The sequence below is a fragment of the Mytilus galloprovincialis genome, chromosome 11 (genome assembly GCF_965363235.1).
Source record: "Mytilus galloprovincialis chromosome 11, xbMytGall1.hap1.1, whole genome shotgun sequence".
Lineage (NCBI taxonomy): Eukaryota > Metazoa > Mollusca > Bivalvia > Mytilida > Mytilidae > Mytilus > Mytilus galloprovincialis.
This window is the reverse complement of record NC_134848.1, coordinates 42,177,437-42,321,615: the sequence shown is the minus strand read 5'-3', so window position 1 is coordinate 42,321,615 and position 144,179 is coordinate 42,177,437. Positions and strand designations below refer to the sequence as shown.

The following is a 144,179-nucleotide window of genomic DNA, read 5'->3' as shown; positions in this document are numbered from 1 at the left end:
TTTTTGCAAATAGTATTTAGTTTATCCATAAAACTAGTCAAACTTTAAAAATAAACAAATAAAGAAGCGGAAATTGATGATGATTCAAAAACCAGGTAAGATCATTAAGGAAACGTAATGTAACGACTATCAACTGTCTCTTAAAGTTTGAATGCAAAACATTATATACTTTCATAAAATTTAAAAAAGGATATGTCAGTAAATGATCAGTATGCATGTCTGTATCTTCCACCTAGTCTGTTGACAGTTTGAAGCCACTAAACCTTCGTTGATTATACGTCCTAATACGAATGATTTTATTGAAATATTGTGCATATACTGTACCGGTGGCGAGTAGATATGAGATTACAAATGTTTGATCTGTATTACCTGGTGGAAAATATTAATAAGGGCAAGAATCCACTGAAGGTAAACAATCAGTATAATTTTAAAAAGAATATTTACAAAATTGAAATTTAAAGAAATTATTAAAAAAACATACTACATCTTGTATCAATAAATCAACATTTTCATATAATGAATTATAGAGACATATTGTTCTTCTATTAAAAACATACTGGTTTGAATACCTTACAAAGCCTTAAAGGCTAAATCAAATCTTACTATTTTATATTGTCAAGGCATCGTATGAATAACTGTATTGTTGATGTACTAGTAACAAGTCTTCTAATTGTCTAAGCGTTTATATGTCAGCAACAATTAAGACATGCTTCCATTGGCTTTAAGTACAGTTTAGTATGAATCCTTATGAAACATGTTTGGCCGCGTCGTCGCATTTTGTTTGTGCCAGGGCCTAATAAGGAACATCTAGCAATTGTTTGTATTGTGTGGTTATTCTTATTTCGAAAAAATGTATGCTTCAGAGTAAAGTTTGGGGTCCATTTTATTGAACTAGTAAACATTACTGTTCAAGGCTCATTTGAAGTTGTTTTTACTTTGTTAAATAACAAGGTGAAATAACCAGATATTACCAGATTATCACTTTACATCCGCCTCATTTAATTACATATTTGTTTTCAGAAGGTTTAAAAACAATTGCAAAACTAGTTTATTTGTTAAAACAATCAACTTTCGTGACCATCGACGCATTTTATCAAACTTTCGATGTGTATCGCTGCCGCTTGCGGTTGAGACCGGACGATACACCAAGCCGACCACTCCATTATGTGATAGACATTGTCTTTTCTGCAATGACAATTTGATAGAGACAGAACAACATTTTCTAATAGACTGTAATTTTTATTTAGATATAAGAGAAGAACTTTTTAATTATATTAATGCTATGAATAACACTTTTAATGTTTTTAACTCTGATAAAAAATTTGATTTTATTATGAACTGTGATCATGCTCAGGTTTTATTAGCCAAGACATTACATCTTATGTTTAAACGTAGGAAGATTAATTTGTAAATTGTTAATCATTATTGATTGTATAAATGAACTTAAAGGAGTTTTTTTTTAATTTTTAGTATCACGAAAAGTTTTATTATTTAAATATTTCTTTAACATTATAGTGTATATTTATTTTTTAGTTTGAAAAGGATGAACGTGTCTCGTATGTCTTAAAGGCAATAGTTTTTAAGATTTTTATATTATATATGATGATGTATATTGGATCGCGACACTATAATAAACGATTTACTTACTTACTTACTTACTTACTTACTTACTTACTTACTTACTAACTTACTTACTTACTTACTTACTTACTTACTTACTTACTTACTTACGTACTTACTTGCTTACTTACTTTCTATAATCAGAGATATAGAATTGCATGCAATGATAATTATAACGCTTTTTCTTTATATATTTTAGATTCATAAGTATATTAATTTTATATATACTTTTCTACTATCATTAAGGACCATCAACACTAATGAGTTATGCATAGCTAGTTATTTTTAAGTTATCTTTACAAGTACTTGCATTTAACATCAAGAGATATACTTCAAATATAACTGATGGTGGTCACATGCTCTTTGGTTTATACCCATAATATTTCCTTATTGCTAGTCTAAGTTTAAGTTTACAGGAAGCTGGAAATACGTTTTTATTCATTAAATTACAGATATATCATTAAGAGCAGAAACTGATGTGACAAATAATATGTCGGAATTACAAATAAAGAATTATGAAGAACTTAGACAAAGAGAAGATGTAATTTATGATGAAATTAAGACGATGAAGAAAAAAACTGAAATGAACCATTTGGAAGTAAAATCAAGGCACCGATGGTTCAAACAGTTTTTATTGATACTGCTAATATCGGTATTTTCTGCCGGCGTTGCTTCGACTATAACGTATTTAACGGTGTGTGGTAAATCAGAAATTAGAGGTATGTCAATTCATATGCATGATTTATATATATTTATCTATTACAGAAATAATTACAACAATAACATATCATTTCAAAGAAACTTCTATAGCTTGATTTTCGGTAAACTTTTGGACTCCAATTGTTAGAAGAAGAAAAATCATGCACTAGCTCTAGTAAGAAATACCGAATGCGTTTTTTAATATTCTATGGTTTGTCATTTCCAGATTTATTGCATTCTAGATATATTTACAGACCTAATGACAATATCGTGTGTCAAACTGTACTTGCTTCTAACTTAATGCATTCAAATTTTAACCACCCCGTCATTCTTGCATCCTTTTCAGAATGCACAATATAGGCATATAATGCGCTCTTGGCGAATATTGCTTGTTTCAATATTCAGACGCAGTTCACCGAGTTCTTAAATTTTAACAAAATTTAGAATACCTTACAAGTTATTTGCCTAAGAGGACTTCTTTCTTATAGAAAATGACTAAAACGAAATAAGTTATACAAATAATTTCAAGCGTAATCGCTCTAGCTGTGTACGTCTGCTTGCTAAGCTTTTCTTATTTTATACGAATTTGAGTTCGTTCATACGTTTTTCAAACACCAGAAGATCAAAAATGCCTGATTCATAAGATTACACATTCAGATAAATAGATGATATTCTTTCCATCAACAATTCATTTTGTTTTCTGATTGGGTTTAATTGATATATCCTCCAGAACTATAAATTAAAGAAACAGCAGCAAATAGTTTCAATATCTTAATTTATTTATATTGATCTTCAAATTGGGCCAAAGATATAGATTGTTTTCCCTGGTTTCAAAGGATGTTTTGGTTTTCATTGTAGCTCAATTAAAGCAGTTAACATTGGATTTAATTGATATGAAAAAACAGATAAATGACAACACAGATCGGGGTAAATATGAACATATAACATAAACATATAAATCATATTGATAGAACTTTAGTAGTTTTTCTATATGAATGGGATTTTGAAAAAACAAGCATATTCACCTGCAAAAAAAGGTATATTCCCCGCGCCAAACATCGCGTACTTTGACATGTATAATAACGATACAATGTTTGACGTTTAGTTGGTTTTGGTATATAATAATTTTGAACACATTTGCTTTCTCGGAGCATGTAATAAAATAATAATTATCTTTTGTTGTTGTAAACACGTGGTTTAATAGCCTTTTGAAAAACCTACTGACATTCACTTCGACCGTTGAATTCAGTGAATATCAGTGTTTTCAAGTAAATAAAACCACACATTTACCTCATCAAAAACAGTAATTGTATAATATTTACTATGTCTATGTCAGTATCTCTCGTTTTGTGCAAATATGTGCAGACATCTATTTTTGATGAAATCACTTTATTATATATCGAACGACAAAACCTGGAACCTCAAAATAAACTCATCATGAATTCTAGAATACAATACGTATACGTGCATTTTGAAATTACATTAAAGGGTGAAATATTTCCATGATGTTGAATCTAAAAAAAATTCGCACCCTTGTGAAACATGAAACTTTGTAACCTTAAAACTTGCCTAAAACACAAATTAATATGAAATTGCTCCATCATTTCTAAGCGCTAGAACCACTTGCTATTTTTTATTTGCTTTTAAATGCGTGTTGTTGTTGTATGTCTATCCATTTGATTTATGAATTGACTAAAAAGAAGGCAATAGATTCAAAAGGGCCATTCAAAACACATACATCGGAAATAAGATGTATAGTTTTAAAATTGGAAAAGACCAGGGGAATAATTCTAAACAGTTGATAACTAATGCAAGCGTAATCACTCTGGTTGCGAAGGTTTCTTAACAGTTATATGTTAAGCACCCGAGATAAAAATGAAAATTGAACCAATTCAAAGCAATAAATAGGTATACTCGTCACAATTAAACATATAGTATTACGTGGGTGTGGGGACAACTTATACTTGTTAGTAATGAGGAAGGAGAGGATGTTAATTGTTTTTCTAAATGTTAACCCACAAAAGCAAATAATGGTAACACCATACATGCCATGGTTAAAACGACCTTTAAGTATAGAACCACTAGTACCTCTATACGTACTTCAGGACTTTTGGGACGTTCGGGAAGCATTGCGCTGTCATAAGCAGTATTATGTTTATCTAATTTCGAAACTGATTTTGTACTTAGAGATCCATTTGTACGAAGATCTTTGCCTGAAAGGGAATAAATTTTCATTGAAAATTTTTTTTTGACAGTAAAGATTCATTGCAAATAGCAAATTTAAATGTGGGCTGGGTGTATTATCATTAAGTTTTTCAAATCTTTTATTCTCCAAAGGGTGACTGCATAGACATATGGTCAAACCGACAGTAAAACCCTCGCCAAAATAGGTCGTCCGTTTGGCTGTGCGGGATGTATCAAGTACGCAGCCACGTCTGGTAAAAATTGGGACGGTAAATCCAATGTCTCGTGTTAGGAGAGTGTCATGATCTTTGCACTTTAATAACCTTTGCAATAACCCTTTGATGGGTCAGTAAATGGTCCGAGTACACAGTTATTTCGTAGTGCATTTCTTTTAGACAATAAATGAAAATAAAAAAAATCCCACCTGCGCTTTCTCAATAATATTTTTACAGTGTGTTGTACTACTTTTGGGACAAATTATATCAAAATTATAGAAAACTTCATCAGCTCTAACTCAAAATATGGACAATTTTATGTTAAGGGGGTCTTGAAATCTTTTGATAGCTTCCGAAGTGCTAATTTTTGACCTTTTTCAGCTGGACCTAATCACTACTTTACTTAAATATTTACGACCCAAATTTTTTTACAGTGTCATTTCATCCCCCAACTTGCTATATGAGGCATAAAACATGAAGAAATAAATTTGGAAGGGGTATAACAAAAATTGACAAGTAACACACTGTCCACACTAAGGACTATATTCGTGGACAACGAAAATCAAAGGACGATAACTGTGTACTCGGACCTAATAGGATAGAAAAAGTTGCCCAATCTTAATAAAACTTGGTATGACAGAAGCTTAATATATTATAAGACTGCTTACAAAGTTTGATAGCAATAGAATATATATTATAGACACTATGATTAATTCTATATTCAAGTTTGCGTGTTAAATTTTGACGTTAAAATTGAGAAATTTCAACTATCAACATTTGGGGCTTTTAAAATTAAAATATTGCAAAAAAATACTTTTAAAATGCCTTAATATATAATAAATCAGGTATTTAAAGCAATAGAGTACTCATTTGATATATCAGACTTAGGATAATTTTTCAAAAGTCAAATTTATATGAGCCTGTGCCTAAAAATGCAGGTTTTCCAATGAAGGGGGGCCTTACATGAAGACCAAATGGCCTGTTGCAAGGCTAAATTTCTGTCCCTATCCAATTGCAATATACCCTCATTTTCTCGTGGCAGCTCACATGTCTCCGCACTTTATCCTACACATGACCTACATATTGTATTTATTGTTAACATGCATGACATACTTTACACTGGACGTTAAGCAACAAAACATCACTCAATCAATCAAATCTTTGATAACATATAAGTTTTTGGTAAAACAAAACAATGTCAATATCCATAGTTTTCCCCCTAAACATTCCAATATATATCACGTTAAACGGATTATCATCGCATGAGCAGCAGCCCATTTTGTCCGGTTTATTACCAGTCTACAAGCAAAAATAACTTCTAAATCATAAACTGACAGAATCAAATCAGTTATTGGCAGTAAGAGTACTAAAGGTATGTTATTGTTTTCCGCACAAGCTAAGGTATCGTTTAGACATAAAATTACTGTCCATTTAATTACACTTATTTATAATATTCTTGTATAACAGTTTACATATTTTTTCGAAAGATAATAAAAGAAGCATTATATAGATGCGCTCACCTTCAAGTTCCGTGTAATTTTGATAGATTGTTGTCCTGTGGCATAGAAAAAGTAATTGAGTAAAGTTTGAGACATCTTACCATCCTCCTAGTATCAGTTAATTTGTTAAAATTGGCCTGTTTGGAGAATGTACCGTTTCATTGACTTGAAATAAACAACCCTTAAGCTTTTTTGACAACAGTTACCAACCCCTATGAAGCAACCCACCTAGCAATGGCATATTAAAATCACAGTTTAAATTTAGTATTACCTGTCGTATACAACCTGAATTTACATCAAACTGGTAATTTCTCTTTGGACTGTTTCGTGACGATTTTCTTTTAAAGTCACAGGAAACCTCAAATTAAGAAAAAAAATGCATATGTTTTTTTTATAGCTAAATGGATAGTTTTCATTCTACAACTGATGTACATATACTTTTTTTCTGAGGAAAATGCTTTAATTTGTCCACATTTAGAAGAAGTTTACTTTCAGGAAGCAATTCGCCGACATATTTTCCGTATGCAGGGTGACCTGAGCGTAATCCTCCTCGTAAAAATCCGGTGATCGCAATACGCATGGACCTGTCATTAAAATAAACAATTATCTGATTGTACATGTTAAACACGTGGTCAATAACCATGCTTTTTGTTATTTGTTTACTATAAGGTGACAATCGGTAAACTTCGGCTTCAAAACACGGCATTTAATGAGCAGCCATATTTGTTAAATCATAACAGACAGACAGAGAAAACAAACGAAAGTTATACGTTATATTTGCGTAAAAAATGAGAAATTCGTGCACAGAGGACTAAGTTTATGATATATACATGCATTGGTTCAAGAATTGGATAACATTATTTTTCACCACTCACTCGTTTCATATGACTTTAATTTTGATTTCATTTCACATTTAAGTTCATCTCCTTTTAAATACATTGTAAGACATGCATGCTCTTCCATGCATATATTTTAAATTTGTTTAGAGATTTAGAGATTTAGTGATAGTTGTTTGTTCAGTAGTTGCATTTTCAAGAATAGGTAAAATAAATTAATATATCAATTCTGTATTTTCTGGATAGCAGATATTGAGAGAAAGAGATTTCAGGAATGCGTTAATGGCAATTAAACCATATTTTCTCATTTTCATATTTCAAATAAGACCGGTTTATATACGATACACCAAGTCAAATATACAAAAGGTTCCTTTATAAAGTAAAATCACAAAATATTGAACTCCGAGAAAAATTCAAAACGGAAAGTCACTAATCAAATTGCAAAATCAAAAGTTTAAACACATCAAATGAATGGATAACAACTGTCATATTCCTGACTTGGTACAGGCATTTTCATGTGTAGTCTTGTTTACATTTGTTCTTCCAGTGTAACATATTTTTCAATTATTATTAGACATTACCTCATTTTGATATATCGTACTAAAATACGAATCTGTTTTGCAGTTGGTTTCACAGCATTTGGTGAAGGATATGGAAACAGATCATCTGGTTACCAGTTAAAATTCCCTAACTTCGAATCCTCAATTGGTATCTCTAACTTGTCTTCTATTAAGAATACTGGAACTTTTATATGTGAGAAGAAAGGACTTTATCTAGTGATTGTTACAGTAATGGCCTGTTCAAAAGGCGATTCCGTATTTTACATTTATAAAAACAATCAGAAATTTATGTTTTATTTTATCGGGCGTTCAGATCATTTTAAAGAAGACTGTCATTCAGGAACGGGAACAGCAGTGGTTGAACTAGATGTTAATGATACTATGGACGTTAGAAATTTTAATAGCGGTGTTATTTTGTACGAGAATCAATCATCATTTTCCGCTGTTAAATTGAAATGAACAGAGTAGTTTTGTCTGACTCATGTATACACCGTGTGTATAGTAATTCAAACCTAGTATATATCTTGGATGTAGTCAATCGAACCTAGTATATATCTTGTATATAGTCAATCAAACCTAGTATATATCTTGCATGTAGTCAATCAAATCTAGTGTATATCTTACAGGTAGTCAATAAAACCTAGTATATCTTGTATTTAGTCAATCGAACCTTGTATATATCATGCATGTAGCCAATCAAACCTAGTATATATCTTGCATATAGTCTATCAAACCTAGTATACATCTTGCAATGCAGTCAATCAAACATAGTATACATCTTGCATGTAGTCAATCAAACCTAGTATATATCTTGCATTAAGTCAATCAAACCTAGTATATATCTCGCATTTAGTCAATCACACCTAGTATATATCTTGTATTTAGTCAATCAAAACTAGTATACATCTTCCATGTAGTCAATCAAACTATGTATATATCTTGCATGAAGTCAATCTAACCTAGTATATATCTTGCATGTAGTCAATCAAACCTAGTATATATCTTGAATATAGGCAATGGAACCTAGTATATATGTAGGACTCGGAGGTGCGATGGGGACGCTGAAGTGCGATTGTCACGCTGAGGTGCGATGGGCTAAACCGACGTGCGATGGTCCTTTCGCTGAAGTGCGATCGTTTAGCACGACCTTTAGTTGTTGTGACGTTTATTAACATGCCGCAAACATGTTGTACGACCAATAAAATGTCCGGGTCTTTGCTTCAAGTATGTTTCACTGAATTTGGTATGAATTTTTTAAAAATAAAATAAAAATTATTTAAAGCAATCATATTTATCGAGTCGATATAATTTTGCCTTATAATTGAGATGAATTCTGCTTTGTAAGAAAACTCGCACTATATATAAGTCTAATTTTATTGTCCCTACAGTATAAACTTCTGCAACAGGTTAGTCTGCTGAATAGCGGAAAATTAGCTTAATCTCAAGTTTTTCACAGAACTCGCGTCACGTTTCGCTATAAGTCAAACATACATGTACTTGTTGGCTTTTATTTGTTAAAAACTGTTATGATATTATATAAATAGATGAATGTTTATCTTATGAGCAATTTCTCGGCTATGCTATGACGAGAACAAGTTATTTTTGATAAAATGAGATGGACCCTGCGTAGCACTATATAGACCGACACGCTGAACCTTTTTTTTTTGGCGCACTTGACAATTCCTCCAACTCGAATCGCGTATACTAAATTAATGCCATTGAGCCCATTTTTTATGACTTTATACTTCTCCGTGCTAGGCGGATGATAGGCAAATTAGAATTGTATGAAATTTTTAGTAGACCTGACTAAAAATTGAAACCGATCTCCAAAATGCGAAGCTAGAACGCTAACCACTACACCACACCTCATTCAATAAAGTTTTTACTTCAGACCATCGCATTTAGCTGGAATAAACCATCACACTTAATAGTTTCATTAAAGTCAACTTTATAGTTAGACGATCGCTGACAGAGCCACCATCGCACTTCAGCGCAGATATCAATAAGTTAACGTCACAATGTTACAATCGCACTTCAGCTTGTTAACCAACGCACTTCAGCATACACCATCGCACTTCAGCGTGACCATCGCGGTTCGGAGTACCATCGCGGTTCCGAGTCCTACATATATATTGTATTTAGTCAATCAAACCTAGTATATATCTTGCATTTAGTCAATCAAACCAAGTATATCTGGAATTTATTCAATCAAACCTAGAATATATCTTGCATGTAGTCAATCAAACCTAGTATATATCTTGCATTTAGTCAATCAAACCAAGTATATCTGGAATTTATTCAATCAAACCTAGAATATATCTTGCATGTATTCAATCAAACCTAGTATATATCTTGCATTTAGTCAATTAAACCAAGTATATCTGGAATTTATTCAATCAAACCTAGTATATATTTTGCATTTTTCAATCGATGTGGCTGTCATATCTCATCATTTAATAACACTATGCAACACTGGGTTATCTATCATCAAATTGTACGTCAAGTCTATGTACCCGGAACTGAATTTTCTTTGTGAAACTCGATCGCCATGGCAATAAAAAGTACTGTACATTTATCAAAAAATATCTATTTTTTGCACTTTACTCTCGTTGAAACTTCATTTCTGCAGGAATTACTTAAAATTTTATTTCTGAAAAACTCGTTACAAACAGTTGTACATGTATTTAAAATGAAGTGATGCTTTCTTATTTGCGCGAATTCTCTATTTCTTATTACCATTCAACCTGAGGTAAACTTGACAAGTTTGTATCCAATGTATCGAGTTCTGGTTAGATACTGTGACTTCAAACATAATTAAAGTCACCGTTATAAAGACATTGCCAAACACATAGTCATACGGCTGTTGTCATGTTTTGCATTCTAAACTTTAGTTTGCATCATGTATTAGAGTTACGTCCCTTCTGATATTAAGAAAGTTAGTCAATCATTACCAGAAACAAATATATGCTGATCACAATAAAAGCAATAATAGAAACGATATTATAATTTAGAATAACCACGCATGTCTAAAATTAACCAAATATAAACATGCTTATTATTAAAAAGTCGAAAATTGAATCTATAAATGTCACAAATAAACAAAAACATAGAGTACAATCAACACATGTGCACTTAAAGAGTATAAAGTCCCTGCAACAGTTGTTGCGACCGTATTCTGCCTAGTAGTCATATCCGGATTGTCTAGAAGTCATACTTTTTACTTGTTTTTGTTTACATGTCTTTTTGATCGAGTTCAGCCATTTCGAGTGATATTTTATAGTAATCCTATTATGTTTTGTAACTCACTCTGATTTTTTAGGTTTTTTTAAGTTTGGCTCCAAATGAAACTTTTAAACCCGCTACACTGTTATGCCCCTGTCCATAGTAAGGAGCCCGGTATTCAGTGATTGTCATTTGTTGGTGTGGGTCATATGTGTTTCTCGTTTTTTTAATAGGTAAGACGGTTGATTTTGAATTGTATTACACCAGTCATTGTGTGGTCCTTCATAGCTTGTTGTCAGTGTGAGTTAATGCTCTATGTTTAAGGCCGTACTTCGAACTATAATAGTTTATTTTTACTAGTTGTGACTTGGATGGAAAATTGTCTCGTTGACACTTATACCAAATCTTCTTATATCTAATAACCATGATAACCATTTGTTCTGTATCCAAACATGAATCTACCTCAAATAATTAAAAATATCTGAACTTTGAACCAGCACATTAATGTATTAACGTAAACACTGCCGTGTTTCAATTCATTAGCAAAACAGTGTTAGCCAGATTTGTGCCCAGGAACTGCTCCTGTGTTTTTTAGGAATAAAAAAAATAATTAAATTTAAAAAAAGATCTAAATCTATTAAAAAAATACTTTTTGAAACAACATAAGTCTTTAATTGTAAGTTCTTAATGAACACACGGATACTGCTATTATAGATAGACTTGACCAGGACGGATTTAAGGACAGAGGTCTTTGAAAACAACATATAACACACACAAAATTAAAGCATAATCAACACAAACAGTGGTTAAACAAAACTAGAAATAAACTCAAGTACTCCTGAAGGATAAGACGCTCATGTTCCACTAGTTCCGAAATTTGTGTGGATAACGACAATGTTAATCTGGTGATTAGTTCTATGAATGTAAAAATCGAATTTCGTACTTCTAAAACAATAATTTGGTTTTAACTTCATTGGATACGGTCACACCCAAACATTTAAAAATGTTTAAAGCCGGAGAAAAGAAAGTAGAGCATCATAATTGTGTCAGTTACTGTCATCATGAAATGCCTATAGCATGAACCTTTGTCTCAATAGCTTCCTTGTTGATAAAATTCATCCTTTATCAGAGAATCATGATAACAAACATGATTCATTTAAAAATGAAATCATATCAACAGTATGAATATAATATAAGTATTGTTCCACTCGACACTATAGCTTGTCCAGCATTGCTTATAATAAATATAAAACAATTGTGAGTGAAGGTCTTTTTACCTTTTTTACCTGATTATGGTAGTAGGGTAGTTAGTTGATTGGTTCGTACATTTGTTGCATAAAATCAAGTGACACATTGATCGATTGTTTGTTTCTGTAACGTCCAGTGAAAAATAACATACGCAATTTCCTCACTCATGGAATGATAGATTTGCCGTCCTTCAAAATAAAGAGGAAGGCGATGAACAACTTCACCAGGTTTCGTCCGTTAAAAAAAACCAAGCGAAACGGAAATGGGCGGTCTAGAGCTCCTTAAATTTCACATTTCTGGATAAGTGCAGCAAATATTTAAGTCATAATAATTTTAGGCTGTTACAGATACAGGATTTAACACTCCATGTACAAGGTCTACTATATACCGTTCCGTAAAAAGGTAAAAATATCCTTGAATCTTCCATAATGGATTTATCTTTTGTCTAGGGTGTCTCGGAATTTTATAGTTTATGAATATTTCGTGAATGCATTTTGCTTTAATTGTAGGAACAAAAAAAGGACTCGAACGTAACTTAAAAAAAATATCTATGTGAATCTAAAAATTTCCTTGTTTTTCCTTGATCTAAGACCCGTCCTGTGTATTAAATTGAGGACGTAGTCCAGATCATTTCGCTTTTCAAAAGGACGAAATTGTGCATTTATGATAAATATTCTTCACTAGACGTCATTTAATAAATTGCTCAAAATGAAATACATGTATGGGTCTTTCAACAGTATGCAAATGCCAATCAATGAACAATTCCATAAATCAATCAGCCGATCAAACCATCAGTACACCAACATATCGATATGAAGTGTTTGTCGTTTGATATTATGCAAGCCTTTTATTTACAAATAAATCATATAGCATGTTAAATTTAGAAAATATGGAATTACTGTAGTTTACAAATGTGTTCAAAACAGCTTCTGATAAATTAATTATTTTACATTTATTAGTAGCAATTTTATAAACAGCTAATGATGTACCGAGTATTTCAATAGATAAATGAAATCCAGCCTTTTGATATGAATCCTAATTATGATGTATCAACTGTAGACTTTCGACTCACAATAAGCCAATTGTAAATAGTTATGTAAAAGGTCTACGAATTAAAATATATTTATGGGTCAATAATGTGTGTACTGAAAACCGTAACATAACACCATTGTTCGTTATGTTTGGTAAGAAAACAACACGTTATATTTCTATTAGAAAGGTACAAAAGATTATAATATAATGTTGTGTTATGTTAGTAGAAATAAAGACAACATTAGTATACCTCTGCTCGAAAGTCATAAATGGATTGTGAGAAAACAAATCAGAGTCACAAACTAAAACCGAGGGAAATACATCAACTACAAGAGGAAAACAGAAACACTGAAGTTCAACAAAAAAAAACCGGCAATGCAACATACACAGAAACGAACTATAGATAACAACCGCTATTTTCCTGACTTAGACAAGAACAAAATGGTGGGGTGAACTTGGTTTAGTGGCTAGTGAAACCTCGCGCTTTTATGACAATGTTAAATATAAGACTAAAATGACAATGTATATGACAGGAATACAATACAAATAAATACAAAAACATTAAGGACAGAGAAATACACAAATGAACAATACAATAGATAAAGGGAGATGTGGTGTGAGTGCAAATGAGACAACTCTCCATCCAAATAACTACATTGCGACATGCTAACCACAGAATAAAAACAAACACGTAAAACAACACCAAACAGTACACAAAAAACAGGACAACAGAACCACGATATTTCTGTCACACGACTGAATCAACACCACAAAAGTGACGTCATAGGTAAAATTCTTAAATCTCTTGCATTATCTAGCTATGTCAGAATTTTTTTCTAAATCAAACTGTAAAACAAATAAATCGTGTACATATAGTTGCATTAAACTAAAATCTTATAAATGAACTAGGTGATCAATTATCTTTACTTTTACATATGAATGGAAAATAAAAAAAAATCGAATTACAGCAACAGATGATATGACATATAACAATATTCAATCAGAATTACGAATCAACATCATAACTAAATACATGAGAAACAAATATCGTGACAGGTATAATAACAATACGAATTCACACTCATTCACAGTCATATTCGGGAATAGGTCATGTTCGTCATTGTATCAGCTTAGTAAAAGGGGTATCTACCACTCTAAATGGTTGTTAGAAATTACAAATACTTTATATGAATGTGGATTTAATTTGATGTGGGATAATCAAATAATTGCTAAATCTGATAATATTAGTAAGAATGTCAAGAAATGTTTAAGTAATAAATTTATGTTGAACTGGAGTAATAATGTTATGAATTCTGCAAAATGTCTTAGTTACAGAATATACAAGTCTGATTTTTGTTTTGAGAAATATTTAACTGTGTTACCATCTGATCTAAGAATGTATTTATGTAAATTCCGTTGCCTTAGTAATAAATTGCCCATTGAAACGGGGAGATTTTTTAATATTGATAGATCTGAAAGACATTGTAATCTTTGTAATGCTAATGAACTTGGTGATGAGTTCCATTACTTATTCAAATGTACCTTTTTCAACAATGTTAGAGCTAAATTTTTACCTTTAGATATATGTAAAAACCCAAATGTTTTAAAATTTAAAGAATTGATGAATACATCAGATTTATTCACACTTACTGGAATAGCAAAATTTTGTAAAAGTGTTATTAAAACCTTTTAATACATGTGCTTAATCATGTTACTATATTTTGTACTTCCTGCCAAATATCTGTATTAATTATATATACTATTATTGCACCTTTGTTAACCATGTTCTAATGTAAATATGTAAATATGTTCATACTTTTATAGTTTGTTAAAAAATGTTGTACTAACATACATGTACCCCATGTGGGGGCTTTAGTGAAATAAAATGTCTTATGTCTTATGTCTTATGTCTTATGTTACTTAAATGTATTCAGAACAAAAAGTCAGCATTACACTGAAAAGGGTTGAATTCTATCAAAGTACTAATATTTTCGTGTATTTTATAAGAATGAACAGAATTGTACTTCTTTTAGAGTACTGTTTGTAAAGCTCACGAACATTCCGTGGTTTGTTCTAAGGTAACCCCAACATCGATCCTGATAAAAAAAGAACTAAGCACACAAAACCATTATATTGTTAAGCTTTTGAGAAAATTTGATAACTTGTAATGCGGGGATTTAACAGAAATTGCTGATAAAAATGGTTACTAAGTACAACAAAAAATCATTGCTTCGCTAATTAAAACCCCTAACATTTTTGTGATCATAGAATAAAATTGCACTTTGTAAAAACAGCTGTTTCACAAACCACGTCTCTTTTGGAGAGATATATCATATTCAGAATATTCAGAATATGACAGCTGTTATCCATTCATTTGATGTGTTTGAGCTTTTGATTTTGCAATTTGATTAGAGACTTTCCGTTTTGAATTTCCACGGAGTTCAGTACTTTTTTTATAGATATCTTTATTTGTTAACGTGCTAGTTCTCAGATTTGACCTCTATGTTTCACTCATAGAGACATAAATTGAAAATGCAACAAGTACAGAAAACATGGTTGGCCTAAAATATATTTCTTAGGAGGTCCAAAAGTGGCGGTAGGGTTATTATATAATTTTAGTACAAATTTAAAATCTTCAACGCATGTAAATTTTGAAAATATGCCTCACAGTCCTATATTTTGACATTTGAATAACATAGTAGTTCGTATTAACTTACCGTTTCTGGGATACAAATTTTCACGAAACTTCATAGTAATAGTAATTGTTTGCGTGAAAGGGAGTTTCTATGGGAAATTGCATTATCTATATCCTTTAAATAAAAATAATAAGGGGTATAGAAGAGTTACTGATACAAAATAAGTATCCCCGAATGAAAGTCTATGCAATCCAAAACATATTGTTTAGATAAAAACAATAATAAAAGAGGTGCAAGAGTACTGGTGAATCATTTCATTTAGGTTATGTGACAGTTTCAAAACATTGGGCAAGCGATTTATTAGCAGTTGCAGATACAAAAGCATGACAGAATGACGAACAAAAAGACGATGTTTAAATAAAAACGAGTCCTTAACCAATCCAAATATCTCAATACAACTCCTAAGACACAATTCTCCTTTTCTAGTAACAACATAAATCTTCAGAGATGTTGAAATAAGAACGAGTCCTTAGGCAATCCAAACATCTAAATATTATCTCTAGGACACACTCTTTTATTTTTGTAACAGTATATATCTTCAGAGAATCAGTGACCTATCGTATCAATAAATACATATATAGTTTATTTTCATGTATTTAAATATTTGAAATAGTCGGTCAATATTACAATTAGTTTCGTTTTGAACCAAACTATGTAGGCAAGTATCTATTTATTATTACTTCAATAGTAAAATCATACACGCATATATACGTATAGATATTGGTAAGAAATAATTGATTTGATGATGTAATTTAACCTGGTGTTTCGGTTTAGGTTTTATATTACCTAGGAATTATCCTCATCAGGTACCCTAGCCTTACAGCAACGTGATAAAAATAAACGAAAATTCTTGGGCACGACACTCAGTGAATCATCTTTCTGTTTTCTTTATATCAAATTGCGAATATTGTGATATAGCTTAACCTACTACATTCTTTATAAGTTTAGAAGATGTTAAATATTCTTTCAAGTTCTTGTGTTTCTGGTATGCAATAATGGGTGATTTCATCACGAGACTTGATGTGTCTGTTTTTCATAGACATTATCTTAAGGTTCTCACGTTAATCTGTTTACGTTTAGTAGTAAGTTCAAATTGACCTGCTAGCAGGCAATATAATGAATAAGTAAATTCTGTATTACTGATCACTCTATGCCACATGTCTGAGAAAGCAGGTTTATAATCAATAAAGAAATTGTCATATACCTCTTATGTCTCCTTTCTTGTTCATATGTTTTATAAAAGTCACAGTAGCCCTCGAAAAAACATTAGTACTAACAATAATTTTAAAGGCTGAATTTTTGGAACCTGTACAAGACAATTGTGGGTCAAACCATTTCACATTTGAAAAGATACTTGCTTAATATTCCCTTTGACAACAACATGTCTCGATGTCATCAACTTGGGCAATTCCTTTATCATAAATCAATTGCTACTTAAATGACTTATTAAAAGACGTGTTGATTGACGATTTCAAGTCTAAACTTCTTGATCACATCTATGCTAATTCCGTAATCATATGCTCCGATTTTTTCACTCTTGACCTAAACATTGTTTACAACTCTTCTCGAGATTTGCGAAAAACATATTCCAAAGATCTGTTAGAGTACATACAATCTAAGACTTTTTCATTTCGTATAGCATTAAAATAAAAGACTTTTCTATCACACCATGTTCACGAACCTCCTAGTTAATACGATACTTCAGGGCTTGCATTTAATCTCATAATGTCCTTGAACCTCTGCTGTTCCTAAATCGAACATTAGCTGACAACATGACTGCAACACGAAACGGACTAGAATACAAACGACAGTATAAAAAATACAACACTTAGCAAAACTAGCCTGACAAAAAACCAGAGAAGATTACAGGATATACACAAAGGTAAGCAAATCCTATTATATATGTGGAACCCATCGTGTTGGTCAAGTAAGTGTACACCCAATGATATGTATAATTCAGCTATAAAATTTTAAGAATATAAGTAAATATTAAGTTATTTTGACGTGTGCACCAATTCAGCATTATTACAATGACTTAGAAGAGAGGCGACAGATACCAGAGGGACAGTCAAACTCATAAATCAAAAATAAACTGACTACGTCATGGCTAAAAATGAAAAAGACAAACAGACAAATAATAGTACACAAGACACAACATTAAAAACTAAAGAGTAAGCAATACGAACCCAATAAAACACTGGGGGTGATCGCAGGTTCTCCGGAAGGGTAAGCAGATCCTGCTCCACATGTGGCACCCGTCTTGTTGCTCATGTTATAACAAATCCGGTAAATAATCTAATTCGGTAGGTCAAATTCATGAAAGAAAAGGTGATTGTAGTTACGACGTAAGGAACATATCCGATATCATCTGTGAAACGTTTATTCCATAACGGTCAACCAACTCGTGATGCCGTCCGTAAAATTTACGAAGGGATGATTTCAACTTTATCATTTTGAACTCTTGGTTTAATAGCTTCCTTGTTAGTAGCAACGCTATGTCAAGAAAATCATGATAGGAAATACAAGCACGGGAATATCGTATCAATTGGGAGATATATACCCCGTATGCAGGTACTGCTGGAATGTTGCTATTTAGAAATGGATAGTTCACAATGGGAAAGCTGAAATCATCTGTTTTGTCGTAAAGTTTTGTTTTCAACCGACAAGTCAAGATATGGGATCGACTTAACAGTATCTGTTGTTTTCTTTATCTCTAGTTCGATGGGATAGATGCGTTCAACATATTCAGCAAATTTTGAATTAATTAGTGGGAAAACATCATCGATATAGCGGAAAGTAAAGTAACACTATCCTCGGCGACATATTTATTTTAAATACTTGTTTCTTCGTCAATCCACGAATTCGATATTTTATAAACTCAGTTGTATATGAAGATTGTAAATACATACAATGAGCGTTTTCATATTGTTTACATACGTCAGTGACGTCTTCTTGTGTCTCAGTAGAGAATTTTAGATATCTGACTTTCTAACGTCATACATAAAGTATACGTAAGAAATCACAATTAAGACTATATTTGGGATTGAATTGACTCCCTTTTTCCGAAGATTAAAATACATTCAGCTATAATTTCGCCATTATCTTCATATTTATTCTTAATCTAATTAAGATATTTGAATTAAGACAACAGTGTTGTAGGGAAAAATGGTTATTTTCAGTTAGAGAATGATGAATACATTGGACAATTAAAACAATCTTTTGTTGGTTGATGCTGCACGTGTAAGTCTTTTTTGTTTATTAGAAAAAAAAACGATCAAAAACCAGATACAGCCCAATGCCATTAATGGGCTGTTTTCTGCTTTACGGTCTGGTGTGGTCTTTATGAAATGTTTTCGTCTTTCATTTTTTTTTATACTTCGTCATCCTGGGCTCTAATATCTCAGATCGTTAATCTATGTCCTAGCTTAGACTATATCTTACGAGTTATTTATTGTGAATTGTTGCAACTGTCTTTTTAAACTGATTTTTACCGACTGATGTTGCATCGATTTCTAAACTTAGGAGAGCATTTTGAGTCGGTAAACATGTTTGTCCACCACCATAATGTATGCTCGGTCATATGCTACTCAGTGCTTGACTTTGTCGCTGTTTATAATATTTGTATTTGTTTCGCACATGTTTGTTTTCTCGTTTTAATTCCCTTGCCTTTCCCTTTCCAAAATAGAGATTTAGTCAGTGCATTTAAGCTTATATGCATGTCTTAAACTTGGGAAAAAAACAGTTTTGATTTTTTAGTATTTAGTGATTCTGGTAACTTAAAATTATTGACCATAACATCTCGAGAAAAATAATCGTAATTAATAAAAGCAAAGGAAGATAAAAAGAGATGATATCCAGTTTAGGATTCAATAACTGGAGACACTGCTATACATCTGTTATACACCGTTTAAAATGCCAAGGGTTAATTATTGAGTCAAAGCATATTATTATTATATACGATTATAATTGAAATAAAAAATCTCAAAACACAAATATCACCTCACTTTTTTGACCGTCCATCCACGATATTCACACCAAAATAGGTTGTATCTAATTTAAAGTTGTGTTTAACGTTTAGTTATCATAACTAGTATTTTGAACGTATTTTTTCCTCCGAACAAAACAGATATACCTTATTATATGGTCAAGTCAGAATCAACATGTGTGAAATTATGAAAAATCAAATGATAAATATTAAATGTTATGGTTGATACAAAACTTCACGCCAACATATAAATGTGTCGTTTATCTTATATCAAGATATATAGTTCTTGTTTGTTTTTTGTAGTCAGTACATAATTAAGGCAATCTGAAATTTAGCCCTGGGTCTGGACTAAAGCTCAACAATGAAGGCCATACGGTAACCAATAGTTGCTTAAAATCAATTGTTTTAATTTTAAATGTTATAGTGATAATTGGGTTTAAAAATACAATTTTATTTTAACCAAAGACTAAAATTTGCATTTGATAAAAAGAATGAATAAATTGTCGAACTGAAATCATTTGTTTATAATACAAGAACTGCTCGGGTGTTACTTTTTGGTTTTTCTGTAGGTTTTTTAAACAAAGCAAGACTAATACATGTCTGACTTGCTGGTGTCGATATTTTAGGTAATCTGATACTTTATTGTGCCTAGGATCTGTAGATATAAACAAGATGTGGTGTGATTGTCAATGAGACAAGTCTTTGGTTAAAATAAAATTGTATTTTTAAACCCAATTATCACTATAACATTTAAAATTAAAACAAACTAAAGATAACAATGACGGAATAAGGCATAATAAAGGTGAATAAGCATTTTTTATATATCAGTATAGTCCTTTAAAATAATATAGAACATTTATAAGAATTTATAACATTTATTATGAAGATAGATATTTGTCCATACACCTTTCCATTTTGTTTTCTATATGTCTGAGTCTGTCAAGGTGGTCTTGGTACGCTCGGTATGTGTCCCTAGCCATTTCCATGGCACCCTTTTTCTTTGGGGTGGTTGAACTGCTTCCTCATCATCCTCATCATTGGCAATATGGATCGCTGTAAATCTGTTTGCTACGCCAGACGGTTCTTGAGGTTCTTCTTGCGATTCTTGCGGTTCTTCGACCTGATCTTCTTGACCGTCATCTTGAGTGTCATCTTGTTCCAATGGCGTGCTTATCCTTGCAACTATATTTGCAACTTCACGCTCCACCTCTTTACTGGCATTGATTTGCAATTACAAAAAGAAAAATAAATATATGATATAGTTCAACAAATAAAAATATATATTAAATGAAAAACACAAATAAGATTGATGTAATAAATTGTTGATCACCTTAAAAATTTTCTTTTGTTCTAAATTAATGAAGTATAAAACCCTTGAGCGGAGTATTGGATTCATTGAGCGTTTGAAAGACAATTGCGATTGGTCAACTTTAATCTTTAAATTTCATTGTGAAGGATATATAATGTATCAAATGTCATGATGATCGGGGAGAAATTTGCTGTTCACCCGTTTTTTTTTTTAATTTATTGATTTTTAAATGTCAAATTGAAGGTTTTCATTTTTTTTTTAAATCATTATTTACGTGTTAGCCAATTCGAATCAATTCGAATAAAAAAGGAAGAGTGTGTGAACTCGATTAGCGAATTCGATTCGGATTCAATTCGTATTAAATGTCCGTGTGAACGAGGCATAAAATAACAAATTGATTATTTGATATAACAAATTTACACTTTGAAATAACAAATTAATAATTTGATATACAAATAGTCTTCTCAAGTTCATTTTAGCGAAAGATTCGAAGAAAGCAAGTCCATAAGTTTTGGTGTTAGGCTTAGGCAGTAAAAGTCTCAGCGCTGTTTAAAAAAAAGCTGGAAACTTATTCAAAAACAACTTATTCTGAACTTGCATGTCCAAAGTCATTTAGCAACATATAGCTTGAGCGTTTTTCGTCAATTGCAGCCTCTACATATTAATTTTGTATTTTCGTTTCATCTATAAAATTAAGGCAATTAATTTTCTTATTTGATTTTTTTCTCTAAACGGTACATGTTTTGACAAAGGATTTTAACGTAAATTTCCTAAGAGTGACCAATAACTGATTACTGCCATCTCATTTTATCTATGGTGGTTGTCCAATTAGAAATCATACCAAATATTTTTACTTTTATATAATGCAAGTGCGAAACTTGTGTCGCAAAATAGTATTAAAAATTTAGATTGAAGGTCAGAAGTTTTTACTATAACTAAAACGATAGGTTTTGATAGGTAAATTACCAGCCGGGCTGATATGCATAAAGCCACTTAATTTAAGATATCCAGTCAAAATACTATTTTATCGTAGGACATGAAGAAAAATCCGTCCGTTCGGAACAAATCTTAATTTATGTAGTTTTATGCATATCAGCCCTGGGCCTCCACTCCTTGGCATAAAACTAGTCAATAAACGATCGTAATTTTTTATAAATCATTATTTGATATAACAAATTATTATATCAAATATAATTTATTAGTATATATCAAATATCTAATTTGTTATATCAAATTGATAATTTGTTATATCAAATTGATAATTTGTTATATCAAATTGATAATTTGTTATATCAGATTAATAATTTGTTATATCAAATTGATAATCTGTAATAACAAATTGATAATAAAAGAGATATTGTCATGAAAACTTGATTAATTTTCGAAATCCAGGTTTGCCTCAAAAATGGAGAATAGAAGCCGAACACGTGAATTTAGTGCACGGTGGTAAACAATCTCCAATTACCATTTTTTATCACACGTGACCATGAAGTTATATGCACTTATATATATTTTGTCGTTCATACTCTTATTATTATTTCCGTTTATAAACCGAACACCCCAAAATTAGAAAAGGACGCACATACTGCTCTTTTAAGAACGTTTCATATTATGATGAACAGGAGGAGGGGTGGCTAAAAGTCAATCTATTTGTTGAATATTTAAATCGATTATTTTGTTTGTTGGACTGAGCAGGCGTATTTCTTTTGAAAATTCAAATGCATAATTTCATTCATTCTGTCTTTGTTAAAATCTTTTTTTCCAGTTACAATTGGGCCAGAATATATAATTTGATAATTGTCACCCCCAATAAAATTAAAAACAATCTCTTGCCGGGAATCATGTTGTACAATGTAACATTTTTTTTGTATTCTCCATACTCTAATTTTCCAGTAAGCTTCTATAATCCCTATACTTTTATTCCTGGAAAAATCTTCAAGGCAAAATCTAATATATTAATCTAAAGTTATAACTTGTATCTTAATAATGTTATTTTTTTGTCCTGAATATGCATGGGATATTTGCAAATGGACATACTAAGTCAAAATGCTGGATGTGCTAAAAATATCTTTATACTATATATTTTATATAGCACAAAATTTCTATTTCTATGAATTTACGGTATTTTAAGTGAAAACACTCGGGTAGATTTTTTTTTCAAATTTCAAGTCTTTCATATTGTAATGTTGCTTATTATCGGGGTTGTTATGCTCCTGATAAAGCAATTATAATTAGTCATTTAAAATTATATACATTAATTTGTTAAAATATTCCCGAGTATGGGTTTACATCCCAAGATATAATTTTTATATAAAATGATAGATTTCTAAAATTTAGGAGGGGGTCTTTCAGCAATGTTACCATAGTTTATGGGAAATTATGACAAATGCAGGGTATCCAATCACATTTAACGACATTCTGGTGCAAGTAGTAATAAAATTTGGAAGTGTGGCTTAATTTTACGAGAAATACACCAAATACAGTTATAATATTTTTACGCAATTTGATTTGAAATTTGAAATAAGTATGGATAAATTCAAATAAAAAATACACTTAAGTTTACATACCCTTTTCAAGTTTGCCCTTTTCGACGCTGGATCGGACTTTTGGGAATATCGGCTGTCCATAGCCCTAACCTCCTCGACCAGCCTCTTGAACTCCGAATTACAAATTGTCATCCCATCTTTTATAAGCTTCCTTACTTGGTCCGCCATTCTTTTTTTCAGTTTTTGGCCTTCTGTGCACCCGTACAACTCCATAGCAGCTTGCGGCAGTTTGTCACACTGCCTCTACGCCTCGTCTAACACCAAACTCCAATTACATCTGGTTTTGGTGTAGGCTCGAAATATTATCAGTTGTTCTATGAAGCTTACTTCAGTGTGGGATTTTCTGGTCGGAGTAGCCATGCTCTTAGTGGGTTCGAAACGAAATGGTCAAACGGACACGTGGAAAATAGGTAATATTGTCACAAAGGTCTATCATTGGTCAGTACAGAAAAAAAAACAAAAATCGTCCGTGCATGTTTCGGGTCAAAGGTTAAACAGACTAGAATTAAGTAAATGATAATTGAATTATTCCCTATATATACGGTTTCAATGCGCAAATATACTAGATTATTAACAAAAAATATTGGAAGATATTTTGTTAATTTTTTTCGAGTTTTTTTTTTTTTATACAGACAAATATATAGATGTATAGCATAGGTTTGCACATAGAATTTCTTTGGCCTTCACTTATATACACATGTTCATCTATATGTATTTTGAAATTTCAATCCTTAAAAATGAAAGAGAGGGATCAGATCGTTTTTATTTGCTTGCTGTACCTGCAGTACAGAATGATGTTATTGCCACCCCTGCCAGTACCACCTTTTCAGTCGGAAAATGATTCATCTTTTTTTATGATTTTGAACATTCTTATAACATATCTCAGAAGTCTAAAGATGCCGTTACCGTTTTATAATTTTTCAATCAGAAATAGGATTTTAGAACACGAGATTTCACTACCGCTATCTACGAACGATCCGTACAGAATTTTATCAGACAGACCTTTTGAATTTTGGATTGTTTCTGGGGAAACTGTGGAAACGTTTGAAAATTTTTCAACTATTATTTCTCCAAGAGTAAGACATTTTCGTTATGGGAACTGTTTTATCAGTTTGAGAAATAGACTTTTAATGACATTGATGTGGTTACGGCAATACCCCACATATACCGTTTTATCATTGACTTTTGGTGTGAGCGTTTCCGCTGTTGGTAAAACTGTAAACAAAATGTGGATGATTCTTTGGGAAATTTTGGAGCCACAAATTACATGGCCAAGTGTTATTCAATGGAACCAAATGAGAGGTAATTGGCCAGAAATGGCGAATGTTATTGGAGCCATTGATGGTACATCCCACGAGATTTGGATTCCATCTACAGAACCACAAGAAGAGTTCTATAGTGGCCACAGAAAATTCAATTGCATCCATACTCAGGTACGCTTTTGTAAATTTTAACATGCTTTCGATTGATCGGTATGTATAAACACACAAACATATGTTTAGCTTAAATATTGTTTTCGAGCGACAGATAAATATTTGATATTTTCTTACACAGGTGCTTGTTGAGAGGACACTTCCCATTTTCATTTTCTGTGTTTATTTTTAATTTGAAATATATTTTCATTATTTACTTAATTTTTACCTATTTTCGATTATTTTAAGTGTTCCAACTCTTATTTATATGATTGATTTTTTTTAGGTTGCTCCGATATTCCTATTGTTGAAAAATAACCCACACAAAATAAAAAGGGGGAGGGCGGTACTCCGTATGCTCATAAACATCAAACGCGGACCGCGAAGAGGACACCCATACACAGAACGTTACATGTACAACTATGTTTCAAATTACACGGCAAAATGCATATTGAGCATTTGTAGACTTTTCACCAGTCGAAGACCTATATAAACATCTTTGGTTGATTTTTATCGCTGTTGTGATGTTGTCTTGCTGTCGTATCGTTGATTGATACACACACTAGCATTTTTTAATCCGTCAACATGAATATAAAATCATTTAAAGAAAGTATGAAATTAAAATACTAGTAAATCTGCAAATATACATTTTGATGAAATTGAAAATAGAAATCTTAGTTCTTCGCCTCTCTGTCTTTTTAACATATATATTAGCAAATTTACCTGACGATATCTGGATATGGGTATTTAGTCGGATCTTAACACGTATTTGTGATTTGTTTAAAACCGGTTTTAACGAAGAAATGTCGAAATGTTCAGAACTTAATTTAATCTGTTTTTGGGTCAGATGGTGCAAGCATACGATTTTTATTGCGTCTTACACTTTGAGAAGCGAATAATCTTTAGCTACTTTATTTAAATATTGTGTAAAAACGTTAATTATGAGCTATGAAAGTCAAGTGGCTCAAGCATTTTACTGAAGAAGTTTTAAAAAAATGCAAATAAATATTTTAACAGTGGGTTAGATTTCATTAGTCTTTACTATCTATAGATTAACAACTTTTGGTTATATTTATAATTTAGAATCATCATTGAAGGTGGATGATAGATTGATTGGGAAATGAACCAGAGTTATCTGAAGGTAATCACAGAGAGGGACTAGCAAGCAATTTTTAATTGTAGCTTATTTAACGTTAAAACAACTTTCCACTGTAAACAAATGTTACTTTATACAAATATAAGGACCTTGTTAGCTAAATCTACAAATTTTATTAGATATTATAAATTTTGATTACAATAGATTAATATGCTATATAATATATATTTAACTATTTTGTTTTATACTTTTTCAGATAGTTATTGATAACCCAAAAAAATATATGCTATGTCCATTCTGGATTTCTTGGCCACAATAACGATGCCTTCTGCTATCAGCAAATCCGGCAGATTGGTCCAGGACTGGAAAATGATTTCCCAGCACACTGTTTTATACTGGCTGACAGTATCTACCAAAATGCACCACCTCTTGTAACTCCTTTCAAATGTACGGATTTCGTGCGAAGACCAAGACTTGAACAGAAGAGAAAACGGAAGTTTAATCTATTACACAGAAAAAGAATGGTGTATGTCGAACACTTTATAAAGGAAATAAAGACATTTTGGGTAATTGGTGCGCTCTACAGACACCCGAGATGGGAAATGTCATCTATTGTTGAGCTGTGTGCTGCCCTGGCTAAGAGAAGAGCTGATTTGATTAAAGACGTTTACAGTTAATAAATATACTTGCTTTTGAATATGTTTAGATACTGAAATATATCTTAGTTTATGTAATTAGAAGTTGTATCTGTTTGAATTGTTTTCTCAAAGTTCACAAATGTGTTGGTTTAGATTATAAACTTGTTCAATTAGTTTTGTCCATTGACTTTAAAATTCCTATTATTATTTAAAAAGATATATACATCGTTCTACTGTTTAATTGTTCATAAATGTGTCAATAACAACACCTTAGAGGAAGCGGGGCATCTCAAAATTATCAAAAAACTTATATATAATATTTCTTCACTTTGAGCAGACACAAAAATAAATTAGCATCAAAAACTAAAAAGAATTAAAATTTTTCTGAAAAACAAAACTTTTTATTATTTCAAGTGCTCTAAAGCCCTTTTCCATTGCAGAGGTTATACTCAAAAGTGTTTCGATATTTTTGTTTGTTATGATAAACTTTAAATATGGTAAAATTGTTTCTTTTTAAAAATTAAACAAAACTAAATTTAAATTTTGTGATGAGAAAGTTTTATTTTACGTAAGATTTTCATACATGTTGTGTTTGTGTCTCTTCATTTGGGGATTTTAATATTTTATTGTTAATCTTTAAAAATAAATGAGTCTCATGAAATTATTGGTCTCTTCAAAACTGAGTCGATCCAGAGCTTTACATTTTGTGTAAAAAATGCATAATACTTATTGCAGATAAAATGCCTAGACTACAATTTATTGACGGTTTATCATCACTTTATGTAATTGTTGTCGTAAAGTCGCTTTAAAGTATAACTACGATTGTATTACGAAGTTGACAGATAAGAATAAATTGGAAACTAGTGATACGAAAATGTAAACAACAATTACCTATAAGAAATATTTATATGATCTATATGTTTTATTTATATCCCCCTTTGACGCTTTTATACCATGAACATCGATGAGACACTGTAAACGGATTTCATCAATTAGCTTAAGTTCCATTTAAACACGAATGAGTATCAGTAGTGTAGAAGTGTTCGTCATATGCAGGTGCTATTCTTGATTTAATAAGGGATCTACCATTTGGTTTATGTGTTTGGGGGAGGGGGGGGGGAGGTAGGATGAAATATCAAAAAGGCAGGACAGAAATTTGATTTTAAAAAGCAAGGACATGAGTTTCGATTGAATAAAAGGCAGAATGAGCACATGGGCAAAATAGACAGGACCAAAAATAGTGAAAAATAAAAATGCTGGACACATTTTTTATCATGCCCCCCCCCCCTAAAAATCAAATGGTAGCTCCGTAACCTTGGATGTATGGCATTAAGTGATATGTATATACCACTTACATTGTGATGCGGCAACTGGTCTACCATGATAGGAATTAAATTCTATAAATATGAATAAACTAAATTAAATATGTAAGAAAAAAACTTCATCTTATCTGTGAGACGATCGATTTAAAAAAAAAGAGTACTTCAATGTTGGATTACGTTATACAGCCGAGGTTAGTTTCTTTATCGCCCATTAAGTGCCGACTAGGAGCCCCAGCATCTTTCCGCCTTTTTTTGGTTTTGAACTTCTCGGATGGGAAGATGTGTATAGTAATAGTTCTAGATGGGTTTTTTTTTTATCTTGGGTTACAATGCAAAATCACTGGCAGTTCCAGCTCAGATCAACATGGTACTCCTCACTAAATGGATTAAGTAAATTAAAGTAGTTCCGGAACGGAATCGATCAGTGTTGGGAGTTAAGTTATAACGGTACAACTACGAGACAGGGTTTTAGAGGTTGGGGTGCTTTCTGTAAGGTCCGTGTTTTCAAATCCATAAAAGGACTGGACTAGGATGGAGAATTGTCTCATTGGAACTCACACCACATCTTTTTAGCTCACCTGTCCCGAAGGGACAAGTGAACTTATGCCATCACTTGGCGTCCGTCGTCGTCCGTCGTCTGTCGTCCGTCAAATGCAGTTTTTGGCTTATAACTCAAAAACCAAAGCATTTAGAGCAAATCTGACGTGGGTAATATTGTTTATCAGGTCAAGATCTATCTGCCCTGAAATATTCAGATGAATCAGACAACCCGTTGTTGGGTTGCTGCCCCTGAATTGGTAATTTTAAGGAAATTTTGCTGTTTTTGGTTATTATCTTGAATATTATTATAGATAGAGATAAACTGTAAACAGGAATAATGTTCAGCAAAGTAAGATTTACAAATAAGTCAAAATGACGGAAATGGTCAGTTGACCCCTTTAGGAGTTATTGCCCTTTATAGTCAATTTTTAACCATTTTTCGTAAATCTTAGTAATCTTTTACAAAAATCTTCTCCTCTGAAACTACTGGGCCAAATACTTCCAAACTTTAATTGAATGTTCCTTAGGGTATGTAGTTTGTAAATTGTATCCGAAGTTATGATCTATCAACAAACATGGTCGCCATTGCTAAAAATAGAACATAGGGGTCAAATGCAGTTTTTGGCTTATAACTCAAAAACCAAAGCATTTAGAGCAAATCTGACATGGGGTAATATTGTTTATTAGGTCAAGATCTATCTGCCCTGAAATTTTCAGATGAATCAGACAGCCTGTTGTTGGGTTGCTGCCCCTGAATTGGTAATTTTAAGGAAATTTTGCTGTTTTTGGTTATTATCTTGAATATTATTATAGATAGAGATAAACTATAAACAGGAATAATATTCAGCAAAATAAGATTTACAAATAAGTCAACATGACGGAAATGGTCAGTTGACCCCTTTAGGAGTTATTGCCCTTTATAGTAAATTTTTAACCATTTTTCGTAAATCTTAGTAATCTTTTACAAAAATCTTCTCCTCTGAAACTACTGGGCCAAATACTTCCAAACTTTAACTGAATGTTCCTTAGGGTATCTAGTTTGTAATTGTATCCGAAGTTGTGATCTATCAACAAACATGGTCGCCATTGCTAAAAATAGAACATAGGGGTCAAATGCAGTTTTTGGCTTATAACTCAAAAACCAAAGCATTTAGAGCAAATCTGACAGGGATAATATTGTTTATCAGGTCAAGATCTATCTGCCCTGAAATTTTCAAATGAATCAGACAACCTGTTGTTGGGTTTCTGCCCCTGAATTGGTAATTTTAAGGAAATTTTGCTGTTTTTGGTTATTATCTTGAATATTATTATAGATAGAGATAAACTATAAACAGGAATAATGTTCAGCAAAGTAAGATTTACAAATAAGTCAACATGACGGAAATGGTCAGTTGACCCCTTTAGGAGTTATTGCCCTTTATAGTCAATTTTTAACCATTTTTCGTAAATCTTAGTAATCTTTTACAAAAATCTTCTCCTCTGAAACTACTGGACCAAATACTTCCAAACTTTAACTGAATGTTCCTTAGGGTATGTAAGTTGTAAATTGTATCCGAAGTTGTGATCTATCAACAAACATGGTCGCCATTGCTAAAAATAGAACATAGGGGTCAAATGCAGTTTTTGGCTTATAACTCACAAACCAAAGCATTTAGAGCAAATCTGACAGGGATAATATTGTTTATCAGGTCAAGATCTATCTGCCCTGAAATTTTCAGATGAATCAGACAAACTGTTGTTGGGTTACTGCCCCTCAATTGGTAATTTTAAAGAAATTTTGCTGTTTTTGGTTATTATCTTGAATATTATTATAGATAGAGATAAACTGTAAACAGCAATAATGTTCAGCAAAGTAAGATTTACAAATAAGTCAACATGACGGAAATGGTCAGTTTACCCCTTTAGGAGTTATTGCCCTTTATAGTCAATTTTTAACCATTTTTCGTAAATCTTAGTAATCTTTTACAAAAATCTTCTCTGAAACTACTAGGCCAAATACATCCAAACTTTAACTGAATGTTCCTTAGGGTATCTAGTTTGTAAATTGTATCCGAAGTTATGATCTATCAACAAACATGGTCGCCATAGCTAAAAATAGAACATAGGGGTCAAATGCAGTTTTTGGCTTATAACTCAAAAACCAAAGCATTTAGAGCAAATCTAACGATCGGTAATAATGTTTATCAGGTCAAGATCTATCTGCCCTGAAATTTTCAGATGAATCAGACAACCTGTTGTTGGGTTGCTGCCCCTGAATTGATAATTTTAAGGAAATTTTGCTGTTTTTGTTTATTATCTTGAATATTATTATAGATAGAGATAAACTGTAAACAGCAATAATGTTCAGCAAAGTAAGATCTTCAATTAAGTCAATTTGACCAAAATTGTCAATTGACCCCTTAAGGAGTTATTGCCCTTTAAAGACTTTTTTCACAATTTGTTCATCATGTTGACTTGCTTTAAAAAATCTTCTCCTTTGAAACTGCTGTATCAATTTCAGCCAAACTTAGGCTAAATGAGTTTCAGAGTATCTAGTATAAATTTTATATTTTATTTCCTTGTATGTCAAGAAACATAGCTCCTATGGCTAAAATAGAACATAGGAGAAAATGATTATTTTTTTTGGCTTTTGAAGAAAATAGGACGATCCAAAAAACATTTAAATAAATTGAAAAGCCAAAATAATCATTGATGAGAGATTTAACCAAAAGAATTAAGGTGAGCGATTCAGGCTCTTGAGAGCCTCTTGTTATTTATATTGATAGGTTAAAATCCAATTTGTGTGCTTTCTGTGACGTTTTCAAGTTGTGTTATTAAATATCGGCCTAGTGTAGTAGTTCGCAATTCACACTTTAAAGTATTATCGCTGCTGCTGTTGTTTCAGAGCCATATACAAGGTGTTTACATGTAATGCTTTTACTTTCCCTACAGCTCTTGTGCTCACTTCCTTCTTGTGAGTTTTTTGTTGCTGTCGCTACTTGAGGATAGAGTGTTGTTGTTGCTGCTGCTTAAAATACTCATATTAAAGTTTTTTTTAATAAACTGTTTTCAATGCTCCTGCAACTTGAAAATATTGACAACAGCTGTGAGCAGATGTAAAAATAAAAACAGTTGCTGTAAACAGTTTGAAAAATCTCAGAGCAGCTGTGAGCAACTAAAAAGTAATAACCGGGAACAGCTATTGGGCAAATTATAGAGCATTCAGCCTTTTTGATTTTTCTTTAAATTCATAAACATATAAATATAGAAAAGAATCATGCAATTAGTTTGAATGTGATTTACTTTTATCTGATCCTTAAAAGCAGCAAAAGCAAAATCATAACTATCCCTAGGCAGCAGCAGGAGCAGCAAAACCCCATAAGAATAAAATGAGTATAAGAGCAAGCTATAAAAGGGCCCAATATGAACATTTTATCACAATTCAAACAGGAAAACCAACGGTCTAATCTATTTTACAAAAAGAGAAACATTTATCAAACATACCAACAAACGTCAAGCACTTTTCCTGACTTAGGACAGGTGCATATAATATATGCAGCAGGTTTGAACGATTTAACAGGCACCAACCTTCACCCCAAACCTGATACAGCAGTATAACATTACTAACAGAAAAGACGCACTATAAAATATTAATTGAAAATGGCTTTACCATGGTTACTCTTAGACTATAAATAATTGAATGTAATATGAAATCGTGTATCAGTGTTTGTATGACTGACATATCTGCAAATTTACTTTTTCATATGCTGTAATGGCTCTTGCTTTTTCTGCATGAAAGAGAATAAACTTTCAGAAAGCGAAAAAAAAATTAAATTTTGCAGCCATCAGCTACATTTTCTTTTATCTGTTTTGACTCCTTTTATTTATAAAATTTTGATTTAATTCCTTGCAAAAACTTCAAAGTTTGTTCGATTTCCTTTAGTATGTGCTGCAACGCATAAAAAAAAATTTAATTGATGAAAGGGGACTCTACAAAGATCCTTTAGTAACCTAAATAAATGTTCATAAGTTGACAAATAACATTGCACATTAACATAACAACTGTAAACATACAAATGTCATCTTCACCGAAAACTTAAATAATCAATTTGGAAAAAAATGCATCAAATATGTCAACTTAAATAAAAAATTTGTAAGGGTTCCGCGGAACCCAGTGTCTCGCATACTTTTGCTGTTAATTGCAGACTCAACAAAAATGAGGAAAACATCAATAAAAATGTCCCTCTCGATACTGTCTTTTGATTGAAAGAATCTTCCAAGTTTGGTAAAAATCTAGGATAGTTTATGAATCTAATAAATGTTTTATAACCTTTAACTGCAGACTGTATGTAATGTTAAATGGAAGAAAAACTAAATTATAAGTCCATTTATAAGTAAAATACAGAATTTTTAAAAAAAAAAATTTTAACAAAATTTACTTCTGAATAATATCTTATGATCAGAAACAAGCTTTTGTCCAAGTTTTGTAGAAATCCAGGATAGTTTAAGAACATTATAAAAATCTTAAAAACTTAAACTTAGTCCCTTTATAAGTAAAATACGGAAAAGTGCAAATTTATTTTTACAAAATTTTCTTCTTGATACTATCTTATGATCATAAACAAGCTTCTGTCCAAGTTTGGTACACATCATAGATAGTTTATGAAAGTTATTAAAATTTTAAAAACTTTAACCACAGAGTGAATGTTATGTTTCCTCACAGAAATGAAAAACTAAGTCCATTTATAAGTAAAATACGGAAACAATGGAATTTTATTTTTACAAAATTTACTTCTGGATACTTTTTTTTATGATAAACAAGCTTCTGTCCAAGTTTGGTAAAAATCCAGTATAGTTTAAGAAAGTTATTAAAATTTCAAAAACTTTAACCACAGAGTGAATATTTGTGGACGACGCCGACGACGGAATGTAGGATCGCTTAGTCTCGCTTTTTCGACTAAAGTCGAAGGCTCGACAAAAAGGTACTGATATATTTCATTTTATCTATGAAAATTGTATTTTTTTTAGCTTACTGTCAAAAAAATATAAATCTGCCAAACAATCACCGACTTATCATCTTACGTATGCAAAGTCAGTGAGTAAGTTCGTTATACATAAGTTTACACCTGTTTAACGTCTAAAAATGATTTTGGGAAAAGAAAGACAATCCAAATTAATAATTTTCACTTTCATACGTACAATTTATGTTGAAATGACGCTTGAAAGGTATAAATAACATGTAGTTGACACTTCATACATACAAATACCATTATTAAGTAACATTTAACGTATAAAGTAGATACTTAAGTCGCTTGTGTTGTTGTCTCTAATGAGTGAATAATCGACGAATACACGTGTAATTCATCGCACATTATAAAATTTAGGGATATTCGAAATTCTGAGCATTAACATGAAAACTTACCGAATTAATTCATTTTGATCCTTTTTTAGTCTTCCCATATTGATTTTTGTTGTACTTATACAGCGTTAAGTGGTTTATATATGTGTCATAAAATGGACGTATGTATATTTATATTTATCCTGTAATATGTCCTCGTACAGTTACACCTCAAGCCAATACAGCTAATGTCGACCCAATGCGACTGTACTTGAACACAACACATGCTTTATAGGACAACATCCATTTAAATACACTGTAGTATTTATACATGTTCTCCAAGCGTAACTGACGAGGGTCATGGGTTCTTTGTTTTACACTTAAAACGTCCTTATTGCTAGTATAAGTAAACCGGAAGTTGGATATACGTTTTAATCTATAAATTTAGAGATATATCGTTGTATGCAGAATCTGATGTGACAATTGATATGGCAGAATTAGAAATGCAGAATTATGAAGAATTTAGACAAAAAGAAGATGTCACTTACGATAATATTAAGATAGGCAAGGAGAAAATTGAAACGAACAAATTTGTAATAACTTCACGGAACCAATGGTTGAAACACATTCTACTAATACTGACTATATCTGTATTTTCTGCCGGTGTTTCTTCGACTGTGACGTATTTTACGGTGTGTGGTAAGTAAAACAATGATAGCATTTAAATTCGTATGCAGGCTTTGTATATATTATTTTTAATATGTAACATAAGTTTCGTGGCAGAGCAGCTTATTTCAATACTCAAACGCAGTTCAACAAATTTAAATTTTTATTTAAAGCCAATATATATCCATAATAATTTGCTTTAAAAATTAAAATAACAAAAATATCGAACCCCGAGGAAAATTCTAAACGGTAAATACCTAAGCAAATGACAAAATCAATAGCTAAAACACGTCAAATGAATGGATAGCAACTGTCCTATTCCAAACTAGATACAGACGTTTTCTTATAATAAAAAATGATGGAGGTTTTATTCCCCGAGGGTATCACCAGCCAAGTAGTGTTTGTGCTGACATGAATTATCATTGATATGGACATATTTATAAATTAACTGTTTGCAAAACTTTTGAATTTTTAAAATACATGTATTAAGGTTTTTCTACCTCAAGAGTAGAGTACCTGAGCTGTATTTGGCAAACTGTTAAAAAATGGTTGTCCTCAAAGCTCTAGTACTTGATTTGCCCCTTCACACTTTTTGTAAATGCTGTTCGAGTGTCATCACTGATGAGTCTTTTGTAGACGAAACGCGCGTCTGGCGTAAATACAAAATTCAATCCTGGTATCTATGATGGTTATTTAAACCTCTCACTTGTATGAGAGTTGCATGAAATTTCATTATATTGCCGCCTATGTGTGACCAAAACATACAGAAATAATATGCAAAAAGTGTTTTTCCTTTGATCAATTAATGGTGATAAATAGTTTTCTTAAATGAAGTTTCTGTTTATCTGGACTTAGACCTTACCTATAACAGTATTGCAATCTTTTCAGCAATGTTATCATTCAGAAAATGACTTGTCACATAAAAAAAGATGAGACAGATTTTGGGTTTTAAAACATTCGTTCAACCTCCCATAACATAGCTGTATAACTTATTCATGAAAACCTAAAGGTCCTGATATACAAAAAAATCCTCACATAAAGGCTGCTTCACAATTACCTGTTTTTGGGTATGGCAGGGACTGAAATAATAATAGGTGGTTCCTTTTACCGTGGAATATTGTAAGAATTAAAGGGCTTCTTAATTATCAAAAACGAAAAAAACAATTAGGTATCGCAGCGTCCAAGCTATGATTTGAAAATAGAGAGGCTCGTCTAAACAAAGGGCACTTCATCTCGATTGCATACATCTGCTACAAGTATACAAAAAAGTCATATAATTGCTATGTGTATTGTTAACTAACAATTCTGCACAAACTTGGGTGTAACTTTAATAATAAAAAAAAATCTTAATAATCTAAATCATATTCTAAAAAATTTGTTCGCCAAATTTCCTATTTATCTATGACGAATGCAAGTGTAATCCTTCTTGCTTGGAATTTTAATTCACATTTATATGTTTGACACACAAGATTTAAAGGCTAATTAAACCTTAACAAAGTACCTGACTAGTTTCTGTCATAATTAACGGATATTGATGATTGACTGAGAAGACACCAATATTGTTGTTGATAAGTGGCAGGGGAGGGAGTAGATCTTTTAAAAAATATTTACTTAAACATGTTTAATATTGCACAAGGGAGCACAATTTAAAGAATACTGCGCAGCTTTTCAGTTTCTTCTATTCCATGGAAGACTGTGTATGGCAACAATTATAGAAACTACATCAAATCCCAACAAATAATTCCAATTTTCTTAAATCGATATCCGATCTTTGAAATTGAACCGATTGTATTTCGTTTTTTTTAATTATAGCTCAGCTTAAGCAGTTTACAGTGGATTTAATTGAAATGAAATTGATGGATATCGAAAGTAAAAACGAGATAAAGTTACAAGAAATGGAAAATCGATACAACCTAACATACTCTCGTTTACAAAAACAGATTAATGACAGCACAGATTTGGGTATATATAAATTATTATAAAAATCAGGGAATATACTTCCTCTAGCTAAATCCCTCGTTCTGTCTAAATATGCACTGACGTCTGTTAGCTGTGAAGAAAAGGAACCTCATCAGAGCGAATACTAGCATAAATAGCATGAATGACAATAAAGTACTCGCATAAGTACAACAGGGAATGGAATGTAACCATGATGTTGAATTTGAAAATAGTTCTTTGTGAAACATGAAACTATCATATATCTATAACTGACTGGTTACAAGATAAGATGTTTTTTTATTCCAATTAAAGGGTCCATGAAGAGCAAAGTAATTTATTACAATGATTTTTATAATTGAAACAATAATATATAAATCATATTGAATATGAATAATGTAACCATCTCAATTCTTAGATGATAAACCACAGCCGTTCAAAGCCACACACATATTAGGAAGAAAACCAGGCATAACAATTATATCTATTATTAACAGGCAAATATTCTCAAAGTGTTAAATAAAACAATATCTGTACTATATTGATTGTTATCACAGTTCAAAAAATTTATTAATATAAATTGCAATACTTTTCAATACCTCTAGGTTTTCTTGAATAAAAAGCCAATTTAATTTGGCACTTGTGCTTAACTTCTCAAATTTTTGTAGATCTTTACAAGATATATGTGAATAACTCCATCGTTTATCAGCGTTAAAGGTCAGTGGTGTCCTTAGCTATTCGATTTTTATTTGTCTATTTCGATCAATTAATAAAAAAACCAATTATCAAACTATAAGTAAAATTGAAAAACAGCTAATTGTGAAGTAATTCAACTAAAGTAAAGAAAACTAAGTAACTTATTGCTATACAATGCAGTGGTTTTTCCCTTTTATTTAATTCTGATTTTCCTTAACCACTGTAATCACTATTTGTGTCTAAGTTGATGTTGTCGGAATGTCTGTTCATTTTGCAGTATACAGATAGACTTCATAAATCATAAATAAAAAGTTCGTTTATTCATACCGGGAAAATTTGCTTACAATTAAGACTATAAGACTACATTTTACATGTAGTGTTTGGTTTTTTTTCTTTGGTGTTATCTAAAAACAAATATACAGGCATGGATTTTTGGGGCGCCCAAAATTCCTTATGAAGCTTAGTTAATGGTTAATGCATATTTTTATATTTTCTTTAAAAAAAAAAAAAAGAAGCAGACGCACTGCAACATCGGATTAATTTTCATAGATTAATTTAACTTTTTTTTTACAGTCGTTTAACGATGTTTCAACATTCGTCTCACAGTATAATTTAACTTTCATTACAAATATTATTTAAAAAAAATCCAAACGGATTGTGTACAGTCGGCGCACCTTCTAGAAAAAAATGTCTGAGCATACAAAAACTTGTTTATAGACACCTTTTCTGTTTATAGCTTTGATCCACACAACTATGATGGCTCGTCAGAAGGCATCAAATTAGACTTATATGGAATTGAACTAGGGTCATCTTCGGGCAACTCATTATGTAATTCAAATAATTTTTTTTCTACATCTGAAGTTTTTGACGATTATTTGTACAACTATTAACTGCTCAAGAAATAGCATTCCCTTTTTTTAAAACTTTGGCAGTATCAATAATAAAATATATCAGAAAAATTAAAGATATACAAATGCAAACAGAAAATCGATTATGGTTTGATCAACACCCATGCGTTATTTTTCACGGTTGTAGTAGCTAATTGCTCACATAAGAGGTTAATAGATATGCCTATGGTTTCTAGGTAAATTATAGATAAACTCGTCTACACAAATTTGTCATCAAGATGCAGCAAATAGTGTCACTCCCTTATATAAACAGTTATCATATCTTTGAAATTGAACTTATTGTTTAAATCTTTATTTTAGCTCAGCTAAAACAGTTTACATTGGATTTAATTGAAATGAAATTGACAGATATCAAAAGTAAAAACGAGATAAAGTTACAAGAAATGGAAAATCGATACAATCTAACATCCTCTAGTTTACAAGAACAGATTAATGACAGCACAGAAATGGGTAAATATGAATCTTTATAAAAAATCAATAGTATATACTTCCTTTATCTAATTCCCTCGTTCTGTTTAATTATGCACTGACGTCTGTTAGCTATTATCAGTTTATTATATCTCAAAGAAAAAATACCTCGTCAGAACAAATAATCGCATAAATAAATTGCAGTAAAGAGTGGAATGTAACCGTACAGTGGAATTTAAAAAGAGTTTTTTGTGAAACATGGAACTATCATATATTTATAACTATCTGCTTACAAGATGTATGTGAATTACTCAATCATATTGATGTGTCTATTTTGAGCAATTAATTTTTCTTTTTTATTTATTTTATGCATACATTGAGTCTTTCATGACTTGAATCCGGTGTTAGAAAGAGTCTGAAAACACAGCAGGTATTCAACGTATAACCAACGTTGACTATATGTTGAAATGATCAATTTAATTACAACGTTGAATAAACCATGTAAATCATTTTGAAATTTAGTTCATAAACTAAAATATTGTTAGAACATTAACTAATTAAAGAACACATATTAGGATGATGTTCTTTGAATTTAAAAAAAGTTTGAGATAATATTTGTAAATAGTCTGGTCTGAAATAAATTCTGGTGAAGTCGGTTCTTACTAAAAAAATATGACAAACCCACAGGAAGGTCTCTTGATTTAGTGGTATAAATGCTCTCAATTGTTTTCGATATTTTTCAATCAAAACTTTTGTCAACAGCTGTACCAGAATATGTTAATCTCGAAACACATACCATGTTCAGGGATATCATATTGTTACGTCTTTTTATAGCACTGGTAATACTAACGGGAGACTCGCTGTTCCCAATTGTACCACCTGCTCAGAATCAAGTACAATGCCCGACGATGTTTGTATGATTTAAATGGCATAAGCGGTTTGTTGTAGCTTATTGCCAGTATCTAAAACATGTACTAAGGAAGAAACGATCTATAAAAACATGAACTAAGCGAAGACTATTAATCAATTATGGGAGGGGAGAGTATGTTTTTGTTCATGGGACAAACAATTGCATTGATAAAATATTTTGTTAAATAGCATACAGGAAACAATTGGTTTGTCTCCTCCTCTTGATAAACAATTTTTCTTATTTTTACTTTTTGTTAAACTTCAGTGTTCTTGTTGTTCCTTTGTTTTCCTCTTATAATTGATGTGTTTTCCTCGGTTTTAGTTTGTAACCCGGATTTGTTTTCACTCAATCGATGTATGACTTTTGAACACTAGTGTACTACTCTTGTTTTTTTCAACACCTTTAGAAACCTACCATTCATTTAAAAAAAACATAACCACACAAAATACGAATGACCGATGCCCTAAATTCTTATTTATGTTGTACAAAGGCGAATTGTGCTCACGTTAATTTCACATGAACCTCACATGAAATTCACATAAAAAATTCACGTGAGATACACCTCAAACGAGCTTATACAGGAAACTCATGCGAAAAATAATGCATGTGAATTTCACGCGAATTGAGATTCGTGTGAATCTCGTGTGAGAACTTCCACGACAATTGAGATTCATGTGAATCTCATGAGAACGATTTCACGTGAACTTTACCAAAATAAAAAAGGTATTTTTCATAATTATAATTGAATTTGACAATTTTCATATTTTTTTAATAACTTTATTTCATAACTCACGTAAACTTCAGATGAAAAAAAAAATCATGTGTTTTTCACGTAAAATTCAACCGAGTTTTACATTAGTTTCATGTGAAACTCACGGGAACTGATTTCTCGTGAGTTTGATGTATAAGCTCGTTCGAGGTGAATACACCGTGAATTTCACTTGAGTTTTACATGAATTTAAATTCACGTGAAATTGATTTGAGTGAAATTTGCCTGTGTATTCAAATTCATTTAATTTAGATCGTCTTATATGAATGATATTTTACAGTGTTTTGGCACAAGCTTAAAAGAGGGACGAAAGATACCAAAGGGACAGTCAAACTCATAAATCTAAAACAAACTGACAACGCCATGGCTAAAAATGAAAAAAGACAAACAAACAACAGCACACATGACACAACATAGAAAACTAAAGAATAAACAACACGAACCCCACCAAAAAACTGGGGGTGATCTCAGGTGCCCCGAAAGGGTAAGCAGATCCTGCTCCACATGCGGCACCCGTCGTGTTGCTGATGTGATTACAAATCCGGTAAATGGTCTAATTCGGTAACTTGTGTTATTGTTCAATACATACATGCTTTGCACACCGAAAACAAAACAAATAAAATAATAATCTCAGGTGCATCGTTCGTGTAGTTGATGACTATATGAATTTTAACTAACTGATTACTTTATGCTATTCCACACAAATTGATACAATTAATGAAATTTTGTTAAAAACAATCATTTTTTTCAATGGCCTCTTTAAGTTCACAGTTCCTATCAAATGTTTTTGTCTGCCATCTTCAACCTGAATTTACACCGAACAGGTAATTTCTATTCGTCATATTTGTCTTATTGTTTCATTTCGATTTCCATAATTTAATTTTGTTTTTGGTTTACATTTTAATACAATATCTTAAAAAGACTTTGGTATATTAAAAAAAATTTAAGTGATTGTGATTTGCTTAGTCGTAAATAATTTTGTTGCATTTTGAAGGAAAGATGAAATTGACAGTTATATTAATTCTGTCTATTCTGGGTAGTATATAGTAAGATAGAGAGAGATTTACGGACATGTCAATGGCAATTAAACCACATCCTTTTATATGCATTTTCCAAATAAACTGGTGTACTATTCGCCAAGCTTTAATTCAAATATACAACAGTATCCCTCAAGTTTGATCTTCCATTGTTACCAAATACTTCATATTTTGTTATTATTTTTATTAGACAGTACCTAATTTTGAAAGATATATTATACTAAAATACACATGGATTTTTTCAGTTGGTTTCACAGCATTTGGTGGATCATCTGTAACAGGTTCATGTGGTTACCAGTTAAAATTTCCTGTCATCAAATCCTCCGTTGGCATATCTAACCTGTCCTCGATAAGGAATAACGGGACGTTTATATGTGAGAAAAAAGGACTTTATCTATTGATTGTTACAGTATTGGTTTGTTCTTCAGGCGATTCCGCATTTAACATTTATAAAAATTATCATCAATATATGCATACCTTTATCGGACGTTCAGATCTTATAAAAATAGATTGTCATTCAGGAACAGGAACAGCTGTGGTTGAACTTCATGTTAATGATGCTTTAAACGTGAGAAATGCTTATGGTCGTGTTGAATTGTACGAAACATACTCATCATTTTCCGCAATTAAATTGAAATGAAAATATGTTAAAGAACACAAGCTATAACTAATTAACCGACTCTGAAAAAATGATAACACAATCATATTGCTAATAACATAATCGTTTAACGATACTTGCGGCTAACCATAAAAGAGTCTATATTAACCAAATGGCAACTGAACAACACAATAAAAACTTTAAATGATATATGATGGTCAGTAACGCTTTGAATACCCAAATTAATGACAAGTTTTTGATTTGTCTTTTTTTGTATAAAATATAATTTTGCAACAATCAACTACTAAGGCTTTTCTACCTCAGAAATAGATTACCTTAGCTGTATTTGGCAAAAATTTTATGAATTTTGTTCCTCAATGATCTTCAATTTCGTACTTTATTTTGCCTTTTTTTTTTTTTTTTTTTTTAACTTTATGGGATTCGATCGTCACTGATGAGTCTTTTGTAGACGAAACGGGTGTTTGGCGTAAAATCAAAATGTAATCCTGGTATTTATGATGAGTTTATCTTTAAGTTTCTAGACTTAAAACATATATTTCAAGCACCCGACATGCTGCTAAAAAAATCCGAAACAAAATCAATCTTATTAGATAATTTTTGTTTATATGTAAAAAATAAAAATCGCATATCCACACCTGTATAAATAGAAACCTATTATATATATTCAGAAATTAAGAGAAATTTTCCACTTTTCCCTGCAAACTTTTCATTTTGTGTAAATGCTTTAATCTAGTATTAGGCACATTAGCATATCTATTTTTATTTTTGAATGATTTAGATTTTGTGCATATAAATAAACTCATCATAGATACCAGGATTAAATTTTGTATTTACGCCAGACGCGCGTTTTGTCTACAAAAGACTCATCAGTGACGCTCGAATCCAAAAAAAGTTAAAAAGGCCAGCATATTATCTTTTAAAAAAATCGAATTGTGTACTAACTTTACTCAAGTATCATCATTTTACAATATGAAATAAAACCTAGAACAGGTCAAGATACTTAATTGGGACAACATATACCAGTATTATCTTCTACCGGTTATTTTAACAAAGTTAGTCCTAACAAATACAGAATTTTTCTTAACGCATACGTCATGATTTTTTTTTTTAATTTGCAGATGTTTGAAATTGTCTAATCATCATAATAATTTAAGTCATTGACATTTCAAGCTTTTAATTCATACATGAAAAAAATGCAGCACTACAGCAAAAAAGTTATATGTGTCAACTTTATTTGAATGTTAGTTGGATCACAATGTTATTAAATTTAAAAATCATTTGACTTTCAACCTAAGGTATGTTTCTGGTCGATATACGTTTTTATGACATGCAAACAATGAATTGAATAAACGATTTTCTGCCTTTATTTGTATTAAGTGTTTTAACTTCTTTCAGTACATGATGCTTTTGAAAATAGGGGGCAGGGATAAGTATAATTTTAAAAAAAACCGCCTTAATGTTTTTTTTTTATCTAAACAAAACAGTCTTATTTAACATATGTCGTACATTATGTTCATTGTTCTAATAATTTACTGCCGCGATTTCCAGAGAATGGATTCTTGGGGTATAATTATGTGGTTTACAAGCTTGCAATTACAGGTATTCTTTATTTTACAATTCAAGGGGAATTTGACCTTACACTTTTTTCTTCGAGTGTAACTGATGAGTCTTTTGAGGACAAAACGAACGCCAAGCGTACCCAATTGCAAGCCTGGTATCTGATAGGCTTTTTTTTTCTGACGTATCACATTTAAAAAGTGTTGTTTTCAATATAAAAGGAAATACATGTATTACATGTATTAGAGTAAACAGATGGAAATCATTGTTAGGTTTATTTTTCCCCCTTAGGCCATACGTTACATGCATTGTTTTGTCATGTGACTATTTATTATTTGCTAGTATATGTTTCAAGGTTTAAATATTTATGTACGACAAGGACGAATCCTTATACTATCGTTTGTTGCAAATGATCAGTAATTATCCTGTCACGTTATTTCAAAATTTACTATTTTCTTTTTATTTTGTAAATTTTGAATTACTTTTTTCAATTGCTAAGTTTCAACACTAATCTTTAGCAAAAGACAGCGAAAACGCACACATAGCCTTTAAAGGTCTAGACGGCACACTTTGCTGAAGTCGTCTACTTAAAAATCCAAAATATTGTTGGACACAGTTTGCTGTTGTGGTCAAAGAACTTCATCAAAATTTTACAACCCAGTACAAAAATTAGTAACACTTTATTTAAGATAAAAAAATAACATAAGTACCCATACACACAATATTGTATTGCTGTGTCTCCTAAGTTCTTTCAAAAACCTCTTTCTAAGTTGTAAACATCAATTTTATCCGCAAAGAAAGCCGGTGTTTATCGTTATTGTGTAACTAGCTTTTCCATTGTCGGTGGGAATCAGATGTTGATACTTCAAAATTACAAACAGTACATGTACATACAATCTAAGACTTTTTTTTATCTTGCAATAGTATTAAAAAATTCGACTTGTCTAGCCCTTAACGATCCTACTAGGTCAAGGGATTGAATCTCCTATCACAAATGTCCTGATAGAGGGTGAGTCTGGGTTCCTGCTCATAACTCAAAAATAAGCAGAAAACGCCATGGTAAAAACGACCAGGACCATAAAGACAAAAAGTATGCACTTTACAACATAAAAAACTTAGCACTAAGCAAAATGAATCTAATATTTAAGACCTAATATGATCTGGGAAGCTCCGGGAAAGTATGCAAATCGCCCTTCCCATGTGGTACCCGTCATGTTGCTCATGCAAGTACAACCCCGGTGATTTGTTTTATTTTGTTGGTCATATTCTATGAAGAGAGGACAAGATTTCGGTAACGAAAATTAGAATATAGTCGTCTATGATCTATTGACAAGATATTGTATAACGATCAACAAACTCGTGGTTGAGTTTGTAAAATGTTGAAAAATTATGATTTTAATTTCATCACTTGGAATAATTGGTCATTAACTTTATTGTAAACACAATAGGAAATTAAAACTTTCGAATTTTGTTTTCTAACGGGAGATATATTTATAAATAATGATATAGCCGCTGCTTAAAAAATCAAAATATAAATTGATATGGTCAAGTAACATTATTAAAAGGTCGAAACACAATACAAATTATAGTAAGATATTACGTTGACTGGCAGACTATAACGGTTTGGATGTAAAATAGCATTTAATCCGTTTAACACACGCTAAACATGATTTTCGATAAGGCATGAATTGTTAAATCTTGAATAAAAGATTTATGGTCAAGGTCTACTTTTGATGAATGTTATGATAATGCAATAGAATGGAAAATTCAAAGATTCTTTGAAAGAAAATTTCTTGATTAAGAAAATTAATACACCATTGCCTCAAAAAATGAATAGAAAATAAGTGAACAGGAAAAAATGGCAATACAAAATGTTAAAGAGTAAAGAAAACCAGGTGCTAACCATCTAAGTATAAAAGTTGGCTTTAATAAGCTTCTATAAACAAGAGGTCCATTCCTTTTATTAAATTTGAATATCATCCTGATCACTTGAAAAAAATGCATTATAAGAAAAGTCCTACTCGTATTAAGAACTGGACTATATTTAAAGAAAAATCAAGATCGCATAAAACAAATCTGGACTCCAATAAAAAAAATCATGATCGCATGAAAAAATCTGGACTCCAGTAGAGCATGTAGAATAAAAAAAATGATCGCATACCAATCTGGACTCAATTTTTAGAAAAATTCTGATCGCATGAACCAATCTTGACTCCATTAAAATTAAAATCCGAATCGCATAAAAAAATCTGGACTTCATTAAAATAAAAGTCAGAATTTTATTAAAAAGTCTAGACTACATTAAAAAAGAAACCCTGATCGCATGAAAAATCTAAACTCCATTTAAAGAAAAATTCTGATCGCATGAACAAATCTGGACTCCATTAAAGAAAAAGTCACTATCTCATGAAAAATCCCGATCACATGAAAAAACCTGCCAGTGACCTCCGTTTGATGAAAAACACTGATCGAATGAAACAACCTGGACCCCATTAAAAGGAAATTTCTGATCCCCCAAAAAAAACACAATTCCATTAGGGCACTACTCATTGTGACAGAAAATCTATTTTTTTGTGTTAACTTACAGTACCTACATTAGTGCCGTGCCCACTGTAAGACTGCATCCTCTGGTTAGAATATAAATCCCGTAATGACAAAAAAATTTAAAATGATATAAAAAAATTCCTTTTTGAGACTATTATATTTTGAAGTAATGCAGCACACCTTAAAAATGTAGACCGACAAATCATTAAATGGTGTAATACATAATTTGTAACAATTTATTGATCTATGTTTGAATTGTTATATAAACCAGAACAGGACGTAAAAATGAGTGTTGTAAGATGCTTTGTAAGAAAAAGGTCACCAGATCTGCATTTATTTTTATCAATTGAAGACGGCTAAGTAATGAGGCCTGGTTAATTGACATTATATCAGTACATTGCTTCTGCTCACATTATCTTGTTGTATTTCATTTCTGCCCACTTGCTTATTGAGAAGTCTCAGAGTGTTATACTCGTGGAAGGAATTTGGTCTTAGACATTTCGTGATATTAAAAAAGTTCAATGTCTAAGTGATGTATCCTGAATTCATCTTTAATTCTTGTTAAACAAAATATCTACGTAATGAATTACTTGATAATTTCATTTTTCGCTTCCTTGATAAGTTTCCGCAATATGGTTCATCTTCCGCTTTCACTAAAGACAATAGTGTGTCATATTTTTTATCTGTAATTTTTAATCTCTGTGTGATAGAAAAAAGAAGGATGTTTTTAACAAGTATTTTTTATCTTCTTGAAAATGGATCCTTTTCCCCTCTATTTTTGATTTATACTAAAGATACTTATGTATAGCCATCCCAGATGAAAGATAGTAAAAGCCAACGTTTTAATTTAATGAGTGGAGAATATCAAAATATTTGTTCATGTATATTCATCAAATCACCTAAAAGTATTCGAAGGCAAATCTGATCTAAATTATCATAATCAAATAGATTCTACATATGTTTAATGTTACAGTGATTAATCATTACCCCGTCCCTCCATTTCTGATTATTTAATCTTTAAGAACGATTTAAACCAATCGCAATGTTTTGGTGTACGCTTTTGAAAATATTACCCAGAAATCCTTAGGTTCTAAAACGGCCAATTGTACTAGTTTCGTTAGGTCTACATCTGGTAAATCTCCGTACAGCTCTCGTTTCCTTTGTGTATACCTAGTACACTACAATACAGTCATATTAAGTTGAGTGATACGAACTGAGAACGGAACGGATTTGAGCTCTGCGACGGAGATTGAGATCTGGTATCAATAGATCAACATTTTCATATAAACGATGGAGAAATATTGTTATTCTGTTATTAACATACTGGTTTAATCTACCTTATAAATCATAAAAGGCCACATAAAATCCTACTATTTTGATATTGTCAAGGCATCGTATTTTGATGTACTAGTAACACGTCTTCTGATTGGCTGAACGTTTATATGTCAGCAACAATTAAGACAAGTTTTCAATGGTTTTAAGTACAGATTAATTTGAGACCTCATGAACTATGTTAGGCTGCGTCGTCTCATTTGTTTGCGTCGGTCCATAAAAAGGAAATATAACAATTGTTTTTATTGTGTGGTTATTCTTATTTTGGTTAATTTGTATGTTTCAGATGAAAGTTTGGGGTCCGTTTTATTGAATAAGTAACCATTATTGTTTAAGGGTCATTTGAAGTTGATTTTTTTGGTCCAAAAAAAAGTGAAATAACCAGACATCATTGTCGTGGTAGCTCAGGCCTTAACAATAACACACAAAGGTTTATATATCTTAAAAAGTTGAATACGGAATCGCCCAAGATGTTGGTTTTGTTCTACCTCAGGCATAGATTACCTTTGCTGTATTTGGCAACACTTTTAGAAATTTTGGATCTCAATGCTCTTCAACTTCGTACTTTATTTGGCTTTTTTCAACTTTTTTGGATTCGAGCGTCACTGATGAGTCTTTTGTAGACGAAACGCGCGTCTGGCATATATATAAAATTTAGTCCTGGTATCTATGATGAGTTCATTTACTATACATTTAAGGAATGAAGTGATTATATCTATCAGTAAATAAACTCCTTCTTCGCTATTTCTACATGAACTCGGAGCTAATAGACATATCAGTTTTTAACAAAAACAAAAGAATCATTAATTATCAGATTATCCCTTTATATCTGCCTCATTTACATAATTATTTGTAATCAGAGATACAAAATTGCATGCAATGATAATAATAATGGTTTTCTTTTATATATTTTAAATTCATTAGTTTATTAATTCTATATGGATTTTTCTACTATTACATTTTGACCATCAACAATATTGAGTTATGAATAGCTAGTTATTTTTAAGTTATGTTTACAAGTACTTGCATTTAACATCAACTTTGTACTCCAAATGTAATTGTTGATTGTCAAGTGTTCTTTGGTTTATACCAATAATATTTCCTCATTGCTTGCATAAATATACATAAACGGGAAGATGCACATACATTTTCATTTATTAAATTAGAGATACATCGTTAAGTGTACTGAGCATGCGCCAAAATGAATGGCTGTGAAAATTTTAGTAGCAAAATATTTAATGTTTTTGGATTATAACATGAGTTAAAGTTATGACACGACGACGAAGAAGAAACAATCAAAATCAAAATAAGCAATATACTTTTGATTCCTCGTCGTCAGATCAAAACAGTTTTGCAGATAAACGGCAGTGTATAAAACAGTCTACGGAAAAGAAACAGAAAGATATGAATAATTCCTTTCAATACTCACCTTTAACAAGCACACCTGGAATGACATATCAACAGAATTATTCACCTGTTTACCCCCCGCCATCCGTTCCCCGATTTATGACTTATCCCATGTCACCGGGAATCGAAAATACATTAAGAGAACTCTGTCAAAAGGTAACAAACATCGATCTCAAAACGACAAAGCTTGATAAAATAGAAGAACGATTGGAGTTAATTGATAATAGGTTTAAATCTGTTGATACAGAATTAAGCAGTTGTAAACAACGGTTAAATCATCTTGAACAAAACGCCCAATTTCTATCAGATGTACACGACGAGCAAGCTGCGCTGAAGAAAAAACTTGATACAATGACAAGTACAATTGAAAAAACAAAAAACTTCAGTAGTAAACTTTTAGATATCGAGACACAAAACTTTGAAAAAAACCTGCTGTTTTTTTCATTCGATGAGGAACCAGTTAAAATAAATACAAATGATAATTAAAAACCAATTGTTCAGAGAACAATTGAAAGTCTTTCCACATCAAAGAAATTTTGATAAGAAGATAGTTTCTTCATACTAATTCGATAAATAATGGTTTAATTATATTTTTGAGTGATGTAAGGGAGATAAAATGCTACTTCCGGTGAAATGAATGTCACTTCCGGTCTCATATGATAGCTTTTTTCACACTGATTCCAAAAATATATAGTTTCTATATACTCTTGTATGTAGAATGGGAGATAATTGGACACTTCCGGTTTGTTGGATGTCATTTTTAGTCTTCAGTTATCAGTTTAAGTATCTATATATGAAAAAATTGCAAAAAAAACTACTTCCGGTTTTCTCAAGGTCATTTCCGGTTGTCATTTTTCAAGGTCATTTGTCACCTTACCTTTTGTACAAGGTCAAATGCCTTTATGATGAACTTATTTGAAGTTTTAATCAAATAACCTCATATCAAGACATTTTAGGGGCACCAACTCCTATAAGATGCCATTAAATTGTATCAGACATACTGTAGCATATCTTAATAAAAATAAAGCAGACATTTTGCACTTGTTCTTTTATATGTATCTTTCAAAGTGTCAGAGAAAATGCAAAAACAAGCAAAAGTCACAATTGAGAACTTGACCTTGACCTAATTTTTTAATTTAGGACCCATGGGACTCAAATACAAACAATCCATGGTTATATGATTAACGGTTAATGAGTTAAAAAAACATACCGACAAATTTATTCCGTAAAGGTAGATAACTCCTATAAAATTTCATCGAATCGCTTCGATCCAAATTAGCCAAAAATTCCTGAGAATGTATCGAACAATTTGTAAAAAGAATTTTGTCGATATCTTTTTTTGTTACGAAGGAGATGCACTCTGATGATAAACAGTGAATAGGGAGATAACTCTTACAAAAAAAATGGTTCCCCTTAGCAGGGTGAAATTTAAAAGCGCATAAACTATACGATACCATATGAGAAATATCTAAGCGACATATTGCGAAACAAACATTTATCGCAAGAACAAAATTTGGCGGAAGAAAAAAAAAAAAAAAAAAAAAAATAATAATAATATTTAAAAACCAATTCTTCAGAGAACAATTGAAGGTCTTTCCACCTCGATAAATGAATGAAATTTTAAAAACGATGTTAGAAAATGTCATTCCTTGTTGATGTAATTTGGTTTTTCAAATTGATATCTTCAGAAGATTTAATTGTTTTATTATGAACAGAAAATAAGTTTTAGCAAAGGTCAAAATCTAGAACGTCAAATTGACCATGGACCTTGACCTCAATTTCAAGGTCAAAGGTCAGTGATCTCAAATCAAAAGACGCCAGGTCAATCATGTGTATGGTTGTTAAGAAATACTGATTTCAAAAACATAAGGGGAGAAAACTCCTATAAGGGTTAAACGAAACACTTCGACTGAAATAGGTTGAAGTTGTGCCTTATGGTAAACAGTTATTTGGCAAACAAATCATATTATTTACTGTAACAGTTTCTTTGAATAACGATAACAAGCAAAATTCAAAAATTTATAACATGACCTTGACCCTCGACCTTGATCTCAATTTCAAGGTCATAGGTCAGTGAACTCAAAACGGAAGACCGGAGGTCAATCACATGTATGGTTGTGGAGAAATACTGATTTAAAATACATAAGGGGAGAAAACTCCTATAAGGGTTAACCAAACACTTTGACTGACATAGGTTGAAGTTGCGCCTTATTGTAAACAGTTATTTGGCAAACACATCATATCATTTACTGTCACAGTTTCTGTGGCATAACGATAACAAGCAAAATTCAAAATTTAGAACTTGACCTTGACCTTTGACCTTGACCTCAATTTCCTTTAAATGGACCAATGATTTCATATCAAAAGACTGTAGGCCTCTACGACTTATAACGTATGAATTTATCCAACAAATCGCCTATCTTAAATTTTCAAAGGGAAATAACTCCCATAAGATGTCTTCCGATTACTCAAGTCAAATAAAAGCAAATCATTCTCAAGAGTAGACGAACAATTTGGTGAAATCAGTTTGCTAAAATCTTTTACGGTTTTAGAGATATAACGATAACAAGAAAAAAAGGACGCGGGGAGATAACTCCTATAAAAATAAGTGTTCGGTCACACAGGGTGAGTTGTGAAACCCCCATTACTGTACAACATCGTTGGCCAAAAAATCCATTCGATATGTTGTAAGACAAAAAAGCATCTCAGAGGGCAGAAAAAAAAAATAATCAGAAGAAAAACAAAAGGTCTTTCAACGAAAAGTGGAAAGACCTAATAACACCGACAAACAGGGGGAAGGAGACCAAGGTGGTGAAAATGAACGTTGTAAGGAACAAATACTTGAATTCTTAGAAAACACTATGAAGTTAGAAGGTGCGACCAATATACATTTGGAAAAGGTGTTTCGTTTAGGGAAACGAAAACCCGACGCGATTAGACCACGGCCAATAGTTGTTAAATTTAGTCAGCTGTCGGATAGAGCAAAAGTTAAAAATGCATCAGGTCGTTTAAAAGACACAAAGTTCGGAATTAGTCCGCAGTATCCCCGTGAAATTGTTGAACGGCGGAAAAAATTGGTTCCGATAATGCTGAAAGAAAGAAAACAGAATAAAACAGCGTATATTGTAGGTGATAAACTTTATGTGAACGGAGAAATATGGGAACGTTAGGAGTCAGCGGAGAATGTAAATAAAATATCTGAAACCCAACAAAGTGCTATTAATATATGTGCTTGGAATATTTCAAAAGGCCTAGTGCGAAAGCTACGTGATAAGGAATTTGTTCAAATTGTATCTGAATACGACGTTTTATGTCTAAGTGAATGTTGGATCAAATGTCCGGATGAGTTTGAATTAGATGGCTATGAAAAGAAATATTTGGCTAGATCAAACTGTGGTGGTGACGGAGTAGTATTGTTCTATAAAAAATGGCTATGTCAATTTATTGATTTAATTAAATATGAAGTTGATAGTATGATCTGGTTAAAATTTGACAAACGAATTATGCCAAACAATAAAAATTTATATATGTGTGTTATTTACATGCCACCTGATCGAAATGTGCATTATAAAAAGTATAATATGTTTTACAAGAACAAATTGAATTATTTGCAACTTTAGGAACTGTGTCTGTCATAGGTGATTTGAATGGAAGAGTTGGTATAGAACCGGATTTTATTGTAGGAGACACGCTAGATAAACGTTTACTTGACACTATTGACTTTATAAGTTATGTTTCTGATGTTAAAATTACAGATAGATTGTCCGAAGACTTAAAAGCCCCAAATGGTTGTGGGCGTCGTATACTTGATATATATAAATCTACAGGTTTACGAATATGTAATGGTAGATTTGGTACTGATAGTAGTAAATATACTTTTCAAAATAAAAACGGTTGTAGTCTAACTGATTATATGTTGATATCACAAGACAGTATTTTTACTTTAATCAAGGCATTAACTGTTAAAGATTTTAATATGTTTTCATGTCATGCTCCATTAAGTGTTGAATTATATCTAAATGTTGATAGAAAGATTAATGATCGATGTACTTGTGTAAAATCTGTTTACAATAGAGTGAAATGGAATGAAGGGTTTAAAGACGGTCTTGTAAATGACATGCTGACAAATGTTCAAAAGTTTGATGATTTAATGTTAAATTTAACGGAACATGAGAACGATATTGACAAATGTGTTGGCGATTTGAATAACCTGCTTACAGAAATTTGTGAACAATACACCAAAACAGAAGTTGAATTTACAGATTATTGTGAACATTGTATAGATAGTAATGCTAATAAAAGTCGAAAATCGTTTGTTAAAATAGATAAACCGTGGATTTCAGAAGATTGCAAGAATCTTTATAGACAATACAAATTAGCTTTGAATATTTTTAATGCAAACCATTCTAACGACAACAAAATAAGACTAAACTTAGCTAAACAGAAATATAAATGTACGGAGACTAAACTTAAAAGACATTACAAACACCAACAAGGTAATATGTAGAAAAATTTGCAAAGAAAAAACCCAAAGAAATTCTACCAGAAATTCAAAAGACCAAAGACCGAAAACGGACATAAAATAACTTTGGAACAATTTCAGAATCATTTTAAAAACTTAATGTCAAATAACTCAGAAACGGACAAGGCAACGAATACGAGGAACTAGACATTCCATTTACAGATACCGAATTAGAAAAATGCTTGAGGAAATTGAAATATGATAAATCTACTGGGTTCGACAACATCATGAACGAATATCTTGTTGCTGGAAAAACTGTACCGATTCCAATATTGTGCAAACTTTTTAATAATATTCTTAATTCCGGAAATTTCCCTGAAATATGGGTTAACAGTATTATCGTACCTATTTTTAAAAAAGGAGACGTGAATGACCCTAACAACTACCGTGGAATATCTTTAGTATCGCATGTTGGGAAATTCTTCACCTCGCTGCTGAATACAAGGTTGCTACAATGGAGTGAAAAGAATAATGTGTTGACAGATGCACAATTTGGTTTCCGTCCTGGATTTGGAACCGTCGATGCCGTCTTTGCCCTTTATTCCCTTATCACAAATTCTTTGAGTAAAGATAAACGTTTATACTGTTGCTTTGTAGATTACACTAGAGCTTTTGATAGTGTCACACATTACAAATTATGGCAAAGATTAGTCAGATGTGGAGTAACTGGTAGACTTTTAAATGTCATTAAATCTATGTATAGCAAGTTAAAAACTTGTGTAAAACTTAATGGAAAATTTTCTGACTTTTTTTAATGTACTGTTGGTCTAATGCAAGGGGAATCCTTATCTCCTCTGTTGTACTCATTATATGTCAATGATATGGAGATAGAACTTATTACACAAAATTGTAAATCATATGAACTTAAAATGTTAAATCTGTACTTGTTAATGTACGCTGACGATATGGTTTTATTTAGTGAAAGTATTACTGATCTACAAAAGATGATCGATGATGTAAATGTTTATTCAAATAAGTATGATTTGTACATAAATTTGTCAAAAACCAAAATAGTAGTTTTTAGAAACAGAGGGAAAATTAGACCAGAAAAGCAATGGTATATAAATGGAAAGGCTATTGATATATGTAACGAGTTTATGTTTTTGGGAATTTTATTTTATTATACTGGTAACTTTGCAAATACTCAAAAGAAACTATCAGAACAGGGTAAAAAGGCTGTGTTTAGTATATTCAATAAAATACATGATGATTATTATAATCCTGAAACTTTGTTGTCATTATTTGAAACTTATGTAGCAAGTATACTGAATTATTGCTCGGAAATATGGGGATTTCATATGGCACCTTATATCGAAAAAGTTCATTTGTATTTTTTAAAACGTATTCTTAAAGTCAAAATGAGTGCTGTAACTAATATGATTTATTGTGAATTAGATAGATTGCCAATGTACATTGAAAGGCAGTATAGAATGGTCAAATACTGGTTAAAAATTTTGAGTACAGAAAATTGTATATTAAAGAATTGCTATGATGAGATGTATGACAGAAGTTTTATTAAAAAGAACGATAAACAAAACTGGTGTTGTAAAATTAGAGATATTTTGTTTAGATATGGATTTTATTATGTTTGGTTAAACCAAAGTGTAGTTTGTAAAGACATTTTTCTATCGCAATTAAAAGAAAGAATGCTTGGTGCATTCATTAGTGAAGTAACTATGTTTTTTGAGAATTCAAATAAATGTCATTTGTATAGATACATGTATAGTACACACACATTGCAATTTTATTTAGATATACCTGTAAATTATATATACAAACCATACATTTGTAAATATCGTATATCAGCTCATATATTAAGTATAGAAACAGGTAGATATTATAATGTTGATAAAAATAATAGACTATGTACAAATTGTAATACTAGCTCTATTGAAGATGAATACCATTTTATACTTGAATGTAAAAAATATAGTCAAATTCGAGAAAAGTACATAAAAAAGTATTATTGGAGAAATCCTTCTACATACAAACTTATCCAGTTGTTATCTGTCAGAAATATTAAAGAATTGAATAACTTAGGTATATTTTTAAAATCTGCAGAAAAACTTAGAATTTAATTGCAGTAAATAATATTTTTGTTCTCACTTTATTTTTATTATATCATTATATCATTCTCCGCTCGTATTTCGTATTTTGTATTATGTATTATGTATTATGTATTATATGTTCTTTCATGCACACCTTATATTTATATATATTATATATCTCTTGTAAAATTCTTATATTGGTGTAAAATTGTGTATATGTATCCTATAAGCTGTATTGCTTTCGGAATAAAGTATTATTATATTATAAACCGATGTAACAATTAAAATGTCGGAATTACAAATACAGAGTTATGAAGAATTTAGACAAAAACAAGATGCCACTTTCGATGCAATTAAGACGACCAGGGAGAAAACTTAAATGAACCATTTGGTAGTAAAATCAAGAAACCAATGGTTAAAACACTTTCTACTGATACTGTTGATATCTGTATTGTCTCCCGGCTTTGCTTCTACTGTAACAGATTTAACTGTGTGCGGTAAGTCAGAAATTAGAGGTATTTCAATTCATATCCATGTTTTATATATATTTATCTATAATAGAAATATTTACAACAATAAACTATCATTTTAAAAGAATTGCTATATCTTGGTTTCGGAAAACCTTTATTGAACTTTCAAATATTAGATAAATAAAAGATGAATCATGCACTAGCTCTTGTTAGATTCGTCATTTTGAAAATTTAATGGTTTGTATTCCAAAGTAATAGTATTTTAGCAATTATTACATATGGACAGTCTCGTGCATATACTTCTACAGTGCCACTGTACTTGCTTCTGACAGAATGCATTCTAATTTAACCAATCTTCATGCTTGCACTAATTTCAGAATGCACAATACGAGCATATAATGGGCTTATTGTAAAGTTGCTGAATTCAATATTCAGACGCATTTCAACGAGTTCTTAAATTTTATCAAAATATCCGGAATATCTGACAAGTAATTAAGCTAATTATTTTATCATACAAAACGAATAAAACCATAAGCCATTGCAATGCCCAAGCTAGGATTGTTTAATTATATCTTGATGATTTAATTAATATTCTAAAAACCATTGTTCATCCACTTTATAATTTTCTTTTTTTTCTCTCTATGTTGAAACGATAACTACATTTGTAAGAACTATATAAATCTAAAATGTTGACAAGGGAAATAACTCTATAAAACAATTTATCACATTGGCATCGAAATCTAGTTAAAAGTTATATGTTTGACATTCAAGCTATAAAAGTAAATTGAACCCAATTAGGTATAATCGACACAACTGAACCTATAGCTTTAATAGGATGTGGATAATACAACCAATAATGGTTGTTGGTAAGTGCTTAGAGACAGTCGATCGTTTTAAACCTTTTCATTTTCTTGAGAGAGAAATAACACCACATGGATGCACAATAATGACACAGAGATACACAAATAATCGAGAGTGGGACACAGCGTTCCTTATCTTTGACAGTCTTTGTATAGAAAAAAGGTAGAAGAAACTATAGAATGCAATTGTGAAGCCGAGCAAACAGTTTCAATATCATAGTTTATTTATTGTGATCTCCAAATTGTGCCAAGGATATACAATTTGTGTTTCTCTGGTTTCAAAAGATGTTCTTTTTTTAATTATAGCTAAATCAAAGCAGTTAACTTGGATTTAGTTCATATGAAGAAACAGATAAACGAGAGCACAGATCAAGGTAAACATGAATTATAATATCGAATAAATCTAAATGTATCTGCCTAAATTCTTCGTTTCATGAAAATATGTGCAGACACATACATGTATTTTGATGAAATCACCTTATTATATCGAACGACAAAAACTTGGACCTGATCAAAATAAACAGACATGCCAGGATTCATGTGAAAACGTGCATTATCAAATTACATTGGAGGATACATATTTCTATGCTGTGGAATTTGAGAATAGTTCGCACCCAAGTGAAACATGAAATTATTGTAAACTTATAACTTTCTGGAAACAAAAATAAACCATAATTTATACACGGAAGAACCCAGTGGTATTTTTGCTCATAAATGTGTTTTTGTCATTGTTTTATTTTTGCAATAACTCATACATGCAATAGGAATCGTTGATTGACTGTTAACACAACCAGTATTTTTTGTTGATGAAGGGTAAGGGTTGGTAGATTGTTTTGAAACTATTTTACTTTTTTTTTTAAATGAGACAGTAGTGCACAAGATCGATCCATGGGTGCAAAGTTTCAAGTATGGGTCGCAGCGCTCCAATATTTTTTTTCCAGCTAGACTGTGTATTGCAATTAACTTAAAGAATCTGTACATCTCTATTACCAAGACGCAGCAAAAGGCTTTACTATCTCAAATTTGATCTTTTAAACTTAAGCTCAGCTCAAGCAATTTACATTGGATTTAATTGAAAAGATATTGAAAGGAATTACGAGATGAAGAACCAGGAAATTAAAAATCGATACAACCCAACATCCTCTAGTTTACAAAAACAGATAACTGACAGCACTAATACGGTAAATATAAATCATTAGAACAAAATCAGGGAATATACTTCTTCTAACTAAATCCCTTGTTCTGTTCTCATATGCACTGACGTCTTTTAACTGTAATCAGTTTATTATCTTGTTTCTGCATATCATAAGTTTCTCTTGACTGAAAGACAGTTTTTGAAAGAGTCTGCTAACCCGAAATGCACTCAATATTGAACCAACGTTCAAAATATTTTATAATTTGGTTGAAGCGTTGATCAAATTAAATACAATGTTGAACTTTCCCTTTTTAAGTAGCAACATCCGAGCAGCACCTGCATACGGTGTATATATCTCCAATTGATATTCCCGTGCTTGCATTTCCTATCATGACTTTCTTGATATAGAGTTGTTGCTCACAAGAAAGTTATTAAATCAACAGTTCCAAATGGTGAAGTTGAAATCATCCCTTCGTAAATATTACGGACGCCATCACGAGTTGGTTGACCGTTATGGAATAACCGTTTCACAAATGATATAAGATATGTTCCTTACGTCGTAACTACAATCCACTTCCCTTTCATGAATGTGACCTACCGAATTAGACTATTTCCCGGATTTGTTAATTCATAAGCAACACGACGGGTGCCACATGTGGAGCAGGATCTGCTTACCCTTCCGGAACACCTGGGATCGCCCCTAGTTTTTGGTGGGGTTCGTGTTGTTTATTCTTTAGTTTTTGATGTTGTGTCATGTGTACTATTGTTTGTCTGTTAGTCCTTTTCATTTTTAGCCATGGCGTTGTCAGTTTATTTTCGATTTATAAGTTTGACTTTCCCTCTGGTATCTTTCTTCCCTTTTTGTACAAACCATTTAATAATTTGAAAATTTGGATCATTTTCAAATTAATATTCAACATAGGATAACACATATTTGGTTTAGGTCTTTTGAATCTATGTAAAGTTTGAGAGATTCTTTGAAATTGTCTGGTATGAAATAATTCTGGTGAAATTGGTTCTAGCTCAAAATCTGCCAGACTCACAGGAATGAAATAACAATTGTGAATGAATAAGGAGTATTGCATTGTTCGGGAGAGTTGTTGATACATCAATTATGCATCGAATAATGATTTTCATTCTCAATTTCATGTACAATTTTTCCGCAAAAATAAGGTATCGTTTAGCATTAAAAGATTATCGATTTTTTTTTGAACTTGTAACACTATTGCTTTAAATGCAGAACATTACAGAATTTAATACTATAAGCCATATAGCCATGCATTCGTGGTATTTTAAAACATATTTATTTATAGTGGCTTGGGAAACAAGTAATTGCAACTTATATTAACCATTTTCCACTTAAATTATGTAAGATTTGTAATAGTTTCCATTTAATTTATTTTTGTTAATAATTACGCAGTTATGCTTAACTTTAAGTCCCGTGTATAAGGCTTTGCAAGTTAAGTTGATTTTTATCCTGTGATAGAAAGAGTAATGAGACATAAAACCCTACCCTAGGAACAACTTGTGTGCAGAACATGACCTGTGTTGAGAATGTTCCGTTTCATTGACATAAACGACTTTTAAGCTTAATTCGGAAACAAATACAAACCCTATCATACAACCCACTTTTCAATGGCGACGTAAGTACACCGTCCTTTTGTTATGTTATTGCCTGCCATATAAAACCTAAATTTACATCAGACAGGGTATTTCTTTTCGTCATATTTTTCATATTGCTTCGTTTCGATTTTCGTCATTTCTTTTTTTCTTTTTTTTTCTCATTTTTGTACAACTTAATAGGACATGGGTGTTATATACTAAAGGTTTTGGTAATTGATGTTTATTTTGTCGTAAATTGTTGTGCTGCATTTTTAAAAGAAGATAGAAAATATAAATATTTCAATTCAGTCTCTTCTAGATAGTAGATAATAAGAAAATGATATTTAAGAAACACGTCAATAATGGGAATAAAGTCTGTTAATTGGTTGGACAAGTGATATTGTGTCAGTTAAGAGTTATTTAGCCACGACAATAGTTTTGCTACTTTTATATTTTCCCATTGAAAAAGTTAAAAATGATATGATCTTGAGTAAAAAAAAATATAATACGGTGCATCAGTATCCTTCTAGTAAGAGCATTTTTATTTTGACTTCATTGATTTTTCTGCCTTTTTTGAAGAGTGTGTCACTTCAAGATAGCGTGATATGGATTGGCCTCTGGAATATGCATGAATTTATTATTAACTTTCCAATCAGCCTTAATTGTTGTGTTTGTTCAAATTGGCACGTTCTCAAATCCGGCTAAAAGTGTCTTTCTAATAAAACACAGGGTATATATAACTTGTTGTCGTTCTCATATGCACATGATATGTGTCACCGGACGTTAAACCCTAATTCGCTAGCATCATCCAATTGGTTCTTTTCTTCTATTACTTAATCATATGTTGTTTACAAATCATTCATAAGAAGTAAATGGAAAGAAGCTAATGCAGCTATATTTGGTTATCTTAAGTTTTAATTCATTTTATTCCGTTCATTTCCTTTCTACATAAGTTCAGAGGAGAACTGCAGTTGTTCGCATGTAAACTTCTGGCATTTGCCACCAGTATGAGTACATAGCAATCCATTACTCTTTCAACACACAGGGGTGTTTCATGTCTGTATTCTAAAACAATATATTTTTTTATCTTTTTTAGCAATGCATCAATCTCGACTGTCCTTATCTATTATTCTATATTATGCGTCTCCATCCAGATTCTCATGTATACATGTATCATGAGGGTTCGGATTGGGGGTGTTGTTTATTTCTGTATTCTTTAAATTGTTATGTCACTTTTCTCTATTTCTGGTTACCAATGTAGATGACAAATAGGTGTCAGTCATGACATTCACCAGAACCCAAATGATATATGCGACCATTCTTGGATGAAATTAATATAACTTTAATATTACACTTTTTTATAGCATTTTTTTCAGTTTTCAATTTCCATTGTCTTAATTGTTTATTGTTCATTTGTTGTTTCCGTATGTTTCATGTTTCGTTGTTCATGTGTTGTTTCCATATATTTCATGTTTCATTGTTCATGTGTTGTTTCCGTATATTTCATGTTTCATTGTTCATTTGTTGTTTCCATATATTTCATGTTTCGTTGTTCATGTTTTGTTTCCGTATATTTTAGCCGCTCGTCTTGAGCCACCCATTTGATCCGATACCCCATATGGCAATAAAATAATACTTTTATTGCCATTCATTACTCTTAACAGACCAATTAACAGACCGGGTTTGATACATTCGAACCATTAACAGACCATGTTTTAAATACAGATTGATTTATGTCACCAAAATACAGATTTTCGTGTCAATTTTTCACACAATTTCTGATTTGAAACAATATCCTGCTCAGGTGCATCTGTGTACAAGTGCTGTTATATTGACAGTATTGTAAAGTGTTTTGAAACTAAATCAAAGAACCTTTGGGCTCACCAAATATTCATATAAACAGTGAAATAGACAAACAATTCAAAAAAAGCAGACGAAAATGCATACAATAAACACATGAATATATACAGCAACAAACAGCATATTGACAAGACAAAATATGTTAGGTTTTAAGCGCTCAACACCACCCCGTCCCCCTTTACACATATTGTTTTGTGATCCAGATGTAAACTATCTGTCGGGAACCACTTCAAACTGTTTGCGTCTTTGTTTTGGTAAGTGCATTAAAATATGTATATTAGCTACGTTAATTATCTTGAATACGTTGACATTATATCCACATTTCAAGCACTCAATTATCAGATTTCTGGTCGAGATTTTGATAATTGATCATTAAACTGTGTTATTAAATATTATTGTAAGCATGTCATGAACATATTATACCTCAAGGACTTAAATATCCGGATTCAGACAGGGAAACTTATAAAATGAATACATAATTGAGTATCATAATAAAAATTGTGTTGCATGTACACTTTAAGGGATATATTTAAATAGCAATGCGTTGATTATAATTCGTGCGTTGAAATTTCGGCCCGTTTTTTCTACTTCACTCTTGTGTGTGTGTACTTCCCTTTGCTAGTGCTGTTTCTCTTCATTGCAGTAAGCCTGTACCGCCAAAACATGGACAGTTGATGTCTGATGATCATTATGACATATTACTCAGTTTGTTTCTTGATGAAAGGAAACACAGAATGCAACTGCAGCAATATGTCTTAAAACTGGACTTAAAAGTTGACAACTTGGAACAGCAGTACAACAATTGTTTAAGGGTTTCTACAGAACAGTCAGTGATTAGAGCAGACAATGTGACACAACAAATGGAAACAAAATATAAAAACTTGGTTGTAAAATTTGAATCACTGGAACTTGAATTGAAACAGGAGCTAGCTACTTCTAAAAACAAGACCGATATATTGGAAGAGGAAATTGCGAATTTAAAAACAGCTAACCAACTTCATACTTTAGGCAACGTTCAACAGGAAGTACACACTTTAAAAGCCGGTGTTCGATCTTTGGCAGTCAGTACCCAAGCCGGTAGTAAGGACATCCAGTCAATGTATAGTGACCTGAATGCAAACAATCAATGGATTAATGTACTTGAAGGCAATTTGAAATCACTGGAAAATAATCAAATTATGATGTTGGATAATATTACAACAATGGACAATTTTAGTCGGCAACAGGTTATGGTATTTGAGAGTAATATCAATTTACTGAAAATAAAACAGCGTGTGATATTGGCTAATTTGAAGGCAATTGGCAATGATCAGACTAAACTAAAAGCGCAGATTCATAAAGTTAAAGAACAATATCAAGAAAAGGAAGAATACAGTAAGTTTACTGCAAGAATTTATGAGATAGATATATTTATTGTTTATAGTTTCAGACTTTTATACATGTCATGTCCCTCCATTAGGACTTGTGTTATATTCACGATAAAATATGAGATAGCAATAGGGCGATTGTGCAAAACAATATTGATTGATCGACTGTATTTTCTGAAGCCAATTTCAGCACTCTTATCATAGTGGCAAAGTGAGAGAGTATAGGCAGAGAAAACCAGTGAAATGATTATGTACCTAGAGATTTATTTGTACAAAGATATTTTCTTAAAAAAGGAATAAATGAACAATAGCAAAAGTATATGTGCGTAGTGTGGGTAATTATTTAGGCTTTCCAATTTTTATTTACATATAATCTTTTGTAAAGCAAAACAATTTGTTTCCTTAGTTTTCCCCTAAAAAATTGATAAACGTTCTTATATATCACGTTAAACTGATCATGCATTGTATGGGAAGCTGTTCGTGTTAATATGAAGTATCATTTAGACATAACAAGATTTTGTTTAACTTATAACACACTGCATTAAATGCAGAAACTTACAGAATTTAATATTGAAAGGAAAATAGCCATGCATTTGTGGTTTAAAGCCCATTAAATTTCATTGATTAAAGAACATTCCTGTAAACAGTTTTTATCTATTTACTCAGGATAATAAAACAATAATTATGCAGATGTGCTCAACTTCAAGTCCCGGGAAACAGGCTGTGCAAATTTATTTGATTTTGTCCTGTGATAGAAAAGTAATGGTTTAGAGTTATGAGACATAAACCCCTACCCTAGGAACAGCTTGTGTTGCGAAAAATGTTTGGAGAATGTTCCGTTTCATTGACATAAACGACTCTTAAGCTTAATTGGGCAATGGCTACCAACCCCTATTGAACAACCTTTTTTTTCAATGGTGACTTTTTTTTATAAAAATTTTATTGCCTGCAATATACGACATGAATTTAAACCAAACTTGTAATTTCTCTTTGTCATGGTTTTTCGCATTGCTTCATTTCAATTTTCTTCATTTTATTTTGCTTTTATTTTAAATAATAAAACATCTCCTTGATAAGGCATGGGTGTTGTGAAAACATATCAGATTTATTTAGTGATTGTTGTTTGTTTAGTCGTAAATAGTTTTGTTGCATTCTCAAGAAAAGGTGAAATAAATTAAAATATCAATTCTGTCTGTTCTGGATAGCAGATATAAAGAAAAAAAAAAAAGATTTCAGGAACACGTAAATGGCAATCCAACCAAATCTTTATATTTTAATTTTCGAAATAAACCGGAGTCTATAGTATTCCAAAGTTTTTTTTACATTTGTTCCAGGTTACTACATCATTAGCCAATACCTCATTTTGAACGACAAATCATACTATAATACACATTTTATTTCAGTTGGTTTTACAGCATTTGGATCAGGCTCTGGCTCAAGATCATCCCAGTACCAGTTGAAATTCCCTGTCATCAAATCCTCCGTTGGCAAATCTAACCTATCATCGATAAAAAATACTGGGACGTTTATATGTGAGAAGAAAGGACTTTATCTTGTGATTGTTACAGTAATGGTTTGTTCTAAAGGTGATTCCAGATTTTTCATTGATAAAAACAATCAGCTATATATGGATTATTATATAGGACGTTCAGATTCTTTAAAAGAAGATTGTAATTCAGGAACAGGAACAGCTGTTGTTGAGCTTCATGTTAATGATACTTTGAACGTAAGAAATGTTCATGGTGGTGTAAATTTGTATGACAACTGGTCATCATTTTCCGCAGTTAAATTGACATGAACATAGTTTTAAGAACAAAAAAATCTACATTCCCTACTCTGAAATAATAATAACAAAATTGTCTTCTTAACAAGATATATATAAGTGTAAACATTAACCAGACGACAAACAAGCAACAGAAAAAACACAATATAAACATTAAAAGATCAGTAACGATTCGTATACCCCCTACTTGATGATATGTTTTGAATTTGCTCTCGACAAATCAGTGAAATATTCCTAACAAATATAATGTCGAAACAATCAACTCCGTGTTTCTGAAGTTTGAACAGATTAGGCTATATTGTCCATTTGACTTCTATATATTGGCAGAAAAAAATCTTAAAACTTCATTTTTATATATTAATATTTTTTTTCTCGATGTATGTTAATATATGATATATACGAACTCTGACTATTGGCTTCATTTTTTTTGTCAGTAATTTTTAAAAATCCCATTAGGTCTCTATTTAAATTTAATTTTTTGAAGTGTTGAATACCTGATGGTGTAAGTATAAGTACTGTAACGGGCCTTCCAACCAAAACAAAAACAACATATATGTGCTTTTAATGATTGGTTATTTGTACCATTTGACTTTTATATCTAAATATTAAGATGACCTCTACTGACCAGCAAACACGATTAGATTTCATGTCATGTGATTGTAAAAATTGTTTTATATAAGATAAGATTCTGCATTTTCTATTTTCTGTTAATTTTTTTGTTTTTAGTATAAACGAACAGTACTTTATAGTAAATGATATGAACACGAATATTGTTTTATATGTTTACCTTCAAATAGTATGTTAGTGGACATGAGTTATAACAGGATTTATCAGCTATAAACACATAATGTTTTTTATTATTTTCCTAAATTATTTGCTTCCAAGATGTGCATTTTGCACATTAATAAACAACTTAATGTATATTAACTTTAGCCTGTTTTGTAATAAAACTTGTCTTAGCTTCTTTGTCTTGTAAGGCAACTCACCATGATAAAAGGATGATAAGCTTTTGTATAGTAAGTTATATAATGATATAAAATCAATAATCAAAACTATAAAGTGATGATCATTTTCATTGGTGTCCTTTAATATTTAAATAGGTATAGTCACAAGGTGCAAATCAACAAAATTGAAAGCACATGCATGTTGTTTTTGTTTTGGTTTAACCATCAGGTAGTCAACACTTCAAAAAATAAAATAAACATAGAGACCTACTGGGAAACTTTTAAATATTGACCAAAAATAATAAAATTAATAAACAGAGTTAGTATATATCATATATTGACATACATCCATGAAAAAAATATTCATTTAAAAAATGAATTTTTAAGATTTGTTTTCTGCAACTATATAGAAGACAAATGGACAATACATCATGTCCTTAACATATATGACAAACACCCCTACATGTTGCAAATTATCAAACAAATTACATCTCTGATTCTCATCAAATCCCGTTCCCATCAAATAAAAAAAATCATTCTACGTGACGTCATCAGGCATGGTTACCTTTTTCATGACTTCACATAGTATATATCTTGCATTAAGGCGATTATTTATTTCAAACAAAAAATTTCGAGACACTTTTCCTTTGTGAGCTCTATGCGAGAGATTGTAAAGAAAGAAGCAACAATGTCAATGAAATCTATAAATGCCAAAAAATAACAAAACTTAAAAAAGAGCAAAATCAAGATATCTGCTCTTTCTTGCTACATTAGCTGCGACTGTATTGTGACTAGTAGTCAAATAAGGTGAGAATATCTATACTTTATGTAAATCATACTGATTTTAAAAATATCACCCAAATAGAATAAGAATACGAATAAAAGAAGAATATTATATGTCCAATCAAAGGGCCTTTTAAAGAGCTTTAATCACATAACATCATCACAAATGTAATGATTAGCTATAAATTGAGAAACATAAAACAAAACACATCTTTTTAAAATAACTATTCTGTATGACCAGTAGAGATCCAGATAATACAAATAATCTTTATAAAATATACCTCTCACATTGAGTATATTTGTTGTTAATTTGCATTTATCATCTTTGAACTTCTCCTTATCTACAGACTTTTAGATAGATATTACAGTTCGTTTTTGTGTGTTACATTTTAATGTTGTGTTTCTGTTGTGTCGTAGTTTTCCTCTTATATTTGATGCGTTTCCCTCAGTTTGAGTTTGTAACCAGTATTTGTTTTTTTTTTTTCTCAATCGATTTATTAACTTCAAACAGCGGTAAACTACTGTTGCCTTTATCTTTCCCAAAACATTATATGCATCTAAATTTTCTTGTGTAAATAGCAATGCAAAATTCAAAATATTGTCTAAAGAATGAACATAGATACAGTTTAAACGTCGTAAATTTTACGAACACCATCACGAGTTGGTTGACCCTTATGGAATAATCGTTTCACAAATGATATCGAATATGTTCGTTACGTGTTAAGTACAATCCCCTTCCCTTTCATGAATGTGAACTACCGAATTAGACTATTTACCGGATTTGTTATAACATGAGCAACACGACGGGTGCCACATGTGGTGCAGGATCTGCTTACCCTTTCGGAGCACCTGCGATCACCCCTAGTTTTGATAGGGTTCGTGTTGCTTATTCTTTAGTTTTCTATGTTGTCTCATGTGCACTATTGTTTGTCTGTTTGATTTTTTCCTTTTTAGTGTTCTATTCACATAAATTTTGGAATATATAAAAGTCTCGCTCGTTAATGGATGAGCACTTTTTTCTAATCTTACAGCTTGAATACCTTAATCTAAAATCGTTCAGATCCAAATATTAATCAAACCAAAATAGACTTTTAATGGAAAAATAAGTATCGGTAGTAAGTTGACCTTGATCTGATGGTTATACTTTATTTCTATTTTCCTTCGAGAAATAGAAATAGTTTTTTTATAAAGTTTATCTTTAATACATTTTGTGAATTTATATAGAAACTGGTTTTTAAGTTACATGTTTGAATGCCCAGCTTTTGTAAAAAACAATCTAAAGTTCTTTACAGCATATATATGATATGCATCATATAATGCGATGTAATATGTTCTTATAATTGTCTTGCCAAAGATAATATTGTAACAGTGCTAATATAATATGTTGCTTATTTTTTTTATACGTACTGTTATGAAATCCGTTTGAGGAAACTTGTGAAAGTGCTGTATTGTGAGTGTCTGTGTGCCTTACATGTCATATATGTGAATCTTCGGATCATTTATTTTGTAAACTGTAAATTATGTAAAATTTCGCCTAAAATGGAATTCTAATAAATATTACATTAGTCGATTTACTGGTATATTTTCATGTAACAACACTACGCAAAACTGGATTATCTGTCGTCAATGTGTCAGTCAATTCAAGATACCCTTACCTGATTGTTTGTGATACTCGATCACCCTTGGCATAGTTAGTACTATACATTTATCAACAAATATCTTTAGACTATTTTTAACACTTTTTTTCGTTGAATTATTGTGTCTGTATGATTTAATTACAAACTTGGTTTCTTAACAACACATCGAAAACAGTCGTACATGTATTGGAAACGAATTTTATATTGCAACTATTTACAAATCATCTCATAATGAATTTATTGGTTTTCTTGAGTACGTGGTTTTCATGCTTGCAATACTAGTTATTCTTTGTTTTGCAATTCAACCGCAGGTAGACTTGACAAGCTTGTATCCAACTTATCGACTTATGATTAAATGCTACGACTTCAAAAATAAGTCACTGTTATAAAGACCTGGTCAAACACATAGGCATAAGGCTGTTGTCATGTATTGCGCTCCAAAGTTGTGTTTGCATCATGTATTAGAGTTAGTCCCTTCTGATATTAAGTCAGTTAGTCAGCCATTGACAGAGACAAATATATGCTAAACTAGACACAAAAAAAGAATAGGAAGTGATATTGTAGTTTAGAGTGACCACGCATTTCTCAAATCAACCATCTATATGCATGCACTTGATTGAAAAGTCAAATTTAGATTTGATTCCATTAATATATACCGCAACGGTATGTCATCGTGTTTATAAATACAACATTTAAGTTGTTAATGTAAGAGCTGGAACTGAACATACGAATGTTATGTTTTAACTGCAATACCGTCCTATTTTCCCTATACTTAATTTGAATTATCGGATTTGCACTGAGATGTGCCACGTGTGTAGCAGGTTCTGATAATCCTTCCTTATCACATCAGATCACCACCAGTTTTTGGTAGCTTTCGTTCGTGTTGCTTGGTCCTCGAGTTCTGTGTTGCGTTTTGTATATTATTGTTTGTCTTTTTTTTTTTAGCCTTGTGTTGTAAGTTTATTTTTTATTTTTTATGAGTTTGAATGTCCTTCTGGTATTTCCAGCCTCTCAACTACTTCTGCATGATAGATTAAGGCAACAGTAGTATACCGCTGTTCGAAATTCATAAATCGATTGAGAAAAAAAAATCCGGGTTACAAACTAAAACTGAGAAAAACACATCAAACATAAGAGAATTACAACATAACAGAAACACAACATCAAAATGTAACACACACAGAAACGAAATATAATATTACAATGGCCATTTTCCTGATTTGGTACGGGACATTTTAAGAAAAAAAAATGGCCGGTTGAACCTGGTTTGTGGCATGCCAAACCTCCCGCGTTTATGGCAATGCTAGATAAGAGTTACTTCCTTCAATGATAACCTTGTTCGATTTTTGGCAAATTCTATACATACTGTGAGTGTACTTTTTTAACGGTCGGCTCTGTTTATAAACTTGTCAAATACCTTGCTGTTATAAAGTAAAACTTGTATTGTAAACTTCATTTTATTTCGAGTGCTTACAGTGCAGTTATTAATAATCAAATTTTTTATGTAGCATGTCTGATTGGCTGAACTTTTTTGTCTTTTAGCTCGCTCAAAGAAATACTGTTGTCTAGTGACCAGACTTAATTTTCTAGATTTCTCATTGAAAATGGAATTTAAAATTAAATTATAAGTAACATTTTAATCTGTCCATTCAAAATGGCATTGTTGATTGGTGTTTCTCCTATATAGACAGAAAAAGGTATTACCTTAAATCATCAAATATAATTTCTTTAAAATGGACATTATTTCAGTTAATTTCATTCATCGGGATAGATTTACGATCTCGTCAAACATGTGCTTGATTTTAACCCATGATTAAAATATCATACACTTTGTTCGAGAAATGTATTCTTAGGAGTGCACAATTCAATTTACCAGAATAAAATGTAATTAATAAGGAGCTTAACTCCTTTAATCTGACTGATCATGATTAATGTACACGTTTGTGTCTGAGGAAATACAATAGTTTGTCTTTGTCTTGTCATGTATGTAAACCTTATGATAAAAAATTCTTAAAATTATGACAAATAAAGCAAGAAAATTCTTAAAAGACCAGATGAACAGAAAAGACTCACAGTTTTTCAGCTCAAAATTTAGACGGGCTACAGGAACACTTATTTATACAGTACCCAGCTTCATCAATAACTACCTCAACCAAAAACAAATCACCGAAAATCTAACCTGAAGCGGGACGAACAAAAGAACGAACGGACGGACAAACGGGCGCGAAAGAAATCACAGACCGAAAACATAATGCCTTTAAGTTGGGCATACAAATAACACATATTTTCAACAAGTTATATAAAAAAGAAGATGTGATATGATTGCCAATGAGACAACTCTCCACAAGAGACCAAAATGACACAGAAATTAACAACTACAGGTCACCGTACGGCCTTCAACAAAGAGCAAAAGGCCCCGAAATAATAATGTATAACAATTCATGCGAGAAAACTAACGTTTATTTGATGTTTATTTTGATCCTATGCATCATCAGCCCCAGCTCACACGGAAACAACAATAGCTTCAGACAAGGATGTTGACGTACTGAAATATAAATCATTCAAAATAAGTGTGCACATATACAATATTGGAGTGCATAAAAAATAAGTGTGCAAATAAAAAATAAGTGCGCAAACAAACAATGAGTTTGCACATAAACAATAAATGTGCAAACAAACAAGGAGTGTGCACATAAACAGTATGCGTGCACACAAACAGTATGTGTGGAGTGCATTCAAAATCTAATCTTTATAATTGTTAAGATATAAAGTTGTAGGAAATGTAACACATAGCGTAGAAAAGTAGCATAAATTTAAGAAACAAATGCGCCTTTTGAGATTTCATTGGGGTGTAAAATTGGTGCACACAAAGCACATTTTGTAGAAATGTGTGCATTATCGACACTTTTACTGCCCTATCAAATTATTAAAAGAGGTATTCATTTCTTGTAATTATTATCTTTTAAGCTGAGACTATGAACGAATAGTTTAATACATTTTTTCTTTTACTTACTTGTGTATTTGTCACGTGTCATTAGAAATATAACAATTCATTCTAATATAAAGGATACTTTTTTATGACACGCGATTCTTGTTAGCCAATAAAAACTAACGGATAATAACCGATTCTGATGGAACATACATGTAATGCAATTATTCCAAATTTTTGACTTGATTTGCCCAAGTTCAACTTGTAAACAGACATTATGTGCGGTTTTATATCCTTCACAATTTCTGTCCTATTTTTTCAAAAGTGTATTTTTGTTTATAATTGCTTTTTCTGAAACATGTATAAAGCTGACTAGGAGGTGAAGTTTTGCTCATAGTTGTAGATTTACAGAGACCTACAGTTGATATATAGTGTAAAGATGTATCATTATAAGTCGTACCACATCGTCTTATTCTATTTAAATAATGTATTTTATTAAAAAAAATATACAAACGAGAGGAGGATTAAAACAAGAATGAAAGTATTTGATAATGATAATTCATTTTAGTCAGACATGATAATAAAATATTGCCAGTGATCCGTGTGAAACAAAAATATCAATGATTGCAATAACTTAAAAGCACAGACATTTACTCTGTACCCAAGTTTATTTTATCTGCCATATAACCGTGTTTGCATATAATCATGATAATTCCCTTATTTAGTTCATTTGCTAGACATGCCTGTATATAGGGTGTGAAAGGTGGAACAGGATGTGCCTTCACTTCTGAAGTATCTGTGATCACTCCTAATTATTGATTGGGTTCCTGTTGTCCAGACTTTAATTTTCCATATTGTGTTTTGTGTAGTGTTATTTGTCTGTTTGTCTATTGGTATATTTCTTTTTCAACCATGGCATTGTCCGTCTACATTCGACTAATGAGTTTGAATGTCTCTTAGGTATATTTCACTTCTGTTTTGAAAATATATTACCTGAATGCCGAATTACAGACACCATATATTACCTGAATGCCGAATTACAGACACCATATATTACCTGAATGCCGAATTACTAACATCATATATTACCTGAATGCCGAATTACAAACACCATATATTACCTGAATGCCGAATTACAGAAACCATATATTACCTGAATGCCGAATTACAGAAACCATATATTACCTGAATGCCGAATTACAGACACCATATATTACCTGAATGCCGAATTACAGACACCATATATTACCTGAATGCCGAACTAGAGACACTATATATGACCATTATGCCGAACTAGAGACACCATATATTACATCAATGCCGGTTTAGATACACCATGTATAACCTCTATGCCGAACTAGACACACCATATATGACCTCAATTCTGAACTAGAGACACCAAATATTACCTGAATGCCGAACTAGAGACACCATATATTACCTGAATGCCGAACTAGATACACTATATATAACCTCAATGCCGAACTAGAGAAATCATACATTACCTGAATGCCGAACTAGATACACTATATATTACCTCAATACTGAACTAGACACCATATATTACCTGAATGCCGAACTAGACACCATAAATACCTGAACGCCAAACTAGAGACACCATATATTACCTCAATGCCGAACTAGAGACAAATATTACCTTAATGCCGAACTAGAGATACCATTTCTAGTGGAAGCTAAATACGGAGGTGATGCTGCTGCATTCTCCCAGATAACCTCACCACCACGTGTTTTGATCACACCACTATGCACTCCGCTTCTACATACGGATGAACTCTTAAAATAAAATATGCTTTGAAGCCAATATTCGATTTGAGGACTAAATATTGTCACAGTAAGTATACTATGTCGCAATAAGCATGTTTATTTTGTGTCACAGAGGGCAGAGTATAAGTATGATATTTTACAATACCCGATACATCAAACTGGTTCAGCCCTGCCCCATTCTGTATGTGCCTGTCCCAAGGCAAGAACCTGTAATTTAGTGGTTTTCGTATGTAGTTTAATATTTGTCATTTCAGGGCCTTTTATACCCGAGCAGTGACTCATTGTTAAAGGCTGTACGTTGACATATGGCTCTTAATTTCTGGTTCATGTTGTATCTTGTGAAGAATTTTCTCATCGGCATTCATACCGCACCTTCTTTTTATTGTTATAAATAACAATAAACTTTTAATGAGAAATAAAATTCTGATCAGATACATGTCTTTGCACGTTTTACAAGTAGCTTTATTGCAGAAACTTTCAATTATTTCTTTATTGTTGAATACAAGAACAAACTGCATTTCGATAAGGGGACACAGAACGGGTTGGTCATCAATAATCGGAAAAGCAATTTCAAATAGTTTAAAATGATCAAATTTGATTGGTTGATTAACGTTTGACGTATGTTTTACCACATCATAGCTTCCAGTGCCATACACAGGTGCTGACGCCAATGGACAATCGTTCGGGCAATGTACTCTAAAATCAAATATGTGTGTCATACAGATAATATTATGTGAAAAAGGGATTAAATACATAAGATTAAACAAAACAGATTTCCGGTCTTAATTGCGCATGCTGCAAACTGATCAACTCGTACTTGTACAAAAATACTATATCACGACTATATAAAGTCAGTAATGTTTGACTGTGTCTTAATAATGTTGTCCTGTACATATCAACAACTTCTTAAAGTTCAATTATTTATCAAGTCTTCCCTTGGTAAGGTTAAAAAACAAATGTCAAAACGTTAGATGGACTTTCCTAAGTCACTCATACCACATAATCTTACGTCTTTTTAATAAAACAAATATAATCTAGTTAAATAGATTGTATTAAAATTTCAGACTCAACATACCGTTTCTGCATTAATAACAAAGGTTAACAAATTAATTGTCTCTAGAATAACATGTATTTAAACCTTAGGACTCCCAACTACGAAAAAATATTTGTTAACCGGTGTCGAGGAGTAAACCAAGAAAAAATAGATCACGGACCAATCATATTCAAGTATTTGAAGATATACAAATCACATAAGAATTACTAGTATTGCATTTAATCAGATGTTAACTATATTCATAAAACAGAAGATATTTAATTTAAACAAAGTAGTCTACGAGGACGCAAACAAATCTCAAATCATTCTAAAACTTAGAATTTGTGAGATTTTGGTTCATTCTTAAGGTGACCTGAACTAAAATTAATTTGGCTCGTTTAATTTTCTTTAAATTTTGACAAAGTATTTAGTTTGACCCTTTGACAAAAATATAAAAATTTCAAAAACTTTGAACCAACCGTTTAATCAGAAAAATTACACTGGTTATATAGCAGTTTGACAAAAACTTATTTTGATCATTGAGAAGCTTGATATTCCCTTGACAACACAACGTCATTAAAACGTTCTGCTGATTTTACAGAGTTATCTCCCTGTAGTGTTAGGTACTTCCTTAAGCACTATTTTTATCATAGACGATGTTAAGTTTAAAAAAGTTAAATGACGCATTGAAGTTGTCAGAAAAGTTCACTTGCGTTAATAACATCAGCATAGTATATCTTCAAAGTCTGCCTGAGTCTTTTTAAACTATTTAATGTTAAATCATTGTATGGAACGCGATTAATATTCTTTACTATACGTTGTGCATAAAATATTATACGCAACACATTTAATAATAGCCGCAGGATTCAATAGCTTGCTATAGAAATGTTTAAAATGTCTCACCCACACATTAGCTCGCATGGTAAAAACACGGAATCACAAGTAACGGTTCCCTTGTCTTCATATACTGAAAATATATCCAACGATCAAAATTCGGCAATGTTGTAACAATGAAATTAACACAATATATTGTATTTAGTTACATTTTCAAAGGAATGCAAAGGAATTGCATTTTTAAATATATTTTCTAGTCTGCTAAAATATATAAAGAGCACTGTCATGAACGATACCAGGGTTGCGTTCAATATCTTAGCTGCCACGTAGCGCTACCTAGATTTTGGCTTTGAATGTATAGCTAGCCTAGTCGCTGAATAGATCTAGATAGCCCCAAATATTCATGCGCTCTAATGAGGCCAAAATAGCATCGGAATAGGTTTTACCAATGACATCATTTTGATAGGCTAGCTACGTAGCATTTTGTTCAACGTAGATAGATTAAATATCTAAGATATAGCGGACAACTAGCTGCTACGATATCAAACGCAACCCTGGTGTAATTTGAGGGTTACGGAATGTACAATTTAGAATGGAAATAGGGAATATGTCAACGAGACAACAACCTGACAATATAGTAGAAGACAACCCAAGGTCAAAAATGTGTCTGCAACTCAGCGAGAAAATCCAGCACACGGAGGCGGTCTTCGTCTGGCCCTTTAACAACATGTGCATAGTTCAGCGAAAACGGACTTCACACTAAACTCTAAAACATATTTAAATGATGTAAATCAGCTATCAACACTTCTCTTTGCAATCTAGAGAAACCGTTCGTATTTGGAAATGCATTTAATTGGGGAAAACCAATACTGCATTAAAGTTAAGTTCAACACCTTGTCTCAAAAGCCATTGTTAAGGAAACGACCATTTAGAAAAAAATACTCGGATTCCAATTTGATGAAGAAAAAAATATATTGTAGTCAAACAGTTGACAAATAAAGAATATTCTGAAGCAAGATTTTCCCATAATTTTATAGTGTAACTCCCCCCTTTTTGTAGTTAAATCGTTGATCCCTTAGCTTATTTATCTCCTATTATTAGACATACCTACAGCTGTTCTATTGGCAGAACCAAGGTTATTAGACGCAACACACATGTAATTCCCAAGGTCGTTAGGTGACGATACACCCAGGACCAGTAGAGTTCTGTCCGGAAGTATGATGTGTTTACCGTCCTTGACAACTGGTGCCCCGTTGTGATACCACTGAACGTTCAAAGGGGATTCCCCGGTAGCCTGGCAGTCGATTCCAAAGTTGGTGGTAGATTTGCCAACAGCAATGTGTTTTGTTTTGATCTTAACGACGGGTGATTCTAAATATAGAAACAAACAAACATTTATCTAGTTAATTAGGAAAAATAAAGTCTCAACAAAATGTTTTTCTGATACCGTTTTTCTAATTGTATTTTTATATAAAAGTAACGTTTGATAAATGCGTATATCAAGAGTTTATCATTATTAACTCTACATCACTATTTAAAAACTACATGTATGAATAAAAAAAAAAACAACATCTAAAGATACAGAATTGTATGCAGTAACATGAATATCTTTTGATTTTTTTGAACATATTAGTTGAATTCTTGAATATATTTTTTAATTTTGAATCTTTACTATAAGATAAAAAAAACTTTCAGATTTTGATCCAAGAGTAAAACAAATTCCTTAAAAAATTATCTTAATATATAATAAATAAAATAGTTTTGAGAAAGAGTTTTTTGGCTTCAGGGGTAATAAAACAAATAAGAGAGTTAACTCTTGGAAAGTCAACTGATTTTTTTTTTTATTATATAATAAAAGTAAGGAAAATTCAAGCTTCTCAATGATCAAAATTAGTATTTGGGTCATTTTAAAAAAATGTCGAATTTTGAAATTGAAAAAAATATTAAAAGTTACTTATTCAAACAACCCTCTACATAAGCAAATCAAAACAAGCAGTACTTTTAGAACAACATATTAAAAGATGCAATCTTAATGATGTCATACAAGAATATCTTGAAACATATTTTGATCGGTGGTACAATATTTTGTCTATCCTGTTACCATTTTCAAAAGAAATTTTTGGGTATTAAGAAAAGGTTAAAAAAAATGTTAAGCTTGTTTTACGTAGTCTATTAGATGGTTTTCAAGAGAATAAACTTCTATATATATTCATTCTGTAAAATAATAGATTGTTTTCCAATTTTCCAGGTTGTACTGAAAAATGCCTCTAAAAATTGGTTTTCAAAAGTTGTAAAAATTACCACCAGTAATGCAAGTCTAAGATAGCAATTTATATTGTTCGGCATTTTTCACCCTTTCAAATAAACCCAACATCAAGTAAATCCATCATAGGTTACTTTACTTTTCTCTTTATTTCATTGGTAACAGGAACGTACGTTTCTGATATATCACTATATGAAAGTCTATCCTGTTATCTTTTTGTCTATCCTGTTACCGATATCAGTATTGCACCTGCAAATGCTTAATTAGGAAGATTAAGACGTTATAGATGAGTTCAAACAATGAAAAATTTCATTTTGCACCTATATGCTAAGATAAAAAAAATAACGACGTTTTCGTCTACAATTGACTATCCCCTTACTGTAACCATAGCAACCATAGTAACAGGATAGACATAACAGGATAGACAAATTTCTTCGTTTTTGATTGCTGTTGTGAAATAACTACTCCCTTTGGTGAAATGATTATGGTTTTCTATTGTGAATCCGGTTTCCAACACGTTTATAATATTGCAGTTTTTACAAGCATACTGTTGGTGTAATTAATCAAAATTGTTGGTAACAGCATAGACATGAAAAAGTACACTCTATTTTTTTCACTAAATGTCTTGAAATTTCTTTTCTCTACACTGTCGCTCAAGAAACGAGGCGTTTTAAATGTAAAGATTACTTTGTAATTTTGAAATCAACACCGACTGATTCAATATTCATAGGGAAAATAATTTACCGGCTGATTTAAGTAGCGGTAACAGGATGAACATGAACCTCCCGTACGCTGATTGAATTTATTTTGTAGATAATATGTTACATACAATGATAAAGAAGCTACGATTTTTCGTTAGAGTAATAACAAACGTTCTTAAAAAATCTCTTTTGCAGATATCAAGGCGATCAGAAAATCGGAAAAAATCATTTGAATTGTGTTTTTCTGACACTGTATGCACACAAATACCCCCAAAATCGGCCTTATATGCAGTTTAATCTTATCAAAATAGATGTTAGGTGTGTGTGTTTATTATTAATGTTCTGAATCACAAATCCGACAAGCTTTCATTTAAACCATTACAACTGAAATTTCAATTAGAAATAAAAAATTTAGCATGGGTGTACTGAAAATTTGACATTTTTTGAAAATGACCCATTTGTCAAACTGTTGAAATTATTCCTGTTAATAAAATTTTAAGGAAAATATTTTGGTTTAATATTTTGGAAATGTTTTAGTCAAAGTATTCGGTATCCTCTTAATAAAAGGACAAGAGTGTACGAACCTTTTACTTGTAACAGTACCGTGAATGTATCGGTTCCGAATACATTAGTAGCAGTACATTGGTATGGTCCTTGGTCTTTCTTTTCAACATTGATCATGACAAGATCTTTGTCTTTGTTCTCGTATATATTATTAACGTTAGGCTGCAAAAAATATAGACTTTAACTGATGGTTGACTGACGGCAAATATATGAGCGTCCGGATAGGGTATTCTTCATTTTAACCACTACTCTTCTCTATTGTATTTATTTCTACACCCCAGTATTCTATATTCGATATAAAAGGGAAAGACCTTACTGTATTTCTTCTGTTTATTATTATTATTTTTGTCTATTTTCCTTAATTTTCTATATGTTTGTTCTTAAGGTGGTACCTAACACTACAGGGAGATAACTCTGTAAATTTAGCTGAACGTTTTAATTGCGTTGTGTTGTTAAGGGAATATCAAGCTTCTCAATGATCAAAATAAGTTTTTGTCAAACTGCTATATAACCAGTGTAATTTTTCTGATAAAACAGTTGGTTCAAATTTTTGAAATTTTTATATTTTTGTAAAAGGGTCAAAGTAAACGCTTTGTCAAAATTTTAAGAAAATTAAACGAGCCAACTTAATTTTAGTTAAAGTGTTGGGTACCACCTTAATTTTGCGACTTTTGCTCAATTTTTGCGTCTGGCGTACTAAATTATAATCCGGGTACCTTTGTTAACTATGTATTCTCTATTATGTAAATACCAATCCAGACCGCCATATGATACTTGTCTTTTAAAAAATAGGGGCTTAGAAATGGAGTAACTACATTAAAATATGGACATAAAAACAGGCTGTATTACAATCCTTCTGGCCAGCTAAAAGCTAAAATCACTCAGCAGAAATACACTGTATACTAGTACGAAGATCATGCTACTTTCGACGATAGTTCCTTTTCAAATTGAGTGAGATTGTGAGACGTCAATGAGACAATATTTCAAACGACAATTATGAGCGAAGTGTCAACGTACGTTCTTCAACAATATAGACAGTGACTGTACAACGTCAAGCTCAAAATCGATAAGAGTATATATCAACATTTTGCGTCTAAAAAAGACCATTTGATTGTAACAAAATTTACCGATTAATAGGATGTGGTTCCAACAAGTCTTACCGGTGGAGACCACGTTGTTGTTATGAAACTTACATGTGGAGACCGCGTTGTTTTTATGTATCTTACATGTAGAGACCATGTGCTTATTTTTAAACTGACTGGTGAAGACCACGTAGTTGCTATGAAACTTAATGTTGGAGACCACGTGGTTGTTGTGAAAATTATCGTGCTTGAGTCCACATTGTTGTTATGAAACTAACAGCGTCTGACGTATCAAATTATAAGCATGGTACTTTTAATAACTATTTACAGGTGGAGAAAACATGTTTGTTACGATACTTACCGTTGGAGACCACGTGGTTGTTATGTAACTTGTACATGTGGAGACCATGTGCTTGTTTTTAAACTGACTGGTGAAGACCACGTGGTTGTTATGAATCTTAATGTTGGAGACCACGTGGTTGTGGTGAAAAATATTGTGCTGGAGTCCACATAGTTGTTATGAAACTTACAGGGTCTGACGTATCAAATTATAAGCCTGGTACCTTTGATAACTATGTGCAGGTGGAGAAAACATGGTTGTTACAATACTTACCGGTGGAGACCACGTGGTTGTGGGTTTCGGCTCTCCTACAGCATTGCAGTGAATTATTTTAGTTTCCCCAGCTACAGCAGTGATAACACTTGGCATTTGTACCTTTGGAGGGCCTTTAAAGTAGCAATACATCATGAACTATATTATTTATTATGGTGATATATTTTTATTCTTTGAAACCATCTTTCTTCATCAAATTCGTGCTATTTGGATTCGGTATGTACTACACATTTAATTTCGTAAGAACTTTGCCATCGTCAACATCTTAGCTACATTTACTTTATGAACTACTAGCATTGTCAAATTAAATAAAACGACAAAAGTCATTATGAATGACTGAACCGACTTACATTTGTAGTTCAAACTTATCAGGACTGAGTTATCTTCCTCTTTGCTGGTGAAACAAAGAAACAAAATTGTTTCATGCATGAAAAATACGCAAATACAACCCGATCCTAAACAGGGATGACCTTGTATCGCATCATGTTAAAACATGTGCGCCTGGTAGAATGTTACAGATGGCAAACCCAAGACTTTTACATATTTCGTGGACAGGCATATAGCGGCGAAAATCTTGTGTGCAAGTTATAGTGCCTGTTTGAAAACATAGCTCATTCGTATGCTGCATGGAGGGGAAGTAATGAACGCATAAGATCAGAACATCTGTATCTTGTGACTTTATTATTATTCTACCCTATATATATGCATTTTACACCGAACTCTTTATCTACATGAATAGCATGTAAAATCATGCGAGTATCTACTTCGTCGGGCGTACAAAAGTGCAGTTAGCCAATCAGAATAAAGTATCATAATGAAACATACATCTAATGTAATTATTTCCTAAAACAAAACAACGATCTTCAAAATAACTCGACTATTCAAAACATACATATCGACCATACAACAAGTAAAAAGACAAATGAAGTAAGTGACAATTGTCCTAGTTAATGACCTGATAGTGTAAGCTACAAAACGATTAACGGCACGAGAAAAGGCGTGTTTGAATCCAGGCAGAATTATCACTAAATTTGTGTTTTAAATTACTATCAGGGCCGTAACTACCTATGCGGCAACTGCCTCCCCTGAATTTTTGAAGTAATAAAATGAAATATTGACAATATATACACGAAGAACTTGAATTTATATTATAAGCAACATTAGTTTACAGTTTTAACATTGTTATCATGATACGTGATATGTCTGTCATTTTCCGGATTTTTGATCGGAAGTGAACCGTTTCAGTATTTATTTTATTTATTTTTTTCGTGTGGCCGTCCGTCTGTTATTCAGTATTCGTACGAGAACACGTATGAAACTTTGCTTTCGACAATTTTGATTAAAACATAACTATTCACATTTATTTAAGGGCTCAATTAAGCAGAGGAAGTTACCTTTGTATTGTGAATCTTTTAAGATATCGGAAATTCATTACCGGCTGAATCAGCTGTTGGATTGTTTTTTAACGTCTCCCGATCGTACGAGAACATTATGGTCAATGCCTCCCATTTGTTGTAGCAGGGATTTTCTATACTAAGTATATACTAGCATAGAAAGTACCTGGTTGTAGTTATTAACATGTCTGTTCAGCTTTCAAAAATACTGAAATTCAAGGTCCTCGATAAAAAAAAAACATCTTGCGTTCTTTAATCTTGCTTTATATGTTTTTTTAACTTACCAGTCTGATTTCTAACAAAAATATCTTTAAATACAGATAATAATTGTTTGCATAAAAAATGCTCCCAGGATCCAGCAATACTGATGTTTCTTACAGTCACGGTCAAGAAATCAAAGGAAAACGGGTTATTTTTAGCCATTTTACTAAGAGAGAAAAATCGGCGTCACGATGAATTTTAATGTTAATAGTTATAGGTCAAAGTACGGCCTTCAAGACGGAGCCTTGGCTCACCCGGAACAGCAATCTCAGCTTATTTTTGCATAAAAATTGCTTCCAGGTTCAAGGAAAACTGACGTTTCTTAAAGTAAGGAAATCGAAGGGAAACGGGTCATTTTTAGCCATTGACTGAGAGAAAAAAAATTTGCGGGGGGCTGCGCCCCCCAACCCCTCTATCTTGGGGGCCTCAATCGGCGGCCCCAAAACGCCTGCCTCCCCTGAATTCGAACCCCAGTTACGGCCCTGACTATTTTCTTCTCACCGATTAACATTACACGAAATATATTTGGCACACATATGAACCATGTCTTATTGATGAAATCAGAGTAAAAATCTTGTGAAAGTTACGCGCAATAAATTTTCTTTCGTTCAAAATGTGACAAATTTCAGCTAAAAAAATAGTCTTACAAAAATCATGAAATACTTACACTTAAATTATATAAATCTTTTCAGCTTTTGTTATATGATAAATTTAATTTTTGATTTAGATGATCAGTATCATTTGAACAAATAACACAGAAAGCAATAATTTTATTTTTCGTGTTGAAGATGGCCTGTATGAGTAGGTATTTTTGGGTACCCTTAGAAAGCACAAAATTTTGAAAAACGTGACCACGGTAGCTTACGGCGACATTCGTGATTGGAAAATATAATGATTTTCCAATAGTTTGCATATAAATATAGCCGTGTGTTATCCGATAACTTAAACTCGTTCACTAGACGTCTTTTTCGATACCGGGCACCCTACTATTAGTGTACCTTTAGTTATGCAATTATTAGCTGTTTATTATTCTTCGTCACATACCTTGAGTTATTAAGTAAGCCGACTTTGATAATGTCTCTACGCCATTGGAGGCTTCACATTCATATTTCCCGGCATCCCCTGCTAAGGCACTTATAATCTGTATCTGTGATCCATCTGGTATGCCATACACGCCTTGTGTCACTGGTACCCTTTGACCATTAGCTGCTATATGGTACCAGCGAATTGTTGGTTTTGGATTCCCGCCAAATTTACATTCCATTTTTACCGGAAGTCCGGTAAGTATAGTGTGATTTTGCGGAACTTCCAATATTTGAATATGCTCTGAAATATTATTATAAAAAAGCAAAAAAAGTCTCAGATATAATATTCATCAATGGAAATGTTATTTAAAAATGATAACGTGCATTTTCTTTTAAACTCCATACATACGTACAAAAGGGTGTCTCCATATAAGTACTTAAGAATATTATACACCGCATTTGAAAATACCACCGAATGCTGTTTCGTGTGGTATTCTGCTCTTTTAGTCACTCAGTGTTCTTGGAAATTTGAGTAAAATTGTTCTATACATAATTGATTGATTGATAGTCACAAGTGATCTTGTTTTTCAGTTTATAGTTTTCTTTGTTGTCTTTTGTGCACACATGTTTGTCTGTTTGGATCTTTTAGTGTGTCATTGTGTTGTCAGTTTATTCTCGAATTATGAGTTTGAATGTCCCTTTGTCACGTATGTTTTTCATTGTCATAGTCATACAGAAAAGGATGATCATACACGTGATATTTGTTTTTGTGTTTTGTTTTCATCCTCGTGCTTATAAAATAAAACAACTCTTCATAAATTGTGTGCGTAAGGAGAGCTCTTCTTGATTTCTACAAGCTAAGATTAAGGATTACGGACAGAAAAAAAGAGGTGTACACGGAATGCCTGAATGTGCGGGTTATTTTACAGTGAGCACTATCTTTTTGAGGTTATTTCGAATAAACAGAAAAAAATAATTCATTCATTTCTTGTAATTTAATACTAAATTCCATGATAAATGAGTTAATCCAAGTCCAAGTCTGTCACAAATCCAGGATAGTTTAAGAAAGTTATTTAAATTTTCAAAAACTTTGAAATTCAAATGTAATGTTAACTGGCAGAAAAAACTAAGTTCATTTATAAGTAAAATACGGATAAACATATTTTCTTTCTTAAAACTTTACTTCTGGATACTATCTTATGATCACAAACAAGCTTCTGCCCATTCTTGTCGAAATCCAAGATAGTTTAAGAAAGTTATTAAAATCTTAAAAACTTTAATCACAGAGTGAATGTTTGTGGATGCCGACGACGGAATGTAGCATCACTATGTCTCGCTTTGGCGACGAAAGTCTCAGGCTCGGAAAAAAAACATGGTCACATGACTTAATTATTTCCGTGAGCTGAAAGACAGAAACTTCCATCCAAAATAAAATATTAAATGTTAAATACGTACTGAATACCTCTAAAACAGTCTGTTTACTAGCGGATCCAAGTGCATTCGTTGCTATGCAATTAAATATGGCAGAATCCGCCGTAGTCGTATTTGTAATGGTAATGACAGTTCCGTTCACTTCAAACCGACTGCCCAATGACATTGGAGGTGGAGACCATGTGATCTTAGGAGTTGGTGAAGCATTGACGTCACAGACGACTTTCACTGTTGAACCTTCTGTGACCTTTACTAATTGGTTTGTATTCGTGAATGTTGGCTTTGCTAAATTGAAATAAATTAAAAAATCAAAATAATTATACATGTATTTGCATTCCTGTTCAGATGCAAAATAAGTTGTAAATTTCAGCAGTCATAAATTGACTAACATGTATGAGCGCAGATGGTACTTTAAACTACAGGGAGATAACTCTGTAACATCAGCCGGACGTTTTAAATCACTATGAGGCTTCTCAATGATCAAAATTAGTATTTGTCACACTGCTATATATCCCCAACCATTTTTTCCGATTTTTGTCAAAGCGTTTACGAAGTAAATATTTTGTCAAAATTTCATGCCGAATTACTTTTAGTGAAGGTGTTTGGTACCACATTAGTGTATTATTTTGTCTTTATTTCTTGCTAGTATAAAGTGTACAGACTTTATGAACTCCTAAGACGTAATTTGAAAATTAGTACAAGTAATTTATTAACATTTAGACTGTTTCATTATTCACTTAAATGTGTCTGCTTCAATTGACCATGATGCCCATGTACAAATATCTATTTTCATATCTCACCTAAAACATCACAGCAGCTGGGTCCAACAAATGATTTCACGTTTGATGAGGCACCAGAAGGACCCGGTGGTCCAGGGCTGCCATCTTGTCCCGCTGGTCCAGGAGGACCCGGTGGTCCAGGACTGCCATCTTGTCCCGCTGGTCCAGGAGGACCCGGTTGTCCAGGGCTGCCATCTTGTCCAGGTGGACCTGGAAGACCGTCTCGTCCTGCGGGACCTTGCTGACCAGGAAGGCCCATTTCTCCTTTTGGACCCGGTGGTCCTGATGCACCATTTAAACCTGCCGGACCTTGATCTCCCTTCAATCCTGGCAATCCTATATCTCCTTTTATGCCTGTTTGAAATAATTTAATAAATCTTTTGTAGTATTGGATAGAACAAAAACTAAGCAAAAATAGAACAAATCATTTCATGTTCCCCTACGAATTGCATGCTGTATGTAAGCCAAAGTATAAAGGTCAATGAGACTATTGATGTTGGGTTCTTAGAACCGTATTCTTTGACTTTTTTTAGCAGTTTTTTTTTCATTTTTTATAAATTTTGCTCATTATTCTCTATTTTGTATATTTTTGTACCCAATCTTTCTCTTCTTTATTATTTTGGACTATTTTTCTCTGTTCTTTAAATTGATTGCCCGTTGTTTTGCACACTTGTCCAAAATCAATCTAATTAAAAACCGATCTCTCATCGCTCCCGTTTTCTGATATGTCGCGTGGCGACATATCAGAAACAGGAGCGATGAGAGATCGGTTTTTAATTAGATTGGTCCAATATTCTCTATTCTATAGACCCTATAGACTACCGGTCCTCATTAATACATAGTTGTAGGCGATTCTTAATGAAACAGTTTAGAAATGAAACACTTGTATCGTGCTTTCATCTTACTACCACTCGTATTTTAAAGAACAGAAACAGGAAGCAAATTTTTAAGCTGATTCAACATAAAATATAACTAGAGGCTCTAAAGAGCCTGTGTCGCTCACCTTGGTATATGTGAATATTAAACAAAGGAAGCAGATGGATTCATGACAAAATTATGTTTTGGTGATGGTGATGTGTTTGTACATCTTACTTTACTGAACATTCTTGCTGCTTACAATTATCTCTATCTTTAATGATCTTGGCAAAGTAGTTTCAGTGGAAAATGTTAGTAAAAATTTACAAATTTTATGAAAATTGTTAAAAATTGACTATAAAGGACAATAACTCCTTAGGGGTCAATTGACCATTTTGGTCATGTTTACTTATTTTTAGGTCTTACTTTGCTGTACATTATTGCTGTTTACAGTTTATCTCTATCTATAATAATATTCAAGATAATAACAAAAAACGGCAAAATTTCCTTAAAATTACCAATTTAGGGGCAGCAACCCAACAACCGGTTGTCGGGTCAATCTGAAAATTTCAGGGCAGATAGATCTTGACATGATAAACAATTTAACTCAGTCAGATTTGCTCTAAATGCTTTGATTTTTGAGTTATAAGCCAAAAACTGCATTTTACCCCTATGTTCTATATTTAGCCGTGGCGGCCATCTTGTTTGGATGGCCGGGTCACCGGACACATTTTTTAAACTACATACCCCAAAGATGATTGTGGCCAAGTTTGGATTAATTTAGCCCAGTAGTTTCAGAGGAGAAGATTTTTGTAAAAGATTACTAAGATTTACGAAAAAGGGTTAAAAATTGACTATAAAGGGCAATAACTCCTTAAGGGGTCAACTGACCATTTCGGTCATGTTGACTTATTTGTAGATCTTACTTTGCCGAACATTATTGCTGTTTACAGTTTATCTCTATCTATAATAATATTCAAGATAATAACCAAAAACAGCAAAATTTCCATAAAAATTACCAAATCAGGGGCAGCAACCCAACAACGGGTTGTCCGATTCATCTGAAAATTTCAGGGCAGATAGATCTTAACCTGATAAACAATTTTACTCCTGTCAGATTTGCTCTAAATGCTTTGGTTTTTGAGTTATAAGCCAAAAACTGCATTTTACCCCTATGTTCTATTTTTAGCCATGGTTGCCATCTTGGTTGGTTGGCCGGGTCACCGAACACATTTCTTAAACTAGATACCCCAATGATGATTGTGACCAAGTTTGATTAAATTTGGTCTAGTAGTTTTAGAGGAGAAGATTTTTGTAAAAGTTAACGACGACGGACGACGACGGACGCAGGACGACGACGGACGACGACGGACGCCGGACGCAAAGTGATGGGAAAAGCTCACTTGGCCCTTCGGGCCAGGTGAGCTAAAAATGCAAATTATCAACGAAAAGTGAGTTATAACCTGCCATAATCCATTATTATGAGTCCATATTCATGCAGGAGTCTGCAAGTCAGTGTTTGTCGTGTTTTGCTGTATACTAGTATCATATTTGTTTATTTATAATTGTTTGTTGGATATCTGTCATCTCATGGCATTTTATATCTTCACATGCGGTATTGTATATTGATCATTATTGAAGACCGTATGGTGACCCATGGTCATATATAGGTCATTCTCCATGATGAAAAGTCTCATAATCTATCTTACTTCATCTTCATATTTTCATATCTAGCAAATTTAAACAGTAATAATACAGTTAAGGATGTTCGCTTTTTAAAAGACTGTTATAAATTAAAAGTATATAAATAAAGAAAATGAAAAAGCAGAAAAAAATGGAGGGTTCGTGTGCTTGTTTTCGAGATATAAGCCGTTGAAAATTTGGCGGGAAATAATTCTCTCTAGATTTTTCTTTCACTTAACATTGGCACCTTTTTTGTTTAAAAAACTATGAAAAAATAACAAGGATTTCATAAGATTTTGAAATATGGCTTTTTAAATAATATGTAATAAAAATATGAAAAGAAAAGTAGGGGTTAGTGGGCAAATTTTTTTAATGTTAATACATGGATAAAACCAGAGGATTCCGAAAATCTGGCAGAAATTCAAGAAGTAGAGGAGCAAACATCCTTAAGCTGCTTGAAGTCATATTGATAGTTTCAAAGAAGAGAGGGTTAAACATATGTGTAGAACAACAGGACAAGACAGATGGACAAGGTGTTTGCACTATATAGCTCCAATTTCTAGAGTGTGGTATGATGGGAACACAGGAAAAGAGAAGTACCATTTGTTTTTAGGATATGTTTATATAAAATTAAGAAGATGTGACAATAAGGCTACACTCCATCAGAGACCCCAAAGACATAGACGTTAACTACTACAGGTCATTGTATGGCCTTAAACAATGAACTACATCCATGCTGCATAGGCAACAATAAGGGAGCTACAATTGATTTTTATGGGGGGGGGGGGGGGGGGTCCAGGATGAAAAATTTTGTCCTGCATTTTTTTTTAGCTGTAATCTCTGTCCTGCCTTTTTTTTTTAGTTTATCTTGACTTTTTTTTACCTAAATTGTCGTCCTGACTTTTTTTTTTTTTTTTTGCAAGTGTCTCATCCTGCCTTTTTTTTTTACTCAAAACTCCTGTCCGGCCTAATTTTTTCAAATTTCACCCCGAAATGAATATTTTAAAACAATTCCAACGAGGAAACTAACCACATGATTGATGAACAAAACAATGAACACAAAACAACTATGATACACAGTTATAAACGACAACCACTGAATTAGGGGGGCTCTTTACTAGGGATAGGCATATACGGAATTATTTTGGAGATATTAATAATAAATTTATTTGCAAAATACACTCATATTGGTCAAGCAAACACAAATACAAACATATCAGATACAGATAGCGAAAAATAACAAATACAAACGTTTTCTTTTTTTATAGTTATAAATAGAAATGTAACCTTTGATGGACATTGGCCTCATTTTCGAAATTCTAAAGATTACTGTATCAAATCACCAACTTCTATCCAAAGCTCAGATTCAGGATTTAAAAGTTATCATGATATGAAATAAATTTCAAAAGGGAGAAAAACTGTTGAAATTACAATGGGATCTATATAAAATTTAAGAAGAAATAAAAAAATTGTCAACCCTATCCGATGATCAATAATCTACTATTCATCTTCAAACTTTTTTGATAATCGATAATAATTCGATAATAGAAATGGATGCATAAGGATTATCGTCAGTACCACAGGCACTTGTCTCAGAAAAAAATCCTTTATACCTTTATATAGAATTATATTAAGGTATATCCTATAGGGGGAGAAAATTCTGAGAAAAGTGCCTGGGGTCAGTACTGACAATTATACAATTTTCTATAGAACTATTTATAAAGTTACAAACCTGGTAAGCCAGTGGGACCTTGAACGCCAGGATCACCTTTAGACCCAGTTTCTCCTTTTTGTCCTGGTTTACCGTCAGGTCCTAAAAAGTATGAAATATTGTATTATAACTTCGTTAATAAACTTTAAAATATCTCATAACAAGAATGTGTCCATAGTACACGGTACTCGCACTATCATTTTCTGTGTTTGGCATTTAAATTAGTAAGATCATATTATCACAGGGAACATGTATACTAAGTTTCAAGTTGATTGGGCTTCAACTTCATAAAAAACTTCCTTGACCAAATTAACCTGAAATGTACACTATCATTTTCTATGTCCAGTGAACCGTGAAATTGGAATCATAACACTAATTTGGCATTGAAATTAGAAAGATCTATCATAGGGCAAATGTGTACTGAGTTTCAAGTTGATTGGACTTCAACTCCGTCAAAAGCTACCTTGACCAAAAACTTTAACCTGAAGCGGGACGAACGGACGGAAGGACGAACGAACGGACGGAAGGACGAACGAACGGACGCACAGACCAGAAAATATAATGCCCCTCTATGGTTGAAATGGTTGAAGTCAATATATCATAAACTTCTTTTTCTATCTTTTAGGGTTAGTTTGCTGTAATTTAGAATACTACATGTGAACCACTATTTTGTTTTTTACAAACCAATTTGCATATTAAAAAATAATAAATATAAGTTTTTTTAATTTTCATATTAATCAAAATTTGTCGTAAAATTTGTTTTGCCTTTCCTGTACAACACTTTATGAAGTTGGTGTTTAAAATATATAATGAAGCACAATAACCGATATTATTAGTTACATAGTAGTTACATAGTGTGTTAGTGACCTAATACGGTATATATGGTGTCAGTAAATTCCATGTGGGGTGAGAGCGAAGCTCGAATCCCCATATGAAATTTACTGATCCCATATATACCGTATTACGTCACTAGCACACTATGTAACGAATCTATCTTACCGACTATCTTAACGTGAAAAATTTAGAACAGTGACCTATCAAAATGAGCAAGTCTTCATTACAGTTAGCATTAACATGATTAAGAAACTACTCCATTGATTCTACAAAAACAGATGCCAACAATGACAACTTTTTAGTGTTTTATGAATTTATTTCAATCTTAATCATCAATTTCTTCGTCTGTAGAAACCTTTAAGATTTTTTCTCAGTACTGGTTTGTTTTTCTAAAGGGACGTTACACCACTACTAACCGTGTATGAAATAAGCCCCACCTCCCTACTACAAATGTACCTTATATGGAATATAAAGGGACGTAGCTCCACTACTAACCGTGTATGAAATAGCCCCGCCTTCCTACTAACCTAATATCAAATATACACGGTTTCCACGAGGACGCTTTTAACCAATCATATTTCTAGAAATGTATAGGAGGTAAGATAAAACAATATGTTGGACGGCATTATCACAGAAGGTTCAGCACTTTAATATTGCTGTAGTTTTGAGGTTTCTATGAAATTTGAAAATATAGACAATTCGAAGCTTAAACTTTGCCACCTTCGCTTTTCACGCCAAGAAAGGACTGGACTCTTTTATCCCTACTTTTTCATACTTTCAATCTGAATGGCTAAATTTATACATTTTTTTTGTCTCTCGAGTCTGAGATATCACCTAAATCCCATTCATATGCCATATGATTAAATCTGATCCCAAGCAGAAATGTAACATTTAATAAGGGTCTGGATGGGGTTACCAGAATAGAGAACAATGGACAAAAATTCAGAATAAATAGCTTAACATAATGAAAAACAGGTCAAGTAAATTAAGTATAGAGATTAATTGGGTGGTGAAGTATAAAAAGAGAAAGAATAATGGACAAAATGTAGATTCGAATACCAAAAAGGTTTTAAAAAAATACAAAAGACACAATTCAAGGATCCCCCTCCCCTAGTATAGACCCTTTATTATTGTTCAAGACTAAGAGAAGTCTTACCTGGCATACATAGTTTGCTATCATTGGCGCAGTATTTGTCAAACAATGTTACCTACAAAAATAGCAAGGCACTGAAGTTAAGTACTTGATTAGAATGCACAATTATTTGTAATTATGATTTCCAGTTCGAGTTAAACCCCCGAAACGTTCTACAGCGACGCTTCGATAATTGCATATTTTTTGTTTTACTGGACAATCCATACTGTGCATAGTAAAAGGTTAGTATATAACAACGACAGACACTTGTTTCTAAAAAAAATGATATATTTAAGAATATATTTTTTTTTTCAAAAACAAGTGCCTGTGATAACAACGGAAAATAGTCCAAGAAAACACCATTCTTAATCCTTTGTCCAAAGAGGAGCACAATTAAAATATACTAGAACACACCCGCAAAATCGCGGGCATTCAGAACGTGGTTGAAAGTATGTAAACTGTTGTAGGAAGAATTTTGTAAAAAATTTTGTGACTGGAAAATTTAAGGAAAGGTATCAAAAGTCATAGGTGCTTGGGGATAGGACAATTGTTCTTGTCCCCTTCCTCCTTTTTTCCAATTTTCCATTTTTTTTTTGTTTTCTATTAGTTTCAATATGAACATGCATTACTATAAATAAATGGTAGTTGCTCTTTACTATCAATTCTCAGTTTATAAATCAATGATTTTTTGTAAAAGATTTGATGACTGGATAACCTCAGAAAAGGTATGAGGTCATACATGTAGGCACTTTGGGACAGGACTTTTGTTTTGTTTTTTTGCCCGGCTTCTTCTTCTCTCCAATGTTTCCATTTTTTTTTTGTTTGTTTATCAATTTTACTAACACAGGAATAATGTTAGCGCTTATCTGTATATTATGTTCATTCATTCCTATAAAAGGGGTCTCTGACTCATTGGTGTTTCGATCCCGGGTACCACTTACACTATGTACGTAAGACATTCTCATTTTTGTAATTTACCATGTCCCGCTAGACTTCATTTCCCGTTTTCACGGCACAATAATTTGACTATCACGTGTCACACTGTAACTGCCGTGGATAGTTTTGCTGTAGTTTGTGTTACTCAGTCTTAAATAATTATTATGTAGTATTTTGAAGACTGGTGTTTTCCCATTCAACCCATTTTTACTATAATTTTGTTGGTCTCTATTCGACTTAATTTTTGTCTTTGATAGTTACAATATTGATGATTCTGTAGAGTTCAATTGAAATATAACGTAATATTCTAATTTTGGATGTAACACGTCTTCTGATTGGCTGACGTTATTTTGTTATCAGCCCATAGACATAATTTAGTCATGTGACCGTGAGGTCATCAACTTTTTTCATGGTTTTCTACGGTTTAAAATTGAATTTAGAATTAAATTATAAGAAATGACTGTAATATTTTTCTCTCTATTCGAAATAACATAAAAAATGTGGTGCACACTGAATAACCCGCTACTCTCGTTATTCAGTGTGCACCAAATTTTTTATGTTATTTCTTCATCCAGCAGTAATGTGCCGTACACTGCGACAGAGCTAATAGATCATGGAAACACATCCTAGGATGAACAAACAAGATCATTTTTTATACAAAATAAAATTCATAAAAGATGTCTGGCTTATTTGTACACTGTCACAAATCATTTGAAATTGTGGCTGTACATGCCTTCTACTTATAAACGAGGACCGAGGATATTTTTTGTATCGGTTGTTCCATTGATTTCAAATAAAACGGAAACCATGTTGGTATCTTCGCGTAGTTGAAAATAAAAGTACCTCTGCGTTTGCCAGCTGTTCAAATATTTTAGCCATCTCGTTTCCTGTTGACGTTTGTCGCCCCTGTCTGGCAGTTCCTTTCGTATGGTCCAGATATATTGCAAAGTCTTTGAGAACTTCTAGTGCCGTTTCTTGACATGTTACTCGTATCGTTTGTGTCTAATAAAAAGGAAAGTTGATTAGTTTAAAATACTAATGTTCTCTCTTTCTCATGCAGACCCACACAACAAGCAAACTTGTATAATAATTCATTCACACAGTAATAACAGCATTTTTCACTGCGAGTGTAATACAGACTCGGGTATTACACCGATGGGACAGTTTTTAATTGCACATGTAAAAAAATAAAAAGTGGTTATCATGCTGCCTTTAAAAATTTTAAAATATATAAACTAAGTGTTCAAGACTCTTGGTGATAAAATGACCAGATACTTTCAAAGACAGAAAATAACAACCATATTTTGAATCTTGAAGGGGGAATGTAAAACAAGAGGCAATTAACTGTGTGTGTTATAAAATCGTTCAAATGTCTTAAAACTAAACTGTGGAAAGAAGATTGAGATTAACTTTTAAGTAGGGAAATACGTTTTACTAACAGGAATTATCACATTGGTTCTAGGAAATGGAGCGTAATTTTCGATAATGGTGTAATTATCACAACAACTGCGTACGAACATTTGATCTGACAATTTATGTCAAACCATGATATTTTCCTATCAAAAGACGTACACCATATAAACATGTCTCTGTATCGTGAAATCCACCATTGCACAAGGGCAAGTATGGTTCTTGATTCAATGTCTAATTTTTAAGTACCTTTAATTGTTTCGTATTTATTTGTTTTATCATTTTTTCTTAGAGGATTTGTAAAATAAGGTTACTCTAACATTTACGCTTGCATGTGTGGTAGTTGGATCATAATGCAAAACAAATCATTGTCGTCCTGGGTGCCGAAAGAAAGAACCATCCACGGTACTTTAACTTGATCAAACGGTACAAGATTTATCGTTTTTGTGAAGCAGTACCCAAGATAACTTGGAAGGAAGTTCATAGAAAATTTTGGTATATTCATAAGTTTTTATTGATTTCAACTTGAACTCATCTTCGTTTACTTTTGTTATTACTGCCACGATGAAAGTGCAGTTTCAGCATCATCAACTTAATTTACCAAAGATATTTATAAAACAGCAATCTGGGTATTTTTTAAAGATTGGGTCTAACCTGTAAATCCGTAAGAACTTTTATTTCAATATGAGTACTTAACCCGGGTGCGCACTTATAATACCCAGGATGACAATAACCTGTTTAGCAATAACAACATTTAAAATGTTCGATAAAATCCTTTTTGAGAAGTTGTTTCGGAATATTAACAATTTATACATGGCTAATATGCGGAATGCATGTTTCACCAAAGGTAGTGCACACTTACTTGTTTTGGTTGTAAATTGTTTCCATAACTTACTAAGGTATTTTGATCCAGAGATCGCTTATGGTTCTCATGTTTGCCTTCTACTGTATTCCGTAACACTTCAAGGAATGATTCTGTCTGAAAATATAAATGGGATTGTTATTATAATAATTGTTATTAATCAATACCTTTAGGAAAAAAATATTGATAATTAAGTGCCAATGTGCCCTAGAATAGAATCAGTCAGTAATGAAAACATGACAAACAAATATATAAATGACATAAATAACGCCTTTAGTTTTTTCGTTTGAATCGTTTTCATTGTCATTTCGGGGCCTTTTATAGCTGACTATGCGGTATGGGCTTTGCTCATTGTTGAAGGCCGTACGGTGACTTTAGATGTTAATTTGTGTGTCATTTTGGTCTCTTGTGGATAGTTGTCTCATTGGCAATCTTACCACATCTTCATATATGTATATTTCAACATGTAACGTACGTTTTTTTTTCTCCCGTTCTGTTATTTTAAGATATGTTTTGGTTGAAATGCAAGTTAGAAATTACCAATTAATGTGGTACCTAACAATACAGGGAGATAACTCTGTAAAGTCAGCTAAACGTTTTAATTACATTGTGTTGTAAAAGGAAATTCAATATTAAGCTTCTCAATGATCAAAGTTGGTGTTTGTCAAATTGCTATATAACCAGTGTAATTTTTCTGACAAAACGGTTGGTTTAAAATTTTAAAATTTTTTATATTTTTATTAAAGTCTCTAAGTAAATACTTTGACAAAAGTTTATGAAAATTAAACGAGCCAAATTAATTTTAGTGAAAGTGTTGAGTACCACCTTAAGAGGTTCTCATGTTTAACTCATGAAATAGTTTCAGTATTTGCCAATAATCTAACCAAAAGTTATATAGGGATTTCTCAAATTATCCTTCATGAATAAAACAAAATTTATATGCAGAAATGTATTGCTGTTTTGGTGACATTTTGTAGATTAGTTCCAGAAAAAAACTGAGTGTACCATTTTCTGTTTTCTTTTGATTCCACAAAGCAGTGACCTATAGTTTTTAATTTCTGTGTCATTTTGTTTCTTGTGAAGAGTTGTCTCATTGACAATAATTTGATTTGCAGCACTGATTTTCTTTTATAAATATACACCCCCCCCCTCAATTTATCATTTCTTGGATCGTCTAGATAATCCAGAAGAAAACATTTTCCCTTATTCACACATTACACTATTCTCAAAGCAAAGTATATTTTTAGTTCAAAAAAGTGTAACCTTTAGACTTCTATTTTAGCTAAAGGTCTGTGAGTTTGTATACTTATTTGCATTCATAGAACATAATTATGGAAATACAAAAATATTTACCACATATTTAATATACATGACTTTGAAAATACATAATTATTGTATGGAGTGTATAAAAACAAGCCACGTCCGATGGGAACTTTGGATATTAAATACGACGAGCCGTGTATAAAGCGTACCACGGCGCTCTTCTGCTCTACCTATTAACATGTTGACATACTGCAAGAGTACTCGTGTCACTACATAACAATCAACTTTCTTCAGCGATAGTCCATATGTCCTACCAAGAATCTTGGTTGACCCATTTTAAGTACCTAGTACAGAGTGCTGCTCCGTCCTGCATTTGAATGAACTATTTTCCACTGAACGCTTTGCAAATGATTAACCTTACGCTAGGAAAAACCAAAAATGAAAACAATATGGAACCAGTAGAAACACATATACACTGTACCTATATGAACCTAAGATATACATTGTCAATCAAATCATCTCTTACATTTTGAAAACCTGTCTGCTTTTCCAAATCCTGTATCCTGCCAAACTGGTATACGGTCAATGTAATAAATGCTGAAAGATGGAGAATAGAGACCAGTACTAAACTGTAAACAACAAGTGAACTATTCTCCTTGGCTCCCTTCATTATGTAATGTCTGACCAAATAACATTTGGAGGAGTTGTGACCTGGAGAATTTCGTGTTATCTAAAACTATTTGATAAGGCAGACACTTTGAACTTAGGTTAGTGTGTGGTACTAAACGATGCATTTCATTCATAAGTCCATTTTTAGAACAGTAATTTAGTACTTAAATCATGCAGGATTGAATTCCATATTGATAGAACTTTTAAGTACAATGTATGTTTTTCTATATTTATTGGATTGTTTAATGACCTGCGAAAAAGATATTCACTACGCAAATCGTCACGTGCTTTTACGTGTACATGTATACGTTTGATGTACAATTGGTTTTTGTATATAATTGTCATTTCTTACATTTTCTCTCTTGGAATACACAATAAAACAATAACTGTCATTTGTTCCGATATATGTCGTTAAATTGACTTTTGGCAAAGCTGATATTCATTTCGGCTGTTGACCTCAGAAGATGTGGTATGATTGCCAATGAGTCAACTATCCACAAAAGATCAAAATGACACAGACATTAACAACTATAGGTCACCGCACGACCTTCAACAATGAGCAAAGCCCATACCGCATAGTCAGCTATAAAAGGCCCCGATAAGACAATGTAAAACAATTCAAACGAGAAAACTTACGGCCTTATTTATGTAAAAAAAATGAACGAAAAACAAATATGTAACACATAAACAAACGACAGCCACTGAATTACAGGCTCCTGACTTGGGACAGGCACATACATAAATAATGTGGCGGGGTTAAACATGTCAGCGGGATCCCAACCCTCCCCCTAACCTGGGACAGTGGTATAACAGTACAACATAAGAACGAACTATAAAAATCAGTTGAAAAAGGCTTAACTCGTTTGTCAGATGGACAAAAATACAAGTGGACGTGGCTCGGTACTTATACATCCCGACACCAAAAGACACAAGGAACAGATCTGAGAGTACTCGCAGTTATCTGACAGCTAGTTCAAAGCCACTAATAACTAATAAAAAAAACCATGCAAATAAGACTAAACTATCAATCCGTACACATCCAACATCCAATGGATTTAGTATAAAGATGTCATAAACAGCCAGAGAAAAACATGACCTTGTGCAATGCCAAGTTACAGGTATCGACAGATTGTAGATCCATGAATATGTATATGCATATAACATACTAGTAATATTTAGTTAGCTTTTAATTTACTGATAACAAAATCAATATTTATACCAATAAAAACAATATTCAATGATCTTATTACAGTGTTGAATAGGACTGGTAACCTTGTAGAATAAGTTTATTTAAAGGAGCGACAAGTTTACATGGATCATTTCTAAATTTCCGGGCACGGTTAACATTTCCGTAAAAATGAGGATGTGCTATCCCGTTTGAAATAAGTTTTCTACAGGTACAACCAAACTTCAAAACCAAATCTTTATATCTATAGAAAACTTTAGTAAAGGTTTTAAGTAATTTATGGTAACGATATCCCTGGTTTAATAATTTACCAGTAATACATAGGTTGCGTTCGTTAAAATCAAAAACGTCACAACAGACACGGGCATAGCGAACAAGTTGTGAAATATAAACACCGTAAGATCTTGCCAAAGGAACATCAGTTTTTTTCTTAAAAAAACGTTTAAAAAAAAAAAACAATAAGTTAAAAACACATATTTACCTCATCAAAAGACAGTACTTGTATTATATGCTTTGTATTTTTTTCCGATATTATCGGTTTAGGAAAAGAGACAGCGACACATATATTTTCATTTTGTTTTTTTAAATGCTTTGGGTGCGGGAGTTTCTATCTACATTGAAGACCCATTGGTGGCCTTTGGCTGTTGTCTACTTTATGGTCGGGTTGTTGTCGCTTTCAAACATTTCCCATCTCCATTCTCAATTTTGTTTAAAAAGACATTTATAGAAAAGTTCCCCCCCCCCACTCACAATTGCTTAGTATTCGAATATTAGGATTCATATTGTTTATATTTTTTCAGAGGAATCAGATGTAAGTGGTTGATGTTGTCAATGTCCACAGTTTTTTTGGGATTCCATGAAGACATATTTTGTACTTTCCCTAATAAATATTGCCGAGTGGGATTCCGTCTTTGGGAACGAATCACAATGCAGGGTACTAGCTCTTTATTCACCCACAAGTCGGCAGTTCAATACAATAAACATAAACAAATTGGTAAAGTCCAAATATAAAATATCAGTGTTACAAATTAGTTATTCTAAACCAAAAAAAATGTATCTATTAATATAATTCGTTTTATATACTAGTAACTTCTTTTTGTTCTCTGTGAGTTTAGAGATGGGATGGAGTGTTACAGATTAGAGCATAAAGGGGGGACATAGAAATAATAAAGAAAAAAATGGACCAAAAAAAAAAAAAATAGATCGATCGAAACTTTAATATTAGCACTTAGTGGCTTATTTGATAAAATATGAAAGTAACCTAGTAATCTAACCCTTATGAATGATAGAAGTTGAATATATATGCCAATGAGACAGCAGTCGTCAAACGACACATATAATAATCTTAGACATCTAGATGACAGCAAGCAGGTGTTATGCGTTTGTTTTTCTACATTTGCTAGAGGTATAGGGGAGGGTTGAGATCTCAAAAACATGATTAACCTCGCCGCAATTTTGCGCCTGTCCTAAGTCAGGAGCCCCTGGCCTTTGTTAGTAATTTTAGTTTCTTGTGTGAAATTTAGTTTACTAGTATGACGTCCATTATCACTAAACTAGTATACATATTTGTTTAGATTCCAGCTGAGGGACGCCTCCGTGTGCGGGAGTTTCTCGCTACATTGAAGACCCATTGGTGGCCTTCGGTTGTTGTCTGCTCTATGGTCAGGTTTTTGTCGCTTTGAAACATTCCCCATTTCCATTCTCAATTTTATGTGTCTAAACAATGTTTTAAGCTCTAAATCATCGTTAGTCCATTATAGTCATATTCTTTTATAGTGAGACCTAAAGAGCATCGGCGGTTATAACCATTTTTAAGAGGGGGTCCCAATCTAGGAGAAAAAGGGGATGGGGCGACCCTTGAGAAAAAGGGTATTCCAACCATATGTCCCCAACCAAATGCAACCCCGGACCCCCTCGATCTGCCACTGAAAAGATATTATAAAGAGAATATAATTAACCGTTTTAATTACGTACAATTAAAAGAAACGAAATTCGTAAAAAAATATTTCTGACGCATTTAAAAAAAAAACACAAACATGCTCTCGTATACTATACTAGTATCTGTAATCAAAAGATACACTTTAAAACGCGGTGTTTGTAAATATACAAATAATGTATAATCAGTATGGAAGTAAACGTGCGTTATCTTTAAAATTTATAGATACACTGTACACATGTGCACTTCCTACGTGTAGTTATAAAGTTATTAAGGCAACTATAAACCATATCGTTACATTGTACTTAAAGATACCATTGAACGTTTAACAGAATCCCGCACATGGCAGGTGCGCTTGACTTAAATCTTAATTGACTGGGATTGTCAATTTTCCTACCGAAGGGTAGTGGTTCTCTCTGGACAACTGACTTCCTCCTCCAATAAAAACTTATCGCTACGAAATAACGCTATAGTGCTGAAAGTAGCGTTAAACATCAATCAATCATTTCTTATCTGTCAAAAAGAACTGTGTTTCTGTCATAAGTTTGGACGATTGTTTGTAAGAAACTAAATATAGATATATATTCTGTATCTCAAACAAATAAAGCGGGTTTAAACATATCCATTTTCACTGGTTGTCACAATATTGTTCATTACAACGTTCTCTCGATTTTCGTTTTGTGTGTTTGTTATAATTAAATAATGCACAAAAGCGGAGACATTTTTTTTATTATAGTCTTACTTTTGAATTGTTCGAGGACCATCTTTATGTAAAGTGTATGTCTCGAGTGCGGTTGAACACGGGTAAATCACCGGTCCGATCAAACCGTCCTGGTATGCATCATGTACTATTTGCCACTGGATATTAAAGTCCAATCCGGTTTATCAATGTGTATCCAATTCATCCCTACTAAAATGTTCATCCTTTGGTGAAAAGGGGTGTTTCTGCATGTGTAGTGGTAGTGGAAAGAATGTGTGACTCAAAGATATGACCGAATAAAGGTGGAAGAATATTTGTTCCATCAACATATATTATTTCTACGTATTAGGTTCAGTTTATTTGCTACTTGTAGTAAATTCGTTTTTGTGACTAATAACATTAATCAGTTATGGCTAGTAAAGCAGGCGATACTTTGCTGCGTGTCAATTTGGTGCAATGGGGCCTGTTTCTCTCAATAGCTTTAAGCAAGCAATAGGCTAACTATATATATGGTGTATGGTGGTATTGCAGAGTGTACATGTTTCTCTGGTAGGGTTCCTCTGACCATGATATAGAAATGCTCACCGATTGCACATTATCCACACAAATGTTAATGTAGAGATACATGTATGTTATAGCCTTGTGTATAACAAAGTTTCCTCCTGACCTTCTGTTAAAAAGAATTATTTACGTTCATAGAATAATGTAAACAAATATAGACAGACCGTTCGGGGACTAATCAAGCAGACCCGATTACCACGTGACAACAATTATTAGTGTCAACACAGTTGGAGTGAGTAAAATCAATAACATAGTTGGAAAATATTCTTGTTTATATGTGTTATTTCAGTTTACCGTTTCAAATTTTATGTATTGAACCCCAATTGTCTAGTATGTACATGCGTTTAGCTACAGAACTTTCTTTTTTTTTGTTGGTGTTTTGTCACAAGTTTTCGCAAAATGATTTGTCCTGAAGGTCATTGGAACTCAAAACAGTAAAATTTTCAGTTATTTTTTAAAATTATGTTTTTTGAATGTTTGATGCTGAATTTTGTTTATGCTATTTCAAATATGCAAGATTCGTTGATAATGTTCATCATAACAACTTCATCTTCATCAGAAGGAATTAGAAAAAAAATTACCGTGTTTACACCGCACAATATACTCTTAGTACAGTCAAACCTATACACCAAGAAAAGTTTTTAGGCATGGTCCATGGCCACTCATTTACACAGTTTAAATCACCAGTTGATGTGTTGATATGTATTGTCCAATTAATCAATATAACTGACTGCAATTATTTACGTATAAACATGTATATAACATCTCAATCTTTTTGGGTTTATTTTGACACCCTCTGTGCATGGGAACGAAAAAAACGAACCTCAAAATCCTGAAAAAAATACAACCTTCTTGTTGAAAGTCTAAATCTGTGTCCCAATCCAATATACCTCCAATTCCCCGAACTTCATCCTAGACGTCCTCTATTACAGGACCTACCTATTGTATTTATTATTAATTTGTTCTCGTTCTAAACATGCATGAAATATTTGCCACTGGATGTTACACAAACAACAATCATTATCAATCAATCAATCAATCTATTGTCCTTCTTTTGTCCATATTCAATCAATACAAAAACAGTACCACACAACACTTTGTCAATCATCTGCAACTTGAGAAGGTGTATCTCAAAGATTTGCCCCAACTTTTTTTTAATTTTCACACGTGCAGGAACGGGGAAAAATCCCTAAAAAATCGGAAAAAAAGGATTTGTCTTTCTGAAACACTTAATACATTAAGCTTTTATAACTTGAATGAAACGTTTTCAACGGCCATGTTTGACCTTTTATAATTTACTGTAAATTCAGAAATTATTGCATGCATTTATTATTGCGATTTTGTCATTTTACACTTGAATGCGATTTTAATTTTTACGATTTTGAGAAAAGTCATGCTTAAGTCAGTTCAAATATTACAAAATGCGAGTTTTAATTATTGCGTTTACAACTCAGTCGCATTATTCGCAATAATAAAAACCTCGCAATAATTTCTGAATTTACAGTATTCTTACGAACCTTTAGGTGTTTAATATTAAGGAATTGATAAAGATGGTGTGTTTTTACAACACAAACAACATTTCAAATACGGCTGCCTAGGCTCCCGCTATGGATTCAAGCATTTTCATGCTTGTTTTGGTGGAATTTTCCTATGATCTATTATGTTTATGCCATTGCAACTGAAGTGTTGGGGCATATTGTTTTACTTCCGTCCCCCCGTTTGTCCTTCCGTCAGTCCAGTATATCTAGGTATTTAAGATAGATGAAGTTTGAATGCTAGAAGGTTTAACCATCCTAGTACTAAACAAAGTTGTATAGCCGTAAAACCAGGCAGGTATGGGCTTTGCTTATTGTTGAAGGCCGTACGGTGACCTATAGTTGTTAATGTCTGTGCCATTTTGGTCTTTTGTGGATAGTTGTCTCATTGGCAATCATACCACGTCTTCTTTTTTATATTGTAGTCAATTCTTATCAAAAGCAGGATGGTCCATCCTCCCGTTTACAGTTATATTGTTAATAAAGCCCGTTCTTTATTCAGTACTGTAAATGTGTGTTCATTACAACAAATCCAGTATTTTGATTGGCTGAATTCCGTCCCACATTTTGCATTTAAGGGGTCCAGTGAGTAAAATAGAAACATTAATACATCACAAATGTACATTATATATTGGACCGTATAAACTCAATTCTAGACACAGTCATTTTCTGCTGAACAAAATGTTGGAGATCAGTTTACAAAAACTATGCAGTGAACGAAGATATTTTTGTAAAGGCAATTCCAAAGTAACGAAAAAAGCAGATGAACAGGAGAAACAATTGAATTTTATTTAAATTCTAGGTGATGTGCTCAATCAACCAACCAGGTATCTCTCATGACAAGAAATTAAAAGGCAATACTGGAACAGCTAAGGATGTTGAAATTGACGAAAACCAGAATGAAGCGCAAGCTATAGATTTAAATTTAAAGTCGAAAAAAGACGACCTCAACTATGTTTATTATTCAGAGGTAAACAGAGTAACTGCTTTCAAATACTGTTCGAAATGTGTATATCATAATATTCTGTACATGTGTCCACTCAGATTCCAAATATCTTTAAAAGTTATTCAACATAATGCACTATGCATAAAATCTTTATTTCCATACATTTTAGACACAGACACGTGACACCTTTGAGTTGCACAAAACTTTCATTCTACTACATTTACACCTACCAGACTTACAAATGCCTTTCTTACACGGACAATGCACAAAACTTTGCCCTCCACTCAATGATAGCTTACGCATATCCCTCTCACACTCGTATCACTCATTGGGACTTCAGTCAAGTTTTTGTTGGGGTTCGTATTGCTTATACTTTAGTTTTCTATGTTTTGTCATGTGTACTATTGTTTGACTGTTTGTCTTTTTCGTTTTAAGCCATGACGTTGTCAGTTTATTTTCGATTTATGAGTTTGACTGACCCTCTGGTATCTTTCGTCCCTATTTTATAGTTGCATTTGCAAGAAATTAAACCTGGTTTCTAGTCAAGTATCGCTTTATTTGTCCAAATAAGTCTTTAATTTCAATTTTATAGCCGCCATGTTCATTCATATTCATCACCACGCCTGCTATGTTTTTCTCATCGGCAGGGCCCATATCAATTGACAGAATAGGTGATTAATCAATTATCATTGTTTCTGTTTCTAACTCAATTGTTTGTGCATTGTTGTCTGCTGAATCATGACCATTCAATTTACCATCAGTTTCAGTGTTTGTGTCCGTCTCTGACATTACTTTGTCAGTTTAAATTTCAGTGTCAGTATTCTGTCTCGGTAAAAGGTTCTTCACTATCAGTATTATTGGATAGAGAACTTGCTTCAAATATTGCTTCTAAGTATTTTTCTGTTTGAATGCCAGGTAAGAATACCGAATAATGTTTATTGACTACATGCTTAACCAAGGTAAGTATCGTTAAATTATTAATTAAATGGTCTTATCGGGGCCTTTTATAGCTGACTATGCGGTATGGGCTTTGCTCATTGTTGAAGGCCGTACGGTGACCTATAGTTGTTAATGTCTGTGTCATTTTGGTCTTTTGTGGATAGTTGTCTCATTGGCAATAATACCACATCTTCTTTTTTATATTAAGGTGGTACCCAACACTTTCACTAACATTAATTTGGCTCGTTTAATTTTACAAAAATATAAAAAATTAAAATAATTTGAACCAAGCGTTTTATCAGAAAAATTACACTGGTTATATAGCAGTTTGACAAACACTAATTTTGATCATTGAGAAGCTTTATATTGCCTTCACAACGCAACGTTATTAAAACGTTTAGCTGATATTACAGAGTTATCTCCCTGTAGTGTTAGGTACCACCTTAACTGTATCAAAAAGGTATCACACTAACATGAATGGACAACAACAACAAATGATAAACATATTATTGAGGATGTGTTGTTATAATAGAATAATTACATTAGATGTGTGTTTCATTATAATATTTTATTCTGATTGGCTAACTGCACATCACGTATTATTAACTGTAACAACAATAAATGATAAAAATATTATTGAGGATGTGTTGTTATAATAGAAACATATTTTTATTTTCAAATTTTGTACATGTTTTAAAAAAACCATTTTTTAGCAATATTTTGTACATGTTATTACATGTACGATGTACTTTTGTACATGTTATAACTTGTATTTTTGCATTGTACAAATAATAACTTATACAAAATTTTTGTACATGTTATTACCAAAATTTGGTACATGTTATAGCCTGTACAAAACCACAACTTGTACACGACATACATATATATATAATTTTTGTGCATTAGTATACCAGTCTAATCTACTATTATATCAATAATAATGAAGTGCAAGTGCATGGTGGACACGTCACTCCTCTGTAATAATTCGATTTTTCTAATAGAATGGGTTTGAGTAGGCATTCGTATTTTCCCGCAAAAAATGTTTTATAATCCATGAGATATCGTTCCATGAGATTGCAACTGTTCTTGAGATATTCTACCGCATTCGTGTGCATTGATATTAATGATTTTGTACTTATATGTATATACATATAACAAAACATTTTAATATTATTAATTTATCTTCCTTAAAAAGTATTTGATGAACATTCGTTGAAGAGATGAATTTATAAAAAGCGACAAGGAATGTTAGTTTGCACTTGATAATGTCTACGTATTCATCATGTTTATAGATCGGTTAAAACCCCAAAACGAATATCACGTATTTGGAAATCTAGGCGATAGCAATACACCAGAATGTCCTCACGTTTATCCGCTGTAAAAAGGGCAGGGTAGAGTTTACAACTGATAAAAATGCAGGACATCATTTTTCATCCTACTCCGGGATCCTCCCCCCCCCATAAAAATCAAATGGTAGCTCCCTGAACGACACGCATACATAATAATTGTATATCAAATACACCATCTCTAATTAAAACATATGATCTATTCTTTGGTTTTGCCCAATATTCTTTATCTTTGTTTTTCCTTTATAGCGTGTATTATAGAATCATAATTTCGTTGTCAGTAACAGTGATATTGTTGGCTTTTTTCAAAACTACCTTTACCCTTTTTTTTATTTGGAAAATATGCGTAATTTTCATCAAATTGGGAATTTTAGAATAAACCATAAATTTGACTGAAACTTTAATTTACAGACCCTATTTCAAGAGTCAAACCCTGCTTTGAAATAAGACCCCTTTTTGTCAGTGATGATATATAAATAGACCCTCAAATCTGCACATATATAGTAATGTTAGGCATGAAAAAAGTATAAATGAGTGTTTTTCAGTTTGAATTTATGCAAAATTACTACTGAAACTGCACTGTTTGGGAAAAAAGTTGTCTTTTTGGGAATAGTTTTAAGCCATTTTTTTCAAATTGGGATTCTTCTCAAGGGGGAAAAGCCTTTATTCTCCATCAATTTAAGGCAAACAATATCACTGAGTAAACCCAATCTAAACCCTTATGTATTTTTTTTCTTCATTTAAACAGATCCGCTTACAATTTGCCTCTTCAATAAAATTTCACTACTAGCATGTTAGTTAAAGTCCTCAGTCCAGTCAAACTGGAAGTACTTAACATTCAATGGCCAATGTCAAGTTATTTTTAATCTGACCTGTATTTAACACTTAGGGCAGTGTGTAAAGGTCAACTTTGACAAAAGAAATATGAAAGTGTTTCAGCCTTTTAAAGAAATCGGAACGTATAAGTACAGTCAATTCAGATATGTATATATATGCGTCCATTATATTACGGCGTTTTTAAAAATGAAAAAAAGTAAGATTAGGTAAGAAGGCATGTTGCCCGAATGAATGTATCTGATTTACACCAAGATATTCTTGTCAATGCAGAATGCAAAATAGTTTCCATAACAAAGAAGGGGGTCTTTTAGCGATTTGGCCACATCTTATTGAAAAGCGTGATACATGTTACTGTAAATGCAGGGTGTACAATTTTATTTAACGACGTCTTGGTTTAAGTCAATATAAAATTCGAAGCGATTTTTTTTCGTTTTTGCAAAGTATATCCTGTTGCAATCAGTTTCGAAAACAAAATCTGAATTCAAAAATTGTTTTTTTAATTCCTTATTGCCAGTTGTATAACCGGAATGTTTGGAGGACTTTGGAGATCGAGATTGCCATTGATATTTTGTTTTCCAATTGGAGAGCAAAGGTCTAATATGGAAAGTATAGACATTTAAATCATACATCAGGCCGCAATATTTCTCTTTTAACGATTGTTTTACATATATGACGATTATTTGTCACATGGAGTCTATATATGACTATACGGTATGTTCATTGTTGAAGGTCATACGCTGGACTATAGTTGTTAACTTTCATGTCGTTTTGTCTATGGCGGAGAGTATAGCAATTGCGAATACCCACATCTTTACCAAAAAAAAAGGGGGCTGATTGTCTAAAAGGGGCACCGCTCCAGTCATGCTTCAGTTATTACCTAAATAATTAGCCATATTTTTTTCCCAAAATGGGGTACTAGACCTTCTGGAATTTCCTCTAAATCCGCCTCTGAGTAGTCTCATGCATCTTCTTATTTTTATATTTAAAAAATAATAAGGGATCTACCATTTGATTTTTATGGGGGGGGGGGGGGGGGGGGCTAGGATGAAATTTGAAAAAAATAGGCAGGACAGGAGTTTTGAGTAAAAAAAAAGGCAGGATGTGACACTTGCAAAAAAAAATAGTCAGGACGAAAATTTAGGTAAAAAAAAGTCAGGATAAACTAAAAAAAAAAAGGCAGGACCGATTAGAGTGAAAAATAAAAAGGCAGGACAGAGATTACAGCTAAAAAAAAATGCAGGACAAAATTTTTCATCCTAGCCCCCCCATAAAAATCAAATGGTAGCTCCCTAATACGAATAATTTTCTAAAATATGTAGATATAGGAAGATGTGATGTGAGTGCCAATGAGACAACTCTCCATCCAAATAACAATTTAAAAAAGTAAACCATTATAGGTCAATATACGGCCTTCAACACGAAGCCTTGGCTCGCACCTAACAACAAGCTATAAAGGGCCCCAAAAATTACTAGTGTAAAACCACGTGCCTTTATTGCTATCAGAGGCGGATTTAGGGGAAAAAATTTGGTTGCTTATTTAGAGAATCACTGAAGCGTGACTGGAGCGGGCCCCCTCTTAGGTCAGTCAGTGGGCCCCTACTTATGAAAATTTCTGGATCCGCCACTGGCTATGATGACCTTCGTTTAATTGTACATGTACTATTGTTAACCATTAACATTTAATTGTCTATTGACCTCGGTAGTAGTTCATCGAAGCGATTATTTGTCCTGTGGCTGTATAGGTCATACAAATAACAAGAGGCTCACAAAGGAGTCAATTTATCACCTTTGCCATATTGGTAGGACCTATTACTTGGCTTTAAATAAAACTTGTGAAAATATATTAATGGCAAACAAACTCCCCCTCTATCGAACCTCTTCGGTTAATAGACGGTGTGTATTTACTAACTTTCAACAAAAACGGAATTGGACAGTTCAAGGAGTTTCATTTCTAATCTCATTAAGGTAATCATGTATATTTATTTAAAATGCAACCACTGTTTATCATTTGTTTTTGTTGTGAATAATTTGTACAAATGGCATCAGAGAGTACTTATTGTCTGTTTCATGACTGTTTTAAATATTTTTAAGTCAAAAGTACAAGACCTATATATGACAATGTTCAAAAACTCAGATTTTCATTCATAAAAAGCAAAACTGTCCTTCAAAAACAGCTTTGGAAAGAAACAAATAAATTACGCGTCTTTTACACTTAACCTACAAACTAATTCATAAACTGATTACATAATATGGCCTTGTACGATGTAATTGCTTTGGAAAAGATAAATAAATATTTGTTTTATGATAGGGCCCCAGCAAATTTATCTTACAATTTTAACTTGATGAAAACAGAAATTAACCGAAAGTTGTCAATTTCACACAATTATCTTAAACAGAAGTTTTAACACCTACAAAAACAATTAATATAAAATGGACAATTGTAATTTTTTCCTATATATATGAAATTGCCGACAGGTACACGTTTAAGTACGAGATTTAAATCTGTTTAGCGTTTGTATGGTCATCTTAATTGACTTGTTAACTTTGAATGTCCCTCTGGTACATGTATCTATCTTTCGACCTGTAGCATCTTCTTCCCTCTGGTATATTCGTCCCGCTGGTATCATCGTCTCTCTAGTATCTTTCGCCCTCTTTTACACTAATCATAGCATTTAGTGAAGCAAAACAGAAACAAACTTACATTTATCATAGTGGACAAACATGTGTTCTCAACATTATGGTGACAGAAAATCAAATTTACGTTTCAACTGAATTTCGCATAAAAAAAAAGCAAAATACCGAAATGTTTTATTTTTTTTTAGAAATTCAGATTTTTTTTTTTAGAAATTCATTTCTGGATCAAACACGTCGCGGTATGAAAGTGTCAATCACACGTTCACATTTTATTTTAAAATTTTAGTGAACCTCATTCTTAGTTGTAAAAAAAGATAAAAGAGAATTACAAAATATAAAAAGGCCGTTAAATTGGTAAGGGATTATCATGATTATATAAACCTAAAAATGATAAAATTTGTTAATACTTTGCCAAAACGTAGTATATATTGTGATATGCTCAGAAATATAATAAAAATGATAGGTTAACGAGCATATTCTCAAGCTACAGATTATGACGAAATGACGCATTTTGTATGGATTATACAGGAAAAACATCATTATGTATTAGAAGCTATTAAACTAAATGACAGGATTGTAAAATAAAATATTGGATGATAGTTTTTAGAAAATGCCAAAAGAAAAAATTGAGTCACCGTACGTTTTTTTTTCGACTAAAAGATAAAACAGGAAAACCTCATGTAGATTCCTTCCGAAAATACACTATTTCAGAGTTACCTCCCTTAAAATACTAATTTGAAACATAAAATCAAGCAAAAATAATCAATGCTTGTAATACATTAATGTCTATAAATTAAAATCTTTGGTTCTTTTTAATGAAAAATCACATGCGTTAACTGAATTTGTTATCAGATTTTGCTAATTTGATTAACAAATATAACCTTAGGTTCTCTGTTATATATATACAATCCAAGATGGCGAAATCAATCTATGCCTCCTCCCGAATCTGAAGTATTGCAACTTCACATGCAAGATATTTCTATACATATGTTCCTGTACAAATGAAATAAGTAACTTTTATTGATGTCTATTTAAAGTATTTTTCTATTTAAAAAAAAATGATAGGATGCATATCTGAGGTTCAAAAGTGCTTTGTATACTTTATGTTTAAAAAGTTCAAAGTCACTCTGTTAAAGTACAAGTAGTTTTTCATTTACGTTTTGTTAATGTATAAAATCACGCACTAAGAACGATAACTCTAAATTATTATATAACTTCAACCTTGACTGAAACAGATACTAAAGTACTAAAGTAAATTTAGGTGAAGGCCGGATAATCCATTACTTGATAGGTGGTAAGTTAGTTTATATATTCTCTCATATATGTTATATATTTAATAAAAAGAAATATCATATAAGACCTTTTGACGGAGGAGATAGTTCATCATTGTCACTATAAATGTCTATAATTAACATTTTTATGCATTTGTAGTATCGGTGTTAAATATTGATTTATTATACATTTCACTTTGTGTATATAGCTTGCTTTTATAACATGGACTGTCGGTGAACCTTTCAGTAAATTTAAACCACATGTCTTCACAATACACAATTGTTTTTTTTTCTTTATGTTTCCGATTCGCATGACATTTGTATTTCAGACAACTTCAAGATTTGCTCAATTGTTATCTAAATTGATTTTTGCGTCAAATTTGTGACCTTTTTATAAATTTTTCCTCAACTGACCTGTATCGGTTACTATATTTGTCCTTTTTTTTTTATTGTAGTTAAATCCAGTTTATTCTTACTTTTGCTGCTTTTTAAATGCTATATGTCAGATATAAGAAATCAATTCAGGAATAGGTGAAATGCGTGAATAAACCAGGGATAAAATCGGATTATTTGTAAAAAAAAAATCGCAAAGTTTATTAATTTCAGGTAAATATTCATCAAGTTGCCATCTGTTTTTTTTTTTATATATCAATATCCGATTTGCATGTACTTTTTATTAGCAGAAATTACATAAACGTCCAGCAATTTGAATTTATTATATTTTTTTTTTGTTTTTTATAATTTCTATTAAACATGGCAGTCTTTAAAAAATTGTCCTGTATCTTCATTCTGTTTAAAAAAAACTTATATTACTTTTTGAAAATTAATTATATACTTTGTTTATATACTTCCTCGTTTATAAAAAAATAATCTTAGTCCATGTTGTCATTGAATGAATTCATATAGGGGTCAAGGCAGTAAATCATTCATGTGAACAACAAAGTATTTACAACATGTCGGAAATTGACAACTGCTTGATCAGCAGAATTAACTTTGACCGACATGTACCGTATTTGGACACAATGCTGGACTGCTGTTTTTTTTATATGAGTGTTTACAGAATTGAGTGGATAAAAAAAATAGGATACTGAAAAATCTATGAACATATAAACCAAAAAGAATAATTGGATGCTAAACAATTAAGAATAGATAATAAAGGGAGGGGGAGGGTATAGAATAAACAGAAATGGTCTCAACATAGAAAAACAATGGAAATGGTGGACCTGTTTATTCAAACCCTAATTCTCTGTAATAGATGGTTTGTCATGTGTACCTTTTATCTGGCTGAATTACATGCTACATGTCTGTTTGTGAGTTATCAAAAGAATGTACTTCTAAACCTGTGTAATTATCTATCAGACTGGAATTTTAATTGTTACAGTCGGACTACTAAAATGTGTTGGTTGACCGGTTCCCATATTAAAAGAGGCTCTTAAAAGAGGCTATGCGATAATAGTAATGAGCCCAGACGTAAGCAGAGATATTTTTTTTATCGATTGATGCTAAAAAAAATCCAAAATTAGAAGACATTGGTAATGTTCGGAAAATAAGAACACAGGATAACATATGTATAAACTACTGGTATCGTAATCATGGTAATGTAGTATAGATAAAAGCAAAACATATTTAAAGAGTACAAAAAGGTTGAAATTACCAGAGAACTATAATACACTATATGTCTCTGAAATTACTTTTAAAAAATTACAACATAATTTGAGGTAAGGAAAAGGGGGTCCATACTCCTGTGCTTTAAGTTTGCCTGTGCTTAATCCTTCAATCAGAAGCAATATTTAGAAGGAAGCAGTCTATCCAAGTTAAACACAAGTTGAAAGCCGATCGGTGACCTATAATTGTTACATTCTGCGTCATTAGGACTCTTGTGGAGAGTTCTCTCATATTGACAATTATACCGTATCTTCTTTTATGTATAATAAAAAGAACTGAACATTGAAGTAGTTAATACATATAAAGTACGCAAATACACCGTTTGCGAATTCACAAAATTACGATTTAACTTTTGTTATATAATTACACTATGTATGACCCAGTATATATTTCTACTAAAATTTAAATTATAAATAATGATAAATGTTGAAAGTATACATTTAGCTTTAAGGCAAACATTCTTATCAAACACACTCTATATAAATAACAATATTATATCTACTGTACTCTGATATTTAAAGGAACGGAGATTATTCTTTTCAAAGTTGTAAATACAAAAATACGGTCAGTTCAAAAATAGCATTGAGTTGTATTCTCCGTTTCAAGATTAAAGGCGCGAAAATTGTACTTTTATTTTCTATATTAAAACTGATTATATTGCCTTAAATTATTTTCAAGTGTTTCTGACAAATGATGTCAAACTCGATATAACTATAACATCATTCTGGTAAATATTGTGTTGTAAAATTATGCCCTTTATGGGTTCTTGATTAGATTAATAAAATTCTTATCTTATCTTATCTTCTTATTCGAACTAACAATATCAGTGCCGGTAAATATAATTACGAACACTACCTTTTGATTAAATCGCATAATCATAAATGTAAACCATTTAGTAATATATATTATGTATATAGTGGCCAATAATAAATTAGCAGTGCTATTTTCAAACGCGCTGTAGCATTGGAAACCTTAAATATCCTACATACAGCATGCCAGGATAATAAAATGCATGTATGTATTAGTATATATTTGTTTAGGGGCCAGCTGAAGGACGCCTCCGGGTGCAGGAATTTCTCGCTACATTGAAGACCTGTTGGTGACCTTCTGCTGTTGTTTTTTTCTATGGTCGGGTTGTTGTCTCTTTGGCACATTCCCCATTTCCATTCTCAATTTTATATTACATGTATTATTGTGCATGCTATTTTGTTTTCGCAAAGTAAACCTGAACTTTGCCAATTTTTCAAGAAGGCCTTGTACTTTTTATAGACACATAAAACCCTAGATTGTGAAGTCAACGTTACTTCAAAGACGTAATTTCATATACAATATGATTTTGGCTACTTCAAACATGAAAGTATTATGTTTTTATTTTTACTTATTGATTCAATATTTTCTTAAGTTTTCAGCGAAATCAATCAACGTACGCGGTCGCGATACTGGAACGAGTTTTTATATTTTTGGTCTAAACGAAGTTACCTAGGTAACGCTCAGTTTCTTAGGCTTTTGTGGATAGCCTAAGATCCTTGCTTCCTGCTAAACAGAAGTACTAGATTGGGTCAGGATGTCATGCTCAGTAACATGGACCCCGCGTTGGAATGTGTTTGTATTCATTTATTTGGATGTTTGGAGGTATGAAATGATAGACCTTGCTTTTCTATTTTCAGAATATGCTGTCTCCATTTCAAAAAGAAAAGTTGGAATTTTACTTCAGATTCTTCGGTAAGATTTTCATTGTAGTGTTTTTAGGGAGCTACCATTTGATTTTTATGGGGGGGGGGGGATGAAAAATTTTGTCCTGCATTTTTTTTTAGCTGTAATCTCTGTCCTGCCTTTTTATTTTTCACTCTGTTCGGTCCTGTCTTTTTTTTTTTTAGTTTATCCTGACTTTTTTTTTACCTAAATTGTCGTCCTGACTTTTTTTTTGCAAGTGTCTCATCCTGCCTTTTTTTTTACTCAAAATTCCTGTCCTGCCTATTTTTTTCAAATTTCATCCTAGCCCCCCCCCCCCCCCCCCCCATAAAATTCAAATGGTAGCTCCCTTAGACAATATCAAAATCAATTAAACAAAGGAAAGCACAGTAATTAAAGTCGCCACGTCGAACTGTTAACAGTTAAGACCTTTAGACATGATAGATATTTGATGTTTTCCTATATTACTTCAGAATAGAAAAATAGTAGTTGGGCGCAGATTATTCATAATAAGAATCCTCTGGAACCTGTACCTCAGATTTTTTTAAATTTCATTGTTCAGCAAAATAAATATATGTAAATGTGTCGTTTTTGGGGTTTTGCTTTTTTTCTTGTTGTTTTTGTTTGTTTGTTTTTTTGTAAAGAAAGGGGGTGTACATGTTTTAATGTATATCTGCGTATTACAAAATTCGCTTAGGATTGCCTATAGTGCGAGATTGTTAAGTGGCATAGGATATAATTCTTTTTATTTTCATAGTTTCATCATTAATTTGATGTCTGGTGTTCCAATTGGAAGCTTTTGTCAAATATTAGTCAGATGTATCCTTATTTTTATTAGTCGAACTTTTTCGTTTCCTCATTCCAAAGTCACACTCAAATGCATCTACTTTACTAGTCTAAAAAATTATGGCGTCTTGAAAAGCTATTTTAATTTTGTCGAAGAACTTTTTTTTTTAAATAGCCTTTCAAGGCGTCATATGTAATTATTTGGACTACTGTTTTACCAATCCTTAGTATCTCTGTATCGTTTATCTCCTTTGTAGGAGAACCATTAATTTGGATGAAAAACTTGTGATCTGCATTAATCAATGTATTACAAGTGTAGAATGATGACAGTATGAAAATTATTTAAAAATGAATTTGGATTTTTCTTTATTTTGTAGATACAAAGGGAAATAACTTTCTGGAATATAATAATATCGGTGAATTTGGAGAGGTAAGTGTTTACATATAGCAGCTAATTATAGTAAGACGTGAAGAGGTCCAGTTTCTACTATAGTGAGGGTCTGGATGGGTTTCTTTATTATTATCTTCGAATAGACAATTTCGCTCAATTCTTTATCTGTTTTGCTCAGTATTCTCTATTCTTTACATTAATAAAACCCTAAAATTTAATTCATTTTCTTTAAATTCGGGATCTCGAGCCCATGATTTCATGTTTTTAACACGGGATTTTGCCACCCCCTCTCTTTATTTATTGGCCTTTATTCAACACCTTTTGGTCATTATTCTCTATTCTGTTTACCTAATCTAGACCATCATAATCAGTTTGTCAGACTGACATGACTAGGATATAGCCGAGTGAGGTGTTAACTTGCAGTTCATAATCTACAGGGATGGATCAAGCGATTTAAAAAGAGATGGGGTATTCAACCTCATATGTACTAATTTAAAGGCACTGACTGAAAAACTAGAGGCTCTCAAGGGCCTGTGTCGCTCACCTGTATTTACTGATGCTTTGGAAATCTTGTAAAATAAGGTTAAAATCATAATTTATAGTTTTTGTTATTATTAGATGCTATGATTATATCTATGAGTAAGCAAATAACAAAATTTGCTCTAAATGCTTCAGTTTCAGAGATATAAACCCAAAATTGCATTTTTCCCTATTTACTAATTTTAGTCATGTCGACCATCTTGATTCCTAGGCAGGGTCATCTAGATACCCCCCTAATGATGATTATATGGATAAGTTTTGTGAAATTTGTCTTAGGAGTTTCATCAGAGAAGATTTTTGTAAAAGATTACAAAAATTTACGAAAATTTGTTAAAAATTTACTATAAAGGGCAATAACTCCTTAAGAGGTCAGCTGACCATTTTAGTCATGTCGACTTATTTGTAGACATTACTTTGCTGAATATTATTGCTGTTTACAGTTTATCTCTATAATTATATTCAAGATAATAACCAAAAACTGAAAAATTTCCTTAAAATTACCAATTTGGGGATGTCGTCTAGCAACCCAACAACGGGCTGTCCGATTTGACTGACAATTTTGGGAATTTTTGAAGAAGAAAAAAATATGGTTTTATGAATTCAATCTACTTAGTTACATGCCTCAAAGACATATGCTATACCAGTTTATAAAGCCTTATATGTCAGTATGTGTATATATACAGGTAATTTGAAATTTGTAATTTTGTTGAACACTTAATTTCTTGATTTTCCTGAACCCATGAAATCCACAAACGAATTCGGCGGTACCACGATTTCCTAAGGAGTACAAGAACTTATTAATATCCAAAGGACAAATTTTGTATCCTTCTATGATATTCAATACAGTGTTTGTTCCTTGAAAAATTATTATATACTGTGTAAATTTTAATCTTTAATTTTTCAGAAAATATTCAAATTTACAAAATGGTCACCAACATCAACTGCAGCTCAGGAATTTGGAGAAGTTCATGAGACATTCTACGAAGTATTAAAAGAAAAGGCTGGAGAATATTATGATGGTAGGTGATATACTACATATATACATTTGGGATGTTGACAGGGTTTACAGAATAGAGAAAGGGCAAAATATGCAGAAAAAAAAGGAAGGAAAAAGAGGAAAAAAAGGTCAAAATAAAGAAAAGGCATAACAGATACTAAAATATAATGAATAGAGAATAACAGCGAATATTTATAAAGAATAGAGAAAAATGGCATCCGAAGGCTGTTATTTGAATGATACCATTAAAAAGTGTGGCCTTATGTTACAGCTTCCTACTTTTGTTTTACATATTATTTTCCTCTTCTGCAGATAAGGTAACCCTGTCAGAATGGTTGGCGTTATGGGAAGCTATCATACCAGGTTGTATGAGTATGATGAACTGTCCAATATGGCTGCGACTTCTACCACGATCTCTCTTTAGAATCATTGACAGAAAAGGTATGTACCAATATCCTATTACTGTAATTGAATACATTTTGACAATAAAAAGAAAAAGACAAAAATACCGAACTTCAAGAAAAAATCAAAACGGAAATACCATTTTCAAATGGCAAAATCTTTATCAAACATATCAAACGAATGGATAACAACTGTAATGTTCTTGACTTGGTACAGGCATTTTCTTACGCAGAAAAGGGTCGATTAAACCTAGTTTTATAGCTAGCGAAACCTCTCACTTTTATGACAGTCGCATAAAATTCCATTATATTGACAACCATGTGTGGACAAAACAAACAGACACAATATGTTTCCCATACTTTTGACATCTACACCAGTACCTTTTGATATCTAGACCAGGTCAGTGGTATAGCAAGGCCATTTTTAAGTTTAAGCACACACCTAGGCAAGTGATCTGAAGGCCCTTCCAGCGTTCTGAGGACAGAAGACCTAAGAGTAGGAGGGCGAAATCCCCGAAAGCTCACACTTTATCTTGAAAAAGTTAACATTTCTGTAATTTAATATTCACCAATAGCAACATGCTTTGTCGATTGAGAACAATTCTTAACTACTTAAGAGATGATTTCAGCTTCCCCATTTATATGTAGATACATCCAAGTAGAACCTACAAATGCAGTATGTATCTCCCAACTGCAGATCCTATTTAGATCTACAGCAGTACCTTTCGATATATTTACCATATGTCCTATTGATATTTATACCAGAATCAATTGACATCTATCCCGAGTCTGATCCTATTGATATTTATACCAGAATCAATTGACATCTATCCCGAGTCTGATCCTATTGATATTTATACCAGAATCAATTGACATCTATCTACCGAGTCTGATCCTATTGATATTTATACCAGAATCAATTGAAATCTATACCGAGTCTGATCCTATTGATATTTATACCAGAATCAATTGACATCTATACCGAGTCTGATCCTATTGATATCTTTACCAGAACCTTTTGAAATCTACATTGATATATCTATTTAAATGTATAATCCGATAACAGTATATCAGTTACTTGTGAAATAGAAATATCGTTCTGCCCTACTTTGGGGAATATTTTTTTCGATCTGTTCGTCCGTTCTTCCGTCTGTTTGTTTGTACTTTCATTTGTCTGTCCTGCTTTATGTAAAAGTTTTTGTTCAAGGCAGTTTTTTATGAAGTTGAAATCCAATCAACTTAAAACTCAGTACACATGTTCCCTTTGATATGATCTTAAAAATGTTTTGGTAAAGGTAGTTTTTTATGAAGTTGAAGTACAATCAACTTGAACTTAGCATACACGTCCCTTTGATTATAATGATCTTTCAAAAGTTAATGCCTTATTAGAGTTTTTACACAAATTTAACGGTCAACTGAACATATAAAATGATAGTACGAATGGGGCATCCGTGTATTATGGATACATTCTTGTTTTGTGTATTTACAGAAGACAATGTAATTGATGAAGAAGAATTGTGTGACTTCTACATTGAGCTTGTCAATTTACAACCAGAAGAGGCAAAGAAAATAGCGAAGAAAGGTTATGAAGAAATGACAGATGTAAGTTAATATTGAAGAAACAAGATTATTCTAGACCCTCATTACTAATATGAAAAAACAATAATATGCAAGGCTGTTCTTACAGGAGGGTGTTATTGGGATTTATTGAATAAAAAGTAAGAGACAAACAGAGCAGAATAAAGATAAAAACAAATTTTAAAAAATACGCAAAAGTAGTTAAAAGTAAAATAGCAAAAATACTGAACTGCAAAGAAAATTCATATCGGAAAGTCCTGTATCAAATGGCAAAATAAAAAGATCATCCAAGAGGATATTCCGTGGAACAGTTTTACATACAAATCAAATGCTACAGTGTTCCTTATAGCGAATCTCCGGCGCAGAGATCACATATCCGTTCCGTTCAATACTTTGTAACACTACACTCAGTGCAGTATTGCAAAGCATTTATGGAATGGATAAGAACTCTGCGCCGGAGATTGCCTTATAGCAGAAGAGGGAGGACCTTGTTTATCTGGGCGATATCATATGATAGCCAGCTTGTTCTTTGTATTATATGTATTCTGAAAATTGAGAAAGGAAATGGGGAAGGTGTCAAAGAGACAATAACCCGACCAAAGAGCAGAAAACAGCCGCTTTTAGAATTGCAGAGTCTGCTATGGATATAAGAACTTTATATATAATTGTTTAATATAATGTGGATATTTTAGTGCAGAAAAAGAGAATGGTCACATATGATGACATCATTAACATGTTGAATTTACGTATTAGACCTAAAATACTATTTCAGGTATAGTTTTTGTTTCCTCTCAATCAAATATAAGGGCATATGTTGTCACTGTCAATGTCCTTGTATTATTTGTAGTTACAATTTGGAGTTTAGTATGGTGTTCATTATCACTGAACTAGTATATATATATTTGTTTAGGGGCCAACTGAAGGACGCCTCCGGGTGCGGGAATTTCTTGCTACATTGAAGACATGTTGGTGACCTTCTGCTGTTGTCTTTTCTATGGTCGGGTTGTTGTCTCTTTGACACATTCCCCATTTCCATTCTCAATTTTATTACTTTTTTTCCTTGCCTAAGCTTAAAGTTGCTTGAAAAGTTATATGTATGTACTGTAGCTAAAAATTTTTAAGAGTGAGCGGGTTGCTGATTGTAACACCAGCAAAAGACAGACAAAATCCTAAATAAATAGTTGCAATTCAAAGAGAAAGTCAATTTTAATATGACTTATTTGTTTTCAAATGGCTATTGGCCTGTACTTATTATAACTTTACACTTTCAGTATGGACGATATCCATTAAACTTAGAAGGATATGAACAGATCTTTTCTAATTTCTTATTCGGGAGAACACCCTACGGACCAGGAAGATATATATTTGGTTGTTTCGAACATAGAGTGGAGAGCACAAAATTCAAGCTTATTCAAAATGCACCAGACATGGAGGAAAAGGCTAAACAAAGACAAGACAGTGGTAGGGCAGGGATGGGACATACAGGGACAAGACGACCAAGCTTGACCAAGAAAAAATCTCAAAAATGATATTGCGCTATTAGAAAATGATGAATTTGTATGGTTTAAGGGGTAATAGAAATGTGATGATAATTTTGAGATCACCTGGCGTAAGGGCCAACATGTTATATTTTTACACCATATCTCAATTGATAATGTTGTATAGTGAAACCTGAACTACTTGAACCAGATGAGCAATGCAGATTATACTGTAAGACATATATATCATAGCAAAAAAGATTTACCCACATGCATGTCATATATTCTATTGATACAGTGATTTTCTGCTAAAAAATAAACAATTGGCCAAATACATGCAAGTTGTATTAACATGATTAAGATTAGACAAATAAAAAATATCAAGTAATGCACTAAAACAGACGTTTGCCCTCTGTTTTACACATAGACATTGCACATGACATATGTCATTGTAAGATGTGTTCTAATTTGTATACAAGTCGTTGATCTTTTTCAGACTTCATTTTGTATTTGTTTTCAAGTTGATATGGAAGAGTTGTGATCTGTATTATTTGTTTAAGATATCATGCCTCAGTAGTTATATGTTCACATGTTGAATGGAGCTGTAATTTGATAATAAAAGTTAAAAAAAATATTGTTAAACAAGTAGTATAGATATACCATTTAAATGTATTTTGTTTTTGGAAGATCACAGAAGAACAAGACTTTCTTCGAAACGGAAATGAAAGGACTATTTATTGGAATGCGTTAATTGGTAAATGTTTTCTTTGTCGGCTTTTGAAATATAGTAAATTAAGGAGGTACCCAACACTTTAACTAAAATTAATTTGGCTCGTTTAATTTTCTTGAAATTTTGACAAAGTACTTACTTTGACCCTTTGACAAAAATAAAAAAAATTAAAAAATTTGAACCAACCGTTTTATCAGAAAAAATACACTGGTTATATAGCAGTTTGACAAACAATTACTTTTATCATTGACAAGCTTATTATTCCCTTAACAACACAACGTAATTAAAACGTTTAGCTGACCATACAGAGTTATCTCCCAATAGTGTTAGGTACCACCTTAATATAGCTTAAAAGTGTATCCCCAATTCAACTATAGATTAAAGAAAGTCATAAAAAATTCATTCAATTTATTTAATTTCATTGAAAGCAATTTAAATTGGATGATATATTTTTACTGCTTTTGACAAAAACAAATATTTGGTTGCTTTTTTAAGGATAATATGGCATTATGCATTTAATTACAACAAATTTAATTAAGAATTTTATATCTTTTACAAAATGTGGAGATTTGAATTTCAAAAATATAAATGATTGACATATCTGGTAAAAAGCAATATAAATATAATATTCAATATAAAAATATTTATTTATAGAAACTACTTTTTTGTACAAAGGTTTTACAGTTTAACACGTCTACCTCAACTTCAGACAAGGAACTAATCTCCTGTGATGCAGTACATGGGAATAATACCTGAAATTTTCTGTTGTTCTCAGACTGTATCTATACACATATTTCGAGTTCTGTAGCATTGCACTGAGTAACCTTTTTTTTTTTTGCTTACAGACCTATAATGATATTTGCAAAACCATTTCTTTTGATCTATGAAGGCATTTTTTTCTATCATGACACTACAAATCATACGGAAATTCTTTATTTCAAATGCAACAGAACTCGAGATTGGTGTATTTTTTGAAGTAACATTTCAAAACTTTTTCAATATATTTGTGTTTGTTTTTGTTATATATCTATATAAATTTGTATATGCATATAAACGTTACATTATATTATTTGTTTGTTAGCCTTTCTTTAGATATAATTTCAAAAGTCAATTTCAAAACTGTAATACAAAGTAGGTTATCCTCTTGTTAATATGGGAATATTTTTAATATGCAAAAAAGTATGCAAGGGTAAATTTATTTTTAGAGGTAATTTCCTAATGTTTGTAGATTTAAGAATTTGGTTGGCTTGCAAGCTTGCATGTTTGTATAAATGTTTGCAATTAAGATTGACATGTGCAAACAATATAAAAAGGCACAGTCAAACCAGTATACATTACATTCAGATTTGAATTGACATTATCGAATAATTAAATTTAAAACTATCAACAGGTTTAACTCCGCCTACTTATATTGTTTGCAGAAGTCAGTCTAAGTTACAATGCTTGAGTAAACGTCTGTACAAACACAAACAAACAAAGCAAGCAAGCCAACAAAATTTTAATCTACAAGCATAAAAAAATTAGCTCTAACAAAAAACACTTTATTTCTTTATATAATTCAGTTTGATTGCAAATATATTTGAATCAAAATATGTTACAAAGTGAATAAATATACCGTTGAAAGTTGGAATCGGAATATGAGTTTTGGGAAAGGACCACTCATTTGGTTTAGCATTTATAGTCGTTTTGTTTTGACAAATCAGAATTTGTTTCTGTTATACGTTTATTACGTTTATTAAACTAGTTAATTGTCGGTGTTTATGCAATTTTGTCTATAGATAAAATTTAATAATAAAAAAAAACAAAAAAAAAACGCGTGCACAACAAGAAATTACATGATGGATAAGATGACAATTTAGACAACCATTTTTGAGAGGAGTGACTAACATTTTGCTAGATATGTTAACTTAATTTCGATTCTGTAGATAAAAAAAGAAACCCGAATCCCACCAAAAACACATTCCGGATCTCAGGTGCTCCTGAAGGTGTCATACCACCAATTACTCCCTCAAATTTAGAACGTATGTGAAAGTAGGCCTACTCGGACAAAAAAAAGTGCATTTGATGTCATTGTTCACCTAAACTAACTAACAAATTTGCAGAAATGAAAGTTTTGTTGAAAGAGAAATATATTAAGACCATTTTGAGCCAAAATTTACCTGTCTATGAGTTTGCATTAAAAATTGAGGATTAATGCGCTCCATAGTATACTAATTTAAGATTTCCAGAAAACCAGGGGTTATTTTTAGTGGTACCTCCTTTCGGAAGCTCTCTGCTTTCTTATATGATTTTGAATGTATGTTGAAAATTGGCATGCAGAAAGGTGACACCTGTACAATTCAGGATATACCTAGTTTCTATGAAGTTAAACTTAAGGTAAAATATTTAGAAAGCTGTGAAAATTGCAAAATTTGGTTGAACAGATAGGGACTTTTAATTGGTGGTATGACACCTGAATGGTAAGCAGTTCTACAGGTGACACTTGCTCTATTGCTCATGCTACAAGTACATATTTGGTGATAAGTCTCATTAGTCTACGCCAAAAAATGACAATTTATTCATATGTATATTCGGTTGAAACATGGAAGTATTATATTGACAGGAACTACAACGATTTATTAGCACTTATTTATAACCCGGGGAGCTCTGTAGAAAAGATATGGAAACTGACTAGTTAGTATGTTATCGTTAATAGCCCTTTGTGACCATGTGCGATGCCGCCGTCCTAAACTGACCAGACATACTTCTTATCATCACGTGGTTTTTATTGCGAAAGGTTATCTCTAATACCTGTCGGAAAACCCCTTTGTTTATTTCAATCTCGTCTGTGGTCTTTCAGAATTATTCAATTTTTCAAAACAAATCGACTGATGTACAAAACAAGAAAATCGGGCGAGAACTTTGAATACTACAACGTTTTGAAATGGTGAGTGACAATATTTCATTAGTTTGTGGGTTAAGTTTAAATCGTAATTAAGGTGTGTTCCGGTTACCGCCGGTTAAAAATAAATATATTTGATAAAAATAAATACTGTGAAGTTTCGAGGAATCTATATAGTTAAGGTACTGGATAATCCTGGAAAGTAGAAATTTCCAGTTTAAAATACGAAAATTAATCGAACAAGTACCAACATCAACAAAATACAGCAGAAGAAAACAGAGATCTCACTTCGTTGTATAGCTATTTATATAATGTTGGTTAATATCTTTTTAATTGTGAATATAAAAACTTCATGTCTACCCGCAATTGAAAGACCTTTCCGATCATATAAAGCCATGGTCAGTATTTTATCATTTGAACATGTATGACTATGCCAATACTAGCCAAGATTTAAAAAAAGTCTTATGACGTACCCGAGTATTGTTTTTTCACAAGGACAAATCTTAAAGTTATCAACTTCTACTGTAAATCTAATACTTTATATATTCACTTAAAAAACAAGGTTTAATGTCTATATCAAAAACGTAAACTGAAACTGTTTTACAGTGCACTTAACATATACATGTCCAGAGCTCCAGATAAGCTGCGTATTTGCGTGATCACGCAATAGAAATAATAAAAAACCCAATGCAATTACCCATTGCAGGGTTCAATAACCCAATTAATTCAAAGGAAAACCCAATTATATGCCAAAACCATGAGTTCTCAACCCTTTTATTGGTTACCGTTTGCGTTATTTACCCTTATCTGTTTACAGTCGTCGCGTAAATCTATTTTTATAATATTTATAATTGGAAATTTCCTTTCGTTCTAAAAATAGATCCCTGCATCAAGCCGCTAAAATGGGTTCTGTTGAAGTTTTCGCTTGCTCAATAGGTACACGTGTTTTTGAAAACATTTCGATCTTCTCGGCGTTTATCCAATTAGCGTGTGTCATGTAGTCATATTTTTTCGCATTGCTTGGAATTTATCATAACATACATTGAATTAAAACGAAAGTGAATGTCCGGTAAAAATATTGAATAGAAGCATGTTTTCTGCTTCTTTTGAAAAGCTGAGGGAAAGTGATGATGATAACAAGACTAGGAAGCGTCCATCGAACGCACAGGCGTGTGTGCGTACCTTAACGAGAACATTGCTAATAAACACGGGGTTTCGCCAAAAACGAAATCAGTTGGAAAAAATGAAATGGCCAAATCAATTATGACATGATAAAGCATCAGAAACCAAAAGTTCTAAAAAAAGACAACTAAACCCAGATTTATGTAAATTGAATAAAACAAAAACATTCAAGTATAATTAGAGTTTATATTCTATTTTTTTTTCATTTTACGGTTAATTAATGAATACACACACAGGCACTGGTCTCAGAATTTATTATATAAAGGTATAAGACGAGTGCCTGTGAATACACATATCCGTTTTTGTGAGAAAATACAAAACTGGCTGAAGGTTTGAAACGGGACACAAATTAAAACTATAATTGCTCCTCAGTGAATAAACCAAATAAAACAGCTAGCAAATAACCATAACCCTAACCCTAAACCAAATAAAACAGCTAAACAAAGAAAGAAACATACAACATGACATATTTAAGATGGAAAAAAATCTGGGGTCGATATTGCCTAAATATTCAATATTGTGTTGATGAAAAAACCCAATACATTAAGGAGCTTGGTGGTGAAAAACCCAATTTGGTATTAACTTGAGGGGTGAATTGGAATTGATAATGCAATTAAAAAACTTTATCACCCAATTATATAAGAAAATGGTGGGTAAAAACCCCAATTTGTGAATTCTTATCTGGAGCTCTGCATGTCCATGAAATCAGAATTCAGGGATGTATATTTGGCAGTCAGGATATTTCATATATAATTATATACGATGATCCATTAAAAACGAACATTTCAATTCTTTTTGATGAAGTTAAAGTAAAATCTGGACTTGTATACTGCTCTGAGACTGGAAGGCTGATCGGATTTTGTGATTTGGGGTCAATAAACAATGCCATTTATAATTTTTGTATAAGCGAAACATCCGAGCCAGATATTGCCACACACATTTTGGCTATTATGATACGAGGCATATTTTCTCGGTTGGAATTAATGATTGTATGTCTCGTTCACATTCATCTATACACGTGTGTATAAACTGTTTCCTTAGGATTTATGACAACATCCGCTTTCTTCGTGTATTTCCGTACCCCGGAAACAACCGACACATGACTTTATCGCAATGTGCCACACGCTGGTGTATTAATATAGTGCCATGTTTCAAGTTAATTAACATGTCATTAAATGGTACGCGGCATCGCAGATGAACCGTTTGAAGTCGGGTCGTAGTAGTTCCTGTCAATATAATACTTCTATGGTTGAAAGGATTGCCAAATATAAATGTACAATACGAAAATTCCTTCGAAATGCGATGCACCCCTCGAGAGCTGCAAGGGTACAGTGGAATCCGTTTACACTCCCTATAAGGATTAATGGAGATGCGTCACTGACTTTTATACAATCCATCACCACAGACAACTCCAACCCAACACCAAGGGAGTGTTAGGACACCGAGAAGTTTGTTATTATGTTGGAGGAGACCGAAGTACTCGGAAGAGAAACCGTGATTGGGCTTCTCGGCTGAAATAGACAAACCGAAGAGATATCTACAGATTGATCTCCAGGTCAAAACCGGAGTCAACTTTGAACAACCGAGTCTCCCAAAACAATTTAGTTTAATAAACAGGTGTGGGTACACAGGGACTCGGTTAGCAGATTAAAATTTTGTAAATCAATGTTTTTAATTTATTTTTTATTATTTCCTGTCTATTTGCATTACTTTATTAACGTATTTAACGTTGCCATCACTATTTCTTTGTTTTCTGGCAATGTGCAGTTTATTATCCATATCCGTATACTGAAAAAACCTAAAGGGATCTAAGTCGCCATCTTGAATTGCCTTCCCTACTTTAGATAAAAAATAATTAAAAATATTAATAAATTACTATATACCTCACAACAGCCCTCATTTTCTTCCAAAATTATTCTTCTATCACATGCATATTTTGATTTGTGGATTAACAGAACCCTTACGCAGCTTCAGTTGCATTCGTGTCAGAATATTCAAATTTCCCGGCGAAAGCAACGTAACTGGCAAACATGTCGTTTTCAGTGAGATAGACGAAATGGGAGATAACTCTTGTCATTCGGAAACTTCCGGGTTGATGCGTTTACTACAACGATAACTCCTTATAAACAGACGAATGCTGTCCCCTAACTTGATACCTACGCCACACCAAGATATCCTTCATATAAATTAAATGTCAAACAAAAATGTCTTTGAACAGTCAGTGCATGTGTTGTTTCAATATCAGATTATCCTCCTATCCTTCCGCCCATTGAAAATATGAAATGGTTGTCCCCAAACTATCGGGTTTTATTTCCATAAAGGAATGCGACTTTCTGACATCGTCCTGCTATTTTTCAAATCATAGATTTATGCAGTACAACACTTATATAATCAGAGGCGTATTTATGGTAAAAAGGGGCCTTCTGAATGAACTTAATACATGCATGTATGATAAATAAATAGACTTTTTCAAAGTATTAATCCAAGTTGACCTACCAACTGGCCCTCCCCCTATTTTTTACATCCTGGTACTGTTTGTAAACCTTATAATTCCCATTGATCGTGTCAATATTTTAAGTAACTTCTTCATTTTATTGATGTGTCTACGAAAAAGTCAATGATTTATGGTACCCCGTTTGAAGAAAGGTTCTATTCGTTAACATGGTTAATAATTTTGCGCTCGATATGTAATAATAAATCAGGGGACAGCACTCGTCTGTTTATAAGGAGTTATCGTTGTGGTAAACGCATCAACCCGGAAGTTTCCGAATGACAAGAGTTATCTCCCATTTCGTCTATCATACTGAAAACGACATGTTTGCCAGTTACGTTGCTTTCGCCGGGAAATTTGAATATTCTGACACGAATGCAACTGAAGCTGCGTAAGGGTTCTGTTAATCCACAAATCAAAATATGCATGTGATAGAAGAATAATTTTGGAAGAAAATGAGGGCTGTTGTGAGGTATATAGTAATTTATTAATACTTTTAATTATTTTTTATCTAAAGTAGGGAAGGCAATTCAAGATGGCGACTTAGATCCCTTTAGGTTTTTTCAGTATACGGATATGGATAATAAACTGCACATTGCCAGAAAACAAAGAAATAGTGATGGCAACGTTAAATACGTTAATAAAGTAATGCAAATAGACAGGAAATAATAAAATATAAATTAAAAACATTGATTTACAAAATTTTAATCTGCTAACCGAGTCCCTGTGGTGGGTACAGGAGATGTGTATGGGAGGATGAAAATTACTTCGGTTACTGACCAATAACACTACTAGTCTGATTAAAATTAAGTTCTCAGCACATTCATTTTCTGATAAGTCGCAGGATGGGATATAAATAAACGATATCAAATGAGAGGTTTGATTTTAAAAACACTTTTAAACTATTAACCTGTCAAAAGAGAGAATTGTAGTTTGGATTTACAACTAGACATAGTGTATATGTATCTGTATATTCTAAGTGCTCCTTATGTGTCTGTTCGTTTATCGTTTTGTCGTTGGGTTGCTTACATACATACCACAAAAAGTTACGCCCATCGAATACATCAACCACTCAGTTATTCTTTAAATTCCGCTTAGATTTGATAATTACCACGTGAGCGGTATAGGGAAATATTTTGCACAAAAAGATATTTCATTATAAGTGTGCAACCATTTAACTTCAAGTGGGGGTATGGTTTTGTGTCCGAGTCACACAATTGTTTTTCGCACATTAAGTTTATCAACTATGTTGGAAAAAACAATATAAAGGAAAAAATATTAACTTCTGTTGAATCGCCATTTTGTTGTTGGTATTTGACCAAAGATGAAATATTAAATAAAAAAATCACTAATCATTTTTTATTCTTAACAATCCCCAGAAGCTTTTAGATAAAATAATTTCGTAAGTGTTGTCCATGAACATGGCATTTGACATAATATTTGTTTCTTTCCACTATCCTCCGGGTCCTTTCTACGCCCTCGCCATTTTGCTAACATGTGTCGAACACCAACTAGCATCTCCTCGAAGTGTCGCTTCTCGTATGTTTCTGTGAGAACTTGTACCAATGCGTTGATGAACCAAGATCCGTCTTTTCTATGTCTGACTGATAAATGCCCTGAAATTTAGTGTATTAACATTAAATGTCGACAGGAAACTCATAAATTGTGTATATTTTTTGAAACCGAACTTGGGTTTTAAAAAGTATACACAACTTGGTAGACAATGGTAAAAGGGGGGTAGATTGATTGATTGTTGGTTGTTTAACGTCCAGTGGCAAATATTTCATGCATTTTCAGGACGATGGGAAAGGGGGGCGGGGGGATTTTTGCCGGAGTCGTATGTCCAAACACCAATTGTAACCAAGTCAAATTATCAAAGACGGAATAATATCAAAATTCAATGAAAATCTTTTCAGTCCAAATGGAGATTAATATGAACTTTCTTTTATGTTATAAATTTAATTTCCAATAGATCTCACAATTCAAATTTTGATGTTTTTTGCTTTGCCCAAGAGAAGAAGGATAGCAGTTAGCGAAACTGGGTTGATAGAATATATAAAAAAAATTGTAAGGGTTCCGCGGAACCCAGTGTCTCGCCTACTTTTGCTGTTAGTCGCAGGCTCAACGAAAATGGGGAAAAATTTGTAAAAAATTTCCTCTAGGCGCTATCTTTTGATTGTAAGAAGTTGTAAAAATCCAGGATGGTTTATGAATCTAATCTGAGACTATAAAATATTTAATAAATGTTTTAAAAACTTTAACAGCAGACTGTATGTAATGTTTACTGGAAGAAAAACCAAGTCTATAAGAAATATACGGAAAAACAGGAACTATTTTTTTACAAAATCTCCTAGACTCTAGCTTTTGATTATAAACGCGCTTCTGTTCTAGTTTGGTACAAATCCAGGATATTTTAAGAAAGTTATTACTATTAAAAAAAAAACTTTAACCACAGAGTGAATGTAATGTTAACTGGCAGAAAAACTAAGTCCATTTATAAGTATAATTCGGATAAACAGGATTTTTTTTTTACAAAAATTACTTCTGGATACTATCTTTTGATCATAAACAAGCTTCTGTCCAAGTTTTCTTAGAAATCCAGGAAAGTTTAAGAAAGTTATTAAACTTTCAAAAACTTTTAACCAATGAATATTTGTGGACGCCGCCGACGACGGAATGAAGGATCGCTGTCTCGCTTTTGCGACAAAAGTCGCAGGCTCAACAAAAATCAATTACGAAAAATAACTTTTTTTTTATTAAATTTTACAATGAGAATGATTGACCGTAGGAAGAATCTAATTACTATCAATTGCTTTATCATCAGAGGTATTTTTAATCAAGGTTTATTATTATTTCAAAGCCTGCATGATTTCTAAATTATAAAAAATCGCTTTGGTCATCACAGTGTTAACAGTCTTGATATGGGATGGGGAATTCTTTATTCCTGCAGTGGCGGATCCAGGGGGGGGGGGGGGGGTTCCGGGGGTTGGAACCCCCCCTTTTTTTGGACGATCAATGCATTTGAATGGGAGCATATAGTTGGAACCCCCCTTTACTCTGGGTTGGGAACCCCCCCTTTTTAAAATTGCTGGATTCGCCCCTGTCCTGTGGCACTCTTTTCATGCCTTGTTTCTCTATTTTCTATTCTTTTATCCGTTATTCTTTATGTTTTAGCACCACATTATTCTTTATTCTTGATCGTACGCTTATTTTATTAAATCTATATTTATTTGTCCGTTTTTTTCCATTCTGATCTTTTGATCATAAACAAGCTTCTATCCTAGCTTGGTACAAATCCAGGATAGTTTAAGGAGGTATTTTAAAACAAGGTTTACCATTTTGTCAAAGCATGATTTCTAAATTATACAAAAAATCGCTTTGGTCATCATAGTGTTAATAGTCTTGATATGGGATGGGGAATTCTTTATTTCTGTGGCACTCTTTTTATGCCTTGTTTCTCTATTTTCTATTCTTTTATCCGTTATTCTTGATGTTTAAGCACCACATTATTTTTTATTCTTGATCGTAAGCCTATTGTCTTTTTTATATTTATTTGTCCGTTTTTTTTTTCAATCTAAAAACCCCAACCATACCCTTTCATGAATAATATCTTTAAAATTTGAGCAAAATACCAACCATCCGTTGTTGCATATGCAATAAGAATATCGGCATCCTTTGGCACAGTTACGCTGTCAATAAAGTCGTCTTCAAGTTCCATTTCATCGTCTGCTACGTGTTCTGTTAATTCTTGGACTGGTTTTCCTCTGCAGGCCTGCACAATGAATATTTTCGGCTTATCTACATAATTGAATAATTGTGTCGAATAAATCAGGTTATTATTGAATAACTGACGAGCACAATGGAATAACGGAGGTTTTTATGGAATAATTATTGTAAATTTGTGTTTACGTATTTACTATCGTAAAGGCAAAACGTCAGTTTTATATATGTAATTCTTGTCGAAAACAAATATTGTATCGGGGTAGGGGGGGGGGGGGGGGGGGGGGGGGGGTAAGCGCATACAAACATGTGAAAGTCGGCCACATTTCAATTTGTATGTGCCTGCCCCTATTTTAGGAGTTAGTAAAAAAGTGATTGTCGTTTGATCAAGTCTGTCATTTTTTTTTAATTGAATTGTTTAATATAAAATAAGCCGTTACTTTTCTCGTTTGAACTGCCCAGCATTTTACTTGTCGGGGACTTTTATAGCTGACTGTGTGGTATGGGATTTTCTTATGGTTGAAAGCCGTACGGCGACGTATACTTGCTCCAAAGTTGTTTCATTGGCAATGATTCCTTATCTCAATTTATACCACCGAAAATACTACTGAAGCAGTTTGTTACCCTTAAATGTCGGTTTTTGACACAGTATAGCATTTTTTGTCTTCTATCTACATCTATTACAGATCTATGAAAGAAACTGTAATCACACAGAAACAAATTTCAGTAATACGAGATCTTAAAACCAAATGATATAAACCATTTATCGACTCTTTATTAATAATAGGGTTATTGTCCTCAAATTATAATATTTGACAAGTTGCAGCTTTTTATTTTAAAGGGTCCTTAGCTACGAGATATATAAAAAAAATCCAAGATATGATTATTTTTGGTCGATCATTAATGAAAGTGAAATAGTGAATTAGAAATTCACTTTAAGCAATCAATATGGTTCAATTTTGTCAAATTTAGCTATGAACCATTGATGATGAATTATTCGATTGCAAGTGAATAATCCAACCTCATTGAATCCGTATTCATGTGAACTTCAATTTAACCCCTTGGCTAGAGATGGATAACGCATGTACATTGTGTGCGTTTAGTAATTTAAAGGAAAAGAATGTCAACTTTGAAAGTGAAATAAAGGTAAATAATTGATTCGATCCACACCAAAAAAACACAACACATTCTTATAAAGGTAAAAACGATGATTAACATATATTTTTAATCTATAACATGAAAATTCAAAAGACCTAGAAAAATCTAATTCCACGAGTTTTATTCTATTTCTATCTATATTTATGTTTATATCGCTTACATATATATAAATATGACCATTGGGGTGTTCGGAGTCAAATCGATGAATCGAAGCTACATATCATCGAGCCCATGCCCAGTAAATTGTTTATCTTAGACCTTTTAAAAGAGGTAGGGCCCATTTGTCCTGATTTTTTCCACAGAAGGGTCATTTTCAAAAAGTGCCGACAGTATAAAATTTACTATTATAAAAACACAATAATAAAAAGGCTTTTTGATCAATATCTCGATTTACATATATTATGATATGTGTGATAAATATTTAATTTAACTCTCAAAAAGGATGAAAGTTCAATATGCGGAATTAAGGGTGATTTTAGGTGGGAAAAACAGGGAATCCCCCCAGAAGGACATTTCAAACAAAAAAAAAAGTTATGTTTTTCGTGACTGTTGTGATTTATACTACTTTTTCCCTAAAAAAATGATATTGGTTTAGTATGTCCTTATTACATAAAATACAACTTTTTAATGAAATTTTTATAACATCGCTAAATTGTACCGATATAGCTCTTTAATAAAAATTATTGTCAAGCATCGCCGTGGCTCTATCAGTAGAGTAGAGAATTTAGTAGACTATTTAAAAAAAATATTAGAAAAATACATCTCTCACTATTTTTATCTTTTAAATCAGAGAAAAGAACATTTCTTAATAGAAAACTATTTTATATTGGACAATCCCGTTATTAAAGTAACAGATAACCATGCAGAAATATTATATTAATTATAAACATACGGCTAGTATCTCAACTTACATTGAATTTCTATATATTTGTAACTGACTATATGTAACTGTCTGTTTGTGACACCAGGCACTGTCTGGTGAATGTTTCATTGTACATATTTGAATAAAATTTTATCAAGAGAAAAAAAGCAGGGATTTTTTTACTACCAATGAGAGAAGATAGGGTTTGAATCTCACTCAGACTTTTTGCATTTTTTGTGTTGTTATATTAAAGTTTAATGTTTCTATCATATTTTTTTCGGATGTTTGCTAAATTCATAGAGTCATTCTGGTTCATTTTGACTAGTATAGATCATTTTATTAAAGAAAAAAATAGTGTACATATCGCTTATTGTGTGCATTCCTATGACTATCCATACTCCTGACTTACTTTCTTTTCATACGTTTACATTTATAACATATATGCAGGGAACAACTGCCGTCAAACTGAAGTACAGTGTAGGTGCCTGTACATAACCAATAGCACGAGAATTGATTCTGTAGCAATGAGGCCCAAATGTTGCGTGTGTTATATACACATAACATAAAATAAGGCCATGGTATACAAGTTTCAAAACAATACAAACAATTTTTCGAAACCTTGTTTGAACATGGTATTATATTTAACAAATGCAGTTTTGGCGCTAATTTACTAACTGTGTAGATACTAGTACTGAAATTTTTACCACCGTCCCTTCACTGGTACCTACGTCATCAGAAAATAAGACAACACCACAGAACAAACCAATTACACTACAAATCGTGATTGTAGGTAAAACATCAAGAAGATGTTGCATCTCTATCGCAAACAAAGGGCCGATTTGTTAAAATGCTAGAAAAGGCCATATAGCATGTGCCAGTAACACAAGGTGTTCGATGACCAACTGATGTAAGATGTTCTCCGGTTAAAATGTATATTATCTTATCTTATCTTATCTTATAGACGATAAAACCTTAAAATATATAAAAGAAGATGTGGTATGATTGCCAATGAGACAACTATCCACAAAAGACCAAAATGACACAGACATTAACAACTATAGGTCACCGTACGGCCTACAACAATGAGCAAAGCCCAAACCGCATACTAGTCAGCTATAAAAGGCCCCGATAAGACAATGTAAAACAGTTCAAACGAGAAACTAACGGCCTTATTTATGTAAAAAAATGAAGACCAGAACAAATACAGATATACATATATTCAGAATGAGAAAAACAACTTCCCATTTGAATTTGTTCGATATTATTTGGCTTCTTGACAAATTACGTGGTATGGTATGCGCATAAAGGGTGTTAACATTTAAACAAACTCAATGTAAAAAAAATCAATAGTCTTGACCTTGTTTTTTTGTAGGAATACCTATTCAAGGTATGGAAATAGATGATGTGACGTATTTTCATGTACTATAATTAGCATCTATCGGGCTATTTAAAACATGATTAATCTATCTAATCGAATGTGAAAAATTCAGGCGAAAATGGCTCTAGCTCTTTGGATAAATGTTTACATGGTTATTAATCAAATATAAAACTTTGAGTCAAATCGGTGAACATGAATTTGACAGCTAGTGCCCCTTTGACAATTATAAAAACAGCCAAGTGATCACATAATCACAAACCCCAAGAGGATGCTCCCATACGATCGATACTGATTTCGATGGCACACATGTTTAAAATGTCAAGAACGAGGGTGGCGCATATGAGTATCTGGTTTTTTTTGTGAAAAAAAATTCGGTGTATCTCCTTTGTCTAAATACACTTACCGATGAAATCTCTAAATTCTGTGTTTTTAAATTGGGCTGTTATGTCGTTCATCTTGATTTTTTGTTCATCAGTGGTCCAGATGCCTTCCTATTAAAAATGTATATTTAAACGCGTTAATTAGTACCTCATGGTGTATAGATAGATTTATTTGATCTAATATCAACATAAAATATTACAAAAATAAAGAAGTATACAACGATTCAAGCAGACGTGCATTTTGGGAGCATTGGCCGTTGTTAGTCTTGTATGCTTTTTAATCTTTAGTTAAGTTCATTTTTATGTTTTGGAGTTTAGTATGACTTCCATTTTCAAGAAAGCAGTACACAATTTTATTTAGAGATCAGCTGAGGCCCACCTCCATTTCACGGCGGGAGTTTCTCGCTGCGTCGACGACCCACTGGTGGCCTTCGGCTGTTATATGATCATGATCATTGGTCGGGTTGTTGTCTCTTTGACATAGTCCCCATTTCCCCATAAACTTTATGTATATGTTCCAGACCATATGAGTATTTGGACCGTACGCGTACGGTCCGGACCGTATACGTATACTCGTACGGTCCGACCATACGCGTACGGTCGGACCGTATGAGTATACGCGTACGGTCCAGCTGATCATACGTTTTCGGATCATATGGGTTAAATTTAAACAAACATTTATCAAAATCTTTATTTTTAGTTATACAAATTGTTACTATTACAAAATAGATGGCCGATGATAAAGTGAATAAGCGAACAATTGAAATTAAATATTTGCTTAATTGTATATCCGTGAAATCTATTTTGTTACTCTGTCCGAAGGTGACACTTGCTTCTAATAAGAACGTCGTGTTTTTACATTTACATGTTTTGTTAATGCATGTTCCTTTGCGTATGCATTTCTTTTGTAAAGTTCATAAATATTCTAAAACAATTGTCCTCCCACATTATGTTTACTTCCGATAACTTCAATTTCAATGAGCATACTGAGCTGCAATTAATGAAGTACCGGCCTGCAAAATACAGGAGATTAACAGATTAAATAAGAGTGATCTTTTTAAATAGTTAAAATATTAAGTTTTTATGTCAAATGCTGTTGAACTTTTTATATTAATTGGAGATATAAGTCATGTTGATCTGTTATATACATTTGTATCTAATAAGCTTGACCAACTTCTTAATATCAGTCAGACCGTACGCGTACGGTCCGACCGTATGCGTATTTTGAAAAAGTACGCATACGGTCCAGACCGTACGCGTACGGTCCAAATACTCATACGGTCTGGAACATATACATACTAAAATCATAAAATCTTAAAACAATTGTTGATACAATGTACCTTATCTTGATTGTCCATGACATGGACTGAATTACAAAACAGAGAAATTTTGACCGAAAATAAAAGAAAGAGAAGATTTGGCCGAAAGTTAGAAAAAAAAGGGCAAACATGATTGTGGAATGGAGAATGATAGGCCAACATTAAAAAAAATGAAATAAAATAGCCTTAGAATTTAAAGAAAAATTACAGAAATGCAAGCAGACATCCCAATCTTGCTCATGAAATTATTAAGTTAAAGTGTATGTAATGAAAGTGTATGTAAATATATATATGCGTTTGATTGACACCTGATCATGATTTAACCGTATACCAGATTAATAAAATAATGAATTAATTTTCAATTGTATTTTTAAACAAGGTGTACAAGGCCATTTTATATACTGACCTCACCGCCATGACTCATAACAACACAGATAAAACAGTAGTATTTCTTAGCCTCGCTTCCAGTCAATGTTTGTTTTGTTTCGGACAGAGTCTTAACTAACTCATCTTTCGTCATGTCCTCCTTCACATTGACAGTGAAACCAAGCTGCCCACAGAAGAAACTTTGCAATGCTGATATGTCTCTCTCACTGCCTGTAAAATTCAGTTATTAGTTATTTTCCCTCAATTTTTTTTTTATGGTGTATCGGCTAATTTAGACAATCGACAGTTATTTCGAGAATCCGCTCTGTTAATTTTTTTGGGAGTATTTCCCTATTATTTTATGTGTTACCCATTATACTCTGTTTTCAATTATTTGACCTGTTTCTCTACCGTATGTTTAAAAGTTATTCACCTCTTAACATTAAACAACTTACGGCCATTTATCGAACTTTTATAACAGAATACATCTAACGTAATTTTTAAATTCTTACATTTAACGTACCGTGTTGTTACAAATAGTGATGTAACCGCACGTGAATTATTCGTACTTAGTCGTAACAATTCATTAAACCATCGTAACACGACCCGAATGAAACCGTAAACACTAAGGCACTCGTAATTATCCGTAATTAATCTGTAATCAAATCGTTAACATTAACAAATCTTACCTCTTGTTACCATTCATTTATGAATTCTTGCGAGCAGTTTGTTTTTTCGAGCAGTTTGCGATACTAAAGGATTGTTACTAGTTTTTTTACGCAAAATTAATTTGTGGACAATCGTTGGAAGATTTTTCGCGTGTCAAATTATTTGCATCTCCTTTACGGAACTTCGAGAGTTTCTGCGAGTTGTTACCAAACTCCCCGGCAGATCCAGCTCCGATCCGCATACTACTCTACAATAAGTGATTGATAGAGTAAAGGGAAAACGGTAGTATTACATTTTCCTAGCATTAGGTTGGCCTTTTGTGTACCCGAGACAGGTGAAGGAAGTCAACTTAGGAGCGCCGTGATTGGATGTAAGGGTACAATATATTTTTTTATTTATCTATGAATAACTGCAGTGTTTATATTTACAATATAAATTTAAAAACCTATTGAAATATTTTCTAGAGAATTATTCGAAAAGGCTTTCAAAATTTTATAAATTTGCTGCAAAATGACGGTGGGCATGGATAACATAACCAAGCTCCGTTTGAAATTGGTCATGATACTATTTGGCTTCAATTTTTAAAATAGAGTAATAAAGTACTAACACCACACATAACTGTTTTATCCAGGTTTTTATTATAAAAAGTGTTAAAATTAGAAAATGTTAGTATTGTCGCCTATGGCAGAATAAATAGTATCGCTTTCCCTAAAGGAAAATACTAGTTGTAACGAGGTGGTTGTTTTTACGGATACCAGCGTACGTGTTATATATAGATGATTGCGATTGACTACGAGTTGGCGATCCTTATGGACTCTTTAAGGAATTTGTGTATGTGACGGGGGCATACTGTTCTGAAAGTTTTGTGATGTATACCGATCCAATCGCAGACAAAATGCCCTTTCCAGGGACGCTTAAATCAGACATGTAATGAGAGTTTTGTTTTCTAGAATATGTATAATTCAAACAAAAAGTACATTTATTTAAAAGTAATACTTTTATTCAATTTATCAATTTCAAGGATTAAGTACCATTGTGACTTCGAAAAGGGTCCGACAGTTGTCGTTTTTATGCTTTCTATCAAAAGAGGTCACCCCCCAGGTTTTTTGGGTTCATATATCCATTTTTTGTTTTATTTTGAATGTAGTGTTATGTAATCTACCGGTATATTGTTTGCATTTTTTTCTTTTTTCATGTTTTCTATGATTTTGTTAGTTTCTATATTTGACCTTTGTATTTTGATAGATCTATTTGGTATATTTCGCCTTTAATTTGATAACAATTGCTTCATATTATGGTTAATACAGATAACCAAAATTCAACAATAATGTGTTCTACTGCTAACAGCTATATATTAAATTTAAATTACCTGACCGTCCCTTTGAGATGACATTTAAAATCAACATATATCCTTTTTGTCCCCTTTCCTTTTCATACCTATTGTCATCTAGAATTTGTTTTCCTGTAATAAGACAAACAAAAAAACACCAGATTGTACACGTGCATGTAACATTATGCCTAAGCCTAATTGTCTATTACCGATTTGATTATGTATTACACTTTTTACACAAGTTGTTTTTCTTCGGTAATTGCAGACTGGTTCCGATCCGGACAAAATCGCCTGCAGTCCATGTAAATCTTAATATTAAAGTAAACAGTTAAATATCATGCGTGTTTATCAATTTTTAATGAAAAAAATAGCTTGATATTAAAGGATTAACTATAATTGTCAATATAAAAAGATTTGGAAAGACTTAACGATTCCACACACGCACATTACACACAGATTAATTTGATGTTTCCGCTAGCTCTTTATTGTCAATGAAAATATATGAACTTCGAAAGGGGAGTAACTCGTACAAATGAATTTCGTTAATAACAGGTTTGATTTACGGGAATATGAAGGCAAAGCGGAACCTGTCGATATTTTCCTATTGCTTATTCAAGATCAATGACTAAAATGAATCATGTCAGCATAGCATTATCATAATCGTCTAAAATGATATATGCAATTAAAAAATCAACACAATCTTACCTTCTTCCAATTTTCTTTTTTTCGTTAGTTTTCCGTCGGCTGAATGTTGACCTTGAAAAAGAAACAAATGAAGCAGTACGTACAAAATGTCATAGGGTGAAACTTTGCACATTTATTTCTTATCTCAGATCGGTATTTAATTGTCCACATTAATTTACTATGGTCAAGCGTGTTAAGTATTTGTAGATTTATTGTTTTCGTGAACTTTAGTAGTCTTATAACATATGACTTCGCATTCTTATTCAATTTTTAACGTTTTTATACTGATATTTTCATTTTTTATTTTTTTTGAATGCGGTGGCACATTGATAGTAAAAAAAAATATCAGAACAGTAAATAGAAATAGTAAATAATATGCCCCCGAGGTCATATATTATAGGACTAGAACTTTAGCAGACTTTCTGATTGACCGTTAAATTTAATGTATGATGCAGCTGTGTTTTAACTGTAATCATTTCTAATTAGAAGCCGTATAATTTATGTTTGTGTTTCCTTGTTTATATTCTGCCCCTTTGAAAGCTGTGTTATATGTATAATCCAATACACGTTTTGATAAAACGTAGATTATTGTTCCGAAAGTACGATGAAACAATACATATATGACGAAAAGTTACTTCCGGTTCCAAAGGCCTTTACGATGATAAAAGTTAGGGAATGTTGAGATGCGAGAGAGTTGGATAGAGTTAGTAATAGAGAATGGATGTGTCTTTATATTAACAATGTAATTACTGCTAATGTATATAAGAACTTGTACATAATAAATATGTATATATTAACGTGAGTTTTTAAAGCCAGTGCCTTAGAAGAGCTCCTTGACAAACACATTACATTAAAATTTGTTACTTACAGATACGAACAAAGCAAATGTTGATATATTGATGACATAGGTCATCAAATTACATCGGAACTGAAGAAAACCAAATGTAGAGAGAATTCAGAAAACTTTAGGTTTTTATCCCAAAAAATGTCAATAGCTTTTAACCAGACAGGGGATGATACAAATTGTAAACATAAGAAAATTATTCTTAATTATAAGAAAATTATATTATATGTTCACCCTTCAAATGATAAATATATATATTTGTCTATAAAAAAAAAAAAGAAAAAAAGAAGAATGTTATGGTGGAGGGGGAGGACAGGGGTAAGGGAGACAGGGAGAAAGGGGGTAGGAGAAAGGAGAAAGGGAGCAGGAGAAAGGAGAGGAAGGCTGGGAGAAAGGAGAAAAAGTTGGAGAAAGGAAAAAAGTTGGAGAAAGGAGAAAAAATTAAATATCTCTCCTTTTGAAATTTTTTCTAATATTTCAAGAAAAAATATCTCAAAAGGAGATGTTTTATTCTAATGGGAGAAAGGAGAACGGGGGTAGGAGAAAGGAGAAGAGGGATGGGAGAAGGGAGAAGGGTACCCCCCTGTCCTCCCCCTCATGGTGGCCTTCGGCTGTTATCTGCTCTTTGGTCGGGTTTTTGTCTCTTTGACATGTTCCCCATTTCCATTCTCAATTTTATATAAACACACAATGACATACCTTGATTATTATAACATGTACTTCCGGACGCTGTACTTCTGCCGGAAGCAGAAGTTCCTTGTTCTCTTGACAATATTCTCTGAATATCCCATTCAGTTGGTTCAATCAAATCAGCCACAACACGAACGTCATACTCTCTTATAACACGTTTCAAGTATTCGTAGTTTCCAGGACCTATGGTTCCATTTCTTTCCAAGGCCTCTAAAATGTCCATTATATGCTTGGCTTCCTTTCTTACCTTCGGACTCAGTTTTGCTTTTAGTCTGTTGACAAGCTGTTCATATCTATCGGCTTCAAACAGACCAAACTGCTCGTTAAGATCTGATGTTAATTTAGCATGCAATTCTTTCGCCTCCTCTTTTGCGTCCATTTCTACTCAAGTAGCACTACTAGCACCAAAAACACAACACTTGATTATGTTTTATGTGTGGGTGTCCGAGCACGGTCTATTTTAAGACGAGGAACTAATTTATTCTGACATGTGAAAACTATATTTTGTCATTGATTTTTATTGTGTACACACGACTTTTAATTTTAAATAAAACCATCGAATAAATGTGGTCTTAAGCAATTCTTTATTGGGCTAGATTAAATACTGAAAACATAAACCCATTGCTAAAAGAAAGTTATACATTAAGTAAACACCTTGATTCACAAGGAGTTTATACTTGGTCCACTTTTATAAAAGATTCAACACAAGAAATGAATATTGATATACAAAAAGTAATGTCCTGTCAAAATATGGAACAAGTTAACATTAAACTAAAGACTTGGATTAAGAATATTACAAGTAAATTTTATTCAGAACTACTGGAAAATAAAATTAATAGTTTGAACGAAAATAACAAACTTTTTCTTTACAAAAATATTAAAGTCAAACAATACCAAGAATTTTATCTAAAATATCACAATTTTGAAACTAGACGTTTATTTACAAAAATTAGAATTAGTGACCATAATTTGCTCATTGAGAAGGGCAGATATCTAAAAATACCTCGAGACAATAGAACATGTCCAACTTGTCCACTGTCAAATTAATAATGTTTTACGTATAAAACTTTTTAATGACATGGCAATAGATAATCCTATGTTTTCAAATCTATCTGATACTGAAAAACTAGTAGTCCTACTAAATCCTTCTAATATAAACCAAGTGAAAAAAACAGGTTCCTTTATAAAACAGTCTTTAGAGCTGAGGACAGGGGACTCTTAGTTACTTTTACTTGTATATATATAGATATGTGTGTGTTTAACTCAGTTATTTTATTGTTGCTGTTACTTTTGTTTATGTCACAAGTATAATGTTACTTATATGACAAAGAAAGATTATTATTTAAATGAACTTAATTTTTTTTTTGCTATTGAGCAATACACTATGCTGTTGAATATTAATCAGAAAAAAAATTGTAGAAAAAAATCCTTTTAATTTCTGAAATCTGAAATGAGACAAATTTTACACCCCTAATCCCCACCCCCTCCAGCATTTTTTCACCTCCCCGTTTCCTTATTAAAAAAATAATTTCAATTCAAATTTCTAATGGAGCTGGCAACAATAACTACTCATTTACATACACCATAAAACATTAAAATATAAAATGACATACATGTACATTCATGGTTAAAATTAATATTAATAAACAGTAACTTATAAAAATATATTTACTGCTACACATCTCAAGGCAATCATCATTTCTTAATACATAATTTTCAAGCCGTATAAGGGAGGTAATCAAGTAATCAAACATACAAAACAGTGTTTTTTAAATTTTAATTGTATTACCTCCCCTTCGCTGCTTTGAAATTTTTTAAATTGTCCTGTTACCAAAAAAAACCCTTGTTTTCCCCCTTTTCTCCCCCTAGTTACCAGATGATTTGAACCATACCCCGCCCCCATAACCATCTCTTTGTAGTATGGAAACTTGTGGTATAATTTTAGAGATGTATAAACTTAAACACAATGTATTGACTGAAAACTAAAACAATGCTTATTTTGGCCCCAAATTCTTACACTTATAGGACCATTACCCCCAAAATCAATCCAAACCTTCTACCCGTGGTATTAAACATTTATGGTACAATTTGATTTTCAGAGCAATTGAAATGCTTATACACAAGTTGATATCCTGAAAGTATAAAAATGCTTGTTTTGGGCACCATCATCCCCAAAATCAATCCCAAAATCACCCCAACCTTCCTTTTGAGTAACCTTTTTATAAAATTTCATAGAGATCCATTAACTTGAACTAGTTATTGTCCGGACACCAAATGTGTCTTCGGACGACGACGCAGACGCAGACGACGACATCATACCATTATACGAACGCAAAATCTTTTGCGATCGTATAAAAATAAATGATAGTATCGTATTTCAAAATATTTTCATTTTTGGACTATCATAAATGTGCATAATATGTACGGAAGCCATTTAAGACCTTTAAAAAATATAATTCAAATTCGACTTCACGAATGCAAAAAGTTGATCTAAATCATATAATTCATTATCATTTATTAAATTCTTGATAATAAATCTGTAAAACAAGTTATCACAGATTTTTGTAATTCGTAATCACGGATTAAAATCGTTTTCATAGATTTTCGGATTTCGACTATAGTAACGAACTGTAAAACGAAATTATGACTGAAATATATGATAACGAATTATTCAAGACATAGTGGATCATACAATCTACAAGTTAGATTAAATTCAGTGACTACGTTTTTTTTGGTTTGTGTTTGTTCTTTACTCAGAGGGGTTAAACTCTTCAGTGACATCGTGGCATGCGATATTTGTAGCAGCATAACCCACTCGGCCACTTCTGGTAGAACGAACATTCATGATTACTTGTACAAATATAATTGTCACGATTGTACAGGTAATTACTTGTCCATTTTTTATTGAGATAAAATAACTTTTACAAACTAGTATTCTACCTTGCCCTATTTGCTGTTCACAACAAAACTTTTCCTTCAAACACAAAATTTAAAATAAATGCAAAAGTATAAACTTGTAACATGTAAGTACTTTTTATCTTTCACATGTGAATACTGAATTATTAGAAGATTGTATTGCCATCTCACAATTTATTTATTTCATCGTGAAATTTCTTTTCTACGATGTTTTCCATTTGTACACTTACTGACACAAAATCAAAGTGGTCAAAGATCTTAAAAATATATTGCGCAATACTACATGTAATTAAAGAATTCTTCTTCAACTTTAAAAAAAATGAATTTTGAAGAAAAATATGAATCCCCTTAAAAAGTTTGGGAACAAAAATGTTCCCCCCTTTTTAGAGCAATTACCTCCAAACTCAATCCAAGTCTGCCCTTTGTAGTATGAACCTTGTAGTACAATGTCAAAGAGATCCATTCACTTGAACACAAGTTATTGTCTGAAAACTACAAACATGCTTTTTTTTACCCCTAATTCCTAAACTGTTGGTACTATAACCCCCAAAATCAATCCCAACCTTCCTTTTGTGATATTAAACTGTCTTCTTAAAGTTTACAGAGATCCATTCTCTAAAGCTAAAGTTATTGTCCGGAAATCAAATGTGTCTTCGGATAACACAGACAAAGACGACGACATCATAGCAATTTACTAACCAAAAAAAAAATGTTTGCGGTCGTATAAAATAGTTATCAAAGGTACCAGGATTATAATTTAGTACGCCAGACGCGCGTTTCCTCTACATAACACTCATCAGTGACGCTTATATCAAAATATTTATAAAGCCAAACAAGTACAAAGTTGAAGAGCATTGAGGATTCAAAATTCAAAAAAAGTTGTTCCAAAATCACGCACAAAAGCTAAGTATATATGTTTATTCCTTTTTTGGTACATGTCCTTTCTAAAATTCATATGTTTTGGATCAGGGGCAGATCCAGCCATGTTAAAAAAGGGGGGTTCCTAACCCAGGACAAAGGGGGGGTTCCAATTACATGTCCACATTCAAATGCATTGATCGTCCAAAAAAAGGGGGGTTCCAACCCCCGGAACCCCCCCTCTGGATCCGCGCCTGTTGGATGTTGTCTAAAACAATAACATATTTCAAAGTTCCAATGACTTCTGACCTGTTTTCCAACAATCGTAACTATTTTTATATGTCCAATACTTTTATGCTGCCTGGGAAATAAATCAAGCGTAAACAGATCTGGAAAGGTCAAACTCGTCAATGCGCCTCTATCATGTCTATTGTGCAAGAAACAAACAGTACCAAGAACTGACTCAAACTTGCTGTGA

The 144,179-nt window shown here is 32.3% G+C and overlaps 3 protein-coding genes and 1 long non-coding RNA gene across 10 annotated transcripts; 2 read left to right on the top strand and 2 right to left on the bottom strand.

Moving 5' to 3' along the window:
- The first annotated feature begins 2,019 nt into the window (after nucleotides 1–2,019).
- Nucleotides 2,020–8,073, top strand: LOC143051159 (uncharacterized). Its single transcript, XR_012970621.1, has 3 exons — nucleotides 2,020–2,339; nucleotides 3,178–3,246; nucleotides 7,678–8,073. It is a non-coding gene; the product is annotated as an uncharacterized LOC143051159 (long non-coding RNA).
- A 62,144-nt stretch (nucleotides 8,074–70,217) lies between these two features.
- LOC143052196 (titin-like) lies at nucleotides 70,218–95,880 on the bottom strand. 2 transcript variants are annotated; one of them, XM_076225160.1, is made up of 15 exons: nucleotides 95,682–95,880; nucleotides 93,893–94,009; nucleotides 92,464–92,622; nucleotides 90,709–90,760; nucleotides 88,740–88,820; nucleotides 84,491–84,823; nucleotides 83,715–83,975; nucleotides 82,279–82,560; nucleotides 79,580–79,692; nucleotides 77,905–78,046; nucleotides 75,464–75,727; nucleotides 74,426–74,489; nucleotides 73,119–73,185; nucleotides 72,362–72,498; nucleotides 70,218–70,320 (listed from the first exon to the last, which is right to left on the bottom strand). In XM_076225160.1, the coding sequence occupies exons 1-15, from the start codon at nucleotides 95,823–95,825 to the stop codon at nucleotides 70,278–70,280; spliced, it is 2,259 nt and encodes a 752-aa protein (XP_076081275.1). In that variant the 5' UTR covers nucleotides 95,826–95,880; the 3' UTR covers nucleotides 70,218–70,277. The 2 variants fall into 2 exon arrangements, with proteins under 2 accessions (XP_076081275.1, XP_076081277.1); XM_076225162.1 differs by having other exon boundaries at nucleotides 93,926–94,009.
- Nucleotides 95,881–102,544: 6,664 nt separating this feature from the next.
- LOC143052194 (sarcoplasmic calcium-binding proteins I, III, and IV-like) lies at nucleotides 102,545–121,042 on the top strand. Of its 4 annotated transcripts, none has more exons than XM_076225156.1 (7): nucleotides 102,545–102,712; nucleotides 113,048–113,102; nucleotides 114,236–114,288; nucleotides 115,694–115,808; nucleotides 116,099–116,227; nucleotides 117,677–117,789; nucleotides 119,037–121,042. In XM_076225156.1, exons 1-7 carry the CDS (start codon nucleotides 102,548–102,550, stop codon nucleotides 119,292–119,294), a joined length of 888 nt encoding a protein of 295 aa, XP_076081271.1. In that variant the 5' UTR covers nucleotides 102,545–102,547; the 3' UTR covers nucleotides 119,295–121,042. The 4 variants fall into 4 exon arrangements, with proteins under 4 accessions (XP_076081271.1, XP_076081272.1, XP_076081274.1 ...); XM_076225157.1 differs by lacking the exon at nucleotides 102,545–102,712 and adding an exon at nucleotides 107,678–107,775; XM_076225159.1 differs by lacking the exon at nucleotides 102,545–102,712 and adding an exon at nucleotides 109,697–109,738.
- Nucleotides 121,043–127,864: 6,822 nt separating this feature from the next.
- Nucleotides 127,865–140,385, bottom strand: LOC143052193 (caspase-3-like). 3 transcript variants are annotated; one of them, XM_076225153.1, is made up of 7 exons: nucleotides 139,937–140,385; nucleotides 138,415–138,465; nucleotides 137,749–137,841; nucleotides 135,751–135,941; nucleotides 134,049–134,136; nucleotides 130,164–130,325; nucleotides 127,865–128,143 (listed from the first exon to the last, which is right to left on the bottom strand). In XM_076225153.1, exons 1-7 carry the CDS (start codon nucleotides 140,304–140,306, stop codon nucleotides 127,893–127,895), a joined length of 1,206 nt encoding a protein of 401 aa, XP_076081268.1. In that variant the 5' UTR covers nucleotides 140,307–140,385; the 3' UTR covers nucleotides 127,865–127,892. The 3 variants fall into 3 exon arrangements, with proteins under 3 accessions (XP_076081268.1, XP_076081270.1, XP_076081269.1); XM_076225155.1 differs by having other exon boundaries at nucleotides 137,749–137,826; XM_076225154.1 differs by having other exon boundaries at nucleotides 138,415–138,453.
- Nucleotides 140,386–144,179: the final 3,794 nt, after the last annotated feature.

What these genes read in the sequence shown, in the direction of transcription:
- LOC143052196 (XM_076225160.1), bottom strand. Translation starts at nt 95,825, where the DNA reads ATGAAGGGAGCCAAGGAGAATAGTTCACTTGTTGTTTACAGTTTAGTA. An exon ending in GGTACTGTTACAAGTAAAAG is followed by an intron (nt 75,728 to 77,904) that starts GTTCGTACACTC and finishes TTCTATATTTAG; the next exon opens with AATCACCCGTCGTTAAGATC. An exon ending in ATCTCTAGTTCGGCATTAAG is followed by an intron (nt 70,321 to 72,361) that starts GTAATATTTGTC and finishes TTTATATTTCAG; the next exon opens with TACGTCAACATCCTTGTCTG.
- LOC143052194 (XM_076225156.1), top strand. Translation starts at nt 102,548, where the DNA reads ATGTGCTCAATCAACCAACCAGGTATCTCTCATGACAAGAAATTAAAA. An exon ending in ATTTTACTTCAGATTCTTCG is followed by an intron (nt 113,103 to 114,235) that starts GTAAGATTTTCA and finishes TTTATTTTGTAG; the next exon opens with ATACAAAGGGAAATAACTTT. An exon ending in TAGAATCATTGACAGAAAAG is followed by an intron (nt 116,228 to 117,676) that starts GTATGTACCAAT and finishes GTGTATTTACAG; the next exon opens with AAGACAATGTAATTGATGAA.
- LOC143052193 (XM_076225153.1), bottom strand. Translation starts at nt 140,306, where the DNA reads ATGGACGCAAAAGAGGAGGCGAAAGAATTGCATGCTAAATTAACATCA. An exon ending in CATCTCAAAGGGACGGTCAG is followed by an intron (nt 135,942 to 137,748) that starts GTAATTTAAATT and finishes TGAATTTTACAG; the next exon opens with GCAGTGAGAGAGACATATCA. An exon ending in TTATGAGTCATGGCGGTGAG is followed by an intron (nt 134,137 to 135,750) that starts GTCAGTATATAA and finishes CATTTTTAATAG; the next exon opens with GAAGGCATCTGGACCACTGA.